General features: G+C 36.6%; 3 protein-coding genes and 1 non-coding gene across 4 annotated transcripts in view; 3 read left to right on the top strand and 1 right to left on the bottom strand.

The window, feature by feature from the left end:
- The window catches only part of LOC111886348 (coatomer subunit alpha-1), a 6,114-nt gene extending 2,493 nt beyond the window's left edge, over positions 1-3,621 (top strand). The window contains exons 4-5 of the mRNA XM_023882580.3: positions 249-3,223; positions 3,359-3,621. Coding sequence (XP_023738348.1) covers positions 249-3,175 — 2,927 coding nt within the window. The 3' untranslated portion in view covers positions 3,176-3,223; positions 3,359-3,621. The remainder of the gene's footprint in view (positions 1-248; positions 3,224-3,358) is intronic.
- Positions 3,622-43,586: 39,965 nt separating this feature from the next.
- On the top strand, positions 43,587-74,677 carry LOC111886339 (cysteine-rich receptor-like protein kinase 44). Its single transcript, XM_023882572.2, has 7 exons — positions 43,587-44,525; positions 63,597-63,737; positions 63,956-64,080; positions 73,048-73,258; positions 73,548-73,785; positions 73,906-74,056; positions 74,214-74,677. The coding sequence occupies exons 1-7, from the start codon at positions 43,712-43,714 to the stop codon at positions 74,511-74,513; spliced, it is 1,980 nt and encodes a 659-aa protein (XP_023738340.1). The 5' UTR covers positions 43,587-43,711; the 3' UTR covers positions 74,514-74,677.
- Positions 74,678-102,531: 27,854 nt separating this feature from the next.
- LOC111886343 (cysteine-rich receptor-like protein kinase 44) lies at positions 102,532-110,630 on the top strand. The gene is made up of 7 exons (XM_023882576.3): positions 102,532-103,467; positions 108,642-108,779; positions 108,993-109,117; positions 109,209-109,419; positions 109,708-109,945; positions 110,028-110,178; positions 110,330-110,630. Exons 1-7 carry the CDS (start codon positions 102,669-102,671, stop codon positions 110,627-110,629), a joined length of 1,962 nt encoding a protein of 653 aa, XP_023738344.3. The 5' UTR covers positions 102,532-102,668; the 3' UTR covers position 110,630.
- A 24,872-nt stretch (positions 110,631-135,502) lies between these two features.
- Positions 135,503-135,596, bottom strand: LOC111886354 (small nucleolar RNA snoR117). Its single transcript, XR_002848397.1, has one exon. It is a non-coding gene; the product is annotated as a small nucleolar RNA snoR117 (small nucleolar RNA).
- Positions 135,597-144,179: the final 8,583 nt, after the last annotated feature.

Below are 144,179 nucleotides of genomic sequence, written 5' to 3'. Positions count from 1 at the left end.
AAGCTGCAAACAAAGCCTTAGTTTTCTCTCTAAAAGCACTGTTTAGTGTTGATAATAAGTGATGACTACTTTGTTCTCCTATAGGACTTGGGTGGTGTTGTTTTTATCATATACGAAATAACAATCATGTTTTTTCTTTGTTTGTGAACCTCAAAACCAACTTTCATCTACTCTTTCTTCTTACACAAAGATCTTCACAATACTATTATACAACAAGTAACAAGAAAACACACACCTTAACATTTCAGATTCAAAAGCATGGGAAGTAGACACACTAAGAGGCCACATGAACAACGTCTCATCCGTTCTTTTCCACTCAAAACAAGACATCATCGTATCAAACTCAGAAGACAAAAGCATACGCGTTTGGGACGCGACAAAAAGAACAGCCCTCCAAACATTCCGTCGCGAACACGACAGGTTCTGGATTCTCACCTGTCACCCCGAACTCAACCTTCTAGCAGCCGGACACGATAATGGCATGATAGTTTTCAAATTTGAAAGAGAACGCCCTCCTTTCTCTCTAAGTAATGATTCTCTTTACTACATCAAAGATCGTTTTCTACGGTTTTACGAATTCTCAACCCAAAAAGACACTCAAATTATCCCAATCCGAAGGCCCGGATCATCCGGATTAAACCAAGGGCCTAGATCTCTCTCCTATAGCCCTACAGAAAACGCTGTCTTAATATGTTCAGAAGTAGATGGAGGATCTTATGAACTTTATGTCATCCCTAAAGATAGTGTCACTAGAGGTGATGCAATTCAAGAAGCTAAAAGAGGGGTAGGGGGTTCAGCGGTTTTTGTTGCTAGAAATAGATTTGCAGTGCTTGAAAAAACCACAAATCAAGTTTTGGTCAAGAATTTGAAAAACGAAATAGTGAAGAAAAGTGTTCTTCCGGTTGTTACGGATGCGATATTTTATGCGGGTACGGGTAATTTGCTTTGTAGGGCGGAGGACAAAATGGTCATTTTTGACCTTCAACAGAGAATTGTTATGGGGGAGATTCAAACTTCTTGTGTAAGGTATGTTTTGTGGTCGAATGATATGGAAAGTGTTGCTTTACTTAGCAAACATTCGATAGTTATTGCTGATAAAAAGCTTTCACATCGATGCACACTTCATGAAACGATACGTGTGAAAAGTGGCTCGTGGGATGATAATGGTGTGTTTATATACACAACATTGACACATATCAAATATTGTTTACCTAATGGAGACTCTGGAATTGTAAAAACACTTGATGCTCCTGTTTACATTACAAAGATTTTCGGGAACACGATCTTTTGTTTGGATCGAGATGGGAAAAATCGGATGATTGTGATCGATGCAACTGAATATCTTTTTAAACTTTCTTTGTTGAGAAAGAGATTTGATCATGTTATGAGCATGATAAGAAACTCAGAGCTATGTGGACAAGCTATGATCGCGTATCTTCAACAAAAAGGTTTTCCAGAAGTTGCCCTTCATTTTGTGAAAGATGAAAGAACTCGGTTTAATTTAGCTTTAGAAAGTGGGAACATACAAATAGCTGTTGCTTCTGCTAAAGAGATAGATGAAAAAGATCATTGGTATAGATTGGGTGTTGAGGCTCTTCGCCAGGGTAATTCTGGAATTGTGGAATATGCGTATCAGAGAACAAAGAATTTTGAGAGGCTATCGTTTTTGTATTTAATTACGGGTAATTTAGATAAATTATCCAAAATGATGAAAATCGCTGAGGTCAAAAATGACATTATGGGTCAGTTTCATAATGCTTTGTATTTAGGTGATATCAAAGAACGAATCAAGATTTTGGAAAATTCGGGTCATTTAGCACTTGCGTTTGCTACTGCTAAAACCCATGGGTTGAATGATATTGTTGAGGAACTTTCCGTGAAGCTTAAAGATAATATTCCGATTTTGCCCTTGAGGTCAACTTCTCTTTTAATCCCTCCAACCCCTGTTATCTCTGGTGGTGATTGGCCTTTGCTAAGGGTCACAAAAGGTATCTTTGAAGGCAGTCTTGATAATACAGGACAAGAAGAGTATGAAGATGCTGCAGATGCTGATTGGGTTGAGGATTTGGACATTGCTGACGTGGACAATGGTGACATCAGCATCGTGGATGACGAAGATCCAAATGAAGATAACGAATCTGGAGGTTGGGACCATGAAGATCTTGAACTTCCACCTGATTTCGACACCCCGAAAGCCACCTCCACCGCCAGGTCAGCGGTTTTTGTCCCGCCTAATCTGGGTCCACCCGTGACCCAAATGTGGGCCCAGAAATCATCACTTGCTGCCGAACACGTGGCAGCTGGCAACTTCGACACCGCCATGCGTTTACTAAACCGCCAGCTGGCAATAAAAAATTTCACACCTTTGAAATCATTATTTCTTGATCTTCACATGGGTAGTCATAGTTTCCTCTATGCTTCCACGTCAGCCTCACTTATCTCATTTCCCATTGAGAGAAACTCGAGTGAATCCACCCCCACTCACACCCGGGCCCCACCTCAACTTATCTTTACTTTTTCCCAATTGGAAGACAAGTTAAAAGCTGGATACAAAGCTACAACTTCTGGAAAGTTCACCGAAGCTTTACGCCTTTTCATGAGTATTCTTTATACAATTCCTTTGATAGTAGTTGAGACACGAAGAGAAGTGGATGAAGTAAAGGAACTGGTTATAATTGTGAAAGAATATGTTTTGGGGTTACAAATGGAATTAAAAAGGAGGGAATTAAAAGACGACCCTGTTCGACAACAAGAGCTAGCAGCTTACTTTACTCATTGTAACCTTCAGATACCTCACTTGAGATTAGCTTTAATGAATGCGATGACTGTGTGTTTCAAGGGGGGGAATCTTGTTACAGCATCGAGTTTCGCAAGGCGGCTGTTGGAGAGTAATCCAACGGCTGAGAATCAATCTCAGAAAGCACGGGTGGTTATTCAGGCGGCTGAGAGGAACATGAGGGATTCTACGGAGTTGAATTATGACTTTAGGAATCCGTTTGTGACTTGTGGGGCGACTTATGTTCCGATTTATAGGGGACAGAAGGATGTGGTGTGTCCTTATTGTAGTTCGCATTTTGTTGTTTCTCAAGAAGGGGAGATTTGTGGTGTTTGTAATCTTTCGGTGGTGGGATCTGATGCTTCGGGCTTACTGTGTTCTCCTGCGCAGATAAGATGATTTAAAATTCTTTCTCGGGATGCTAGCCTCGCTTTTTTCTACTATCAGGTAATTCTCTCTCTTGGTTTTTAATTTTTTTTCCCCGACTCTTTTTTTCTTATTGATGTGTTATTTTTCTTGTAATTTGTAAACCTTATGCTTATTAATAGACAAAATAATGATGCCTTGTTCAAATTCTTGCAGTTCAAACAGAGGGAGCCTTCGGATTCTTGATATTTATAAAAAATACGAGTTTTGCGGGAGTTGTACTTTTATTGAAGTTTTGCATAGGCGTAAACATTAAGTATAGTGTGTTTATAGTAGTGAAGATAGTTAATTTCGTTTGGACAAGCCGGGTATAACTTTTATTACATAAGATATAGTTACCCTTATAGTTAACTAGTTATTGCATTTAAAGACATTTTAATGTGTTTTTCATATAATCAGGTTATTCTTGTTCAGGTTTAGGATCAGCTTTTATTTATTTCTTCTTGTTCTTATTGTTTTAATATCTTTTGATAACTTTGATGTTTGAACGACTATTTATAAGGAAAATGACTTGAGAGGGTAATTACCTTTTCGTCTTTTTCACGTTTAGGTAACTTCATTTTTTTTTTTGTAAATATTTGACCATTTAACGTGTTAAATGTGTTCACAACAATGTTATGATATTTTTAACAAGTTAACAAGTTAAATGGTCAAATGTATAAAAAAATAAAGTTCTCCAAATGTGAACATTTTTTTTTTATAAATTTCTTAAGAATATTTATAATTTCTTACAACAATGTTATGATATTTTTTTTTCTATAAGTTTTATCTAATACAATGTTTTAAACTTTGCTTATAATTTTTTTTAAAACTTTTTTTATACTTTCATATAATTTTAATACAAGTGCTTTGAAATCATTTTTTTTTGTAAATGTTTTAAAATTTTCTTACAAGTTCTTAACTAGTTTTATTTATTTATTTATTTTTTAAACATTTTCATACAACTTTTTTACAACTTTCATATATTTTTTTCTAAACTTTCTTTTACGACATTTTTAAAGTGTTTTTTAGGAGATGTTTGGATTAGCTTATTAGCTTATTGTTTATTAGTTTATTTGTGGTGGAAATAAACAATAAGTAATAAACAATGAGGGATATGCTTATTTAGCTTATTTCTAACACAATAAGCTGATTTTTAAGGATTTTATCAATACATTTAAACTTAGCTTATTATGGTGGGAATAAACAATAAGTAATAAACACCTTATTTTTTTCATATCCAAACACCCCCTTAGATTTTGTATGATAATTTAATATTTTTATAACATTTTAAATTACTTTTGTTAAATATTCGTTTAAAACATTGTATTAAAAAAATTAAAAGTTTATAAACTTCTAATTAGAAAGTTGGAATAATTTTAGAACACACACACACACACACATATATATATATATATATATATATATATATTGTTTAATATTTGCTAAGTAATATTTTCTATTTATTTTTTTAAAAGACCCTTCATACTTATTGTTACATATTTAATTTATTTAATTAGATACTATTCACTTTAAAAATATTGTAGATGCTTAAAAAAGAAAGTAAAAAATTATTAGAGGCTATATGAAAGATTTCACAAAACAAAAACATATTTATTAATTAACAAGTAAAATCTAAAATTGATCAATATTTAATTAATATTTAGGAAGTTATTGATATTTGAAAAATAACATTACAAAAAAATAATATAAACAAATATGAAAATAAAATTGCTATTAAAAGTGGGGAAAATGATTTATCAGAGTAATTAAAATTTCGTTTTGTTCATATCTAGATAATTTTTTTGTACACATTTAACAATTTAACTTGTTAATTTGTTCACATATTACCATTGCCACCTGCTATAGTCAGTGACAATGACATTATGTAAACACATATAACAAGTTAAATAGTCAAATGTATACAAAAATAAAGAAGTTACCTAGATGTGAACAAAACGACAAAGATGACTACCCTTATGAATCATTTCCCCCTATTTCTATGATGATTACATGTGGGAATCATAGGTCAGAAGTTAACCTTTCTCAGTTTATCAATTTAAAGGTAAATAGTTCTGTTTATATAGATATGTTTATATAGATAGGCAAAAGTGGTACCAATTTTAGAGGGGTTCAATATGTTTCTACTAAATATTCGTATTTATCTTTTATTTATTGGATCATATCTTAAGTGTCAAAATCGAGAAATGAGACAAAAACAAAAAGAAATGGTGCGTTATGTATTTCGATAATTAATACTTAAGAGGACGAAGTTGGAGGATAAGATAGAAGGAAGTTGGAGGATAAGATAGAAGGAAATTTCATTTTCCATATAGCATATAAAATACAAATTGATGATTAAGTATGATAATAATATTTTTAAATTTAAGGGATTTTGTTTGAAGCTAAGAGCATCTCTAATTCAACTCTAAACTTTATTTTTCCTTCATTTCTTCCATGTTTTCATTCAACAATATCTTCTTTCTATCTCTATTTTTTAGATATGAATAGGATTCTTCCAGATATGGACGGACATTATTCAATTCTCCAAAAATAGAGTTGAAGTTTTAGTTGTTGATTTTAGTCTTTCTTTTTTATTTATACATTTCTTATTTTTATATTCTAATTATAATTTAAATATAATATTTAATATTTGCAATATCCTGGTATATATTAAGTTATATTAATTAATTATTAATATAGAGTTTAGTATTTATTTATTGAATTCATATAAAAAATTAAATATATACTAAAGATTTAAAACACTGTAATATATTTTTATAAACGTTTATAACTGAAATATAACTTATAAACATGAAAACGTATTCTAATAAAATAAAAAACAATTAAATTTGTAAAAGAAATGTTATTGATAAAGGTCGAAATAATAATGGATGAAGATAATTAATTCTAACAATTTCTTGTTCGATATAATCATATTAAAAAAATAGAATATATATTTGGTATAAATACAATCTTATTTATTTAATAATTATTTAAAATCAATTAGAAATTATTTCCAATTTATTATATATAAACATTTTATTTACATATCATTTTATGATAATATAATTTACAATATTATTGTAATAAAAAAATATAGAATACAAGTTTGTTAAAATCTAATAAGTAGATGGATATGTTTAACAATATATATAAGTTAAAAAAATAGAATATACTAAGAATATATACTTTTTAGTATAAAATAGAAATCTTCAATAAAGTCCTAATATTTTGGAGAAATTTACAGTTTAGTACCAGATTAAATTTTGTTTACAAAAAGACATATTACCGGCTAAAGCTTCGAGATGACCATTCGTGGCCGGTTTCACAGATTTAGCCAGTATCTCGTCTTTTTTTTAATCGTTAATTGATAAAAAATTCAGGGCTTTTTCATTATTTTTGCTAATGACCAAAATATTTGGATTTTTTTAAGATTACCTTTAAACTAATGTATATTATATGATCTAAGTTAATATATACTATTCATCGTCTTCTTTCTTGCGCTCTTTCACCGTGTGTTTTCGTTGTTATCGTCGAACCCAACAACAAAAAGCTCACTCACAAGCATCGTTAACTCCATCGCAAGATCGCCGTGTATGTGAGTTGTCTTTTAGCCGAAGCGGGGTTCAGGAGGATTGATCGGTTCATTTGGGTGCTTGGTAAGTAGCAATGAGTGATTTTGAGGACGAAGTCCTATTTAAGTGGGGGAGAGTTGTAACATCTGGTTTCGAGAAGCTTCCAATTTTGGGAATTATGGGCATTAATGGATCAAGTGATGGTTCTGGATGCCAAAGGGTTTGGGCTTTAACCCCATTCAAAAGTGGATTACATATATATGTTATGCGAGCCAGTATTTCAGTTTGTACTTTGGAGCTTAAGGGTATAATGGTAAAGGTAATGTTGTAGGCCTTTTATCAAATTAAGGATTCTAGCTCAGAAGGTTTTGGGTCAAAGGAGACTTGATGAGATTGTAGGGCCTTTCATTACTTTTCCAAGCATATAAAGAATGTCGAAAATGGATTTGGGATATAGGATTTATAACTATTGGAAGTTAGGAAGGTTTTGGGTTTAGGCTAGTACACTGCGTAACCTAGGCATAGATGATCGCGAAGGTTCACCCTGGTATACTAGGTGTACCAAGAGTACGCAGGGCGTATGCGAAGCAGAAGCAACCCTAATATTTGAGTCTTAGGCCCTATTTAAAGACCTTAACTTATTTCAAACCCTTATTACCTTTAGCCTCCATCCTCTCTAACCATAAATTCAAAACCCTAGCCCCATTTGTGAGGTCCTTGATTTTTTGAGTGCTTTGGATTGTTATTGGTGCATCTTGGTGCATCATGGAGAAGAGGGAGCTCGTTGGAGAAGTGTTGGTTGCCTTGGAGCTTGTAGATCTAGACCTTGTTCACCTTGATCTTTCTTCTGGAGGTATAAAGCTTCAATCTTGATCGTTCTTTTATGTTGATCTATTTTGGGTTGTAATTTTCATATTTTGGTCCCATGGTTTTGGTTCTTGTGAATAAAAGCTACTCTATAGCTTAAGGGTGTCATTTCTTGTTAGATCAAAGGTTCATGTAGCATAAAAATCGGATCTTGATGAGTATAATTCTTCCATGCATGTGTTAGTGGCCTTTTGGTGAAGTTATGAATATAGGGCTTTGGTTTGGGCACCATTAAGACATGCAAAGCCATAAATTTAGGAACTTTATGACTAAAGACATCCTTTATAATTAGATCTGAAAGTTAGACATTTTGTCTTAAGGCATTAAGACCTTGGAATATGGTTTGGGCTTCAACTCCTAGTACATAGGGCGTACACACTAAGAAGTGGTCATAAGTCATTTGGGTTTTGTGCCATGGATTATTGGGTCAGATATGGGAAGGGTAAAATGGTCTTTTACCCTTAGCGTGATAGATTAAAGGTTTCATTTCTTGTTAGATCAAAGGTTCATGTAGCATAAAAATCGGATCTTGATGAGTATAATTCTTCCATGCATGTGTTAGTGGCCTCTTGGTGAAGTTATGAATATAGGGCTTTGGTTTGGGCACCATTAAGACATGCAAAGCCATAAATTTAGGAACTTTATGACTAAAGACATCCTTTATAATTAGATTTGAAAGTTAGACATTTTGTCTTAAGGCATTAAGACCTTGGAATATGGTTTGGGCTTCAACTCATAGTACATAGGGCGTACACACTAAGAAGTGGTCATAAGTCATTTGAGTTTTGTGCCATGGATTATTGGGTCAGATATGGGAAGGGTAAAATGGTCTTTTACCCTTAGCGTGATAGATTAAAGGTGTCATTTCTTGTTAGATCAAAGGTTCATGTAGCATAAAAATCGGATCTTGATGAGTATAATTCTTCCATGCATGTGTCAATGGCCTTTTGGTGAAGTTATGAATCTAGGGCTTTGGTTTGGGCACCATTAAGACATGCAAAGCCATAAATTTAGGAACTTTATGACTTAAGACATCCTTTATAATCAGATCTGAAAGTTAGACGTTTTGTCATAAGGCATTAAGACCTTAGAATATGGTTTGGGCTTCAACTCATAGTACATAGGGCGTACTGGGGCGGTACGTCGGGCGTACTCACTAAGAAGTGGTCATAAGTCATTTGGGTTTTGTGCCATGGATTTTTGGGTTAGATATGGGAAGGGTAAAATGGTCTTTTACCCTTAGCATGATAGCTTAAGAGTTGGACCTTGCTTTGGGTTATTAACCTAATTATTGATTAGGGATGATTTTGGATATACTCAGTGTGGAGAGCTCAATAGCAGTAGCGAGTATGCGTTTCAGTTATCTCGATTTGAGGCGAGTCTCCTTATTGTACCCGTGGGTCGAAGGCACCAACGCCAACCCACTAGGGTATGCTATGTAGGATGCTAGTTGTCTTTGTGACTCTTGCATTGTATGCTGGGATGGGCCCAAGTGCATGCATGTAGGGTTGGGTCCATTATATGTTGGGCTAGGCCTAATTGTATGTCGGGATGGGCCTATTGATTAGGAAGGGCTAGGCCCATTATTATGGGATGCTCCAAATGTGTAGGCTAGTCCCAATGATATGTATGGTATGTGGTATTTTGGGGATCTCACTAAGCTCTGTGCTTACGGTTTCATGTTTATGGTTTTAGGTGTTGGATTAAGTGCCTAAGCCCATAACTATAATTGGTATGTACTTGACCCGAGATTAGCATGGTCTATTTGGGTTGCATGGCACCGGAACAATCTGAATGATGGACTTTTGAGAAGAGGATATTTATGATTTATTCATATATTCTAAGTTCTAATATATTAATATGAAATCATATTATTTAATTAGTATTGATCAAGAATTAGTTTGGAATTAATTATGTGATCATAAGAGACTAATTAAAGATATGGGAATTGATTTGGTAAATCATTGATTCTTATAAAGTGGGCAATGATCCATAGTTCTTCAAGTTAGGCTAAACCAATGTCATAACTCATGGATGGTCCATGGAGGTTTAAACCCATGGATCATGAAGAATATGGAAGGTCATGCACATTAGGGCTTGCATAGTGTAACCCTAGTTGTGTCACACTATATAAGAAACCTCATGGCAACCAAAATCGACACTTAAGTGAGACACTAGAAGGCTAGCCAATTTTTGTGTGTGCAAGACAATCTTCTCTTAAGTCATCCATTGTTGGTGGTGTTGTGTGATTCCATTTAAGGTGCAACACTTGGGGCACTAAGTTCTTAAAGGCCAAACTCAAGAAGTTCTACAAGCTACAACAAAGAGGTAACTCTATAACCCATTTCGATGTTGTTTATATCAATTGTATGTTAGTTGTAGGCTTAAAGCTTTGGAAACAATATTGCATGTATAATTAGAGAAAACATAAATCCAAATCTTTTACAGTTGTATGTGCACCATAGGATGTTGTAGTATACCAAAACCCAACAGTGGTATCAGAGACATGAGTTGTTTTCTTTTATATTTGATGCAATGTGTTAATTTTCAAAGCTGGAAATTCTTGTCTGACTGCCCTACTTGACGAGTCCAAGCTTGAAATCGACGACTAGGATGAATTTAGGCATGAACTCGGCGAGTCCATAGATGGGCTCGACGAGTTGGCTGTCCAGATAGCAGATTTTCGAGTTTTTTTGGCCTGTTTTGGATTAGAATCATTACCAAAAAATGTTTTAGTTCATAACATTTGACTTTGTTGTTATGGTAATGATGATTCTCATCCAAATATAAGATAGTTGTCAAAGTTCACGATTTGTATTAGTTTATATGCTTAGATTAATTTCTTGAAATTTGTTTGATATGAATTATCTTAACTTATGAGTATAATTAGATCATACACAAATTGTTTGATTTTGTTAATTACAGTTTTGATCTAAATGTTTTTGATGAAATCTATAACTTGTCCTCAAGTTGACAAGTTATGGAAAATTAAAGGTCTCATTTTTAAATGTCATCATAAAATGGTTTTAAGTCTTCCATAACTTGTCCTCAAGTTATGGAACTTGAAAGGTCTTTCATAAATGTTTTTTATGAACTCCATAACTTGTCCTAAAGTTATGGAATTCAAGAGTCCTTTTCATAAAATCTTTATTAAACTAATAAGTTATGAAAAACCAAAAGTTTTTGAATAGTTCAAATGGCACCCTCAAGTTTTGGAATTTGTAAATGAAACTTTGAGACACTTAGTTCCAAACCCTAGAATTTTAAAAGTTTAAAATTCAACCCTTATACTATTATAATATATAGGTTTAATATTTATATATGTATAAGAGTAAAGTTACTCTCACCCACCGCTTCCTTGACTGGTGGAGGGTCGTTAGCCGAACGGGTTTGACAGGACATTTAAATTCTCATTAAAAGTATAATGAAATACTATGTAACTAAACACTTATAAATTCCCAATCTTAATTACTTAGGAAAAATGTGAATTTGGTGCTAACACATGAAATTACACTTTGCACCTAGTTAAGTCGTTAGTGAAGCGTGTGTGGTTAACCGAAACACTAATCTGGGACTAACAGTGCGTGGCAAAGGATAGCTTGATGTTAATCATAGATCAATGGAGTGTGTGTGGTTAATCGGCACCTTGATTAGGTGGTTGTAACATTGAGTATACCAAGCTAATTTGCATGGTTATTCACACCTTGTTTGTGATCCTCAGCATCCCAATCACAAACTTGAAGGGCACAATTAAGATTTAAACATGCCATTGAAAAGTTCATTGAATCTCAAAGGATCTAGGAGTTTCAATCCATTTAAAACCTAATGATCATTTTCGTTTTTCATTGTGGAAATTGGTAGATCGTCATTTACCTACCTTCAAATATTTTTCAATAGGTTTACGGCATCCCTCTTCCGAATTGTAAAATATTATCTTGGGTTCTAGCCTTAATATTTCATGTGGGTGTTATATTAAGGACTTAAATCAATTAACTTGAATTTCTCCCATTACAGATTTATAGTTCAGACAACTATGGTCTTCCTAATTTTTTTGGAACAAACTTTCTTCTTGAAGATGATATCCTACCTGGCGATCAAGGTAAAAGATTAATCCCTTTGTTGTGCATTAGTGGAAATGGAAATCATACTTCACTTTCTCCACCTCCTCCAATAATTCTCCATAACCCACAAGTTCAAAGACTTGAAAAGTTCAAGATCACTCAAGCCTTATTGGATAGCAAACACAAGGATGGAAATTATATGTGTGCACATGTCTTGGATATGAAGTCACACATTGACAGGCTGAGAATGTTGGGTGTCGTGCTCCCAAGGAAGTTGGATATTGATTGGGTTCTTCAGTTAATTCCCGAGTCATATAGTGAGTTTGTTAAAGACTACTATGTGACAGATCACGACATGACCCTAATAGATCTTACCTATTTTCTAATTGTTGTTGAATCAGCAATGATTTGACGCAATGGTCAAGCAAATTTGGTTGGAAGATCTGCATCTCAAGCTGAAATGGACATCCCAGAAATGGTTCCTTCTCCTAAAGGAAAGGAATCGGCCATGGTCAAAAGTTTTGATCATAAGAGAATGGCCAATTCTAAGATTGTTCCAAGTGCCATACCAAATGAGCCTGTGTGTTTCTATTGCCAAAGAAAGGGACATTGGAAGCGAAGCTGCCGTGACTACCTGAGAACTTTAGTTAGATTGTATGGTTCTGCTTCGGGTAAGTCCACTATCTAACTCTATTAAGTTCCTAATTGTTGATTCTAAATACAATATGCGATAAGGTTGCATTTTGATGTTTTGAAAGATCATGCAAAGGGAAGGAAGCTTAAAGGAAGAGTATGTTGAATCTGATTGCGAAGATGGATTTCAATCTCATGGTTCGTTGATCGAAATTTTGAGCTACTGCTTAAGAGTTATGATAGATTGCTTAGAAATTTGCAGTAACATAATTTTCATTGTAATTGCATTGTAAGGAAAAAAAATTTCCGCATTTTATAAATAAATAAAATTTTGTTTTTATTTTATTATATCTCCTTGCAATGACACTTATGAAAATTGATGTTTATATGTTTCTATGTTAGCAATATGAATTTGATTCTTTCATTTGTGGTAGTGTTAAAATTTACCAAGTAAGGAAAGATTCTCATCACCCAAGTTTCAATTGGATAGAAACTCAGAATCATGCAACTTGTAGTGTGTGATGAATGAGAACCTTTGTCTTTGGAAAATTAAGAGTAATTCCTTATTCACATGAATATATGAGTCAAGTGAAGGACTAGGAGTCGGGTACACTTGGTTGTGCGCTGGTCAGGTCCACCACAAAGATCGATAAGACTATTCTTTGTGATTTACTAAAGCTTAGTAAATATGGTTATGCTTACAAGTTTAAGTGTAATTCTGAAACATTGGAAAAGTTTCAATGTGTAGCAGAACGAATAAGAAGAATCAAATTGGGCAGAAAGATAAAAGTTTCTCAAATCTGAAAAGATGGGAAACCATATCACAATTGATCCTCTAAGGATATCTTAGTGCATTTGTATGGATAAGAAGAGGAATCGTGAATTATTGGAACATCTAATCAAAAAGGTGAATCATACTTCTTTCCAAATCGAGTCTTAGAGTCATACTCCAAGATTGTGCCTTGAGTGACATAATCTTAAGGAAGGTTTAAAACACTCATCAAATGTAGAGTAAAATGTTTCTTAATCTTGTACATTTGAAATTGGTAAGTTGTGATGTTTTGGATAAAACAAAGACCAATTAAGACTAACTGTATGAAGTGTTTATCTTGATAAGAAACCGCACTAACTCTTGAATATTTGTTTGTCTCTTGACAAAGAGAAACTTATATGTCAAGAGGTCAGTGGGAGTCATAAAGATCTTGACAACTTTCAAGAACTAATCAAGAATAAACCTATTGTTAATCACTAGCACACGACTTGAGGTTGTAACCTATCGTAATGACATATTCTTATTTATGTGCCCATTCCAGTTAAGTTGACTTTGCATATGAGTTCTCAATTTTTTGCATAAGGAAAAGCACCTGGATCAATGAAAGTCTCATTGATCAGTGAGGGTGAGCTGCTTAACAACTTGGAAGACATGGTAGGCCCTTATGCTACCAAGTGGCAAGAAATTAAGATTGAACAACTTCAGTCCATATAAGTTTGAATTTGTCACTGACCTTGTCTTATGATTATGGTTTGACAAATTAACATGGATAGGAGCACATACACCATAAAATCTAAGTGTCATAAGGTTTCTCTTCGATTCATGAAAATGATGGTGAGGAAACGCTTTCACTAAGTTGATTTAAGGAGATAGCAATTGTGATATTTGCATTTCTCATATTCGATTATGATTATGACATCCCTCTTCATAGTTCGAATTGTGAGAAATGGCAAAGGGTCTAAACATTTGAGACTTATTGTTGTAAGTTCTAAAATTGTTAAGACACACATGTGAGCTATCTAAGAAAAGGTGTATGATTTTAAGAAGCCTGGATAAAGTCTTATCGAAGCATCTCGTATAAAAAATCTGAACTTTGGTAATAAAAGTCAATAAGCATTGATTTCTAGAAGTCTAGCTGATTTTTGAGTACATGTCAAAGCTAGGGGGAACATGCTAGGGGGAACATAAGATAATAATTATTATGCTAGTGGGATCATAATCAATTATGGTGAATGTTGAAAGTTAGTAATGTTAATTATAGAAAACAAAAGTTTCAATTCGCAAGTTGCAGATTGTGAAAAGTTGTTTTGCTATAATTAAGGGAGAGGAATTCATATTTCATTTCAAATCTAAAAAGCTTAGATTGAGATTTTAATCAAATTTAGTTATACTTCAAGATTGTGTTAATTGTGTTTTCAAAATACAATTATGATTACGACATCCATTTTCATAATTTGAATTATGAGAACATGGCAAATAGAAATATTATAGAAAACGATTGATCAAGTATCGTGTCTTTATGTTAGACATTATGAATCGCATCCCATATGCTTCGGGTATAGGATCGATTGCATATGCTATAATATTCTCGTGTTCTAAATTTTCCAAATGCCTAGGATATTAAGAGGGAAAAAGGACTAGAATCGGATATGACTAAAGTGGTTAATAACTGTTAACGACAATCTAAGGTTCGCCAAAGATTGGTCTCTTAAGGACAGTTGGAAGTATAATAATGGATGGTCCATATTGGGATTATTATGAATAGACAGGAGTTTATTAATAATGGATTGTTGTATGGCAAGATATGGAATGTTTCCATATTGGGAGTTGGAGATTAAGAATACATGCAAGAAGAATGTTCAAAGGAATGTACTTTGAATTTGAGACTTTGCCTCTTTGGAATTGTTTTGTTATCAATTTCCATTGGAAAGTTTTTTGTAATATCGTTGGTCAAGTCTCTGTGACTTTTGGTACCATGACATTACAAAGGTTGTATTGCATGATAGTTTAGCAGTGACAAGAATTTGGGATTCTTACACCTGCAATAAAGAGTTGGAATTGTGAAATGAGTGTCATTGAAATGCTTTCGATTGATCTATTTCACAAAGTAAAGACCATAGACAAACATAGTGTGCATGCTTGGAGCATGGGACAACTATTGTTTTGATTCAAGTATTAAGTTGATAAATTGAAACATTATACAATGATTAATGAGTAATCAGTATGGGACTCAAAAGTTGGGGCCATATAGGATTAGTATTATTCTTGTGTTTCACTTTGCATTTTTTGACTTCCTGAATAACTAGGTTATTCAAACCATCCACATTCGATCATACTTTGGAAGTAGGTAATGAGGCAAGACTGTCATGAATGGATCTGTAGAGGTGTTTTAGTCATAGCACAAGTTGGCTACAGTGTTCATGAGTACTCCAGGAATAAGATTCGAGTATTGGAATCAACCCACGCTCCTCTGAATCCTTTCATGGATTTTATCACGAGTGATTGTGAGATGCTAATATCTTATATTCTTTAAACGGAGACATGTGAGTTGTAGTTGCAAGTCGGTTGCACATTGACATATGTAAACGCACCAGTACCTTGGTGTTATAAAACATATCGTTCTGTGTGATTTGATGAGTAAGTACAAGTGAGCATTTGGATCGAAGTTTATCTATTCCTTTTACCCCATATGGGTAAAAGTGATATCTGTGGGCCCCTCGGTGATTTAGTGATGACACCCCTAAGTGCTTGGCCAAGCCTGGACTGATTTGATTTGTTTAAATAGTCGGTCATCATAAATCGGAAATTGGGAAACAATATATGGACAAAGAGAATGATTATAATCCATGTCTCTGTCCATATGATATCTAGAATGGAGGAATATATGATCCCTTATCTAATGGACGCGTCAATGACTAGGTCAAAGTTCTACATCGGCTTTTAAAAGCTATGATTGCTAGTCGGGTTGTGGAGTCGTACTTGGAATAATAGCTATTAGACTTATCCAAGTGGGAGACTGTTGGATTAAGTGTCTAAGCCCATAACTATAATTGGTATGTACTTGACCCGAGAGTAGCATGGTCCATTTGGATTGCATGGCGCCGGAACAATCTGAAGGATGGACTTTTTAGAAGAGGATATTTATGATTTATTCATATATTATAAGTTCTAATATATTAATATGAAATCATATTATTTAATTGTTGTGTTTTGAGCAATCTAACACTTCCTAAGTGTGCATGCAACCCTAATAAACCTTGGATCTATGTTTGTCTAAATACATGCAAAATAATAATTTTCCAAGGTTCATAACCTATCTAACATGGCATGGGGAACATTTAAACATAAAAGAGTTAGATGAGATTACATACCTTTTGATGAGATTGATTCTTTGGAGTTTGAGAGCCAAGCACCAATAGTGTGAATGCCTCAAATGGAATCACAAATCACCACAAACACTTGGAAAACTTTAAGAGAGTGTACACACACTTATATTTTCGGCCACACACACACAACCACACTAGTGACACTAGTGGCTATTTCATGCAACATAAGCATGCTTATATAGTGTACATGATTAGGGTGAAACCCTAATAACCCATGACCTTTCCTTTCCCAAGGATCCATGGGTTAAAAGCTCCATGGATCATCCATGGACTTCCATATAAGCCTAGCCCATTAACAAACGAGTGTTAGCCCACACTATATAAAACCAATAGCCCACAATCTAATTAGTCTTCCTTTTAATCTCTAAATTAATTCATAATTAATTTAAGACTAAGACTAATTAAATAACATGACTTCATATTAATATATTATAACTTATAATATATTAATAAACATATGTATATAACTCTCATAAAATTATCCATAAATAGTTTGGGTGAAGTGCAACCCAAATGGACCATGCCGGGTCGGGTCAAGTATGTACCAAATAAGTTATGGACTTAGACACCTTATCCAACAGACTCCCACTTGGATAAGTCTAATAACTATATTTGCGTATGTTACTTCAGGAACCAACCAGCAATCGTAGCTCTCGAAAACTCTGTTGAACTATGAAGCGCCATTTTAGATAAGTGATCATATAATCCTCTGTTCTCATGATATCAGCCGGACAAATACATGGAACAACATCGTACTTATTGTCCAACAGTTTGTTTCCCGATTTTTCGATTTGTTTGACAAAGAACTTAATCGAACACATCAATTTAGTTCTGACCGGCGGGTACATAGGTCACAACAAAATCATCGAGGGGCCCAAATATCGCTTCTATTTCTAGAAGGAACAGATAAACTTCGACTCATATGCTTGTTCTACTACTTGTTGAATTGTACACAAAGGCACGTTTTATAACATCAAGTTACTGATGCGTTTACGTGCAATCAATGCACAACCAACTCATAGGTAACAACTCATATCTCTAGGTTTGAAGATTTATATGATATTACCGTCTCACGATCACTCGAGATAAATTCCATGAAGTGATACTAGTGAGCGTGGGTTTATTCCAATACTCATAACTTATGAGCACTCATGAATGTTGTAGCAACCATTGCTATGACTAAACCCATTTAGCCATCTACAAACTCGATTCATGACAGTCTTGATTCATACCTACTTCCAACATATGAACGACTGTGGAGTGTTTAAATAACTTAGTCATTCAGAAAGAATAACCTAGCTATTTTGGAAGTCAAAACATGCAAAGTGAAACACAATAATAATCGAATCCAATATGGTCTCAGAACCCTTTTGAATATAAATAGAACCACCTTTTATTTATCACCATATTGATTACACATTATTCATTGTATAATGTGTCAAACAATCAACTTAAGACTTGAATAAAAACAACAGTCGTCCCATGCTCCTAGCATGTATACTTTGTTTTTCTAAACAATAGTTATGCCATACTCCAAGTATGCACGCTATGTTTGTCTATGATCCTTACATTGTGATGTAGATCAATTGAACATGATTCCAATGATACTCATTTCACAATCCCAAATCCTTATTGTAAATGTGAGAATCCCCGATTCCTATCATTTACAAAAAAATCTGTTAGATTTTAAACTTTTATGCAATGTTCCTCTTGTAATGATTATGCACAAAGTCACTAAAACCTTGTCACTAGTCATTACAGAGTATTCCAAAGAAGGTCAACTTCTATGGAACGGAAGTCTCATATTCAAAGTACATTGCTTTGAACATCCTTCTTGCATTAAGGTTTTCTAATCTTACATAGATTGAATAACTTCCACCTATGGAGACATTTCCATAGTCCCATTTTGACTATCACTTCCGAAAAAGAGTTACTTCTTTTCAGAATATGTCAATATGGTCCTTTCCGACAACTTACATCATACTTTCAACTGTCCCTGAGCAACCAATCTTTGGCGAACCTCAGATTGTCCTCGACAATTGCTTAATCACTTTAGTCATATCCAGTTCTAGACTTTTCCCTTCTAAATGCCCTGAGCATTTGGAAAATTTAGAAAGGATGAATATTATAGCACATGCAATCGATCCTATATCCGAAGCATATGGGACACGATTCATGATGTTTGACATAAAGACATGATACTAGACCAGTCTTTTGCTACAATATATAGAATTTCCTTAAGTCGAACCATTCAGACACAAAATTCATATATATATATATATATATATATATATATATATATATATATATATATATATATCCTTGACTAAAGATGATTAAAATCTCAATCTAAGCTTTTGGAATTGAAATGAAGTATAATTTCCTCTCCCTTAATTATAGCAAAACAACTTTTCAACCCCTGCAACTTCATGAATTGAAACTTTGTTTTCTATAATTAACATTGCTAACTTGCAACACTAAACGTAATAATCATGCTCCCACTAACATGATGATTATCAGCATAACACTTATGCTCCCACTAGCTCTGACATATTTCCAGAAATCTGCTGGACTTCTGAAATTTAGATTCATACACCCTTTCTTAGATAGCTCATATGTGTGTCTAAGCAATTTCAAGAACTATGAAAAGGGATGCCGTAATCATAGTCTCAATTTCTTAGACCTTTGCCATTTCTCACAAGTCCATGTTAGTGTTCTGGTTAACCACACACGCTCCACTAACGACTTTTGAAAATGCAAATAACACAATTGATATCTACGTAAAATCTACTTAATGAAAGCGTTTCCTCACCATCATTTTCATGAATCGGAGAGAAACCTTATGACACTTAGATTTTATAGTGTATGAGTTCCTATCCATGTGAATTTGTCAAAACCATAATCACAAGATAAGGTTAGTGACAAATTCAGCCTTACATGGATTAAACTTGTTCAATCTTAGTTTCTTGTCACCTTGGTAGCACAAGGCCCACCAATGCTTCCAAGTTGAACTCTGATATCTCACATGCAAATTCAACTTATTTGAAGTAGGTACAGAAACAAGAATTATGTCAACACGATAGGTTGCAAACCTTAAGTTGTGTGCTAGTGATAAATTACAGGTTTTACTCTTGATTAAATCTTGAAACTCTTTCAGGATCTTTAAGGCTCCCACTGTCCCCTTGACATATAAGTTTCCCCAGTCAAGAACCATTCCTTGACAAAAAAAAATATTCAAGGGATAGTGCGGATTCTTAACAAGACTAACACTTCACACAATTGGTCTTAGTTGGTCTTTGTCTCATCCAAGACATCACAACTTACCAATCTCAAATGTACAAGGGTAAAAACATTTTTCACTACATTTGATAAGTGTTTTAAACCTTACTTTATGTCACTCAATGTTACAATCTTGGAGTATGACTCTAAGAATTGTTTTGGAACGAAGTATGACTCATCTTCTCGATCTTAACCAATCCAACAATTCATGACCTCTCTTCTTAGCCATAACAATGCACTAAGACGTCCTTAGAGTCTGAATTTGTGATATGGTTTCATAATCATTAAGATGATCATGAAATACGATACTAAAGTACTCTCCCATCCTTTCAGATTTGAGAAACTTTTATCTTTCTGCCTAATTTGATTCTTCTCATTTGTTCTGTCATACATTGTAATCTTTCCAATGTTACAGAATTATACTTAAACTCATAAGTATAATCATATTTACTAATCTTTAGTAAATCATGACAACTCAATCTTTGTGGTGGACCTTGACCAGCGCACACCCAGTGTACCTAATTCCTTAGTCCTTCAATTGACTCACATATACATGTGATCAAAGAATTAGTCTTAATTTTCAAAGATGAAAATTCTCATTCATCATACAATACAACTTGTATGATTCCAAGTTTCTGTCCAATTGAAACTTGAGTGATGAAAAACTTTCTTCATTTGGTAAATTCAGACACTACCACAAATGAAAGAATCAAATCCACTTTCCAATATTGCTATTACTGGAAACATATAAGCAACAATTTTCCACAGATGCCATTGTAAGGATATTTTAAAATAAATAAAATTAAAACCCTTTTTTTCTTTTATTTTAAAACTTTGCGGAAAAACTTATCCTTACAATTCACATGAAAACCTTGTTGTTATCTATTCATAAGCAATATATTATAACTCTTAAGCAACAGCTCAAAATTCTGATTGCCGAACCATGCGATCGAAACCCACCTTTGCAATCAGAATCAACATATACTTACTTTAAGCTTCCTATCTTTTCTTTGATTCTTAAAACATCAGCATGTGACCCATTCACATTATGTAATAAGAATCTCCAAATAGGAACTTAATAGAGTTAGACAGTGGACTTTACCCGAAGTAGATTCAAACCTCTTGACTTGATCAACCTTATGACCTTTCAGGTGAATAGGGCAGCTTCACAACCAATGCCCCTTCCTTTGGCAACAAAACACATGGACCCTTTGGTAATGGCACATGAGACTATCTCAGAATTTGCCTTTCTCTTTACTATTTGGTCAACCGAGTTGACTATAGCCAATCCCTTTCCATTGGGAAGAGAAATCATTTTCTAGATATCCAATGCTACCATTGTCAATGTCCATGTAGACTTGGGAAGTTGTTCTTTTAATCAAATTTGCTTTACTGGTGTTCCAAATCATTGCTGATTCCACAACACCAAGCAAATAGATAACATCATTAAGGGTCATGTCATAGTCCGTCTCATAGTAGTCCCAAAGAGACTCACTACGTTACTAAGAAAGTGATTGAACATCCAACTTTCACGGGACTTTGACACCCAACTCTCCCGGCTTATCAATATGTGACTTTATCTCCAAGATGTGAGCACACATAGACTATGCTTGCCAATAGGGATTGAGTGACTTTAAACTTTTCAAGAACTTGTGGGTGAGGGAGAATAATTGGAGGAGGTGGAGGAAGTGAAGCATGATGTTGAGAGACACCATCTTCAAGAGATTTGGGAAGATCATAGTTGTCTGAACCAGACATCTATGATGGGAGAAAATCAAGTTAGTTGATTCAAAGTCCTTAATATAACACCCAATATGAAATATTGAGGCTAGGACCCAACACAATATTTTATAATTTGGAAGAGGGATGCCGTGATCCAAGCTATAAAATATTTGAAGGTAGGCGAATGACGATTCACCAATTTCCACCATGAAAAACGAAATAATTTATTAGGTTTTAATTGGATTTGAAATTCCTAGATCTTTTGAGATTCACTGAACTTTTCAATGGCATGTTTCAATCTCGAGTGTGCGCTCTCAAATTTTGTGACTGGGATGCCGAGGATCACAAAACAAGGTGTGAATAACCATACCAATTCACTTGGTACCCTTAATATTATCACCCAATCAATGTGCCGGTTAACCACACACGCTCCATTGATCTATGACAAACATTAAGTCACCCTTCGTGATCCTTACTAGTCCAAGTTAGTGTGCCGGTTAACCACACACGCTCCACCAACGACTTGGTAAGGTACAAAGTGTGAATTCCATGGGCTAGCACCAAATTCACATTTTTCCTAAAGTAACTAAGATTGGGAATTAAATAAAACATTTAGTTACTTTATAATAATCATTATACTTTTAATGAGAATTTAAAGTCATTGTCCTACCCGTTCGGCTAACGACCCTCCACCAGTCAAGCAAGCGGTGGGTGAGAGTGGACACCCATTAAGTTGCCATTTTATAGGCAACAACCTTATACCCACCTTATAGACCAGCTTCGTGAATGAGACCTACTAACGGTAAAACGACTTGTTCTTATACATATATATAATAATTAACCATTAATCTTATAATAGTATAAGGGTAGAATTTTAACTTTTAAAACTTCTAGGGTATGGAATTAAAGTTTGTGTGAGACTTTACAAATTCCAAAACTTGAGGGCAAGTTTTGAATAATTCATAAACTTTTGGATATTCATAACTTATGAGTTTTAATTAAGTGTTTTAAAGCTTTTAATGAAGAGTCTCTTGGAAATCCATAACTTGAGGACAAGTTATGGAGTCCATAAAACATTTATGAAAAAAACTCTTCAAGAAAATGTAACCTACAACTTCTTAAAAAACATTTAAAAGAAAAACTCTTGGAATTCCATAACTTGAGGACAAATTAAGAATTCCATTAAAACACATAAAGATTAAGAATTAACTAACAAACAATTTGCAAATAATTCCTATGATCTAACAAAACTCATATGAACATAAACATCCACATCAACAATTTCAAGAATCATATGAACATATATAAACTTGAAATTTTGATTATAACTTTGAAATTGGTCCACCATCATCATTACCACATCAAAAACAGGTTTTATGAGTCCAAAACAGTTTAAGGTAATGATTCTAGACCAATTCCAGCACCAAAACTCGAAGATATGCTGTCTGGGGGTCCAACTCGTCGACTGCATGAACCAACTCGCCGAGTTGGATGAGTTTTGCCTTGGACTCGTCGAGTCCCTTTATGGACTCGGCGATTCAGCTGTGCAGACAGCATAAAATCTTCGATTTTCAGCAATTTGCATCAAGTATTCAAGAAAACAAGCAAGCCTAGGCTCTGATACCACTGTTGGGTTTTGAGTAATCTAACACTTCCTAAGTATGCATGCAACCCTAATAAACCTTGGATCTATGTTTGTCTAAATACATGCAAAATAATAATTTTCCAAGGTTCATAACCTATCTAACATGGCATGGGGAACATTTAAACATAAAAGAGTTAGATGAGATTACATACCTTTTGATGAGATTGATTCTTTGGAGTTTGAGAGCCAAGCACCAATAGTGTGAATGCCTCAAATGGAATCACAAATCACCACAAACACTTGGAAAACTTTAAGAGAGTGTACACACACTTATATTTTCGGCCACACACACAAAACCACACTAGTGACACTAGTGGCTATTTCATGCAACATAAGCATGCTTATATAGTGTACATGATTAGGGTGAAACCCTAATAACCCATGACCTTTCCTTTCCCAAGGATCCATGGGTTAAAAGCTCCATGGATCATCCATGGACTTCCATATAAGCCTAGCCTATTAACAAATGAGTGTTAGCCCACACTATATAAAACCAATAGCCCACAATCTAATTAGTCTTCCTTTTAATCTCTAAATTAATTCATAATTAATTTAAGACTAAGACTAATTAAATATTGTAGGGTTTCAAAGCACTTCATGGATGATGGCAATGGGCCCCTTTGATGATTTCTAGGTTAAAAGCCCAAGACTTGTCTTTTTCCCTATAAATAGTCATGTATTATTCACAATTAGGGTTAAAAGAGTGAGGCAAAATGTAGCCGCCACGTGAGGTTTCTTATGTAGTGTTAGATTCTTTAGTCTATGATGAAAGTGTAATTTATTCCTCATATTGAATAAATCGAGTGATCATTCGACATAATCTTCATTATTTGTGTTTGTTCTTATTTTCCGCATGTTGTTCATCAAATCACAATTAGGGTTTTAATCCCAACAAGTGGTATCAGAGCGGGTCTTTGAAAATCTATTGATTTTTAAAGTATCGGTTCTTGATTTGATGATTATCTGCACAAGATTTTGAAGATTTTTGATGTTTTGGCGACTTGGAATCAAGCTTTCTGTTCAAGCAACTGTTCATGAAAAATTATGTGTTCTGTTACTGTTCATCTGGTATTTTCCTTGATCCAATCTGTGTTTCTGTTCGTATTCATGAATGGATACGTTTCTTAATTCCGTGTAAAATCAACAATTGCTATATTGTTTTAGTCTGGCCCAAATAATTGATCCCATACTATTCATATTGTTCTGGAGCCCAACATGTTTCGTTCACTGTTCACTCTTGAACCCACAAATATCGTTCATTGTTCCTTTATTGCCGATTGAAATCTCAAAATCTCACAGATCAAAAGTTTTTTTTTTTTGGGTTTAATTTTATGGCAATTGAATACTCTTTAGTTCTGCTGTTCTCGATTTCTATTTGCGTTTTGGTCTTCAAATCGATTCTGTTTGTCTTAATCGACTTTGCTCTCGAGTTTTGTTTTGGTCTTCAAATCAATTAGATAAAATGTTCTTGGAATCATCTGTTGGTTTTTGTATGATCGATTGTGACACTAGGTCTAGATTTGCCATTCGATGTTGATTAGGGATTATTATTTTGAGACCTAATGATGAACAACTGAAGACAAATCGATAAGTGGATGTTTTGGAACAATGGGGTAATGAACAATTTGGTAGTCAAAATGATGTCACTCGACTGGAACTTAAATCTAAACTGAAATCGCAAAATCAATCTAAATCGTGTTGCTCAGAATGAAAGAATCGGGGTGTTCGGGAATAGAAGCGATTGGAAGAAGATGTTTTTGGTGGTCAATGATAAAAGTCAAAATTGGAACAAATGGTCTCACCTGCAAATACAATCGGATACGAAGGCTGTATGGGAATGACTGTGAAGTTCGGAACAGAAACCTTATTCGCATTTGATGATTGATTTTGGGAATTGAAGTGCAGGTCTCGGAATCGGAATTGGTAGTGTGATGTTGGATCGATTGATTCGGATTTGGAATTGTGACTTGGCATGTATTCGTCACTCACATCTACATCAGAAACGAACCTGTGTTCGGGACCTAGTGTTCGCTGTTGGGTTGTTCGGAGTTTGGAATTGATTCGGAGCGAACGCATGAAATCGGGATGATATGAACAAATGTTCCTATGAGTCAAACTAAAAAGACAAAACTGATGCACTGTGAACACCTAACCAGCGAACGATCAAAGATTGTTTGTTCCGGTCTCATAATTTTGTTTCCACGAAAGCTCAAAGTCTTGGGTTCGTTTGTTAACACTTGGAATGAAAGAATGGAGATTTTCCTTAGGGTAATGATGATGAATTAGGACCGAACCTGGAACAACGAACATGGGTTCTCTTGTTAATGGTTGGAGCGAACGGAGGATGAACCGAAAGCGAACCTGTGCTCCGACTGAACATGGTTTCGGTTCAATGAACCTGGACCGAACCTAGGTTCGGTGGCTTGTGCTTGAAACAAAAGTCACTCAGATTCGCATCTTTATGCTTGGAAATGATGGAATTGAATGGAAGCATATTTGTGGTTTCGCTTGAAATCATGTTCCAGTCGCTGTGTTCATTCATTTAAATATAAATGGGGAAGATGACTTAATGTTTCATACTTGGTCCCTGCCACTTCAAGAATTTGACGATCTGGTCCCTATACTTTTCGTGCCTTGGCAGTTTTGGACCATTTCCAGATTTTGTTACATATATAAAGGGGTATGTTGATGTTGAATTACCATTCCAACCCCTATCTTTTAGCAAGTGACAATTTCGACCCAATATTCAGAAAAGTTTATAACTTTGTAAGCCGGTGAACAGTTTTGAATTCTTTAATGCATATATTTTTTTGTGAACAGAAAATTATGGATTCCATCAAGTCTTGGCGGTTCGGAAAGTCGTTTTTCGTGATAACGACAAATTTTCACGACTTTTTCGGATTTTATAATTCATTGTATATATCATTTTGTCGCGGGGGAGCACAATAATTTTTATCCATTCAAGATCATTCTCATGACCATTTGAAAGCTTTATAATCATGTTTTTGATTATAAACCGGGGGAGAATTTGGTATGGTCATTCGAAATTGGATTTGTAACTTTTCAAATTTGAAGATTTTTTATAAAGCTTGTGGTAGAATTATGAAGGTAGCTTTTATAGCGGAAGTTCTTCATCGAGCTCTGCTAAAGCTTTTACAGAGAAGTATTCTTTACAGCGGAAGTTCTTTATCGAGATCTGCTAAGGACTTGTTATATCTCTGACTTCTTGTATTTTCTCGAACAAGTGGCGTTACGAATCTTAAAGTTTGGGTTGTTACATGATATTTTTTGATGGCTTATATCATTAGCTTATTTGAAGATCATTGTGACTTGGAGGGGGAGCTCTTCAAAGACAAGAAGTGATTCAGTTTCTTTGTTTTGAAATGAGTTTTTATGGCGGGTTTGGTTTTCATGAAGATTCTTTGGGATTACATTCGAAAATGAAGTTTAAAGACATTACTTCAGTGCTTGATTTAGATATCCTAGAGCCCATGTTTGAAGACTATTGAAGAATCAAGATTCGTGGATTGCTTCATATATTCCTCGTTGCAGATCTTTTTATTTGCTAGATGCTTATTTTGGAAGTTAAAACATTGTCATCCATTCCATACTTTGAGGGGGAGATTGTAGGGTTTCAAAGCACTCCATGGATGATGGCAATAGGCCCCTTTGATGATTTCTAGGTTAAAAGCCCAAGACTTGTCTTTTCCTTATAAATAGTCATGTATTATTCACAATTAGGGTTAAAAGAGTGAGGCAAAATGTAGCCGCCACGTGAGGTTTCTTATGTAGTGTTAGATTCTTTAGTCTATGCTGAAAGTGTAATTTATTCCTCATATTGAATAAATCGAGTGATCATTCGACATAATCTTCATTATTTGTGTTTGTTCTTATTTTCCGCATGTTGTTCATCAAATCACAATTAGGGTTTTAATCCCAACAAATAACATGACTTCATATTAATATATTATAACTTATAATATATTAATAAACATATGTGTATAACTCTCATAAAATTATCCATAAATAGTTTGGGTGAAGTGCAACCCAAATGGACCATGCTGGGTCGGGTCAAGTATGTACCAAATAAGTTATGGACTTAGACACCTTATCCAACAGTAATTAGTATTGATCAAGAATTATTTTGGAATTAATTATGTGATCATAAGAGACTAATTAAATATATGGGGATTGATTTAGTAAATCATTGATTCTTATAAAGGGGGTCAATGATCCATAGTTCTGCAAGTTGGGCTAAACCAATGTTATAACCCATGGATAATGTAACCCTAGTTGTGTCACACTATATAAGAAACCTCATGGAAACCAAAATCAGCACTTAAGTGAGACCCTAAAAGGCTAGTCGATTTTTGGGTGTGCAAGACAATCTTCTCTCAAGTCCTCCATTATTGGTGGTGTTGTGTGATTCCATTTAAGGTTCAACACTAAAAGGCTAGTCGATTCTATGTTGTTTATATCAATTGTATGTTAGTTGTAGGCTTAAAGTTTTGGAAACAATATTGAATGTATAATTAGAGAAAACATAGATCCAAAGCTTTTAGGGTTGTATGTGCACCATAGGATGTTGTAGTATACCAAAGCCCAACATTAGGTACTTCCGGTTCGAAGGGGAAGGGCTCGACGTGATTCCCATCGAATAGAATGTTATATGAATTAATGTTTTAAAAATGAAAATTTTTCCATGGATTTTAGGATGTTACAAGTTGGTATTCGAGCCTTGGTTTGAGGAATTCAGACACATTCTCGGGTGTGACTGAATGCAAACTAAGGAATTTGTAATATTTTGAAAGAAAACAATTTCTAAAAAGATTTTTATAGAAAGAAAGGGGGTGTGATGAGTGCAATCAATCAAGCTTGAGCAAGTGATTCCAAGAATACGCATACATGTTGATATGTTATATGATATGAACGCTTGCATGCTAGGATAAGGCTAAGGATACTTTCATCAATTGCATGATAGATTTGTCTCATATGTGATGCCTCATAGCCTAGGAGGAATTGGATGCTATGCTAGATTTAGAATATGTATTGGTAGAAGTTATTGCTAAGTGTATGCTTTAAAAATTGTATACGCTTAGGATCATATAGCCCTAGAATGACTAACTTGGCCTTATTTCCTATTCCTCATCTGGTTATGGTCCTAGGTATAGTCTTTTATTCGATAGTCTATTTGACTTGTATTGTGTATAATTTGCATGTATAAGGCAACTGCGACAACCCAAAATTTCCATGTTCAATATATATCAATTCTATCAAAGTTAGACTCATTTTTCTATCTTGTAGCACTGTTTAGGGTCTATTAGAGTGTTCTAAACGTAATACAATCAAGGTAGGAGCTTAGAAATGGGTTAACTCGATACATATCAATCAAAACCGGGCCAAACACTCCAACATATGGAGTGTGCGGCCACACACCCAGTTCAGCCACACTCCTTCATATAAATAGAACACTTAGCCAATCTTTATCACTTTTCCACTCCTTCAAGACTAGAACTCGAGATTCTCTCAAGTACCATCCACATTTTCGTCTTAATCTTCATAAAAGTAAGTAATTCCTCCTTTTAATAGTTGATACTTGAAATTATCTAGCCTTATTCCCTTCTATGATCCATGAAAAACACATTTTTGGTGTTAGATCTTCAAGAACACCAAGAACACACACTAAGTTTTGTACCATAATCACCCCTTTCAGGCCTCTATAACGTGTACACACTTATCACAACTAGTTATATGCTAAGAACACTTGAATTTAGACGTGAAAAACATCATGTCGTATGATCTTCAAGTGTGTGTGGCCGCACACACCTCCATGGTGGCCGCACACACCCTTTTTAGGTCCCAAAATGGCAACAAACTTCATTTAAAGCTAAGGCATGAAGAATGAAACCTTCCTAGATGTCCCTTATAGATTAAAATCACGTTTGATACATTCCATAAGGAGTGTGCGGCCGCACACACCTCCTGGCTGCACACCCTGGCCGCACACACACATTTGTTGTGCATTTTGACCATACACTCCCTTGTATAGTCATACACCACTCATATACAATCTTATATGGTTGTAACACCTCATAATAAGTGTTTACTAGTCCCTAAGGTTGTCCCAATTCAATAATTAGTTGTTTCAAACACTAATTGTACACATATATATATGTCATTATATGGTTAATAGAATCTGTTTGTGCTCAAGTCTGCAATTGACACTCAACCTCCTAAACCAATCCTACTGTTGCATCACTCACTACAGGTGAGTTCATACCCCTTAATTAACCTTTGAAATGCTTTGAAATGTTTTTAAAAATGCTTTATGGGGGGATACAAGTTGAATCATGTTAGTTATTAGATCAATCACATGTGATTAATAACTAGCATACAAATGGAATTATCATACTTTAAACTGTTTTACCAAACAAATGACTTCAAACCGTTTATCAAACTATTTTACATGTCAAACTCTTTATCAAATTCACTTTTGTATACTGAACCTTTCTTTTACATTTTTCAAACTTATATATTGTTAAAACCATGTCTACTACATATATAGTTATATAAATAAGGTTTGAAGGACTTAGGAGAGATAACCCACTTTACTTCCTGTCCTTGTTTGGTTGTGCTCTTAAAGTATCCGGTTGTTTGTTCGAGTGTCATTGAATCCTTAGTTATATTTTATGTATATATGTATAGATATAAAGACTTTTATCTCAGTTCAGTACATTCAGTCATACAAACAAGTCTACTAATAAACTATAATAGGTATAGTTTAGGGTTATACTACTTACTACTTCTAGTCCAATGAAGCATATAAGAATTAGTTCATTCATGAGTCATTACTTATTACTATGAGAACATATACAACTATACTCTGATGAGAACATATACAATGATACTAATGAGAACATATACAACGATACTAATGAGAACATATACAACGATACTATGATGAGAAACGATACATTACATATATAAGTATACTTTAACATAAATGTGATCCACTGTATCGGAGCATGCCTTCATTGTCATGGCCTGAGTTGTAACCAGAATCTCCTGGAGGGAGAGCGTGAGTTTGCGTATAGATCTATACTGGATTGACTATCCTACACCTTGCTGCTAGCTATAGCGGGACCTGCAGGTCTTCGGGTGCCAAATGTCATACCTTTTGACGACTTACATTGTCATGTTTTCCTGTCGATAGTATGGTACAATTAATCACATAATACCTTGATATAAATCCGGTTTAAGGTAGTTAGTACAACAGTAGTTCGTATAATACAACACTACAGTACTACATTAATTTACCCTTTACATTTATTTGGTAATCATTTCACTTAAACATTAATGTACAAACTATATTTTGATAATGATAGTTACACTTGGTAAAATTACACACTTTTACAAGAAACAAACATACAAAACAGTTATGCCTTGGTAGAAGGCTACTTTTAGTAGAAAATATAGGATTTTCGAGGAGTTACAAACTTTTACAAATACTTACAAACATTCACATACTATTACTACAAACATTTACAAACTCGTACTTCAAACACTGTTTCAAACATTTTGATACAAACATAGACACTAAATACTTATGAACTCACCAAATTTAATGCTGATAAACTCTTTCAAAATAACTTGTATTCTCAGGTCATCATTAGACAGGTACCGATGCCAACTTTTGAGAAGATGGAGCGCATACAAGACTCATCTTATATTTTGATTCATGTTTTGGTGTCTTATATACTATAGAACACACTTGTATTAAAATTATATATTTAATGCAATGGATGACGTTGTTTACTTGTTTACTATTATACTGTGTTGTGATACTTTACATGACATCCTCCGCCCCAGAACGTTTCCACCGTTCTCGGTTTTGGGGTGTAACAGATTGGTATCAGAGCATCGTTTATAGTGAATCTAGTATATCAACCCATAAAAGATTTACTAACTATAAACACAATGGGATTAAAATACTCTGACCAAGATTTTATACTTTTAAATAATAAAATATTTAACTGAGTATACATGTCTGCATTCATACTAAAATCAGTGTCACTAGGACAAAACAAAAGTGTTACGATCATTGAATAACACAATTAGGCTTAGAGACATATAGTCAAATCTGGGAGGATATAGCCTGATCAACTATATTTTTCCGAGGAGTGACTAGCATGTGCCTAAGAATGGTTGGGGTGTTGCAACAAGTCTAAAAACTTACCAACACTACTACAATGAAAGCACTAGAACAGAACATAATTCTAAATACTATAGGAGTATTTTATGTTACTATAATTACATATCTGAGAACTAAACAGGTCTCTATCAAGTAGGTCAATAGTCGTTGAGTGCATACACTAAGGTTATATGAAATTTAGGTGTTATAGACTCAGAATCTGTGATCTTTGCTTTACTTCCTATCCTTGTTTGGTTATGAATTTGGAGTTAGGACCACTTATTCGAATGTCTATCCTACTTCAATTTCATATACCTGGTATACACTACACAAGTATTGACATAACTAATAAAGATCATCTTATAATTATCTTAGGTAGTACGTCTATTTATATAAGATTCTTATACCCATTTTCTCGCGTAGATATCATGGCTGGATTCCATCATCATGGTGACCCGTACTTTCCACCCCACGACAATGCTGGATGGCTTGAAGCAGAGTCCGATGATGAGCATCAAATCCCGTTGGATGATCATCACGTAGAAGGCTTCTCGTATGGATCTGACTCTGAGCCAGAAGTCAACAACCTACCCCAAGTAGGTCAAGCCCCAATTAACAACCCCCGACCAACGTTTCAGGGTCCCACACCCTTGTAGGCAACAAACTGGAATCACTGGAGCGACGAGCAAGGTCAACCCTTACCCTATAACGGGGACAGAAGTTTCTAAAACATAAGCGAGGGTGGCTCGGCTGACCGAGTCCTACCCATCATGGTTTGTAGAATTGCTCGGAATGCGGAGCAAGGTTGAGCAGCCATTGGCCGAGTAGTGGAGATTGATGCCAACACTGGTGTCAACACGGTTAAATAATCTCAGAGTGATGGATTTGACTTTATTGCATAGTTCTCGTTTGAGTCTAACTGTTGTAGGGTTGAGTCTTTTACTCAAACGATCATCTAAGCTTTGTTGCTTGTGATTGTATTCATGAAGTAAGTAGCTAACATTAGTGGGAGTTCTTCAGTAGCTGATGGCAGGGTATTTGGAATATCAGTTCGGGAACCTAGGAGAGTCTAGGAAGTGTTGTAGTGGGCTTGAATGCGCTATTTAGCAGATATTTGGAATATCAGTTTGAGAAGGTGACTTAGAGGATTCGATATAACTCTTGAGGAAAGTATGGATAGGTGTGGAAGGTAGTATTAGGCCTATACTACTAAAAGCATAGGATCCATACTCGAATCAATGAGGGTCATGAAGATTCTAGGGAACCTATATGATAAGGGATTTCATGGGTATGATCTGATTTTTGTGTGGTTTCTTTTCAAAATGGTGATGAGCACTCAAGGAGGAGGATCTGGTTCAGGTTTAGGTGTTGGCACTGAGCCGATGGATGAGCGGATGCAAGAGTTGATTTCTTCAGAGATCACCCATTGTATTTTGGAGCAGATTCCTGTGATCTTTGGTACGATCAAGGAGAGGATCATGGAGATTATGGATGAGCATCAGGACGCGTACCGCTTTGGGATACCACTTGATCATATCAGAAAAGCATTTCTGATCCGCTACTGAATTTCCCTTGTACAATTCAAAATTCAGAGCTGTAGTGGAGTAATTATGCTTGTTTCGCAAGAAGAACATGTTTTCAAAACTTTGTCACCCTCCTTTCGTTGATATACCACACTCCAATGTTCCTTTCGGATTTTTCCCAGTTTGAGCTTGTGAAGGTCCTTCGGTTCTGGTTCAGGTTTCAGCATAGGCTTCTTCTTTAGACCGGCTGCAATTTCTACATCCATTTTGGCAACCTCATGAATGTAACAAATCAACATTCTCTTCAAGTGAGCAACGATGGGCTCATACATTTGATCATTTTTGAAACAATTAAGAACACTAAAATCTAGTCAAAAGGATTCATGCGTAGTAGATCGGTAACATCCCCCTCCGGCACGTATCACAATATTGTCCGCTTTGGGCCACTCGGCACGAGGACTTCCCAGGGGGTCACCCATCCGGTACTACTCCCGCCCGAGCACGCTTAACTGCAGAGTTCTTATCGGATCTGCTGCCCTCACGGCTTTAAAACGCGTTGTGATAGGGAAGGTATCCACAACCCTTATAAAGAATGCTTAGTTCTCCTTCCCAGCCGATGTGGGATCAGATCTAAAACTATGACATCCCCATTTTCACGGCCAGAAAAGACCGATTTTGTTTATGCTTTGTTTTATAAAATCAGAGTAATCTTTTAAAGATAATGGTTGCGGAATTTGTTCCCAAAACAAGACATGATAATAACTTATCAAAACATTTCTCAAAGGGAATGTATTTTTCATTTAATAATAAAACCTCGGGATGTCATGTTCCGATACAGACATATAAGCATAAACAGAACTTACATTTAATTACACAATTGATTTATATCTCCTTTAAATCTCTCTGTGAAATATGTCTTCGTATTAATACCTGTGATACAAAGAAAACTGAGTGGGTCAGGCTTGGGAGCCTGGTGAGCATATAGGGTTTTCATCCCACAATGTTATATCATATATTTATAAATATAGAACATTCAAACTTGCACAATTTCACCATATAAAGGCAACTCTTAACCCACCCCATCGATCCTCACAATAACACGATCTAAACTCTCGTATCTAAAATTTTCCTCTTTACCTGATCCCTACTCATGGATCTAAAACTATCCTCTTCACCGATCCATACTCACGGATCTAAAACTACTTGATCCATACTCACGGATCTAAAACTAACCTCCTGATCTGATCCATACTCCCGGATCAATAATTGTACCCAATCCATACTCCCGGAATAAGTACAATTAACTATATCCTAACCCTGATCTGATCCATACTCCCGGATCAATAACTGTGCCCAATCCATACTCCCGGACTAGGGACAATTAACTTAGTCTTAATCCATACTCCCGGACTAATAACAAGTTTTATCTCTTTACCTGATCCATACTCCCGGATCTAAAATTAACCTCTTGTTCTAATTCATACTCGCTGAATAACTAGATCAACAACAACAACATCGGGACCTCTCATCTGTTTCTCACACATCAACTATCTACCCATGTTCCACCCAACATATTAGTAGATAAAAATATATATTTTGATACATAGTTTAAAACCTGTATAACATTCTCATTCAATACCTATTCCACATAACAAATGAGGCACACTCACATAACACGTATTTCATAGAGAATAAATCAGATCTATGAGATAGAAGAAAGTGAATATACATTCACGCACATAACAACAAAAATTATACACAAAACACGTATTTCGTATAAAATACTTCATAATTATGCGTTAGAAGAAAGTAACCACACACTCACACATATAAAAAACAATATACTTAATACACTCGAACCATACTTGTATTATTATCGTGTTTATGAAAGGTAGTATACACTCACTTGATCAGAAGATGATCGGACAGCACTACGACTTGCAGAAGTAGTATTCTTCGGTAGATCTGGAAGATCTCCACAAAAATCGAACTTCTCGCGGGCAGAGCTTCGGCTCGGGAATTTCACTTCTCGGGATCTTCGGGGCCTCGGGACTTGCTTCGGGGCTCGGGAATGATACCGGGGCTTCGGGATAATTCTTGCACGAAAAACGATGCAAAAAACGCGAGAGAAAGAAGAGAAATGAGCAATTGAATGGGCTGCACTCGACTCCCTTTTATAGGGTCTGGATCTGCGATTTACGCGGGGCGTACTCTTAAGTTACGCGGGGCGTAACCTGGATAAGCCCGGTGACTCCCCCCTTGGATAATATCGAAAATTTATATTTAAATTTAATTTCGAAAATATTTAATAAACTTCAAAAATTCATATCTTCCTCATACTAACTCCGTTTTCGACGTTCTTTATATCCACGCGTAGGTGAGACTACGATCTACAACTTTCGTTTAGACTCCGTCGGCTAATTTTGAATTTATTTTTATTATTTATTTTTAGTAGGCCGGGACAGGAAAACTCTGTTATAAAATCATAACTTCTTCATCCGACGTCCGTTTTCGCCTATCTTTTTATCGTTTTACTAAAATTAATGAGATCTTCAATTCTCATTTAGATTGTTTTGGCTAAAAACCGCTCGGTCTCAAATCGAGTATTCGGGCTGCATACCGCTAAGTCGAAACTTCGAAAAATCATAACTTCCTCATACGAAGTCAGATTTGGGCGTTCTTTTTATGCACGCTCATGGTTTAACGTATTATACGACTTTCATTTAGATTGCTAAGGCTAAATATTGCTCTAACGTAAATTCACTTTTTACGTCGCGCTGTGTCGTGCCGGTTCTGTTGTAAAACTTCGACAGGTTATAACTTCTTCGTTATAACTCGGATTTCGGCGTTCTTTATATGCACGAAAACCTTGTAACATATACTATAACTTAGTTAAGATTATTCATTCTAAATAATCTTTCATCAAAAATTCATTTTTGACGCCTATCGTCTCTAAATTGAATAGCCCTGATCTACGGGCGTTACAATTATCTCCCCCTTAGGATGATTACGTCCCGGAATCATCAACGAAAATAGAACTTGTATAATGATTCCACACGTTATTTATTTATCCTAGGTAATAACCGTAACTTCTATGTTTCCTCGAAAGAGCATTTAACTCTATGGCTTTCTGGACCGCAGAAGATGCCAAATCTTGCATCTGCCTATCGTTCTATGTTGTACTTTCAATCGTAACCCTCGAGTTACCAAATAAGTCCTCATTGTGGACTCCTTCTTCTCAGGATAAATACTTTGCTTTATCTATTGTAACAAACCGATTGGTCGTGCTTTATCGACCTCTCATCGCATGATGCGACGCTTAGACTCGGTATTTAATAAAGTTAAATTCCAGAATGGAATATACCTTCCTTCATATTCTAATGTGATATAATCACATTTCAGCATGTAGCATTTCTACCTACAAACTTCTTTTAACAACGAGCATGACACTATCAATCGCATTAACTTCAACCTTCTGACTTAATTCAGATGTTACATCTAACTTGGTTCCATGAACCACATAACAAACTCCTCATAGTTGGACTTAATTTGGATATGACCACTAGGGTCGGAATAACAACCATCTTACTAGTCACTACCAAACAAGGGTAATGACACACTTGAACAAAACAGAATCAATTACTAGCTTTTTGGTAACCTTGTGACTTTCCCTGATCTAAGTGCGAGTCCTGTGCTTCCGGTAGTATATGCATCTACTACCTTTCACACCTACTCATACTCGTCCCAAGTATTGTCCCGCAGTCGACCAAGTCACCATACAAGAAAATCACATAATCATTCAACACATCAGATAGCAAAACTAGGGTTTATATTATTTCTTGAAACGATTACACAAAGGTTCAAGTTCACCCTATACTACGCCTCTAGTAGGCTACACCACATGTTACTTTTCATATCGTTACTTTATAACTTGATCTTTGGATATAAAATCCTCATTCCTGATTCCTTGCATTGCCATCTGCTTCATCAAGGATCATGTAGAATGCTTTTGGCTTTGGTGGTGCATTTGGCCTTATAGCCTCTTCTCTTCTTGGGCAGTTTTGCTTGAAGTGCCCTTCTTTGCCACACTTAAAGCAGACTTCTATTTTGGTTGGGCATTTGCTGGCGTAATGACCAGTCTTCCCGCATTTAAAGCAGGTCATTTATTTAGAGCACTCCCCAATGTGCTTCCTTTTGCACTTGTCACACCATTGTGCTCCTTCTTCGAGCTTCTTCGAATCAGACTTCGAAAATTTTCTCTTCTCATCGGATCTTGAAGATCCTTCCATCTTTCTTTTCTCGCCCACCTCGTTTCTCTCCAGACCCCTTTCCTTTAACTGGGTCTCCACATTTTTAGCTGCTCGAACTGCTGTCTTCAAAGTAGTTGCCATCTTGACCGTTGGGCCAAAGTCGGCAGGCAGTCCATTTGCGAACCTCTCAATTTTTGAGAGTTCAGATGGCACTAAGTATGGAAATAACTTCATATTTTCGGTAAATGTAGTAGCATAATCATCAATGCTCAATTTACCTTTCTTCATGTTCTGGAATTCATTGTTCAGATCAATCAGATCTATCTCTGAGCAGTACTGCATCTTTAATTGCTCCAGGAATGATTCCCAAGACATCTTCAGGGCTTCCCCTCGAGGCATCATATCTGCCAGTAACTTCCACCAGCTCAAGACTCCGGTCTTCAGTTGTCTAACTGCAAAGACAGTCTTCTATTTGTTGCTACATTCGCAACTCTCAAACACCATCTCCATTTTGGAGATCCAGTCCATAATCTCAACAGGCTTTGGGCTTCCATAAAGACTTGGCGGTTTGGCGCCCAAGAAATTTTTATACATACGCCCATCCCTGTTTCTTTCCCTCTCTGGGTCATTCCTTTCTACTACTGGGGGTTCTGCTCGTCCAACCGTCCCACTGTAGTTACCTCCCACTGAATGCCCTCCATTCACTTCAGGCTCTTCCACTTGAAGTGACACTTCCTCACGATTCTGTTGGAGTAATCGCCTTGTCTCCTCCATTTGGCGATCCAACATCATCTGTATCATCGCTTGCACCCCAGCCATTGTCATCGGCTCTGGTGCTGCTGCTACAACAGGTGCTTGCTCAACCACAGGTGGTTGATTCCTGTTTTCATCAGCATTTCCAACCCCACTTCTTGTTCTCACCATTTTTGATCTACACACCCAATAAGGTGAAATTAGATCCTTATTCACGATAGATATTCAAATCATCTTTGTCACTCCGAAACGTTTACATGCTAGTTCTAATATCGTAGACGTACGCTTAGAATCCTATACACATAAGGTTTCCAGATCCGGTCGGCAACAGACCATAGATCTGAACAAATAATAGCACCAATATAGCTATCACACAAAACATTTAGCACATAAAAGCATTTTAGGCATCATTCCTAAAATAAACTAGTGCTTGTGTCAATTTAGGTGTACTACCTAACATATTTTAGACACACTCCTCACAATCATTACTTAGCATTCTAATTTTAAGTCTAGAAATTTCGTACAAATTTCTAGTTCGCTTAAACTAATGCTCTGATACCAACTGTGACATCCCCATTTTCACGGCCAGAAAAGACCGATTTTGTTTATGCTTTGTTTTATAAAATCAGAGTAATCTTTTAAAGATAACGGTTGCGGAATTTGTTCCCAAAACAAGACATGATAATAACTTATCAAAACATTTCTCAAAGGGAATGTATTTTTCATTTAATAATAAAACCTCGGGATGTCATGTTCCGATACAGACATATAAGCATAAACAGAACTTACATTTAATTACACAATTGATTTATATCTCCTTTAAATCTCTCTGTGAAATATGTCTTCGTATTAATACCTGTGATACAAAGAAAACTGAGTGGGTCAGGCTTGGGAGCCTGGTGAGCATATAGGGTTTTCATCCCACAATGTTATATCATATATTTATAAATATAGAACATTCAAACTTGCACAATTTCACCATATAAAGGCAACTCTTAACCCACCCTATCGATCCTCACAATGACACGATCTAAACTCTCGTATCTAAAATTTTCCTCTTTACCTGATCCCTACTCATGGATCTAAAACTATCCTCTTCACCGATCCATACTCACGGATCTAAAACTACTTGATCCATACTCACGGATCTAAAACTAACCTCCTGATCTGATCCATACTCCCGGATCAATAATTGTACCCAATCCATACTCCCGGAATAAGTACAATTAACTATACCCTAACCCTGATCTGATCCATACTCCCGGATCAATAACTGTGCCCAATCCATACTCCCGGATTAGGGACAATTAACTTAGTCTTAATCCATACTCCCGGACTAATAACAAGTTTTATCTCTTTACCTGATCCATACTCCCGGATCTAAAATTAATCTCTTGTTCTAATTCATACTCGCTGAATAACTAGATCAACAACAACAACATCAGGGCCTCTCATCTGTTTCTCACACATCAACTATCTACCCATGTTCCACCCAACATATTAGTAGATAAAAATATATATTTTGATACATAGTTTAAAACCTGTATAACATTCTCATTCAATACCTATTCCACATAACAAATGAGGCACACTCACATAACACGTATTTCATAGAGAATAAATCAGATCTATGAGATAGAAGAAAGTGAATATACATTCACACACATAACAACAAAAATTATACACATAACACATATTTCGTATAAAATACTTCATAATTATGCGTTAGAAGAAAGTAACCACACACTCACACATATAAAAAACAATATACTTAATACACTCGAACCATACTTGTATTATTATCGTGTTTATGAAAGGTAGTATACACTCACTTGATCAGAAGATGATCGGACAGCACTACGACTTGCAGAAGTAGTATTCTTCGGTAGATCTGGAAGATCTCCACAAAAATCGAACTTCTCGCGGGCAGAGCTTCGGCTCGGGAATTTCACTTCTCGGGATCTTCGGGGCCTCGGGACTTGCTTCGGGGCTCGGGAATGATACTGGGGCTTCGGGATAATTCTTGCACGAAAAAGGATGCAAAAACGCGAGAGAAAGAAGAGAAATGAGCAATTGAATCGGCTGCACTCGACTCCCTTTTATAGGGTCTGGATCTACGATTTACGCGGGGCGTACTCTTAAGTTACGCGGGGCGTAACCTGAATAAGCCCGGTGACTCCCCCCTTGGATAATATCGAAAATTTATATTTAAATTTAATTTCGAAAATATTTAATAAACTTCAAAAATTCATATCTTCCTCATACGAACTCCGTTTTTGACGTTCTTTATATCCACGCGTAGGTGAGACTACGATCTACAACTTTCGTTTAGACTCCGTCGGCTAATTTTGAATTTATTTTTATTATTTATTTTTAGTAGGCCGGGACAGGAAAACTCCGTTATAAAATCATAACTTCTTCATCCGACGTCCGTTTTCGCCTATCTTTTTATCGTTTTACTAAAATTAATGAGATCTTCAATTCTCATTTAGATTGTTTTGGCTAAAAACCGTTCGGTCTCAAATCGAGTATTCGGGCTGCATACCGCTAAGTCGAAACTTCGAAAAATCATAACTTCGTCATACGAAGTCAGATTTGGGCGTTCTTTTTATGCACGCTCATGGTTTAACGTATTCTACGACTTTCATTTAGATTGCTAAGGCTAAATATCGCTCTAACGTAAATTCACTTTTTACGTCGCGCTGTGTCGTGCCGGTTCTGTCGCGAAACTTCGACAGGTCATAACTTCTTCGTTATAACTCGGATTTCGGCGTTCTTTATATGCACGAAAACCTTGTAACATATACTATAACTTAGTTAAGATTATTCATTCTAAATAATCTTTCATCAAAAATTCATTTTTGACACCTATCGTCTCTAAATTGACTAGCCCTGATCTACGGGCGTTACAATCAGCAAGAGTAAATTCACCTTCGATGCGATTCGCACCTCAGAATCCTTTAAACTTGATATTTATGAAGCTTTCAGTTTGAATAGGAGCATAATTGCATAAAACTTCAATGCAACGATATTCTTTAAACTCTAGATCTGAAATTGAGGTTTGCCATACTTAAGAGAGAAAGAGAAGAGCATATGATTGACTTCATAGTCTGAGAGTGGTACTTTCTCAATCTTCTCAAAACATCAAAACATAAAAGCCCTTGGAGTAATCGGAAAATCAAGCTGCGAATTAGCTGAATTATTCAGATCGAATGATAACGAAGGCTCCAACCAATGGATGCTCGGAACAGCGACAACCTCTCTCTAAATTCTATCCATAAACTATGGTGCAAAAAGAAACTTCTGAGTCTCAAGAGTGACTTTAGAAATTTTCGCTTCAGCCTCCTGAGCTTCTAATTCTTTTCGAAGATGCAGAAGATGATCAAGCTCTTTGTCATGTTTCTTCCTTATGAGCTTTTCGCCTTTAGTAAGCTCTTCTTCTTTTTCTTCTTCCTCTTCAAACACCATATTTTCATTAACTTCTGATGATGCAGAAGCTACATTATCCTTCTGATCATTTGGCTTTGGATTTTGCTCAGATTGCTTCGTTTCCTCAATTTTTGGCTTTAGTTGGGGTTCTTATGCTTTCTTACCTCCCTCTTGTTTCGGAAGAGCATCACTTTCCGAAACACCTTCTAATCTGGTAAGCATTGAGAAAACGGGTTGAAGTTTCTCTGAGAGGTGTTGACAAACAGAGATGGTAAGCAAGGAGTCACGAGTCTCCACAAGACGGTGCATGTACTTATTGATTTCTGAGACACAACTCTTAAGGATTGTTTTCTCAGACTCCAAGTCATCCACACGCTTGTTCCTATAATGGAGCTTCACGGAATTTTTTTTGGCCTTTTCAGTCTTCTCAACCAATTTATCCATTATTTTATTTTCTGCAACAAGATCTATCTGAAGCTTCTCAATCTTTGTAAGAATAGAAGTATTAAGCTCAGTATTGTCAACGCGAAGATCAGAATGCACACGAGAAAGTGCTTCCTTTTCGGCTTACAGAGTAGAGCCAATACCTGCAGTGACTTTGTTAACTGCTTAAATATTGGAAATTGGATGTAATTTACATACACGCTGAGGTAATCCTCCCTTTGAGTATATGACAACACCATAGACGATACCACCAACATTATCTCTAAAAACAATGCAACCCAAACTACCTGCAGCCGAGGGACCATATCTCCTACAGGAACAGTGTTAAATAGACGAACTGTGTGTGAATCCAAACTCATAGACTGGGTAATTTCTTTTGTGTTCCTAAAAGTACGCATGTATTCATTGTTTGCAGTTAACATGTCACTTAGGGGAGCAACAATATCCGCAAACTGCACCACTTTGTTGTCTTCACGAAAAGAACGAATCCGATTTACAACCTTATTCTCAATATCACACATATATAATTGTAAAAAACACGGGGGACCATCATCCTGAGGACAAAGAGATCTAATCCAATGGGAAATCTGACCAGATACCTTGAAGACATATGGAGCACAACAATATTAATTCCTTCATCTACCTTTGCACCAAAAGACATCATATAAAAACATGGAATCTATGCTCTGACATTGCGCATACAACTATCGTCTTCAACACATCGAGAAAACACATACGATAGAGTAATATGATACGAAAGAACATCACCCGATCGACAACAATAAGTATAGCATGGGTCTTGAAATCCTCCTTGAGCTACCTAATGTCGACACAACAGAGGTTCACTGTTTCTTAGAAGACATTAACGTAAAAGGCAACACTATGTACAAAAAGGGAAAGAACAAACGACGATAGAAAGAAAGAAACAAACTTAAGGAAATAACAACAAACAAAAGAATACAAAACACGCATAGCAGAATATAATCATAAACAAAAACAGGTAAACAACTGCCAAAAGGAAAAGGGTAAAAACATACCTAAGAAATCAGAAAGACAAAGAAGGAAAAAAAAGGAATCAGGCTGTGATAACCCCCAAATTGGAAGACCGAAGATAGTTGGACAAAAAATGGACATAGGTTGCAACCGTAGAAGAGCACTAAAGCTATTCAGCTTCAATGTACCAATAAACAACAAAAACGGAGCTGACAATTAGATACCAAAAACCACAAATGAAAAAAAAAAAAAAACAGGTTTTATAGCCACGACTTTATATATATATATATTAATGCACAACCTATAGGTGTAAAGGAGTTCTACTATGATAATGAAAGATTGTGATTCTAGAAAGATAGAAAAAAAATGAAAGGGATAACTTTGCAAAGTTCAAAGTCAAATTCATAATTTCATTATTTTAATGATGCAACCAAATTTGACAAACGTATATTTTAGCTTTTTCAACTTTTTGACATACAATATTAGTATAGTTCTATTATATTTATCTTGGTCATTGGGGTATACAAACAATATTTCAATCACAAAGGGATACACAAAGCAATTTCAAGATTGTATAGAATTCTTATACTATATCATGAAGATGTATCATGTCATAAAGAGTACAATCAATCGGTTAAGTGATCAAGATTCAAACAAATTAGAAAAATAATATCTTTGTTGAAAAAAAAAACAATGATAGAAATAACAAAAAATTAAAAAGATAACGATTTTTATGTAATTTACCATATTTCTTAAACTGGATTTTTGCAAACTTTTACCCAAACAAACATGCTTGTAGAAAAGAAACTCTTTAAGAAACCATGGTATATGGAAAATGAAAAATCTTCAAGTCCAACAGGAAACGAGTGGAAAAGAAATTTATCGCGTCTTTTACACCTTTAACAGTCAATACATACATTTCTCTAATAAATAGGCAAGTCAATACATACATTTCAATAAACTTCTCAAATTCCATATCGCCACTTTCTCCTCCCCAAGAATCCATGTTCATGCTCGCCCGAATACTCCTCTTATGGTTCTCAATTATCTTCATGTATTTAAACAATACCATCACCCTAGCGGAAGCTAAGTTCATTTCCAGTCAGTGTGAAAACGCAGCTAATGACACCAGAAACAGTACGTACCAAAGAAATGTCGAGAACACCCTCTCCGGCCTCCTCAACACCAACTCTGGATATGGTTTCTTCAACTTCTCCGTCGGCCAAGGAAACGACAGGGTCTACTCCATCGCCCTTTGCCGGGGGGACGTCGAGTCCGATTTGTGCCAGAGTTGTCTGAATGACTCTATTGTTCAGTTGCGAGAAAACTGCCGAGAGTATAGGTATAGCAAAGCTGCAGTGATATTCTACGATCTCTGTTTGTTGCAATACTCCAATGAGTATATTTTGGGAAACCCTCGAACAAATAAGAATCCATTATTTGAGTGGAACATACTAAATGCAACGGATCAGTCCCGGTTCAATGGGTCTCCGGGGCCATTGTTGAAACGGCTGACAGCTGAGGCGGCTGCCGGCGGTCCGTTACTGAAGTTTGCTGCTGGGAACATGAGTGGGCCAGATTTCTCAACGATTTATGGGCTTGTTCAGTGTACTCCATACTTATCAGAAGCGCAGTGTACTACGTGCTTGGATAATTCAATCAATACGTTTGCGAGGGAGTACTATACTGGGAGCAGTAGAGGAAGAGGTCTTCTACCTACGTGTAATTTTAGGTACGAGACATATAAGTTTTTTAACACGAGTACTCTGGTTATACCCTCACCATCACTGGGGTCTCCGTCGTTTCAACCACCACCAGGTAACATATGTATTCTTACCACCGTTAATGTCCAGATTTTTCTGATACTAACTACAATAATTAATTCAAGTCTTCTTCTAACGTATCTGTAAAAATATTTGACTTAAAACTTGCGATAGAACTGTAGGCTTAAGTCAGTAGTAGACTTTGACTAAAAGTGGAAGAACTAGTAAAAATACGTAGTTATGTCTTGTCCCCAGTAGGCTTAAGTCAGCAGTAGACTTTGACTAAAAGTGGAAGAACTAGTAAAAATACATAGTTATGTCTTGTCCCCAGTAGGCTTAAGTCAGCAGTAGACTTTGACTAAAAGTGGAAGAACTAGTAAAAATACGTAGTTATGTCTTGTCTCCAGTAGGCTTAAGTCAGCAGTAGACTTTGACTAAAAGTGGAAGAACTAGTAAAAATACGTAGTTATGTCTTGTCCCCAGTAGGCTTAAGTCAGCAGTAGACTTTGACTAAAAGTGGAAGAACTAGTAAAAATACGTAGTTATGTCTTGTGTAAACACATAGAATGGCCCTTTCCACAGCGAACGAGCAAAGAAGACGACTACCGTATCGGATTCGCTTTTTAATGGTCGTTAGTATATAAGTTAACAAAATAAATGAAAATGTAAATTACACTATTTGTGGTCATTTATGTTCGTAAATATCTTAAACAATTATAAATGAACCAACATAAACAATCTAGACAAAAGAATATAAATGAACATAGCATCCAAATTAATAATAATATATATATATATATATATATATATATATATATATATATATATATATATATATATATATATATATAAAAGCATGTGTCAGTTTGTGTTGGTTTTGGTTTAAGCCAAACAAAACCCTAAAAACTTGGTTTTTCGGTTTTAAAACTCATATGAACTCGGGTTTTTCGGTTTTAAAACTCATATGAACTCGGGTTTTCGGCTTTGGTTTGGGTTTATGGGATTTGGATTTGAAACCGTGGGGTTTGTGGGTTCCGGTTTTTTGGGTTTTTTCAGGTTCAAACTCACAAAAAGTACGTTGCTATAAATGGTATCACACCTAATTTAAATATACTAAGAAAACTATGCAAGGGTAAAAATGGTAAGAGCACCCAAATAACTTCAATTTTGTCTCGCAACATAAAATCAAACATAATAACATAGTTTTGTTTCTTAAACATAAAGTATATATAATTGTTGGGTCAATATTATGGTTTATACTTTGCTTTTCTAGGAAATTGTATTTTTATGTAATGTCTTATGTGTTTACGGTCAGGTTTATGGCCAAGGGAGTGTTTCCCATGTTTTCCGTGTGTATATATATAGGGGTGAGGGGCATGAGGAAATGAGTGATGAACACCAAGGAGCTTAAGTGTGTGCATTTGAAGGTGTTCTAGAGAGAGAGAGAGAAAAGAGAGTGTGTGTGAATTTCATGTAAATGATCATCATTCTATTCATCAATACATTGAGATTCATATTCTTCTTCTTCTCATTCTCTTCCATTTGATCTGATATCATCCGTTTGATTGGGATTCCACACCATCAAACGGATCTGATTGATACACAAGCATTTTTGGGGACTTACAATTGGTATCAGAGCTTGGGACACTTAATGATAAGATCTGCGATAATATTGTCCCTTTTACCTATAGGCATCTATAAAGGTTTCAAGTTTCCTCACGACATTTGATGTTGTTTTTCTCATTTTTCCAACCAATACAACCATTCAACCATCTTCATAACAACGATCAAAGCTAATAACACTCTTTTAGCTTTGGTGTTGCAACCCTTTTGGATCTTGACATCGAATCCGAAGTCGAGTTGCCTTTCGCACTCTTGCCTTATGGGTTGGTTCCCCCCCCCCCCCCCACTTAGGTTCGAACCCTCACTTTTTGCTATTTACAATCATTCAAAGATCATGATGGCTCTATCTCTATGATTGGTACTTCTCTTTCTTCTTATAAGAAATTTCCTATTATTTATATTAATGTCTTTATTCATCTCCAACATCATATTGTTGCATGTGCCCACAACGAGGGATCTTGTCGTATATCATAATCACGGTCTGATCAAGATTATGACAAGCAAAAAGTCATCTACCAAAATACATGCATAAAAAACAATATAAGAGGGTCTTACTAATGTAATACTAGCAATGATGGTTGTTGAACTCTATATTTTCTCGCCATATTTTCTGGAACGATCAACCTTGTCGTGCTCCACTTGATCATCATGACCACATTTAAAATATTTGAACACAGACGCATAAAAAACATCCTTATGCATCCTCTCATCCTTTATACCACAACTGCAACTCTTATGACTTGCTAAATGAGTGTCAAACTCTTGAACTTCTTAACTGATGGCGACGCTTGAACCTGCACCTACTCTTCATCCTCTGTTACACCTTCAGTCCTAACCTTCAAGTTAAAAACCCGATCTTCATCGGAGACTCCAGATCCTTCTTAATTTAGGCCACAGGCTGAACTTATGATAAAGTCTTTACTTTAGCTACAGTTACAGACTGAATGGTCACACTCTAATGACCATCTATTACACAGTGCAACGAACTAGACAATTGTCTTTATGAGTCAAACACTAACATACAAGAAAACTACCTTTGTGTTTTAATGTCGTATAATTAAATCATCATAGGTAGCATCTCTAGCTACTGGCTACTCAATCCTAACAACAATTGCAATTCTTCTATTGATCACCTCGATCGTCTTCTTCTCCAATCTCTTGACTAAAGTCGGTCACTACACCAAAGATGGTTCTATGAACCAATTAACTCACTCCCTAAATTTTTATTAATCATACTCGATCCTTCAAGACCACTAGGGTCCAAACAAAAATAATTTTCCTCATCGTCACCAAAATGCAGTTGGATGATGGAAGCAGACGAAACAAAATCAACTACTAGTGCCTTAGTAACCTTGTGACTCTTCCTGATCTAAGTATGTATCATGTGATTTCGGTAGTACATGGATATACTACCTTTCACACCTATGCATACCCAGTCCAAGAATTGCCATGCAGTCCCTAGTCACCATAGAAGAAAATTCACAACGCAAATTAGCAAATATCTATGTATCCAAATGAACACATGTAGCAAAGTACTCTAACTTACTAAACATGTAAGTTACTTAGCATTTCATCAACAAATGATTGATTTCACCATCCCAATCTTATACATTAAAGTCAACTTAACATATTAAGGAGTTTTTGTAAGGATGTGACAGAAGTCAATCGTTACTTAGTATCATTAAATACCAAGTCAGATCATCTTGTATAGGGTACAGATCAACTCTTAACACACTACTTGGACTGCATACTACTTCGTGTAAGTAGACAAAATCTCAACCTTATTGAGTCTAAAAACTCTGTTGGCCTTCTCATCGTATTTATCAAATTCCCCTTAATTCTGCACAATATCTTACATAACTTCAACTTCGATATTGTTGAAGTATTTATTACCTTCTTCTGTTCCTCTAAATTTGTAAGTGATCACTGCTTCAGTCTTGTCGGCGGCGGAATCGCCTGGGATGACTTCATGGATTACACCAAAGTTTTATCATCCCACCAAATGAAAATGCACTTCATATGTACAATGATCCTCTATACATACTATTATTTCACCAAACATAATCTAAGGGTACGATACCACTCTATAGGTATTATTTATGGTATCACTCGATAGGTATTATTTATGATGTTATCAATGTCAACTGTTGTAAGCTTTCTTATCTCCTCGAAAAGTTATATGTCAGTTCGAATACAATAAGTATATGTTTAGAATCTGTACACATAAAATTTCCTTTCTTCGACTCAAGGTCAGCAATAGACCTTAAAATCTCTTCAAATAATAGTTTTATAGGTAAGCAACCTAAGACATGCTATAATTTATATCACCAAGCACATATTATCGACATCTCTCCTAAAGTATGCTAGTGCATATCATAACACGTAAGATATTCTACCTAAAGCATTATATAAAATAAATATTATTAGCACATAATAGTAATGAAGGCCTATACCTTAAAGTATCCTAGTTCTTGTGTCTATTTAAGTATACAACCTAAAATATTCTAGATACACATCTCATCATCATCACTTATCATCTATGTTTAAGTCTAGAAATCCTTACAATTCGTAGTTCGCTTAAATTAATGATTTGATACCAACTATAATGTCCCCTGTTTTCTAGAACTGAAAAAAAAATCTTTACACTCTGAAATCAATATCATCTTTATTTGTGGAAAATCTCAGTATATTAAAACATTTTGAATACAAATGATTATTTCAAAATATCAAAATTATATGGATGTCATAATCGATACACAACATATATTACAGCATAAAGACCTAGCGGTCCTGAATTCTATTGCAGGTCTTCTCTTTGATCAATCAACATCCTACTCAAGTCTTCAGCAGTCTTAAAACTGCCACATGTGATGCACATAAATTAAGTGGGTTGGGTTGGGAAACCCAGTGAGTTACATAAAGTTTTTAATCCCACAATGTTATATACATCAATAACCTACAAAACCAATCGTCATCCAACAACAAATCATTAACATCTATAAGACATTTCCTAAACTACCCATCCCTTTGATCCTTATATAATGATCCTAATTCAATGATCTTATAATATCTATCCTGAAGGATCACTTTCAATATCTAGTTGACTATACTGCTTTGGGCGGTCCTAGGCAGCGGACATTAGTCAATAAAGGCAACGAGGATGGAAAATGGAGTACATCAAATGAAAAACAGTCCATTAATCATCTACTGGAATGATTACCCACCAATATTCCACAAGACTATATGTCATAGCGAGTGTACTTCGGCGGATGACTTGTCATCCAGGTGTCTATCATCTTCCTGATATAAACATACCATTTCTACTGTCTATAATAAAGGCGGAATACTAATATAGTATCCATCTACATAATACGCACCCCACCAAATCGCCAATGTCATCTAACAGAGTTCTACTCTTCGTTCCCATCTCACACACACCCTTGATAATATGTTACCCAATATCAAAACTTAATTGAACTAAGCATCCCTTTTAAGTCTTAGGGTATAACTAAATGAGATTTTATTACCCATAATCATCATAAAGTTTTGACTTATGTACTATCTTTACAATAAAAGCTATATCTAACATCCTTTCAACTTAACTTAAACTAAACATCCTTTATATGTCTCACTCCATCACTAGGCAAGACTATAATGCTTGTAGTCATCATCCAAACCAGTTTCTTGTTTATACCATGCTATAGTATACAATTGTATTGTTATCCAGCTTAATTGGATCTAACCATCCTTTATACGTCTCAGTTTCGAAACTAGACTACACTACAGTCTCTTTAATTGACATTTAATACCAACTTTGTTTAGACCGCACTATCCTAACTTAGTGTATATATTCATCACATAGTATTAGGTCTCTAACATACATTCATCCTTTCAGTAATAATACTTCTACTATTAGTATCATGTAATAATATCATGTATACATCTTAACAAATATAGAACCATATCTGGTTCGCACAACGCATGTCATCAAATATACATCTAATCACATATTCCAGACAATAAACATATAATTCACATATAAACTTTCGACATATATTACTTGGCCATTACTTTAGCTTATCCTTTTCGAACATCCTGGTGGTGGTGGAAGATCCTTGGGGAAGCTAGCTCATTGGTTATTATTTCAATTTATCCCTTTCTAACATCCTAAATACGAGTCTTACTATGTCCTAGTATTCTTTTGTATTTATATGAGTTTTATAACTACTTCTCAAATTCCTCAACAATCCCAATGAATACATCGAGACCTAGCTGATAAGGAATAACCATGTAATATCATATCGGAGGTAGGATTTTTTTCGTATACAAAGTATATAGTTTGGAAAATCCACTTTGAACACCTCACTAAATCTAGCCTAGACATCATTCTCATAAGTAGATCAATCAGTATTATAACTAGAATCACTGATAAATCTTATTTATAAATTCATAATAACAACTAGGAATATAAATATAAGTTACAGTTAAAACATAGTAAGTGCAGCTTAACTTACAAAAATTTCTAGCAAAAAGTCAAAAGGTCGCGGACAGAATCTCGACAAAAAACACTCCTTTTTTTCGGGCTCTCTGATGCTCCAGTGCTTCGCTACTAACACTTAAAAACTCCTAAAGTTGGACCTCGAGATTACGGGAAAGTTTGAAAAAAGATTCGAGAGGAAATGGTGTAAGACATGAGCAAATTTTGCCACTATATATAGGAGATCAGAGGAGACGCATCACATCTCTGTTACATAGCTCATCTCATATGGTGACACGTATAAGGTGCTTATTCTGTAACACCCAAGATTTTGAAAGCCAAGAAATTAAAGGAAAACCTAAATTTAAGAGGGACTCGGCGAGTCGGAGCGGGATCCGGGTCGATAAGAAAGTGACCAACTCGACGAGTCGGCTAAGTGGACTCGGCGAGTCTGGTCTGTGCGAGGAAAACCCTAAATCCGGGGCTTGGAGCCTATTTAAGCATCTTAATCTTCTTCCTAGGGCTCCTTTACAGCCTCTTGCACCTAGAACGCCGCACCTTAAGCCCCCATTGTGTTCATTCAAGCTTTTAGCCATTTTTGATTGGGTTTAAGGAAGAAGAAGGAGTGGGAATCTTTGAAGCATCAGGGAGTGGCTTTGGATCTGAAGTTTGGGAAGCATTTCAGAGCATTAGAAGGTATCAATTCGTTTCTCTCCTCCAGATTTTCCCTTGGTTATGAGTTTTGGGGCTTTTAAGCCATGTTTAAGACCAATCTTGAGCTTGAGGTCCAGATCTGAGGTTGCTACCTCAGATCCATGTTTATTTTGGTTTGTAATCCCAGAAAGTATCAGCCATTGGGTGGAAATTGGAGTCTCTTGGTCCTAAACCCTAGCTATGGGTGTATTTTGCTTAGATCTCACTCTCTACACGTAAAGTTTGCAACTTTACGTGGGAAGTAGGCTTGGGGAGGGTAGATCTATAGTTTGGAGCTCATGCATGACTCGGAAGTCCTCTGCATGTAAGTGGATCTTAGTGGACTCGACGAGTCCTTCGAGTGGACTCGGCGAGTAGCTTGAAGATGAGGAGGAACTCGACGAGTGGGATGAACAGCTCGTCGAGTCGGATGAAGATGGGCATGAACTCGGCGAGTTGGATGAACAACTCGTCGAGTTGGATGAAGTTTGTCGTGTGCTCGGCGAGTCTGTTCTTAGACTCGGCGAGTCAGGTCGAGTGGTCCCAAACCCTTCGAGTTAAGACTCGAGTCAGCGAGTCGAGCCAGGACTCAGTGAGTTGGTCAGGACAGGAATCGGGAATCAGTAGACTCGGCGAGTCAGGGGCTGACTCGGCGAGTAGAGTCGCGAGTGGAAGGACTCTGGAATTATGAACTCGGCGAGTCAGTAGGGTGACTCGACGAGTAGGGTTGACCTGGAAGGTTGACTTTGACCAGGACGATGACTTTGACCAGAGTTGACTTGGTTGACCTTTGAAGGTCAGTTAGACTAAGTGTTATGTTGATATTGGTAGCTCGGGGAGCTAGCGGAGCAGCAGTTCGGAGTCAGTGGTCAGGTAGCGGTCAAAGGGGTTAGCAGCAGCAGTTCAGCAACATCAGGTGAGTTTCCCTTTGTATGAATGGGTCTACGGCCACAATGCCGGCCCATGTAGTTGTGAGTAGAAGACCCGGGGGTTAGCCCTAGGCACAGTATGCTAGTATGATTTTTGGACGAGGTCCAATGACAGAGGGCGGTTGCCCAAGGAGCGGTTTATGTGATAGTCTATACTTGTTGTCTGTGTGATACTTGTATGTGCCTGGTAGGGAGGTGAGAGAGGGCGAGGTCCCGTGTCTCACCAATAGCGGAGTGTGGATGGTGTTCCACATCTCAGTAGCAGCAGAGCAGGGGCGAGGCCCAAGTTAGGAAAGGAGTGAGGATGGGCTGGGCCCGAACCTCACTATCAGCAGGAGTATGGACGAGGTTCCATGACTCAACAGTAGCAGAACTCGGGCGGGGCCCTGAGATAGGCGAGGCCTTAGAGCAAGAGTTGTTAGCATATGTTTAGTTTATGTAATGTTATGTGATGTGTTTATGTGCTATTATATGTTAGAGGGCGAGGCCCTGTGACAGGCGAGGCCTAAGTGAAACAGATCTGTATCCGAGCGAGGCTCGAAGCCAGGCGGGGCCTGGAGCGGCGAGGCCGTTGTATCGGGCGAGGCCCAAAGTAGAGGGCGAGGCCCAGGATAGCGGGCGTGGCCCAGTATGTGCAGTATGTGGTTTTGCATGGTATGTGGTAAGGTGGGGAACTCACTAAGCTTCGTGCTTACGGTTTTCAGTTTTGTTTTCAGGTACTTCCGGTAGCGGAGGGAGGAGCTCGGGGTGATCGCATGGCACACACCATAGACTAGTCAACCTGGGAATGTTTACTCTGATAATAAACATATGTTTTGAAAACCTATACTCAGATTATGTTTTGGAATGATGTCTTTGGTTAAAGTAATGTTTTATTAAAAAGAAATTTTTGGTCTTAAATTTTGGGATGTTACAAGTTGGTATCAGAGCCTTGGTTTGAGGGATTCGGGCATACTCTCGGGTGTGCCTGAACTCAAACTGAGGGGTCGGATGAAAAGTTTTCAAAATGTGAAAAGACAGTTTTGTAAAAAGAATTTTGAGAATGAAAAACAGTTTTAGAAAAGCAAAAAGAATCCAGAAAGAAAAGAACTTTGAAAAGAGAAAAGAGGTGTGGTGCATGCAATCAACCGAGCTCAAGTAAGTACCCCCAAAATACCCATACAAGTTTATGTTATGATTATCAGTTGATAGAACAGCATGCTAGAATAGGACTAAGGATCTAGGAATGATGCCTTATGTGCCTGTTATTTGTGCTTTTGAGTCGCATGATAGTGCTGAATAGACAGTAGTAGGATAGCCTGTTTAGGTTATGCCTGAGTTTATGAGTTTGTGTTGCATACTAGTTCAGATTCTTGCTATGTGGATATGATTGTTTGAGTATGTTGTGGTTAGATTTTCCCCTTGTCCGAATGCTGCTTGCTTTGTGCATTATGGGATTTTGAGTGGTGGGAGTTAGCCATTAGGTGGATACGTCACGTCACATGTGATCAGGGTTGAATAATCTCATAGTGCTGGATTTGGCCCTATTGCGCAGCTCTCGTTTGAGTCCAACCGTTGTAGGGACGAGTCCTTTACTTGAAGGATTATCTGAGCCTCGTCGCATGTGATGGTATCCAGGTGATGGCTAATTGGCAACACAATGAGACCTTCAGCAGCTGAGGACTGGTTTGAGTTGAGTCAGAGGTTTCCCTAGGGTAAGCCTAGGATAAGATAGAGTTGGGGGCAGTATTAGTGGATAAGGGACCTGGTGGAGTCAAAGCAACTCCTGAGGAAAGTACGGATAGATGTGGAAGGTAGTATGGGCCCGTACTACTGAAAGCAGAGGATCCGTACTCGATTCAGGAAGGGCAGAGACAAGACCGGGAACCTGGTAGGGCATGTTTGGTCTCGTATCAGTGATGAGTATTCTGATAGTGGTTGTGGTATATTTTCAGCATGGTGACATTGCGAGAGAGACCAGCGGGCGGATCAGGCGCCGGAGAGGGATCAGGCTCGGGTTCAGGGACCGAGCAGCTCGAGGAGCGGATGAGAGAGTTGATATCAACCGAGGTTACGCACAGTATTCTAGCTCAGACTCCTGTGATCTTTGGCACGGTCAAGGAGGGCATACTGGAGATCTTGGAGGAGAGGCTGGGAGCCTTCCGTACTGAGATGATGGCATTGATGGGGGCGCGTACCTTGACATTTCGAGAGTTCAGAGCCTGCGGGGCACCAGACTATCATGGGGCTAGGGACCCCATTGCTAGCAGCAGATGGTTGGCCGATGTTGCCAACGCTTTTCGTACAAGCAAGTGTCCCGAGGGGGACAAGGTTAGACTCGCCTCCTGTCTTCTGAAGGACAGAGCGAGGGATTGGTGGGAGGAGATTGGTCATGCGTTGGGGGATGATGCCGCGTTGGACGCGATGACTTGGAGCGATTTCTCGGCCAGGTTCAGGGCGGAGTTTTCGCCGATTATTGAGGTGCAGCAGCTGGCACGAGAGTTTCAGGATTTGACGCAGACTACTGAGACTGTGGCGGAGATCACCGCCAAGTTCAGGGAAAGGGCTCTTCTTGTACCTCAGTATGTGGCGGATGAGGAGATGAAGAAGGCTCGGTACCATGAGATGTTGAGGGACGACATCAGGGAGTTCGTGAGTAGGTCCAGCTGTAAGACGCTGGAAGATATGATTTCTCGGGCTAGGGAAAGGGAAATTGATTTGGAGCAGATCCGGAAGAGGAAGCCGGATGAGGTTCAGGTATCAGCGGGTTCGGGCAAAAGGCCCAAGGGATCGGATTCGAGATCGAGGGATCATCAGGACCGCAGTCGGTGCGGAAAGTGTGGCAGGGTGCACGGGGGCGTGTGCAGGAGTGGTAGCGGTGGTGATTCTGGCTGCTTCAAGTGCGGTCGGACTGGTCATTTTAGCAGGGATTGTACTGTTACCGCCGCGCAGGGATCAGACATGATATGTTTTCATTGCAACCAGCGGGGCCACAAGAAGGCCCAGTGCCCCAGTTTGTCTTCAGCAGGACGGGTGATGGCACCCGCCCCTGCAACCTTGAGGGTCGCAGATGGCCGTCAGGGCCGGGTAGAGGCACCTGCAGCAGGGAGCAGGGCTTTTCAGATGACGACCTTGGAGGCGCGAGCATCGCCGGACGTTGCAGGTATGCAATTTCCATTCTCAGTTCTCTTATTTTGTGCATGATTTCATTGTTATGGTTCTGCATCATTATCGGTATGAGTGTTTTATTTTGATTGGTTGATTGTGATCGAGTTATATGCCATTTGCATACCTTGGATATTTGTATGGGAGTTAGGGGGGAATGTGCTCTATTGAAGAAGGTTTCGAAGGATGCAGTAACTGTAGCATGCTTGGGAGGGATTTGGTTCGTTTCGTTAGTTCGGAGTGGTGCAGTGATTGTGATGGATTGGCTAAAGCCCTAGCTATGGCGGGCTTGGGTTCCTCAGTGGATGGGTTATGGAATGGTAGCAAGGATCGGGATTTCTTTGAGTGATGAGCAGCAAGGGATAAGCAGGATCGAAGTGGGGGAGAATCCTCCGGGTGTGCCCGGAGAAGAGCACGCAGACCCAGAACGAGTACGTGACCTCCGAGAGGGAAGAGAAGTAGTTCAACGTTTGATGGATTGAGGATTCCAGGGTTGGGAGTTTGAGAAACTCCATATCAGCTAGCGCGTGGGATGGTATGGTTGGTTATGATTGAGAATTCAGATTGTGGATCGCCTGAAGGACTCGCGGGAGTCGGAATAAGGATCTTGAGTAGTCGATGGCACGTGGGTGCCTTCGTTTTAGCAGTCAGTGGTAGGGATGTAAGACTACGGGTAAGCCGTAGCATTCCTTAGTAGTTTCGTTAGCAGGAGTCGGGGCGAGGCCCTTATCTCCTAGTGATTAGGTAGGGATCAGGAATGGGTAGTGGATGAGAGTAGTAGGGAGTTGCCTGTATAGCTCTAGAGAGGTGAGACCTTGGGAGAGGCCGCTCCAGTATATAGTTGGGTGAGACCCGTGGGCGAGGCCCGTATGAGATTAGCGGTGCAGGTGAGACCTGGGAGCAGGGTTGCTCAGTAGTATGGTTGGGTGAGACCCGAGGGCGAGGCCCGTGAGTTTAGCAGCGCAGGTGGGACCTGGTCGGGACCTTAGTGTCAAGTTAAGGGATCGGGGATCCCGAGTTTGTAGTGCCTGGATGGCAGGATTGTATGAACAGTTATAGGTGGTCGAGGTTCTTTGGGAGTCGCTGGGAGCGACCAGTGATGGTGTTGGGACTAGCTACCGGTGGGAGCCGGTAATCCAGTCATTGATAGGTTGGTGGGGACCAGGGCGGTCCCGGTTTATCAGGAAGTCAGTCGGGGAATAATTGAATTGCCAGTCGGTGGCAGTGTGAGTATGCAGCGTATGGTGGACTTCAGTTAGTTGAGTCGAGGGGTGCTCGACACCAAGTGTTGGCAGGAAGGAGTGTCAGTGAGTGCTGACGGTTGTGACCCGTTCTGGGAATAGCAGGGAGGTGATGGAGTTAGTGAAGGATAGGACCTTCACAGTGTCAAAGGAAAAGTCAGTTATGAGGCTTTGCCTTGGGAATGCAAGGGATTTGCGCAAGGAAAGAAGTGGAGAACCTCTGCGGGTTCATTGCAGTATTCGGTGGAAGACCAGCGCAGGTAGGCAGCTGGTGTTGGGTATTGGAGGCAGACCGTTGGCGGTGGGCCATAGTAAACTTCGAGGACGAAGTTCAGTTTAAGTGGGGGAGAGTTGTAACACCCAAGATTTTGAAAGCCAAGAAATTAAAGGAAAACCTAAATTTAAGAGGGACTCGACGAGTCAAAGGAAGGACTCGGCGAGTCGGAGCGGGATCCGGGTCGATAAGAAAGTGACCAACTCGACGAGTCGGCTAAGTGGACTCGGCGAGTCTGGTCTGTGCGAGGAAAACCCTAAATCCGGGGCTTGGAGCCTATTTAAGCATCTTAATCTTCTTCCTAGGACTCCTTTACAGCCTCTTGCACCTAGAACGCCGCACCTTAAGCCCCCATTGTGTTCATTCAAGCTTTTAGCCATTTTTGATTGGGTTTAAGGAAGAAGAAGGAGTGGGAATCTTTGAAGCATCAGGGAGTGGCTTTGGATCTGAAGTTTGGGAAGCATTTCAGAGCATTAGAAGGTATCAATTCGTTTCTCTCCTCCAGATTTTCCCTTGGTTATGAGTTTTGGGGCTTTTAAGCCATGTTTAAGACCAATCTTGAGCTTGAGGTCCAGATCTGAGGTTGCTACCTCAGATCCATGTTTATTTTGGTTTGTAATCCCAGAAAGTATCAGCCATTGGGTGGAAATTGGAGTCTCTTGGTCCTAAACCCTAGCTATGGGTGTATTTTGCTTAGATCTCACTCTCTACACGTAAAGTTTGCAACTTTACGTGGGAAGTAGGCTTGGGGAGGGTAGATCTATAGTTTGGAGCTCATGCATGACTCGGAAGTCCTCTGCATGTAAGTGGATCTTAGTGGACTCGACGAGTCCTTCGAGTGGACTCGGCGAGTAGCTTGAAGATGAGGAGGAACTCGACGAGTGGGATGAACAGCTCGTCGAGTCGGATGAAGATGGGCATGAACTCGGCGAGTTGGATGAACAACTCGTCGAGTTGGATGAAGTTTGTCGTGTGCTCGGCGAGTCTGTTCTTAGACTCGGCGAGTCAGGTCGAGTGGTCCCAAACCCTTCGAGTTAAGACTCGAGTCAGCGAGTCGAGCCAGGACTCAGTGAGTTGGTCAGGACAGGAATCGGGAATCAGTAGACTCGGCGAGTCAGGGGCTGACTCGGCGAGTAGAGTCGCGAGTGGAAGGACTCTGGAATTATGAACTCGGCGAGTCAGTAGGGTGACTCGACGAGTAGGGTTGACCTGGAAGGTTGACTTTGACCAGGACGATGACTTTGACCAGAGTTGACTTGGTTGACCTTTGAAGGTCAGTTAGACTAAGTGTTATGTTGATATTGGTAGCTCGGGGAGCTAGCGGAGCAGCAGTTCGGAGTCAGTGGTCAGGTAGCGGTCAAAGGGGTTAGCAGCAGCAGTTCAGCAACATCAGGTGAGTTTCCCTTTGTATGAATGGGTCTACGGCCACAATGCCGGCCCATGTAGTTGTGAGTAGAAGACCCGGGGGTTAGCCCTAGGCACAGTATGCTAGTATGATTTTTGGACGAGGTCCAATGACAGAGGGCGGTTGCCCAAGGAGCGGTTTATGTGATAGTCTATACTTGTTGTCTGTGTGATACTTGTATGTGCCTGGTAGGGAGGTGAGAGAGGGCGAGGTCCCGTGTCTCACCAATAGCGGAGTGTGGATGGTGTTCCACATCTTAGTAGCAGCAGAGCAGGGGCGAGGCCCAAGTTAGGAAAGGAGTGAGGATGGGCTGGGCCCGAACCTCACTATCAGCAGGAGTATGGACGAGGTTCCATGACTCAACAGTAGCAGAACTCGGGCGGGGCCCTGAGATAGGCGAGGCCTTAGAGCAAGAGTTGTTAGCATATGTTTAGTTTATGTAATGTTATGTGATGTGTTTATGTGCTATTATATGTTAGAGGGCGAGGCCCTGTGACAGGCGAGGCCTAAGTGAAACAGATCTGTATCCGAGCGAGGCTCGAAGCCAGGCGGGGCCTGGAGCGGCGAGGCCGTTGTATCGGGCGAGGCCCGAAGTAGAGGGCGAGGCCCAGGATAGCGGGCGTGGCCCAGTATGTGCAGTATGTGGTTTTGCATGGTATGTGGTAAGGTGGGGAACTCACTAAGCTTCGTGCTTACGGTTTTCAGTTTTGTTTTCAGGTACTTCCGGTAGCGGAGGGAGGAGCTCGGGGTGATCGCATGGCACACACCATAGACTAGTCAACCTGGGAATGTTTACTCTGATAATAAACATATGTTTTGAAAACCTATACTCAGATTATGTTTTGGAATGATGTCTTTGGTTAAAGTAATGTTTTATTAAAAAGAAATTTTTGGTCTTAAATTTTGGGATGTTACATATTCGGCCACGTCACGTTGTCGATGATGCCTTCGTCCTTGCCATGTGTCAGCTTTTGGTGGTGCCACGTCATTGTTTCGTTCGGGTGACTCGTTCTCCGCCTTTCCATGTGGTGCCCTCCGATGGTGCCACAACATCATTTTCTGAGTATTTTTTATAATCTTATAAAAATCATAACTATTGCATACAAGCTCCGTTTTCGACGTTCATTATATCCACGCATTTGTATCTACAAGTACTAAAAATTTCCTTTAGGTCTCAACAGCTAATTCTCACTTTATCTTAAATTCATATTTAGACTAGTTTAGACTATTAAAATTCTTACAAAATTAATAACTTCTTGATACGAACTTCATTCTTGACGTTCTCTGTATCAATGATTTTGTATTTATGAGATCTTCAGCTCTCGTTTACATTGTTTTGGCTAACAATCATTGATCTTAATTTCGAATTCTGTGTCATACACTGTTTTATTCGAAACTTCAAAAAATCGTAACTTTCTTATACGAAGTCAAATTTAGATGTTCATTATATGCACACTTTCGTAATTTTGATTACTACGACTTTCATTTAGATTACTTAGGCTAATAAGCAACCTATCTCTACTTCACTTTTTACTACACATATAGTTGTGTCGTGATGAAAGCAAAACTTACAAAAATCATAACTTCTTTATAGATTTAGGCATTCTTTATACTCACTAAATCGTCATCACTACTACAATAACTTTTATCAAGACTATTTATCCTAAATAAGTTTTCATCAAAAATGTATATTTTACGTAATTTGTTAAATTTTATGATACAGTTTTATACAAATATTATAAACCTAAAATATTTGCCCATGAAACATGTATGCAATATATAAATATTATCTAAATCTTCTAGCCCTAACTTATGGGCATTACACATTCACATATAACAATGATGTAATCGCTAATTACATTCATACATTCACATGTATACACATGTGCTTCATCACATAAACATACTTTAAAAGAGAACTATAAACTCACCTTGGGTTGAAGAATAGCAACTTACTTCCAACTCTTCTAAAGCTTCCGCTAAGAGACTTCAAATCCCTTCTTGTTACCACCTAGTCCATATATATACATTAAACCATGCACATGTGTCTTAATCCCTTAAGACATCACTTGTAGTTTCTAGCCAAAAACTCATACTTTGGACAAAACCCTGACTTCACGTGACCATTCTTTTCTCAAATGTTTGTTAAACCATACCAATCAAGCTCATAAACACTTATCTTAACTTGATTAAACTACACAATCATCATCTTCTTCATTCCCTTTCTAGGGTTTCAAAACCCTAGAATCAAATCATGATTTCAACCATTATAACTTCATACAAGTCGTGGATTAAGCTTCTAGACACTTAATCAAACATTAATTGTAGGATTACTTGGAAGAATCTAGCATAAAAACCTTAAAATAGGATTTCACCATTAACACCTTCAAAAGTTTAAATGGAGAAATGAACTACTACAAGGGTTTAAGGTGGTCTTACATTGCCTATAGCAAAGCTAAATCGCCACTTTATCCTTATTGAAGCTTGAAATCGTCGAACACTTTGCTCTCCAAGAAAAGGGTCAATTTGTAAATAAATGAACCCTAGGTCTCAAATTTAATTTGCTCGAAGCCACGCTGCATACAAGGCCTTACCACGCTACAGAAAGCTAAATGAAGTCATGCTTTCCTTATTTACCATGCTATGGCAACCAATCTTCATAGAAACATACTTTACTCTCGCATCATGACACCCATACCGCCGTGTCATGGACCAAAGTACATTGTCTATGATTTACGATGGAGAAATGAACAAAATCACCGCCTTGCATTCCGCGTCGCGGCTATTAGCTTACCACGTCGCGGTGGCACTAGAACTCTCAACTTCATTCTTTTTTCAATCTCATTCCATTCGATACTTGCACTTACCAATTTAATTCCATCTAAACCCATAATAATACATTATAATAGTTTCATAATGCAAAATAATGGCAGAAAACATAATCAAAACATTCCATAAGTTTTAAATATCATAAAAGGACCAAAATGACCTTAGTATCAAAATGACATTCAACTACACGTTTACTCTAAAAATGTTAGAATTTAGTAAATTCTTCATTGATTTTCTTAAGATGTGCAGAAGATTTAATTTTATTAATGGATTTGAAAGAGTTCTTAGATCTAGTTAGCTTTCTTTTTTTATACTATAATAAAATATATGATTTACCCTTTTAAAATCGTTTTTAAAGAAATTAATTTGTGATGCTCTAGATAAGTACAACTATCATAACTCTTGATTTTGAAAATTCAGTGGTCAAATGTCATTTATATATGAACGCATAAACACATTATATATATATATATATATATATATATATATATATATATATATATATATATATATATATATATATATATATATATAGAGAGAGAGAGAGAGAGAGAGGTTCCGTTGAAATTAAAAATAAACCAGAGATCTTGAAATTCAACCTCAACGATATCTTTCAAGTCTACCGCTCTAGCCCTCTGACGTACCAGCACGAAAGGCTTGTTATAATCATAAATGATTATATAGCATCACCCGTTCCTTTTCTCATCCGCCACCATCCTCACCACCACCACCTCCACCACTACCACCACCTCTGACACCAACAAACCCCAACATTGACACATTCGTTACTTATACCACCACCAACTCTGTCAACACCACTTTTTCTACCACCAACTGTCATAATCATATATGATTATTAAGTCTGTGAACAACTATATATGTTGATTATTTATGATTATGCGTACACTATTGTTGTTGGTACACCAAAGCGTTAGAGCGGTAAATGAAAAATGCATGACTCAAGTTGAATCTTAAGATTTGTACTTCTTTTTTAATCTCAAGTGAACCCTCCCTTAGGGTTAGGTTCATGTGAGACGGCCTAATTTTATGAGACCGTGAGACCACTTTTTCTAGTGAAATATTTTAATATTTTAGTGTTTATAAAAATTAAATATGTGTAATATTCTAATATTCTAAGCCAATAATTTTAACATATTTTACATTGAAATATTCTAAAACATATAATGTTTGAATATATTGTATATTTTATTTTTACGAACAATAAAATATTAGAATATTTGACTAAAAAGATTTGGTTTCACAATCTCACGAAATTATGTTCTTCTCAAATGAACTTATATATATATATATATATATATATATATATATATATATATATATATATATATATATATATATATATATATATATATATATATATAGGGTTAGGTTATTTTGTTTTCACTATCTATTGTGTGCATGTATGACTGATTCTGGACCAATCATTTTATTTATTTTAAGAAAGTAATTAATGTATATTACATGTTGAAGATATAATAGGTATTAATTACATCTTCAACATTTAATATGTATTAATTACTTTCTTAAAATAACTAAAATGATTGGTCCAGAATCAATCATACAGGCACACAATAGATAGTGAAAACATTTGAACCTAACTCTCTCTCTCTCTCTCTCTCTCTCTCTATATATATATATATATATATATATATATATATATATATATATATATATATATATATATATATTCTCAGTTTTGTAATTAGCTTCTAACAGATATGTATTGCATATTTTTTATTATGATAATTCATAAATTTTGTTATAAAAAGTTATAATTAAATAAATAATTCTTATATAGTTAATTCGAATTAATTATCACTTTATTAAAAAAATAATTTACAAATAAATAATACATTTATAGTATACTTTTCAATAAATATTACAAATGCAATAATAGTAATACGACACATAAATTGAAAATATATATTCATACGTCGAAGTTGATACATAAATATCATACTTTATTATATTGATATAAAAATATTTGTTGTTATATTTAAATTATAAGCATTCAACAAAAGCAGCATATCACAGATTCCATAACAAAATTAGCGACAAAAAAAACTTTGTATCTTTATAAAACAACGTAACAGTTGCACAAAAAAAAATGAGGAATGCGATCGATTTTACAATCAACCGATGGTTTCCAACCCCCGCAACACATTCACTTCAGATCTCCCAGATGTAGGACCAAAAAAAGTTCACAAATTCTAATCTCGTAAAGCAGGGTCACTCATCTAGTTGATATTAAAAATATTTGTTGTTATATTTAAATTATAACTATTATATTAAAATAAACTAGAATTCCATAGATTGAAAATTAGAGAAATTAAAATTGTGCAAAAAGGAAGTGGGTTTGAGGATGGTTTACAACATTTTGATGTAAAATATTGGATTTGAAGTCATATTAGAAATGCCCTTGGGTTATATCTATTTTTGTTTATATACAAAATATTAAATTCTAAAAGGAATTTTGTATTTTTTTTGCAGGTAAAAATACGAACAAAACACAAACTGTGAGAATAATAATCATTATTATTGTCCCAATCTGTGTGCTCATAGTAATTACTTCCAGTTATATCTTCATGAGGAAGAAGACACAACAAAAGCCTCCTACAGAAAATATAGAAAGTAAGCACGATGTTTGAAACTTAAAAGTCATATTTGGAACATGGACTTAAAGATCCATAGCTTATGTTATAAGCAACATATTACTATATATTATCTTGACCTTGTGCTTGAATTGTAGTAATGTAGTTATAGTATTAGCTAGCTAGGATAAAGCTAGTGATTGCAATACAACTTCATAGTTAAAACAACCTGTAACTCTCTCCCTCCTATTGTACTAGCTAAAACCATGGATATTGGCACTTCTGAATGTTTGCAATACAACTTTAGTACTCTGAAAGCAGCAACAAATGAGTTCTCAGAAGACAATAAACTTGGAAAAGGTGGATTTGGAGCGGTTTACAAGGTAATAACAAGTGATCTTGGTAGTGTGACATCCCCAAAATCTCGGCCAGAAAAGACCGATTTTCATTTATGATTTTAAATATTTTCAGAGTAAATCCTTTTTATTTGAAAGAGTTGCGGAATTTGTTCCCAAAACAAAACATGATAAAATAATATTTATCAAAGCATTTCATCAAGAGATGCATTTCATTATATAATCAAAACTCGGGATGTCATGTTCCGATACAGACCATAAAGCATAAACGATAAACATTACAAGTCATTCAACAAATATATACATATACAGACTTGTAAACAAAACAACAAGATGATCCATCCATCTTACGCCCTTGTGCCACTTTCTGTAATACAAATAAAACTGAGTGGGTCAGGCTTGGGAGCCTGGTGAGCATATAGGGTTTTCAACCCACAATAAATAAGTTATATTTAATTTCACCAACCAATCACTATCCCGATTACCCATTCCCGTTATCCTCACTTTACGTCCCTAAAACAACTATCTCAAGGGACCTAATCTAGGATTTTCATCGGGACGGACATCACTGCGAAGGGGTTTCCTCAACAATAGATATCCTAAAGGCAACCATGAGGGGGATAGAGTACACCGGTGAACACATCGTTCACAACACCTACAGGTTATGAACCTGCTAGTGTTCCACTGGACTGTCTAGAAAGAGTCCGTGGTCGTTATCCATACTCCGCTGAATAACTAGATCAACAACAACAACATCGAGGCCTCTCATCTGTTTATTACACACCAACTATCTACCCATGTTCTACCCAACATATTAGTAGATAAAAATATATATTTTCATACGTAGTTTAAAGAAAACCTGTATAGCATGCTTTAATCAACACATATGTCACATAACAGATGAGGCACACACACATAACACATATCTCATAAAGAAATAAGCAGATCTATAAGATAGAAGAGAGTGAATACTCATTCACACATAACACAACGATGCAAAAGACTAGAGAGAAGAGAAGAAAATGAACAAGAAATGAGGCTGTCTTCGGATCCTTTATATAGAGGCTGGAACCTCGGAGTACGCGGGGCGTACTGCCCAAAACGTCATTGCTTACGTATCCGAAGTGCTCGAGTGCGAGTGTCGACATCCCTCGGAGTACGCTGGGCGTACTCGAGTACGCGGGGCGTACCTCGGATCAGATCGGTGACTCCTTCGGATAATGCTTCCGAATTTCCAATTAAATTTAAATACAAAATATTAAATAAACTTCGGAAATTCATATCTTCTTCATACGAACTCCGTTTTCGACGTTCTTTATATCCACGCGAAGGTGAGACTACGATCTACAACTTTCGTTTAGACTCCGTCGGCTAATTTCGAATTTATTTTTATTAATTATTTTTAATAGGCCGCGACAGAAACTTTCGTTATAAATTCATAACTTCTTCGTTTGACGTCCGTTCTCGCCTAACTTTTTATCGCTTTGATACCAACAACGAGACCTTCGATCCTCGTTTAGATTGCTTCGGCTAAAAACCGCTCGATCTCAAATCGAGTATTTCGGGCTGCACACCGCTAAGCCGGAACTTCGATAAATCATAACTTCCTCATACGAAGTCAGATTTGGGCGTTCTATATATATTCGGAAACCTCGTTTCAACTACTACAACATAGATCAAAGATATTAAGTTTATTTTACACTTAAATTTTGACGCTTATTTTTTTTTTATTCTTAATTAATCAGACCACATAATTAAGCAATTAAGCACAAAATACATAATACTCAAATAATACATTCTTATTATTTCAAAACGGGTTACAAAGGTTAACCTAGACTATTATATTGCTAAGAACGGCAAGCCCGGAAACACAGGCGTTACAATTCTCTCCACCTTAGAATGATTCCGTCCCCGGAATCACACATCAACAAACAAATGCGGATAGCGACCCATCATGTCACTCTCCGTCTCCCAGGTGAGATTCGGCCCATTCGTGTGTTTCCATCGGACAAGCACTAACCCAACCATCTTGCGTCGCAATTTCTTAGTCTTTCGGTCAACAATTGCCTCTGGTTCTTCAATCAACCTTTTGTTCTCATCAATTCTCAATTCAGAAATTGGAATTATGTCGGGAACTTCTCCCGTGAACTTCCTCAAATAACACACATGAAAAGTGTTGTGAATTCCATTCAGTTCTTCGGGTAATTCGAGCTTGTAAGCTTGGTTCCCAATCCTCTGAAGAACTTTAAACGGTCCAATAAACCTTGGACTCAACTTTCCCCTTTTACCAAATCTTATAAGTCCCTTCCACGGCGAGACTTTAAGCAAAACCGAATCCCCAACCTCAAAAGTTATCGGTCTCCGCTTCTTGTCAGCATAACTCTTTTGACGATCCTGAGCTGCTAACATTCTTTCCCTAATTATTTTCAACTTTTCAGCAATTTGATGAACCAACTCCGGTCCCATAAACTGCTTTTCCCCAGCCTCAAGCCAACAAGACGGCGTACGACACTTCTGTCCATACAAAGCTTGGTAAGGTGCCATCTTAATGCTCGAGTGGAAACTATTATTATAGGAAAATTCTACCAACGGTAAATGTTCATCCCAATTACCTAGGAATTCCAGAGTACATGCTCTCAGCATATCTTCAAGTGTTTGTATCGTTCGTTCGCTCTGACCATCAGTCTGCGGATGGTAAGCTGTACTTAAACACAACTTGGTACCTAATTCCTCTTGTAGACTTTTCCAAAACCTCGATGTGAAACGGCTATCACGATCCGACACAATCGTTAACGGAACACCGTGAAGCCTCACAATTTCCTTCACGTAAGAATTCGCAAGCTTCTCCATAGACCATTTCTCCCTGGCCGCTATGAAATGCGCACTCTTAGTGAATCGATCAACGACCACCCAAATCATGTCGTGACCATTCTTTGTTCTGGGCAGTTTAGTGACAAAATCCATAGCAATGTCTTCCCAATTACCCATAGGCACAGGAAAAGGTTCTAAACTCCCGTACGGTTTTTGATGTTGTGTCTTGACTCTCGCACAAGTCACACACTCGGCCACATACTTTGCAACATCAAGCTTCATCGTCGGCCACCAGTAGTAGGGTTTCAGGTCCCTATACATTTTAGTGCTACCCGGATGAATCGAGTACATGGTCTTGTGAGCTTCTTCCATCAGAAGATCTCTGACTCCTCCTGTCTTAGGTATCCAAATCCGATCTTGGAACACCTTCAGTCCATGACTGTTTACACCGAACACCAACGTTTTGCCCAAACGTTCCTCCTTTCTGTCATTCTTCTCAGAAGCTTCGCTCTGAGCTTTCTTTATACTTTCCAAAATAGTTGAGACAACTTCAATTCTCAACGCTCTTGGCCTTTTCCTTTCGGGATTGACTTTCCGACTGAGAGCATCAGCAACAACATTAGCTTTACCGGGGTGGTAAAGTATCTCGCAGTCATAGTCTTTAAGTAATTCTAGCCAGCGTCGTTGCCTCATATTCAATTCTTTCTGATTAAAGAGGTATTGGAGACTCTTATGATCAGTGAAAAGTTTGCACTTCGTGCCATAGAGGTAATGCCTCCATATTTTCAGAGCGAAAACTACCGCTGCCAACTCCAAATCATGAGTCGGGTAGTTCTTTTCATGCTCTTTCAGCTGTCGAGACGCATATGCTATCACCTTTTCTCTTTGGGTCAAAACACAACCCAAACCAACACCAGACGCATCGCTATAGACAGCGAAGTCTTCAACTCCATCGGGTAGAGAAAGTATCGGTGCCTCGCATAGCTTCTTCTTTAGCTTCTCAAATGCTTCCTGATGCTTCTCACCCCAAGCATAAGTAGCTCCTTTGTGGGTCAAAGCTGACAATGGACTAGCGATCGAAGAAAAGCCTTGGATAAACCTTCGGTAATATCCGGCTAATCCTAAAAAGCTTCGAATCTCCGTGGGACTTTTCGGTTGTTCCCACTTCGTCACAGCTTCGATCTTCGCTGGATCAACCATTATCCCTTCTTGGTTGACCACGTGACCCAAGAATTGGACTTCACGAATCCAAAAATCACATTTGGAGAACTTAGCATACAGCTTCTCCTTCTTCAAGACTTCTAACACTTCTCGCAAGTGTCTGCCATGCTCCTCCTGGCTTTTCGGGTAAATCAGAATGTCGTCTATGAACACTATCACGGATTTATCAAGGAACGGGTTACAAACCCTATTCATCAAATCCATGAACGCTGCTGGAGCATTGGTTAGTCCAAACGACATAACCAAGAACTCGTAGTGTCCATATCTAGTTCTGAATGCAGTCTTCTCGATATCTTGCTCTCTTACTTTTAGCTGATGATATCCTGACCTAAGATCGATCTTCGAGAAATAGCTCGAACCTTGCAATTGATCAAACAGGTCATCAATCCTCGGCAACGGATATCTATTCTTTATTGTTGCCTTGTTCAGCTCTCTGTAATCGATGCACATTCTCATACTTCCATCTTTCTTCTTTACAAATAACACCGGAGCTCCCCAGGGCGATGAACTAGGTCTAATGAAACCGTTGTCCAATAACTCCTGAAGTTGCATCATTAGCTCCTTCATCTCCGTCGGTGCTAATCGATAAGGTGCTTTTGCAATTGGCGTCGTTCCTGGCAACAAGTCAATACGGAATTCCACTTGTCGATCGGGCGGTAATCCAGGAAGATCTTCGGGAAATACTTCCGGATAATCACACACCACTGGAATATTCTGCATCACCTTCTTTTCCTTCTTAGCATCAATCACGAATGCTAAAAACGATGTACACCCCTTGGTCAAACATTTTCTGGCTTTCATCAATGAAATGATTCCAGAATTCACTCTGCGTTTATCTCCATACACCATAAACGAATCTTTCCCAGGCGGGTTTACTTTGACTATTTTCTTCTTGCATAAAATTTCGGCGTCGTTGGCGCTAAGCCAATCCATTCCCAATACGATGTCGAAACCATTAAGTTCAATAGGCAATAATTCCTCGTGGAACTTATTCCCATTCAGATCAATTAAGATGTTTTTCATGCGATAGCTAACAGGTACAAACTTGCCACTAGCAACTTCGACTAATAAGGCATTATCTAGTCTATCAACAGGCAAAGCTAGCTTTCTACCAAATTCATGCGATATAAAGGAGTAGTTGGCTCCAGAATCAAATAAAATTTGGGCAGGCAATTCGTTAACGAGAAAGGTACCTGAAGCGACATCAGCTTCATCTTTAGCAGCTTCCAGTGTCATCTGGAATGCTCTTGCCTTTGGCTTTGGCGGAATGTTGGGTCTAGCTGCCTCCTTCTTCTTCGGGCAGTCCCTCGACATATGACCCTCCTCACCACAACCATAGCAAACTTTCTTTGTGAGGGTACACTCATTGGCATAGTGCCCTGGCTTTCCACACTTGTAGCATGTGTTTGCCACCTCACATTTTCCATGATGCTTCTTCTTACATTTGTCGCACCATTTCGCTTCACCTCCACCTCCCCTCGAACCAGACTTCGAGAACTTGTTTTTCTTGTTGGACCCTGAAGTTCCATCGAACTTCCTCTTTTTTCCAACATCTATTCTTTCCAGACCCTTTTCCTTCTGCTGGGCCTCCACATTCTTAGCTGCACGAACAACCGTTTTCAGAGTGGTTGCCATTTTGACTGTCGGACCAAAGTCAGCAGGCAGTCCGTTAGCAAACCTCTCTATCTTGGAGAGTTCCGTTGGCACTAGGTACGGAAACAACTTCATCTTCTCAGTAAATGCAGTAGCATAGTCATCTATGCTCATCTTCCCCTTCTTTAAGTTTTGAAACTCATTGTTCAGATCAATCAGATCTATCTCCGAACAATACTGCACCCTTAACTGTTCCAAGAACTCCTCCCATGACATTTTCAGGGCTTCTTCTCGTGGCATAGTATCTGCCAACAACTTCCACCAACTCAAGACTCCAGTCTTCAGTTGTCTAACCGCAAATACGGTCTTCTGTTTGTTGCTACAGTCGCAACTTTCAAATACCATCTCCATTTCAGAGATCCAATCCATTATCTCAACAGGCTTTGGGCTCCCAGAAAGACTTGGCGGTTTGGCGCCCAAGAAATTCTTGTACATACGCCCATCCTTGTTGTTTCTCCTTTCTGGATCGTTCCTTCGTTCCTCTTGAGTCCCAAATTGACTCACCATGCGACTATTGTTCCCTTCCTCCGATTGCTCGGGAATCAATTCCGGTTCCTCAATAGGTACGATAGGTTCATCCCTATTATTATGCAACATTTGTCGCATCTCCTCCCTTTGTTCGGCTAGCATAGCCCGAATCATGGCTTGCACCGCAGCCATTGTTATTGGTTCTGGTGCTGCTGCTACAACAGGTATTTGCTCAATCACTGGCGGTTGATTCCTGTTTTCATCTGCGTTTCCAACGCCACTCCTTGTTCTCACCATTTTTGATCTACACACCGAATAAGGTGAAATTAGATCCTCATTCACGATAGATATTCAAATCATCCTTATCACTCCGAAACGATTACATGCTAGTTCTAATATCGTATACATACGCTTAGAATCCTAAACACATAAACCTTCAGATCCGGTTGGCAACAAACCGTAGATCCGAACAAATAATATCATATATGGCAACATATAACTTTTAGCACATAAAAGCATTTTAGGCAACTTTCCTAAAATAAACTAGTGCTCGTGTCTAAAATCCAACAGACACACATCTCAAAATTCCACTTAGCATTCTAAGTTTAAGTCTAGAAATCCTACAAATTCCTAGTTCGCTTAAACTAATGCTCTGATACCAACTGTGACATCCCCAAAATCTCGGCCAGAAAAGACCGATTTTCATTTATGCTTTTAAATATTTTCAAAGTAAATCCTTTTTATTTGAAAGAGTTGCGGAATTTGTTCCCAAAACAAAACATGATAAAATAATATTTATCAAAGCATTTCATCAAGAGATGCATTTCATTATATAATCAAAACTCGGGATGTCATGTTCCGATACAGACCATAAAGCACAAACGATAAACATTACAAGTCATTCAACAAATATATACATATACAGACTTGTAAACAAAACAACAAGATGATCCATCCATCGTACGCCCTTGTGCCACTTCCTGTAATACAAATAAAACTGAGTGGGTCAGGCTTGGGAGCCTGGTGAGCATATAGGGTTTTCAACCCACAATAAATAAGTTATATTTAATTTCACCAACCAATCACTATCCCGATTACCCATTCCCGTTATCCTCACTTTACGTCCCTAAAACAACTATCTCAAGGGACCTAATCTAGGATTTTCATCGGGACGGACATCACTGCGAAGGGGTTTCCTCAACAATAGATATCCTAAAGGCAACCATGAGGGGGATAGAGTACACCGGTGAACACATCGTTCACAACACCTACAGGTTATGAACCTGCTAGCGTTCCACTGGACTGTCTAGAAAGAGTCCGTGGTCGTTATCCATACTCCGCTGAATAACTAGATCAACAACAACAACAACATCGAGGCCTCTCATCTGTTTATTACACACCAACTATCTACCCATGTTCTACCTAACATATTAGTAGATAAAAATATATATTTTCATACGTAGTTTAAAGAAAACCTGTATAGCATGCTTTAATCAACACATATGTCACATAACAGATGAGGCACACACACATAACACATATCTCATAAAGAAATAAGCAGATCTATAAGATAGAAGAGAGTGAATACTCATTCACACATAACACAACCAAATATATACACATAGCACGTATTTTTATATAAAATACTTCGTATTATTGTATTAGAAGAAATAACTACACACTCACTTGATCAGAAGATGATCCGACAGCACTACGACTTATAGAAGTAGTAATCCACAGCAGATCTGGAAGATCTCCTCGAAAATCGAACTTCTCGCGGGCAGAGCTTCGACTCGGGAACCGCACTTCTCGGGATCTTCGGGATCTCGGGACTAGAGTATGATACCGGGGCTTCGGGGTAGCTTCGGCACGAAAAACGATGCAAAAGACTAGAGAGAAGAGAAGAAAATGAACAAGAAATGAGGCTGTCTTCGGATCCTTTATATAGAGGCTGGAACCTCGGAGTACGCGGGGCGTACTGCCCAAAACGTCATTGCTTACGTATCCGAAGTGCTCGAGTGCGAGTGTCGACATCCCTCGGAGTACGCTGGGCGTACTCGAGTACGCGGGGCGTACCTCGGATCAGATCGGTGACTCCTTCGGATAATGCTTCCGAATTTCCAATTAAATTTAAATACAAAATATTAAATAAACTTCGGAAATTCATATCTTCTTCATACGAACTCCGTTTTCGACGTTCTTTATATCCACGCGAAGGTGAGACTACGATCTACAACTTTCGTTTAGACTCCGTCGGCTAATTTCGAATTTATTTTTATTAATTATTTTTAATAGGCCGCGACAGAAACTTTCGTTATAAATTCATAACTTCTTCGTTTGACGTCCGTTCTCGCCTAACTTTTTATCGCTTTGATACCAACAACGAGACCTTCGATCCTCGTTTAGATTGCTTCGGCTAAAAACCGCTCGATCTCAAATCGAGTATTTCGGGCTGCACACCGCTAAGCCGGAACTTCGATAAATCATAACTTCCTCATACGAAGTCAGATTTGGGCGTTCTATATATATTCGGAAACCTCGTTTCAACTACTACAACATAGATCAAAGATATTAAGTTTATTTTACACTTAAATTTTGACGCTTATTTTTTTTTTATTCTTAATTAATCAGACCACATAATTAAGCAATTAAGCACAAAATACATAATACTCAAATAATACATTCTTATTATTTCAAAACGGGTTACAAAGGTTAACCTAGACTATTATATTGCTAAGAACGGCAAGCCCGGAAACACAGGTGTTACAGGTAGTTAGGTGCCAAAAGTTAAGAATTTTGATATTTTTTTAATGTAGATATATACTATTATATGATATTTAGGGTAAACTTGGGGATGGACAAGAAATTGCAGTTAAGCGGCTAGCAAGGGATTCTGGGCAAGGTGACATAGAATTCAAGAATGAGGTTGTGCTTGTCGCGAAGCTTCAGCATCGTAATTTAGTTAGGCTGCTTGGTTTCAGCATAGAAGGAAGTGAGCGGCTTCTCATTTATGAGTTCTTACCGAATGCAAGTCTTGATCAATTTATATTTGGTAAGTTTTGAAGAGCGACCTCTTTCTCAACCCAACTTGTTACATCCCTCAAAAGGCTTAAAAACTAGATATTTCACAAATTACTCCTATGTTGTTAACAAAATACTTCTCATACGACTTGCCAATAATTAAATTCAGCAACAATTGTAACCAAAAAAGTTTATTTTTGTTTGTTGAAAGGAGTTAACGATGTTTACCAATTACCCACGGGGGGTAGCAAATGATGTTTTATTTTTGTAGTGAATATTGTTTTTGTGTAGACTTATATACTTCTTGTTGGTGTTTGTAGATCCAACTAAGCATACAATACTTGATTGGGAAAAGCGATACAAGATCATCAAAGGCATTGCCAAGGGACTTTTATACCTTCATGAAGACTCCCGTCTAAGGATTATTCATCGCGATTTGAAAACCAGTAATGTTTTGTTAGATGTTGAAATGAATCCTAAAATTGCAGATTTTGACATGGCCAGATTGTTTAACCCTGAGGAAACTCAAGGCGACACAAATCGAATAGTTGGAACCTAGTAAGTATACTTCCATTAGAAAACTCTTATGATGGAAAGATCATTAACTATACTTTTCTTATTAACATGTAATTTTAGTGTAACTATTGACCTTTTGTCACTGTATGTTCCATCAAATAGTGGTTACATGGCACCAGAATATGCCATGCACGGCCAATTCTCAGTAAAATCAGATGTATTTAGCTTCGGAGTTTTGGTGTTAGAAATGGTAACAGGTCAAAAGAACCAATACATTCGTAATGGAGAGAGCATGGAACACCTTCTTAGCTATGTAAGTACCCAATGATTCAATAAACTCTAAAAGAATACATATACATGCAGAAACAAAATCGTATTATGCGTATGCATGGAAAAATTCCCTAAAATTGAGCTTTCCAAATTTAGCTAGTGTGACTATGTTAAGAAAAAAAATTGTTAATCTCTTTTAGGCATGGAAAAGTTGGCAAAATGGGACTGTGTCAAATATTATAGATCTCACATTGACGACTGGATCCGGTTCATTGGGCGACATCACTAGAATTATCCATATTGCTTTATTATGTGTTCAAGAAAATTCTGGTGACAGGCCACCCATGGATGAGGTTGTTCATATGCTTAATAGCTTCTCTCTCACGCTTGTAATACCCTCAGAGCCTGCATTTTTCATACGTAATACCATTCATCCCCAAGTGCCACTCCTGATTTTTTCCGAAAATATTGTCTCTATATCTGAGATAGCTCCTAGATAGGTTTTGAATGTTTCATGTTTTAAAAGTGTTACGGATGCTATTTGACATGTTAGAGCTATAAACAAGTTGATGATAATTTGAAGCAATGTTTAGCTAGCCACGATATGTTTTATTGTCTTTTTTATCCGAAATTGTATTATAACTATGAAAATGCTAAAGGAACGAAGTGCAAATTTATTCAGACTAAGGGTCCACATTAATCCATCGTGTTTCAACTCATATAAAGCTATAGAACCTCGGATCAATTTTTATCGATAAAGCTGAAAGAGACTAAATGTTATCGACTACTTTAGGGACCCATTTAAGCCTTTTCTGAGCAACGGCATCTTGTTCCTAGTTGTTAACAAACAACATAGAAGTTTTGCACCTAAAAGCTTGGATTTCTTTTGGTCCAAAAGGGTTGAAGTCATGGACAAAAAATGTTGCAAATTAGATTGTAATTCTAGCTTCAAATTACACCATTCGACAACCCTTTCTCACGTCTTGTTGGCGAACGATTAATTGAGTATAAATCTATTATCAAACTAGTTTTATCATACAAATCAGAGACTTTAGTAAAGCGTATGTACAACTTGATAATGATCTAAGATCAAAAATAAACACAAAAGATTTATACAGCGTAAACCTATTAGATCCTCATACGATGATAAGCTCTCTGAATTATGTGTGTGTATGCTGTGAAGAACGAGACCACGGAATATGAGGATGATCACCCTCACTCTATGTTTTATACTTCATCCAACTTTTAGCCCACAAATTCCAGCGAGTTCAACTTTTAGTCATCTACTTTCAGCCTTATTCACGAATAGTCATTTATTATTTTGGAAGACTTTTTGTTTGTAGGAATTCAAGAATATATTTAAATGTTTTTTTCGCAAAAAAACTAAGAAAGTATGTTGCTATTTCCAGAATTTCTATAGAAGATACGTTACTATTTGCCTATTACCATGTTTAAACAAGACCTCACGTATTTAAATGCTAAAATTAAACATCATGCTATTTCCAAAATATTACAAAAATTAAGATGTTTCTAGAAAGTTTACGGAAACTACGTTGTAATTTCTGTGTCAAATGAGTAACATTCCTAGTTCCATTTATATGTTCATTATAGCAAAATGATTTTATTCTTTTCTACTAAAACATTGTATTTTCAAAAAGAATAATTAAACGAGAAACAAAGTATATATGCTACACATGTAGCAAAAATATAAATTATAAATTTGGATAATGATGTTGAGCATTTTGGGCAAAATTTGAGACATAATGTTATAGGAATATTGGAAAAGTTTTAGCGCAATATGTGCCTAGCCCAATGAGACTTCTGGTGTACATACGGAGTGCAAAATGGTAAAAGCAAGAAAGTCGCTAGGAAGTTTGTTAGAGAAGAGAGAACAAAGGAATAAAAGGGAATGGAGCTGTCGAAAAAGATTCCATAGATTAATTTGGCTCTTGCATTTTGTGCATAGAGAGAGAGAGAATTTTCACCAGTACAATATATGGTGCTAGGAATGGACTGGTCAAACACTTTGCTACCATTCCACTGTTCTATTAGTTTACATTGTTACTATGTTATTTAGTATGAGTGAAATTGGTACGGTACCAATTCATTTTTCTCTAAACCGTGTACCGTACAAATTATAATTGGTATAAAAAAATTGCTACTGGTACCGTACCAAGTATACTTGGTACCAATTTATTTGGCTACCAACAAGTTTGGTTGGTACAAATTGGTAATGGTATATACCAACTTCTTTTAATTTTCTATTATAAGATTCAAAAATAAGCAAAGACATTGAGATTTTGATATGTAGTATATAAATTAGTTATGTAGTTCTTTTAGTTTACAAAAGAATTCTACTGAAGTAACGCTAAAGTAACGTTTTAATATTGTGCTTTAACGTGGTAATAACTATTGAGTAATAAAATCAAATGACTAATATAATGTTATTAAAACTGTAAACACTAAATACAATTAATAGTTGAAATATATATATATATATATATATATATATCAAATGAATTAGTTGGTACGGTATTACCATTGTATTCTAATTTTTATATCATTACCGTACCGACATTGATCAATTGGTATGGTACTATCAACTAAACATGTTGGCTACCAAATATATTGGCTACCAAGTTTCTAGGTTCGGTTGGTAACATGTTGGTTGGTTTTCCATGGTACAATTTTGTCAGCCCTATTATTTAGTATCTATATCATAATAACCTCATAGTGTCACGAGTTGTATATTCAGTCCTTCGAGTTGTACCAAATTTTGAAACAGTAATGCATAATCCAAAGGTAAAAAATTATGAATCAAGTTCTTTACTTTCTATGTAAACATAATCTCCAATATATTTGAATTAAGAAACGTTGTCATGGTCTAGATGATTTCAACTTCTTACAAGCCTTGTTGCTTAATTGGGCGTATTATTTTTGAAAGATCCATCCAATTTCAACATTCTACCTTTATATTTTAAATACCAAAATTACCCTTATAAATTAAGGGTTCACAGTATATTCATTGAAACAACCAGTCAGAAAATAATAATAATAATCAATCATATGAATAGATTAATAGCAAGAACATTAATCAAAATGTTCACAATGTAATGAACAGCCTTTATAATCCAGTTCATTACCCAAAAAGATATAATAATTAACAGCTGAAAACAGTTCTAATTATTTGAAAGATTGTAAGGACATCAAAATGCATTGATAAAAACATTAGATCTTAGAATGCCAGAATATCAGTACCCTTTCATTTCGGCAACGTACAACACTCAATCCACTATCATCGAGTGAATGAGAGACTCTAAATTGTTGTCTGATCAGTATACAACAATACTATAAACAACTTAAATCCACTTTTCAAACAAAAAAACAATGAAAATCGAGATAAAGAGAGAAAAAGGCAATGGAAGAAAAAAAAATACTATAAACAAAAAAAAACAACTTAAATCACTTTTCAAACAAAAAAATAATGAAAATCGAGATAAAGAGAGACAAATGCAATCGAAGAAAAACAAAGATCCATCGGCTTCGGCTCTCTAGTGTTTGAAATATGAAAAGGGGATTTTGCACCTTTATAGAGAGGAATAAACTCTCTCGCTCTCTCTCTCTCTCTCTCTCTCTCTCTCTCTCTCTCTCTCTATCTCTCTCTCTCTCTCTCTATATATATATATATATATATATATATATATATATGGCGAATGTTCGCGCGTTGCGTAAAAACACCTATATAGCTGAAGTCATTATAAATATATGTTTTTTTTTAAATATAACATTAACGTTGTTGTTAAATTTGTATACTAAATTGATATGATATATATATTGATTATTTTGAATTATATGATAATATATACATCATTTATATATGTATAATCTCAATCGCTTGAATGACTTCTATCCGCGAGTTACACGTGAATAAAATTAAATATAATATATGGATTAATATTATTTATAGTTGTTGATATTGTTAATTAATTTTTTAAAATTTATTTTCTTATTGTTTTAATTTATATATTATAATTATTTAAAACATCAAACATTGTCTTTTAATTTTAAAGGTAAGAATATAATCATTTATATAGAATTATATTTAACTATTGTTATTGAAATTTATTTTAAACAAATTATTTGAAAACTTTTAACAATTATAAAAATATCTTTAGGAAATATTTTAGTTAACTTGATATTACAATTTAGTTTTTGCATTTATCACAACAATTTATCACTTTTAACTATTTACAAAATATTCTTTGGTTTTTTAAATGGAACTGCATCTATATTTAAATTAACAATTTAACTATTTTGTCCAAACTGTTCAAAAGTTATAGCTTTAAATTAATAATGGTTATATACAACAAGATATTAAATCTAATAAATTAAGTATAATATGTTAAAAGTTAAAGACATAACTTTATAAGTATAAGTAAATATATTATTTTAAAATTAAAATTTAGTATATTTATGATTACACTTTAGGTTTCATATTTATTTAACCTTATTAACCAACTTATAATCATTATTAGAAAGACACTACACTTAATCATTTTTAACTTTTTACAGAATATTCTTTAGATTATTTAAGTTAAACTCAAATTTATATTTAAGTTAACTCTATAATGTTATATTCAAATTAATAATTTAAATATTTTATACAAATTGTTCCAAAATTGTATCTTTAAAATGATAATGGTTTACATCTAACAATATCTTAAAACTAATAAATTAAGTATAATATGTTAAAAGTTAACAAAACATCTTTATAAGTAGAAGTAAAGATATTATTTTAATATTGAAATTTAGTTTATATATGATTACACTTTATGTTTGATATTTATTTAACCTTATTAACTAACTTATAATTATTATTATAAAGAAATTGAAAAGTCATAGGAGTTTCAAATGAATGTGGTGAAAGAAAAAATGTTTTCTTTATAATATAGTATGATATATATATATATATATATATATATATATATATATATATACATATACACACACACACACAAATTTTAAACAGTACTATTGGTCTTCTAATTTACCTTTCCACGCGTTTTTCTCTTCCTCCACCGACTTCCTGCTCTATCCTCCACCATTTCTATTCCCCAATAACATTACTCCACCACACCCCCCATACCATCGACGCCTCGATCAACTATGACCTTCTAGTTTCTTCCTTCCACCGCTCCTCATCCAACCCTTCTCCTCTCTTTCTTTTGTATGAAATCGACATAGAGGCCGTAAATCGAACCCATGGGGGTTTTCTATTCGATTATCTGTCACCACCTCTCCTACTTCAGTGTCGGCCATTCAGGTACTTGAACTTCTCCCCCGATTTCCTGTTTGCTTAACAATCGGTCACCATTACCTCCTTCTATTCTCTATGCTTCTATTTTCTTTCCACCCACGACCGCCGCACTTGAGCAAATCCCCGCCTCCGTCACATGTAAGCTTCTGACTCTCTTCCCTGAAATCTATTTATTTGGAAGCGTCTTCCTCCGCCTGCAGTGTCACAGGTAAGCTTCCATAATTATGATTGCTTGCTGAACTTTGATTATGAATTTCTTAAATCCATTGTTTGCTCTGAATTTTGGACAAACCTGCTTGTTAGAAAGAAATTAATTTGGGGCTTATTGTGACAACCCAAAAAAAAAAAAAATCCTTGCCTTCTAGCCTTGTTAAGGGTCATTCTATTGTGTTTTAAGCCTAGTACATTTAAGGAATGTGTGTTAGAATGTACCTGCTAGAGACACTATGCAACATTTAAAGCCTTAGGACCACCAAGAGGATGTTAACGGCAACAACACTTGAGTTTACAGCCGTAAACTCAAGGTTGGCTGTAAACTCCCCCTTAAAGCCTCATTCCTTTCATTTTCCTTTCATTCTTTCACTTTCACCTCAAGAAGACTTAACTTCTCTCTCAAGTATCATCAAGTTCTTCATTCAAATCCTCCAAAAATGTAAGTGATTCTTCCCTCTAGTTGTTTTTATCCTTCCTAATCATGCCTCGTTCTCATGATTCATCCATGGAAAACATCTTTTGGCTAGATCTTCAACTTTCACCAAGAACACCAAGAACACACACTTGTTCTTGGTGACCGAAAACTCATCAAAGGCCCTCAAAAGTGTGAGTATTCCATCTATCATCTAGTAGTACATGTTAAACACTAGATCATAGCCTTGAAACATCATCAAACTCAACATCAAAGAGAGTTTACGGCCAGGAGTATCTCCCTTGGCCGTAAACCCTTGTATTTGTCATGTTTTGAGCCTTAAACACTTCTAGACCCTTGCTCCTTGGAACACTTGAACCTTTGAAACTCCTTGCCTTTAAGACCCAAAATAAGACCATTTGGTGAGTTTACGGCCATACACTTTATGGTGTGGCTGTAAACACCTCAACACCTTCCATTAAGTTGGTTTTTCTCATCCTTATGTAGAGCAATAATCCCACAATATTCCCTAGCATTCAAACACCCTCTTATGCACCTTTTTCCATGAGTTTACGGCTGTAAACTCTCTGGCCGTAAACACCATAGGGTGGCCGTGAACACTCCTTGATCAATCACATGTGATTCTACACTCCATTCCAAGTGTCCCTTAGTGCCTTGGAGTGTTTCCTTGCAGGATAGTTGCTTATAAACATTATATTCATGCAAATACTTGCCATATATGTCATTTAGGACTCGTTTGTGTTTCGGGACTTCATTCGTGGAACTTGTCATCCTTACACGCATATTCGTTTAAATCACCCACATAAGGTGAGTTTATACCCCAATAATGAATCTTTTAACTGTTTCAAATGCTTTTAGGGGGGGGGGGGGGGGGGGAGGGGGAATACAAGTTGAACACAATGATCATTGTGTAAATGTTTGTTATAAACGTCTTTCAAAAGATTGCTTACGTCTTTTATAAATGATCAAATTATGTTACTTTATAGTTTAACAAAACTTCGTTTTTAAAGTATAAGCATATATAACTTAGTAGTAAAATGAGACTTTTCAATAACAGTTCAAGTAAAACACTAGTAAACTATAAGGGGTATAGTTTAGAGGTTCAGTTAATACTAGGTACTAGAGTATACTATAAACAGAAACAGGGAGGTAGATACAATACATCAAAGAGACATACTACACACTATACATGATAACAGAAAGAACATACTAATTAAGATACTATAACAAAAGGAACATGCTAAATGCTATAGCAAGAGAACACTATAAGATCTATCTATACCAATAATCACTAACTCATTGTTCTAAACAAAAGGTGATAGTAAATTTGGTATACATGATCATATCACTTTAATGTGAATTTACACGGTCTAGCAATTTGTTTGCGGAAGTCGCGTTAGGTCCCCCGAATCTCTTGCAGGGAGAGCGTATAGTATGGGTACTACTCATCACATTATGACCTTAATAAAACAAACTTGTTTAAAGGTAATCAGTACGTCAGGATGCCAATTCAAAAGACAATTGGGTACTTACATTTTTCCATTACTTTCATATTGTGACAGTTCCACTTGAAAGTTAATGCAAACTATTTTTGAGTTAAGATAGCTATAAACTAGGGAAAACTTACTTCTTTTCAAACGACAAACAGAACAGTTGATTCTAGTACATTCAGTAGAAAAGGACCTATAATGCTAACTTTATGATTCCTTAGTGCATACATCATGGATATATATTAATTGGGTCCAATAGACAGTAGAGTGCATGTTTTCAGCCCTTACTTCTTGTTCCTTGTTTGGTTGTGGGCTTAGGGCAGATGGACCTAGTCTACTATCTATTCGATCTTAGTTATATATATATATATATATATATATATATATATATATATATATATATATATATCATATACACTAAGTAATCATAAGGGGTACCAGGTATGGGTCAGGTCATAGGAAACTAATTCAATGCATATTTTTCTAGTACAAAACATACTTTTCAAATAGAACATTTGGTATACAAAACTAGAAACATACCAGTAAAGGGTTTAATCCATTTTATTAAACCAATATAAACTTAAAGGACCTTAGGTGGTTAATTCTATAATACCTTAGTTCACACATCAGGTTATATATAATTAATACCCGATAGGTAGTTAGATGTGTGTCTTCCACCTCATTCATGTTCCTTGTTTGGTTGTGGGCTTAGGGCAGATTCACACAATTAACTATCTATTCAATATTAGATTATATATAGCTAGTATAAACTAAGTGGTTATAGAAGGAACCACTGTGGTTACCATTTTTACTAAAAGAAATAAGGGTTTTCTTAAAGAATCTTTTCATCAAATATAAATGAACTATTACAGTTAACTCTGTGAGTACCAAGTGAATACGCTAGGGTTATATACAACGATGATCTAACAAACAATGGGAGGTGTGCTTTCCGCTTCATTTCCTGTTCCTTGTTTGGTTGTGGGCTTAGGGCAGATACACACAATCAATTGTTTGTTTACTCTGGGTTTTATATAACTTGTATCTACTTAGTACTCATAGAAAGGATTGTAGAGTCATTTTTACTTATCTTTCATCAAAGCAGGAAATATAGGATTTTCTGGAGGAACAGACGAACTTTTCTAAGCAGAACTTACAACTTGCTACAACTTTCTTACAACTTACTTACATCACTAAAATCTTAAGAACTCACCAGCTTAAATGTCGATCCTTTCTTTCAAAATAACTTGTATTCTCAGGAAACCAGTAAACAGGTCCTCGCACTGGGAATTCAGAAGATGGAGCATAATAGCTTCAAGTCTTGTTTTGTTATTTGATTATGTATTCTATGTTTTGTGAACACATGTTTTGTAAACACTTTCTTTCTAATGAAATGGTTGTTCATTACTTTGATTACTATGATGCATGTCTTGTTATACTAAACATGACGTCCTCCGCCCGAACGTTTCCACCGTTCCGGTTTTGGGGTGTGACACTTATTGTATTGTTTTTGTTGTTCAAATGCTTGATGAAATGCTTCAAAGAATATTAGTTCTTCAAACAATAACTTTTTAATTCTTTTGTCAGATTTAGCAACATATTTTGCTTCGTCTACCCAGTCTTGCGGTTTTCACCACCTATGCTCTGTTGATTTTGTTTTGGGCATGAATTTGTTGTCACGTTAAACTTCTATTTCTCTTTTTTTATCCTATGTATTTATTTATTATTATTCATTTTATAAAGGCAAACCCCTGTTCTTAGTAAATTTGTTGTTGTTGTTGCAGTTTCTTGCTTACCAATTGCAGCTTTGTAGTATTCTATTGATGGAAACATTAATGGCTAACTTATGTTGACCTTTTTTCATAGAGGATGGTTATGGAGACAGTGACAGTTATATTTAGTGGCGAGTTACATGTTGGTGTGATACTTAAAGGGAAGATAATTAGAGATGATGATAAAACTTTGTTACAAACGGGTATTTGCTATGGTAACAAGCTAGATGCTCTTGGTTTGACTTTAGAACCTAATAAATTATACAATAATAGTTGTGTAATCATTTCTTATTTGGTATTCTAATGAAGTAGTAATCTAACATGATGATGCACTCGTGACTAATTCTAAGAACATAATTGAAACAACCAACAGTGGTGGTGGAGGTGTCACAACGGAGGATTCGTAGGCCCTTTTTTTTTTTATCTGAAGTGGAATCTTTGATTAAATTGGTTGGGAAGCTTGGAATAGGAAGGTAAGTTTTATTAAATCTATTAAAATAGACTAACAGTTAAGAAAGTGGAGAAGCACACGAGATGTTTGATAAAATGTGGATTCCAATCCTGGGTATTTGAATTGTGATTTTGTTGGGTTTGAAAACATTTTTACACAAAAACCAAATTTATTATAATTATGATTGAATATTGATTTTATTTTCACAATTCAAATCTTTCAGGTGAGGTTTTTGTATGTTACAACTTTCATGCTTATATACTATGGGAATATAAATATGGTTTTTAAGTTTACATTAACATATTTTGCTTTATATAAAAAGCTTTAAGAAAGAAAAATAAACCATAAACATTCCAGTTTTACACAATAACTAAACAAACACCATACCCATTCACATCAAATTGGTTACTTATATGATGAAAATTGATTTTATTTTTCATACAAAGTAAACTTAAAGAGTTCAATATCCAAACACGGAAATACGGAATATAAGATTCTAGAACATAAAGAGAGTTCCTTATTCTTCTAGTTTTGACATTTCAATTTCTGGAATCCTCATTTATAGTTTTATTTACACAACTTTTAAATAAAAAATATAGTTCATATTTATAGATTTGAAATTTGATTGAATATATAATGTATATATAAATTGTGGGTTTATGATTATGTTATTAGTTATTGATTATTATTTTATACAAATAAATAGGAAATTTGTTGCGATATGTATTTTGGTGATATTTTATAGATAAATTATATATAACATTACGTTGAATTTGATGATTTATAAGAATTAAAACAATGTAATTACTCTTGAAATTGGACAAAAAATATAGTCTCACATTCGTTATGGAAAACAACACATACAACTATTATACATACAAAACTTTGATGCTTATTTTGTGTAGAACACAAAGTAGTTGCAATAGAAGAAAAATGTCCTTTTTTTATTTTCTTTATGTATTCATATAAAAAGTTGATTACTAGAGTTTTCATATATGTTTGTTTTTTTATTTTCAGAACATTTGCTTCAAAAACCTTCCAAGCATTTCGTTCAACAACTTAAATTGGTTTTATCATCTCCGTTTAGTGTTACTTGTAAGTTGTTGAAGGCATTGAATATGTTTTCTTAGTTATCATGTACTCAAAATGGGGAAAATAAGAGAAGAGAACATGGAATTGTTTATTCTTCATGGGAATCTTTGAGTAAATATTTTGTAGTCAAGTGAATGACTTTATGTCTTTATTAATGTTTTTGTTGATAGTTATAAAGAATTTTTTTCAAAACGCTTTTGTTAATGATTATGTTTCTATGAATACAAATTTTCTTAAATAGAAAAATATATTGAATTTTTGCTTTATAAATTTATGTTGTATAAGAGACAAAATGTGTTGTTTCTATTTCTCTCTTTATCTCCATGGCCTTTCCATAGGGTTATTTTGTGAAGAAACTGTCCACAAATTATGGACAATCTATTTTATTGTTTATCGGATTTCATAATTGTTTGGTTTTCTTTTTTTAGGTGACAAGTTCCTACTATATGGGCATTAATTGAAGGTATGGTTGATTCAATTTGTTTGATATTTGAAAGTATAGTAACATAACCATTCCTAATGACCTGTTCATCGTGTTTTGCATAACTTTGGTGTTGTTGGGCTTCAAAGACAAATCATCAGTGGCAAACATATTGTATTATGTTTTAATTTTTATTTACAACGCTTTTTAATTAATGTTTCTTAGTTCATTTATGAAAATAATGTTGATTTTGAAAGTCTTAGATGATTACTTACTTGTTTGAGGTTAGCCTAAAAATGATTAAATCCCTTTGAAAATACTCGATGACTTTCAACCCCGCATAGCGGAGAATCTTCACTAGTTATCACTATCCCACCAAAATTACCACACCACCACTTCACGTTTTTAGGATGTCGATTTTAAACCCTTTCAATTTTAGAATTTTCCAAGATGAAAATTACCAAAAAAAAAACACTATTTTTTTAAATGTTTGGTTCAACCATCACTTTTTAATAAGTTCTAAAAAACCACCACGTTTTGGTAAAAATTTCAATGCGACCATTGTTAGTTATAACGTGTTAGGTTGATTACGAAAAAACCATTATATATTTTTTCAAAAGTTTGTTTTGACCACCAATTTACAGGTGGTTTTTTAGCAAAAACAAAAATTGATGGATTTTAGCACAAATATCACGAATATAATTTTTATCTAAAAATGGATTGTTTTTTTCACAAATGAAAATTTGATGGTTAAACCAGAAAATTGAAAAAATATAATTCTTTTTTCATAATTATCCCTTTTACAAGTCATAACAAAATGATGTAACGGTGTAAGGCCGGTTCTAAACCATGTAGGGATAATTAAAAGACGATTTACCAAACAAATGTCTTTTGGAACTTATTAATAAAGAATAGTAACTATATAAATGTGTTTAAGAAATGTGAATCAGACATGCTTTTTATTGAACGATAGTTTCTTTGATGCGATAATAACATTTAACAACCTTTTGTCGGTCGATTCCAGTCTTGATGATCAAAATGGCGACTCCTGGTCTTTTGTCTCACGCTCTTTTGTATTTTCCAATTTTCCACGTCTCCTTTGTTGGGAGATACTAATTTGAATCTTTAAAACTTTCCAATACCACAACGATGCTTTCTAACCGGGGAGATCAACTCCCACTACAAGAAATGTTAGCAATAGCAGCGACACTTTTAGCGGCGACGCCAAGCAATAGCGGCGATATGTAATTGACATGTTACATGTCGCCGCTAAAGGTGTCACCGCTATTGCCGACTCAGTGGCGATCCGCGTGAAATGATCCATGTCCGTTCGATCATTATTCAATCCTATGGTTGTAAACTCCTAAAACACGCGTTTTCTTTTCCCTCCAGGGGTGTCGCCGCTATTACCCGTCGCCGCTATTGAGTTGCGTCAGATAACCCCCCCCCCCCCCCCCCCCCAAATCGACCCTTCTTTCCTTCTATCGATGTGTCTCTCAAAACTCCAAATACCTTCCCCATCTTCACCCCATTACGATTCCGACCACCGGGAGCCACTTTACTGGTGACCAGCCTTGTTTACCGGCGACCCACCCTCATTACCGGCGGCCATCAAGTTTATTGAGGGCAATTCCGACCACAGCAACATTTCAGTGAAATTGAGCAATCTAAGGTCAAATTTCTTTCCCTAATTTCTGTTCTTCTTGTGTTTTGATGTTAGTTTTATCATTCAAACCTGATTGTATCATTGATTTCTATGTTTTCTAAGATTTTTTTGGTTAGTGATTTTGAGTGTCGACCAAGCCTCTTGTTTTGCTGTAAATTGATTATTTTTGAGTGATCATGTATGTTTTATCATATTTTATGCAACCTATTGTATAATTGATTTGTGTTTATGCTCATTGTGGTGTATTGGCATGAAAATGGAATTACACATTGTTTGTGTGATTTTGTATTTAGGTGTCTATTTTTTTATGAAATTGGTATTGGATGTCTAAAATGGTAGGATTGTATGAAATTAGATGTATTGCTTGATTATTTGAAATTGGAATTTGAATTGGATGTATTGTATGAAATTGGATGTATTGTTTAATTGTATGAAATTGGAATATGAAAGTTGTATTGTATGTCTAAAATGAAATGAAAAAATAGAATTGAATCTATTGTATATATGTATGATTATGTGATATTTAGGTTTAATAGTTTGGTATATAGAAGATGAAGTGATAAAGTTTTTAATTGATAAGTTATAGTTTTTGTAGTAATTTTAATTTGTGCATGGAAATGTATTTAGATGAATTTGTATGATTTTGTATTTAGAAGTATATTTTGGTATTATGATCAATTTCTTACCATTTTTTTGAATTATTACACTTTTAAAGTTCTATAAATTATATTTTTTATACAGAAGTATACAGAATGTTTTACTCTTTGAGATCAGTCAACAAACTCAAGTTTCTTCTGAAGTCAGCGGTCTAACACCAAAGAATACACAAAATTGTATTGAAAAAATATTGGGTGTTCGACGTGGCCATATCAGAGGCATCGGGCGTAAACCTTCTACGGTTGTGTCGATGTACGATTAGGAACAACCACTGACACAGCCACCACCACAATCACAGGTGACAAGACTATTTAATTTTGGTAATTGTTTAAAATGTTGGTAATTGTTGGTTTAGTAATAATTTCAAAGTTTGGTGATTGTTAGTTTGATAATAGTTTATATATTGGTAATTGTTAGTTTGGCTATAGTTTGATATATTGGTATTTTATAGTTTGGTAATTGTTAGTTTATAAAAGTACAATGTTGTAATGGTATTTTGTAGGTTGGTAATTGTTAGTTATAGTACAATGCTATAATGTTTTATATGCAATATGCGGAATGTATATTTTGTATATAGAATGTTATAATGCTAGTTTAACTTATAAGACTATGTTGTTTTATTTGTAGTTGGAAATGCTTCAAACAATGTTCAAAGATCCGACATGTAGTGTTGCACTTGAAGATTGGTTTCGTTCGTTGCCACAACGAAATGAAACTGGAGGAAACGAGGAGACCGATGATGACGAGTAGATAGTTGTAGGATTTTTTTATGTTTTATTTGTGCAAGTATTTTAGACTAGTATTTTCGATATTTTGTTATATGTTAAATCGGACAATTATTTTAAACGGATATTGTATTAATATTTTTGAATGGAATGATGTAGGATTAGATTAATTAATATCATACCAGTTTTTTTTCAATTTTAATGTGATATATATATATATATATATATATATATATATATATATATATATATATATATATATATATATATATAACACCAATACCGGCGACGCCTAGGCGACAATAGGTTATTACCGGCGACTGGTCTTTAGTGGCGACATGTACTCTTTAACGACGACAAACAAACATTAGCGGCGACAATATGATTAATATTGACAAAACATCAGCATCGACGTTTTAGCGGCGACAAGCCCCACTTTTAGCGACGACGCCTGTCCCCGGTAATACTCTAATTTCTTGTAGTATCTGTCAATTTCATTTGGTATAGAAACTTCAAATCGTTACAAGAACTTGTTAAAATCTAATATGGAACCAACTGTCAGCTTTTGGTTGAAGACCACTAAGAAATATCAAATGATATCAACGAAGCCCGATTTCATCATTTTTTATTGGAAAGGCAGAAGATCGGTTTACCATTGCTCTACAACTCCAATGAAATTTAATGAATCTGCAGGAACAATTGAAGACCATTTTATTTATTGTCGCACGCGAGCTCATTAACTAAGATGGATATTGTTGGCGGTTAAGTGATACTCATAGTATCTTTTAAATAAATAATGGCCTTCCTTCCATGGATAATGATTATCTTTGCATTTGAAAACCAAACTAAAAAAGATGATTTATGACGAGGTCGTCACAATCCTTGCCATCGACGTCTCTTTTATCACTATCGTGTTTTTACACGTCTTTGTACCACCATTGGCGTGTCATGCAAATGCATCCTAACAACAATCTATAAACTTGTGAAGTACGTCCAACATGAAGGGTTAACAACAACTCAGTTGGTGTTGGAAGCTTAGGCATGTGTCCAACGGAGGACGAAAACTCATTTGAGGTGTAGAAGTATGTGTCCCTCGAGACTTTGCCCTTTTCACTAAATAGTTTTTAATACACCATTGTTTGGTAATTATTCTTTTTGGGAAAATGACTTGCTAGCCCATCGAAGTTTCCAAATCGTTCAAAAAACTTCAATCATGTTTTGTCTGTTCAAAAAAACTCAACAAACTTAATATTTTGTCTGAAAAGCCCAACTAAGTTATATTTTCCTGAAAGTCAAATAAGAGAAACAGATGACGTGACTTATTACCATATCGAAAAATGACTTGTTAGACCAACGAAGTTTTCAAAACGTTTAAAAACTCCAATCATGTTTTGACTGTTCAAAAAAAACCCAACGAACTTAAACAAAACAAAATTGGGATTTTTTGAACGGTTTTGAACTTTGTTGGACTTTTTAGACAAAATATTAAGTTGGTTTGGTTTTTTAAACAGACAAAACATGATTGGGGTTTTTTGAATGGTTTGAAAACTTCGTTGGGCCTTTAAGTTATTTTCCCTATTCTTTTCGGTTACTATAAATTGAGAAATAAAAAATTATACGGTGTACTTATCAAATAGTAGAGCTGATAAACTATAACAATGTACCTACAAAGTAGTTCTAACTTGTGGATGGCAAGATTAAAATTTAGGATGTTGATATTTTTTGGTTGCTTATAAGAATGTGGTGTTTAAAAACATATTGCATACATACTTAAATATCACAAGTAATTTTAACTTTTAAAACTATATTTAATTGTTAAAATAAATATCTTTCATATTTTAATTTGTTTCATAAAATAACTTATAAAATATCACAAGTAACTTCACATGCGGTTTATACGCCGGGTGTACTCATATGCATGCATGAGGGGGGGAAGTTCCCCTTGTACGTTAGGCGTACTCATGCGTACGCAGGGCGTATGCGAGTCAGGGGCATACACTTTAAATTAGGCCTCACGTCCAACTTTAGATCTAGCCATATGTATGCATGAGGCGGGAAGTCTCTCTTGTGTAATAGGCCTATAACTTGGTTATAGAAATCGCAAAGACACCCTGTCATCAAAAGACAACACTAACTGGTTATGTATCATTTATCTCACTAGTGCATACAAGAGATATGTGAGTGTTTTTCAAAAGAATTGCATAGATTTGAGGTTTGTAAAAAGAGTCTTTATATGCTTTATAATTCTAGTTTAAAAAACATATGATATCATGGTTATTGCATGTATATAATAAACCATTGTATCAATTTTTCAAAAGAAAAATCATTTTTAAATGTTCTATATAAAAAGCTAGTTTTTATATAATTTGACACAATTCAATTTTAATAACCGGTATTAATTTTGAGTGCATTTGAACCTTTTATATCTTTAATAAAACTTCATTTTATTATTTATATATTTTGAGTTTGTATAAGTTACAAAATCACCATTTTAAAGTTTATAATGGAGTATTTCAAAATCTGTCGTTATTAACGATTTTATAAAACCGGGTTTTTTTAATAATAACTTGTTACATCTTATGTTCAATTTTGAAAACTCAAACGTCATGTGATGTTTATTTTGTCCAAGATTATTTTAGCATGTGAAAAACTAGTTTATCAACCGTACATAATAATTGCATAAAATAAACAACACAAACATACATAAAAAGATATGTGCATAAACATAGCCAACTAATGGTATTTTTTGTGAGTCAACACAAAAGATGTCAAGTTCATTCCTAAAAGGACATTTAAGGGGACAAATAATATTCTTGTAATGTTATTGAAGAAGCTCCCACGTTGAGTAAACACCAACTGCTTGCAAATGATTGGAAAAACTTCTTGAAGACTAAAATTCAGCAATTGTCGCTAAAAGTCCAACATCCATTCGTAAACAACATTAGTGACACTTTTCATAAAATGTCACTGGAAATTCTGCAAACCTTTTAGACTCAAAAATTGTTCTTTTTTCTTCAAAAAATGGTTCCAACTTCATATCTTGTTACATTTTTCTAAAAACTAATCTATTAGTTAAAAAAATAAACCAAGAAAACTAATCTATTTTAATTTATTACATACCATATGAATAAATAAATTATTACAACCATTTTATAAAACAACCAACACAACAAACACAATGGTCATTGGGTAGTTTATGCAAATCATATACATCAACATACACAAAAAAAAAAAAAACAACCTTTGTTTTTCTAAGACAATTTTAAATGACAAAAGATGCATGAAACTTTTGTCACATAAAATAACAAATATAAAGTTATCATAGAAAATATGTATGAATTTATTTTTATACAAAAACAAGTTATCCATGTTATCCAAGAACTAAGATTTCCAAAAATCAAAATATCTAACCAAACTTGCAAGGTGGATCTAATACCAATTGTTGGAATTTAGTTCAAGATAGTTTCATAAACTAGAAAAATATGGCAAATAGAAGACTTTAAATTTAGAACATAACATAAACATTTTATATCCACCAAAGATCTTCTTGCAAGTTATAGAAAGATATAAACACCAACCAAGGAAATGATAAAGAAATAACAACCTTTGTAGTTCTTTGGGTCCTCTTAGGAGGCTTGAAAGTTGATGAAGAATGTGGAACCTTTGAGACACCAATAATGACTCAACTTGATGAAGATGCTAGTCCATAAACTCTTAAACACTTAAGCTTTAAGTTCATACCCAATATGAACTTAAAGAGGGCATGAAGATGCAAGTAATCTTGAAGAAAACATGAAGAAAATAGAGAGAGTAACCTCCTCTTAGGAGGTTACGGTTTTGCAAGGCCTCACTTAAGGCTTGAGAATGAAAGTCTCACTCTCATATATATATATATATATATATATATATATATATATATATATATATATATATATATATATATATATATAGCATGCACAATACTCATGCTTCTTATTTAAATAATAAAAAAGCTATAATCTTATTCAAATAATCAAAGAGTCATTCTCTTATTTAAATATTCAAAAAGTCATACTCTTATTTAAATAATCAAAAAACCATACTCTTCCTTTTTTTACTCTTATTTTATAAAATAATAAAAGGAATAAAGCAAAATTTTATATTTTATAAACCAAGTTTATAAAATATAAACTTTAACTTTTTGGTAAAAGACAAAAGAATTTGTCTAGTCCAAAATGTTGTGCATGACTTATAATTCATACCATTTGAATTATATAATGTTACTTGCTAATGAAAATTATTATTTCCTAGAAATAAATAATTTCAAAATTAGTTATAAGAGTTTACTGAATATTTATTAAAACCAATTTCTAATAAATAATCAATTGTATCAAGTTGTTGTTAGTGTGACCCATTAGTATCATATGTTTATTAGTAATATCACTTTAATATGATTCTTGAGCATACTAGATCTTTCAGCATCCGAGTATGTCGGACGTACTGAGGGTACACGTAGCATACTCACCTAAGGGAGTGGTGGTTGTCGAGGCCAAAAAAATTAATAACCCTAAATATTACACATTAAAATAGTGTATAGTGGTAAAGGGATTGAATCCACGGAGATTGGTTCAATATTATAACTCTATGAAAAATCTCTTTGTAAAAATACTTGTAAAATGACAATAAATTAAAAACGGGGGGTTTGGTCTTTTGAAATACTTAAAATAAAATAGAATCAAACTAAGATTTAAATAAACAATTTCAATAAAAATAAGAGTTTAATGTAAAATCAATAAGAGAATGATGGTTGACTTAAGGTTTCCTCACTTTGACTTTTGATGAACATATCATTAGAATCCAATGGTGAAATACTTGATTTAAATCCTTAATTTGACTATAGTAATCCAAGAAGCTTGAGATTACCTAGACTTTTCTTAGTTGTTAAAATGGTTAGAGAAGCTCATAACAATTTCCTTAGTCAAAATCACAATTTCCATTAAGCATCACTACTAGAAAACAGCCCTTTAATGACGCGCAAACAATGACACGCGGTGATTTACGATACGCAAAAGCGTGTGCCCTAAAAATAATGTTATCTCTTCTAAAATTTGAAGGATAATGGACACACTTTTATGCGTGCCCTAAAATTAATGTCGAACAAAAAAAAAACACGGAGGGCACTTATTTAAAAATGGGTGTCGTCTAGAAATGTCGCTTTATATTTTTTTAATGAAAGGCACGTTCTCTTCTTTTGCAGCTGGGGGGAAATGAAAATCCCAAAAGTTTGAAAGGCCGCCATTGTTACCCTCTGCCTTATTTCCATCGTTCTTCTCTCTCTCTCTCTCTCTCTCTCTCTCTCTCTCTCTCTTTCTCTTTCTCTCTCTCAATCTCTCTCACTCTAATACCCAAAAAAACCCTAATAACATCACCAATCCTCTTTTTTCCCACAACAGAATCGCAATATGATCCTGTCTTTTGAACAGATCAAACCCACAGGGGTTCTCGACGGAAGAGATACCGCTTCATACGAGCCCTAATTTCTCATCTGAATTCATTAACTTCTTCAAATGGTTCTCAGACTTTTTCTCTCTCTACATTTTCATCTCCTTCATTTCTCGATCCCCAGAAGGTCAGGAGAACACTGCGTCTGCAATCGGATTGCTAGGTCGTAATCCTGAGAGCGTTGAATGCCGGTGTATGCTCGGTGTTTGTTAAAGTTCTCAAAGAAGGTCCCATGAAAGAGTAAGCAGTTGTCGCCTAGACTGTATCGTTCGATTAACACAATAATTCATCAAACCCTAGAATCGTAAAGGAAACCTAGCCCCCATAGCTTTCTTCACACTTCACCTCCTCAAATCTCACCTCACAAAATCTCACCTCACGCTCTTATAGTTCTCTGTTTTTTGTGACTCGTTTCAAGGAGGTTCTTTTTCATTTCTCTTCAATGTTCGATATGTTTGATGCTACTTTAGATCATCAAGATGAGGACAAGTTGAACATCGAGAGGTAGTTTTATGGGCGTGAAGCTCTAAATGTTATTGCTTGTGAAGGAATGGAATTGAGCATTCCTCCCCCTGGGCTAATTCCCCTAGCCATGGCCTTCTTCACTCCAAACCAGGTATGAACATATATTTATGTGTGTATATGTAAGTTAATTCATCGATGGTTGACTAGGTGTGTTTATGTTTTCAGTTGATACATTAATGCTTATTTGATCAAGGAAGTGGCAGGAACTTACAAAATGGTTCCTGTGTTAACCATGTTTAGTCAAAAATTGAATTCTTTTACAGTTTCAGTCCTTGGAACCTTGAAATAAAGACTAAAATCAAAATGAAACCTTGAAATTAGGACCATAACTGAAAAATGCACCAACTTTGGACCAAACACAATAAACATCAGAAAGCACATAGACCATTTTTGTAATGTACTCTAATTTTAGGTTGCAAGGGCATTTCAGGCAGCGCCTAAACTTCTATGTTTGAAGATAAAGTTTCACTTCTACGTTATGCTTTGCAAAGGGCTTTTCAGGCAGTGCCTAACCGGCTTATGACTAACAATGCCTACCTGGCTTTATTGGGCGCTTCGGTATGACTTCATATTCAGTATTGTATATATGAATTTTTTACCCCTTTTAACAAACTAAAAAATAGTATCTTTTTGTACCAGTTAAATGCATCCACAACAGATGAGGGACTAAACTTCTATGACTCACAACATCGCTTTGAGCACTCACAACTTCTGTTGGTTCTTTTGAGTTCACTTCCACATGCGCCAAAGACTTTTCAGTGTCGCGTATTACAGGTACTGTTGTTTCCATTTCTACCCTTGTCCCTAGAAAATGTATTTTGTATATTTACTTCTCCATTTGATTTCAGGATCTTCTGATTTTGGTTTGCAATCATGCTGTTTCCATTTATACCCTTGTCCCTGGGGAGTATCCTTATATTCTTATACTCATTTCTCATCTTCTATATATATATATATATATATATATATATATATATATATATATATATATATATATATATATAATTTTATTAACTTTTCTATCTTTCTACAGTTATATTTAGTCGATTGGATCCAGGAGAAAAACTCGTTATAGGTTGTCGAAAAGCAACAATTTTTGCTGAAACACAGGTATAATTCTTTTAACACACACATACATACATACATTTATGCATGTATTATGTTAATGAGTGAATCTCTATGAAAAAAACAAGCAGAAAGGTGAAATGGAAGCTGTCAATGGTGTAATATCTTAAGGTGAGCTCTAATCTTATCAATACAACTCAACAAAGATCCGAATTCAAATAAAATAAAAATTAAAATTAAAATTGATTTTATAGGATGCAAAGTCGGATTGATTGAAGCAACTATTGAAAGAGACCGAGAAGTATCTCCAGAAGTTTGGATCAGCAGAGCCTTTGAAGCAGATAATGGTCTAAATGATAATAGTGAATTTACTATTGAGAATGAAGACGAAACAGATCAGGCCAAGGTATGTTCTATCTTTTGTTACTTTACACTCTTATAACCTTTGTTTGACTTTTAATATCTTATTAATAAATATTTTGGCTTCTACAGCATTACATGGAGAGCAATGAAAAGTACTATTTGATGTTTCATAGGTACTTCATTAACTTTTTTATTTCCTTGTATGTTATTGCTCTTGGCTTTAATCAGTTGTTTTATTTTTTCAAACTCATCATCGGTTTAATGTTGTAGTGTCAAAGAACTTCTAACAGATGAAATGTGCTTGGGGAAAACTGTTCAGGTAGTATGAGGTATAGGTGGGCAAAAGAATTAGTCCAAACTGATCCTAAAAATATGTATATGAACTAAATTGGTCCTGGACCAGTCCTGGACTGTTCAGTCCGGACAGAAGTCCTGCTCTGTCCTTCAAAATGTTACACATGGCAGTCCAAAACCGATCCTAAACTGGTCCAAAAACAAACCAATCTCTTTTAGATCGAATCCAAACCAGACGAGTCCATGTCTAAAATAAAAATAACTCGGTAGCCTCCAAGAATAGATTTGTTTTTCTGGTGCGCTTGTATCTTCACAAGCCTTCCTATTTTATAGTGCTTCCACCTTTCTTTTCCTTTCTTATTTGCCACCAGCGATGTGGGACAAATTGCTTTCCCTTTGCTTTAAGATTTGTTTTACTCTTCAAACTAACAGCGATGTGGGACAAATTGCTTTCCCTTCTACACTTCTTTGAACTTCTGAGAACTGGACTTTGTTGAAGACTATAAGTGTTACAGAGTATCTAAACTATGAAGGAGGTTTGTTCTATGCCTCTATTCAACCCCAAAATCTATTCTTTTCATGATAACTAAACCCCATTTCTTTTAAAGGTAAGTTTTCAAAGATCAAGGGTGTAGGAGTCTTTGGTAATGATGCACAGGATACAAATATTCCAGTAGAAGTGTAGAGATACTATTTGCTAACTAATAGACCAGAGGTGTAACTTTTATTCAGTATATAAATTAAAAATGTGATCTCTCACTTTTTTTTTCTTGTTTCCTTCTCTTTCATTGATTATTGGGTCTACTTGTGTAGGTATAAGACATATTATTCACATGGACAAATCTTCAACCAAAACTCAACACTGAGTTGCTGAATAATTTAGGCAATTTCATTAACCGTGTCTTGAGCTTTATTGCTAAAGATCCAGGTTAGTAATTGGCACCAGTTTAACCTAAATTAATGGGATTAAGATTTTAAGGGTGCAATTTATATTATTTTCTACTTTCATGCCCTAAACCCTAAACCCTAAATGCTAGGTTCTTTTCTTGCACTACTATCTTATCTTTTTTACTTGAAAGTGGTATGAAGTGAATATTTGGATATGATGTTGAAGATTGATTATTGGTGATTTTTTTATTGAATCTAAAAAGTTTTGTTTCTGTTGACAGATTCAAGAGGTGGTAGAGGTTCAGGATACAATTCCATCATTCTGGATGCTCCATCTGTTATCAAACACACTAGGAGATAAAATTGGTGCTTATGTGGAACAATATGTGGAGACACATCTATAGTAGGTCAAGTTGCTGCACTTGTAGATGTGTCTGGATGGCTTCATCAATACATAAGGGTAAAGAAGAAAGTGATGTGATGATTAACTGATTACTAAAACTTTTAACATTCTTTTAACAGAAGTGCTAATACATTTTGGGTGCTATTTGGTGAATCTTTGTTAGGCATGTGCTATATCAACTGATGAAAAATATGTTAATTTATATCTCCATCATTATACAGGTAAGATTGGTGAAAAATAGGGACAACAATGAAATCAAGGGTTTTGTATTAATTTGTAGCATTCAGGCATCCATGGAATCCATTCACGACTCTCTTGCTGAGGCGTTGGTTAATTTGACAGAGGAGGTAGAGTTTCCTTTCTTTTAATTATGTTATACATTTTGGATGATAAATGTCTATATTACCCTTTGATCTCATATGCTTTTTTTGGTGCAGTGTGAAAAATTATGGTCAAAAGTGTATGTTGTCTGGCCTAAAAGCAGAACTAGAAGCATTAAGACGAAGGCACTCTGATGTACTGTAGTTAATGGGTGAAAGAGATGAGGAGGTAAAATTACCTTTTCAATGTGAGTTGTTGCATCTTTAGCCTTACTTACAGTTCTGACTTCTGACTTCACTTATATACCTCTATGTGGTGTTTATAGAGAATTATCCATATGCTCACACAAATTTATGTAGCTGATTACACATTAATTTAATTATGCAGGTTTTGAAGTTTTTGATGGAAAAAAATAGTGTTAATGCTCTTCATAGAAAAGTATGATGGTACTTTAGGAAATTTGGCTAATAATTTAGTTAATTATATAAAAAATGTTGAAATGTTACATTTGTCTACTATTGGAATGATTATTTGTATTACATTAACTTTTTGTGTAATGTATTGTATTTTTTGTATATGATATTTTATTCTCTATTATGAGACATAAAATGCAAATTTAATTTGAAAATCAGTAAATCTATAAATAATTTTTTTTAAAAAAAATTAAAATTACGATACGCAAAAATGTGTGTCGTCTTCATTTATGACATGGCCTTTCTTGACAGGGGCTTCCTTGATACGCATTGTGTATCATAAACACACGCGTCGTAAGGTTACGACACGCAAATGCGTGTCGTCTTCCTTTATGACAGGGCCTTCCTTGATACGCATTGCGTGTCATAACCGCACGTCGTAAATGCACGTCGTAAATGCGCGTCGTAAATGCGCGTCATAAATGCGCGTCGTCTCTCTTATGACAGGGCCTTCCTTGACGCGCATTTGCGCGTCGTCTGAGCGTTTTACGACGCGCAATGAGCGTCATAAAAGGTTGTTTTTCTAGTAGTGCATGTAATTAATGAAAGTCAACTAGCATTAAGAACCAAAAAGTCACCAAATCCAAGAGGAGTCAAATGCTTTCACTACCATATTGGAGGAAATGTTTTTATGATTGTGTGAAGCAAAAACAACACAAAAATCATTTGTTGCTTGCTAATTTGAGGATCCTTTACTTAATCAAGAAATTAGTCAACTAATCACCACAAACACATTTAAACTCATGAATAAAAACATACAAGTAGTGATAATATGTTAAAACACAAAACATTTCCCTAAAGATTTAAGAGCAAGTTCATGGATTCTTCAACATTTAACAAAAGTTCAAAGGATTTAACGAAAGTCAACCAAGATTTGTTTAGCCAATCATGGCTAAACTCAAGAAAACAAAGTTAGCGAAGATTGTACCAAACATTTAACAAGAATCAAGAGGTAAAAAGATGATGTTCTTGAGGTGTTCTTGGCCTTCAAAAGTCTTCAAAACTCCAGAGAGAATGTTCAAAAATCGGATTTCCAAGAGTCTCCAAAAGATGGGCGCCAACCTTCCTCAAATAGCCTTCCAAATGGATTTCCGATATTACCCATGCAGGGCCTTGGGCGACCCGCATGCTGTTGCGCGGGTAAGGCGGGTCGCGCGAGTGGTGTCAGATTGTGGGAACTTTGAGGCTTGGGCCTCCATATCTTAGTCCACTTGTCCCAATTCGAGTCCAATCAGCTCCTAGCCCATTTTTCTTCAATATTTCTTCAATTTGAGCCCAATTAGCCTCTCCAAATCACTCATAGCTTCCGCAAACTCCCGATCATCGATCTTCGCACACTCAAAAATTCTCTTGTGCCTTGCTAATTTTAAGTTTAAATCTTCCAAGCCTTTAAGCAATTGACAAGCCCACTCCATGAATCATCTCCATAACCATCAAGCTCGAAATCCACATTGCCCTTCAAGTCCAATCGGTACCTAAAAATCCCGCTCCGTTAGTCTCCAAAAAAATCTGCAATAATGCTCAGGAAACTAGAAAGTACCCAAAATGGTCATAAAATAACAAAAAGGAAAATATGCATGAAAATTAACTAAAATGCGAATGAAATGTGCTAAAATAAACTATAAAAAGAAGTAAATAAAATGAAGCTATTAGGGAGTTTTGGGCTTTTAGTTTCGGGTCATCTTAGGATTTAGGATTTCGGGCCCTTGTTGGACCACAAGTTATTTTGAGCTGGGCCTTTATGGATTTGGGTCCATATTGTACTTGGAATGCCTTTTTTGGACTTTTGGGCTAGTTTGGATTTGGGCCTTGGTATGTTAGGCCCAATAAGGGGAAGGAAAAGCAATCTTTTTTACCTTAAAGTCAGGATTTAGGTTTTGGACTCTCGGGTTGGGTTATTGACCTAATTTCTAGTTAGGGTTTTATTACTTGTGATTTAGTGAGAGGATTTCATGAGTCAGCAACTCAAGTGTGATTTGATACCTGTAGTCTAAGATTAGTTTTTTTTCACTATACTCATGGGTCAAAGACACCAATGTCGGTCAACCAAATTATGTTTAGAGGTTGATAGTTATCTTTATGACAATTTTCACGTTATGATTGTATGTGCTTGTTGTCTCTGTGACTCCAGTTGTTATGATTATATGCTAGCTGTAGGGGTTAAATAGACCCGATACCGGTTGAACGATACCTAAGGGGGTGAAATAGACCTAGTACTAGTTGAAATATACCAAAAGGGGGTGAAATAGACCCAGTACCGGTTGAAAGATACCTAAAGCTAAAGGGGTGGAATAGACCCAGTACCGGTTGAAAGATACCGAAGGGGGTGAAATAGACCCAATATATTTTTGACTGTTATGTATGGTCTGGGGTATTTTGGGGGAGCTCACTAAGCTTTATGCTTACTGTTTTCAGTGTGTGTTTTAGGTACTTTCAGCTCAAAGGGGAAGGGTCCGGCTTGATCGCACTGCATCTGCCTATGTTTTATGCATTTACTTGATTTTGGGATTTGTACTATGATATTATTTCCATTATGATACTCTTTTGGTTGTTTTGTCATGACTATTAGATGTTTGAAATAAAAAAATTTATCTGGAAATTTTGAGATGTTACACGTTCTCCATATGCACACTCTCGGTTTAATGACTAATATGAATTTCGTTTAGGTTACTTAGGCTGAAAAACAATTTATCGAAAATTCACTTTTTACGATATACAAATTCATGTTGGTTTAACCGTGAAATTTCGAGGAAGCATAACTTCTTCATATGCAGTCGGATTCAAAGTTCTTTATATGTACGGAATCATTGTCATATACATTTTAACTTTGGTTAAGATTATTTATCCTAAATAATCTTCTATTAAAAAGCCATTTTTAACGATTAATATATCTTAATCGACTAACCCGAAATTATGGGAGTTACATCTGCTATGACATTAGCATCCATTTACTAAAAACAACATCAAATAATATAAACAAACCATCAGTTGGTATGATTTTCAGATAACATAAGCAAATTCTTTGTATTTTGAATAATGTTTGATATGACATTAGCATCCATCTACCAAAAACAATATCAAATAACATAAACAACCATCAAATAGTATAATTTTCAGATAAGGGACACAAATTATTTATATCTAAGAGGATCAAGAGTCGCAACTTGACTAATTCTTTGTATCTAGGAATCCATATTTCTAATTACTATCTAAACGCAAAACATAGTAAAAAAAAAGGTGAATAGGAGAAAGGAACTCATTTATGACTATGATATAACCGGCACCAGAAACAAACAGAAATCTAATCAAATTCAATGAAAATTTTAAACTCACACATGTAGACAAGAAAATTCAAAAATATGTATTCAATACACCTAAAAAGGCCTAAATCGAAGATGAAAGTGTAAAAATAGAAGCTTGGAAAGAATCAGCTTTTGGAGGAGTGTACAGAGGTTAAGTCGCTGACGTCTGGTATGGCCGGAGGTGGAGTCACCAGTTGGAGCTTTAAGCGGAGATATACAATTCAAGCCATCTTATGTGTATATACTCATAAAGTTGCAAAATTATTTTAAAGTGAAAGGAATTGTTTATGTGTGTGTATGTGTATGTGTATATTACATTGGTTGCAATGAGCCATGGCTAATGGAGAAGCCCATTATTGGATATCGCGGTATAGCCTTGCGAATTGGCGATTGGTATTTCACCCCAATTGATAAACAAACATAAATAGAACCATAAGCATTCAATTGAAACATATTATAAGGAAAAATGATGCACATAAAATTCTATTTCAGTTGAAGCAATCATGAAATTAGACATGTCATCGACGTTTTGGTTAAAGAATCAAACAACTAACCACTTCTGATAAAATACAGGTCGACATGGTTCAAAAACTTTCAATTGTCGTATCAATTGATCAGTAATAAAATGGAGGTGGACGTTAAATCGTATAAATACATAGATGGCCGTTAATTTTGGAAGCAATTACGTTGATTGTATCCTTCGATCTTGCTAATCAACCCAAAAATCCCGATTATAATGTCTAAACTGTGTTCCCTATAAAGAGGTGAATCGTGTTCCCTATGAAGAGGATCAAGATTTACATCATGTTACTGTGTTCAACTTAACAATGGAAGGGAAGTGAAATGAATGAAATTGAAAAGAAATGAAAAGAATTATTGTTCCTAGTTTTTTAATGAAAAGAATTTGAATATAGCCTTATAACTTGTTAAGGAAAAGAGCGGGAAAATATAGCACCATGACCATGTGTCCCAAAATTTACTCTTGTAGTATTATAATAGAGATATGTAATATTTATTGTTTTAAAATAATTTTATTTTTCTTCAAATTTTTACCCAAACAAACCGTTGACAAACCATGGTACTATACAGAAATTGAGAAGTCTTCAAGTCTAACAGGAAACGTGTATGATTTGGAAGACAGATTGTCTTTTACTCGTTCACAGTCAATACACACATTTCTCTGTGACTAAATCAGCAGGCAAGTTAGAATGGATAATTTTATAGAAGATGGGTTTTTCCTATATACGATACGATCATTTCGATAAACTGTTCTAATTCCATATCGCCACCTCCCCCACAAGAATCCATGATCATCCTCACCCAAACACTCCTCTTATGGCTCTCAATCATCTTCATGTATTTAATCAATACTATCACCCTAGCTCAACATTCGCGCATTTATCATTACTGTGAAAACGCAACTAATGATACCAGAAACAGTACGTACCAAAGAAATCTCGACAACACCCTCTCCGGCCTCCCCAACACCAACTCTGGATTTGGTTTCTACAACTTCTCCACCGGCGAAGGAAACGACAGAGTCTACTCCATCGCCCTTTGCCGGGGGGACGTCCATTTCGATTTGTGCCAGAGTTGTCTGAATGTCTCTATTGTTAGTTTGCGAAAAAACTGCCCTAACCAACGTGGAGCGATGATATTCTACGAGTACTGTTTGTTGCAATACTCCGACGAGACTATTTTGGGAAACCCTCGAACAAATATGACTAGATTTATGTGGAATCCTGGAAATGAAACGGATCAGTCTCGGTTCAGTGGGTCTCCGGGGCCATTGTTGAAACGGCTGACAGCGGATGCGGCTGCTGGTGGTTCGTTACAAAAGCTTGCCGCCGGAAACACGACTATACCTCCTTTCTCAACGATTTATGGGCTTGTTCAGTGTACTCCAGACTTATCAGAAGCGCAGTGCAGTAGTTGCTTGGATAAGTCAATCAATACGTTTGCTAGTGAGGTCTATACTGGGAGCAGTGGAGGGAGAAGTCTTCTACCTGCGTGTAATTTTAGGTACGAGACATATAAGTTTTTTAACATGAGTACTATGGTTATGCCCTCACCATCACCGCCAATCTGGCTTCAACCACCACCAGGTAACATATGTATTCTTATTATCGTAATGTCCAGAATTAGAGCAAATATATCAAGGAACTAAAAAAAAAAATCAACAAATTTTGTTTTTTTTTTTCTTTCTTTTTTTAGTTTAACCGAATAGAGGAAGAGAATTGTTTGTTTATGTTTGTTCATTATTAATTTGTGGTCGTTAGTTGGTATGTTAAAAGGACATAAATTAACATGTATCAATATAAACAAACATAAATGATAAAATGAATATATGTAGATAAATGAACTAAAAAACATCTTGAAGGGCGAACATATAAAAACTTGTTAAAAACAATTGTTTGAAAAATAAATTTAATTCGTAACAAAATTTAAACCTAAACCAAAAATATAAAATTACAAAGAAAAATAACTTGTTAATCCTCATGTAAATACACAAAAACATGAGTTAGATTAATTTTATTTTTTCCAAATTCAATGATATTTAAATATTGTAACAAGTTGTTTACTTATGTCCTTGTCTAACTTAGAGCATCATTAATAAAGATTATATTATATTTTATTAACCGATTATTGTCATTGGATTATATTTTGTATATATAATATGATTAAAATATTTTAATGGTATTGCATTTTACCCTTTTAAATATATTTTAAGTTTTAATATCTATTATTACTTACTAATTAATTATTTCTACTAAGCATGTAATCACATTTCAATTATGAATATAGAATTGTAACGATTATAATATAAAATTGTAACGATTATATATATAATTTTTTTAATCTTTTTTGAGACTATGACGTGATAATTATTTCGTATTAATTTTTCCAAACGATATGACATGTTGTATTATTTTTTTAAAAATATTTCTAATAAGTTAAAATACATATGTATTAAAAATTATAGAATATTTTAGATATATATTAATAAATTAATTATATTTTTATAAAAAAATTATTTGAAAAGATCAATTACTAGAAAGGTTATTTAATTAGAGATTAAATTTAATGGAAAAATTAGATAATAATAATTTTAGATTATAATAAAGATTTATCCTTAGATTAGGTAAAACTAAATATTCTTTTACCTTTTGTTCTATTTATCTTTATATTAATATAAAATCACGTCATTCGAAATATATTAACTATTTTTTTTTAGTTTTTTATTTTAATTTTGACAATTATCTTGAATAGAAAAATTAATACCAAAGAAATTTGATTTCTCTTATATTAGAGATGTTTTGATATGCTTCCAAAAAATTAAATAAAGAGTAAATTATACGAATGATCCCTATGGTTTGAGGTAATTTACGTGTTTGGTTCCTAACTTATTTTTTTAACTCGGAAGGTCCTGTTGTTTGTTTTTATTATACACTTGGTCCCTACTATTCGTTTTTGTTATGCATTTGGTCTCTGTCTTACTTAAAAATACTATTATTTAAATTGGGAAAATTGGTGGGGTGGGTAAGATAAGGTGAGGGGGTAGGGTTGGAGGTGTGTTTATTAAAATAAATTAAAAAATCAAGGTCAAAATTGTCTTTTTAAGTAAGACATAGACCAAACGTGTAACAAAAACAAACAGTAAGGACCTTCTGTGTTAAAAAAATAAGTTATGAACTAAACACGCAAATTACCCTAAACCATAAGGACCATTTGTGTAATTTTACTTTAAAAAAAAATAAAATTTGACACCCAAGTTATAGGACCTAACACGTTGAATATTTGAAGGTTTACTTTTTCATGATGCTATAATTTGCAAAGAAAACTTTATAAGTTAGGATAAAAAAATTATATTAAAATTGTTTATTGGTAGGTAGGGTGTCGATTGGTAGCATTGAAATTTGAATTTGTGTTTGTGTCAACTGTAAAAACACGACCTCGTCTCGTGTCGTGTTCATGTTTATGCTCAAAATTCGATGCGAAATTGACATAATTTGGCATTTGTTTGTTGTGTTTTTCGTATTTGTGGTGTTATATATGATTAAATATTAATTAAATAAAATAATTGTTATTTTATGTTATATTTATCGTGTCGTGTTGTGTTGTCTTTTTTTAAATTGATTCGTTTTCGTGTTAGTTAAAAAAAAACACGACATCATGTCATGTCATGTTCGTTCATGTTACATAAAACATTGTTGTATTGTGTTGTGTCAAGCAAAAACACGGCATGATTGTCCAATTTGCTACCCCTACTGACTGACTGGGTAGTAAATTTGAGGGATTATTATAAAAATGTCATATAATATATAAAATATATCTAATTTTCTGTAGTATTCAATGATTTGACTATATTTTTAAAATGTGGTATTACGAATGGAATCAATTTTGTTTTAGACTACTTTTATTTATGGCAAATTGCAAGAAAGTCGCTATATTACCATAAAATTTCGATTTAGACACCGGATTTTTTCTTCAGTTATGTTACTATATTTTAAATTGTGTTGTAATATCAACCAAATGACCGGTTCTCCTTGTTCTCTCAGTAACCACTTTTCCCGAATTCCAATAGTCACTAGGTTTACCAAAATTTCGATTTTGACACCGATTTGTTTTTCGAGTTTAATACCGATTTTTTTTCCTCAATTATGTCATTAAATTTACAATTTTGTTGCAATGTCAACCAATTGACCTATTCAGGAGATGTTATTGTAGTTTAGAATCTCGATTTGTACAACGAATAAATGAATGTAGGTCCATTTGTTCAAACTCACTTACAAGTCAGCGAAAAGGGCACAGTCACCCTTTCGGGAGATATTATTATGGTTTAGAAGTTCGATTTGTACAACAAATAAATGAAGACCCTTGCAAAGTCGATTTAGTGGTTCAAACTCACTAAGAATCTCCTCGATCTACCTTATAGGGGTCTTCATTTACTTGTTGCACAAACCGAGCTTCTAAACCACAATAGCATCTCCTTAAAGGGTGAGTACGCACTTTTCAAAACTGACTTTTAAGTGAGTTTGAACCACTAGATCAACTCAATAAGATATGTGAAATTGGACTCAATTCAAATCCTATATTTTAAACTGAATCCTACCACATAAGATCTTACATGGCTTCCACATCACTATATTGTCATGTCATTTATTTGGTAACCTGCTAGAATTATGGTAACAGATCAATTGGTTGACATTGCAATATTAACAACTTTGGTTGATGTTGCAACAATTTTGTTGATATTGCAACAAATTTTTTTAGATATTGCAATAATTTTGTTGATATTGCAACAATTTTATTGATATTACAATGTCAATCAATTGACCGGTTACCATCAATTTAGCAAGTTACCAAATAAATGACATGGCAATATTGTGATGTGGATGCTACATCAAATATTATGTGGTAGGATTGAGTATAAAATATAAGGTTTGAATCAAACCTAATTTCAAATATATTTTTAGCTTGAACCAGTGCTTCAAACTCACTTAAAAGTCAGCAAAAAGGGCGCACTCACCCTTTTAGATGACACTTTGGAATATAATGTTTAATACTTAATGTTTAATTGCCATCAAAGTATTTCTTCACAAGTGGCATCTGAACATCAATCTAGTGGTCAAACTCAGTTAAAAGTCAGTAAAAATGACATATTCACCCTTTCAGAAGATGTAATTATAGTTTAGAAGTCGATTTGTACAACAAGTAAATAAAAACCCCTAGAAGGTCGATCCAAGAGCTGTTTAGTAAGTTTGAACCACTAAAATGACCTTGTAAGGGTCTTCATTTATTTGTTGTACAAATCGAGCTTCTAAACCACAATAGCATCTCTTGAATCGGTTAATTGGTTGACATTGCAACAAAATTGAAAATGTATTGACATAATTAAAAAAAATAAAATCAAATAAATAAAATAAAAAACTTGGTGTTTAAATCGAAATTTGTGGTAATATAATGACTTTTTTGCAATTTGAAACTCTGTGACAAAATCAAAATTTTGGTAAACTTAGTGACTTTATTGCAATTCAGAAAAAATGGTTATTAGAAGAACCGATCATTTAGTTAATATTGCAACAAAATTGTAAATATCATTATTGAGAAAAAAAATGGATATCAAATAAAAAATTTGTGATAATATAGTGACTTTCTTGCAATTAATTATGGATTTTTAAAGCAATCCTCTCTAATAAATAAAAAACTTTTTGCCACATGTCTTCTTCTCCTTCATTTGGACACATGGCATTTTCTAGAATTTTTGAATTTTCTTTTTTCCACTTGTCATTTTATTGTATTTTTCATTTTATTAAATTAAAATTTCACATTTAATATGTAAGTTATTTATTAGAAAAGGGTTTATATATGTAATGTATTCAATACATTAAAGCCTCATTAATTTTAATAATTCAAAAAATTTTGTCATTTTTCTTATAAATTCAAACTTTTCAAATTGTTAAAATTTCATATTTAATTTTTTTAAATAAACTCATATAGTACATGAGTCTCACACATAATATTTATTAAATAAGAATTACTTTATAACATACTTTTAAAGAATAGATTTTCTAATATGTGCCCTAAGGGCACATATAATAAACATTAATTATGAAAAATTTTATCATAATTAAATATGAAATGCATTTATTATGGAAATTATTATTGAATCTCATATTTAATTATGGTAATAATCTTTATAATTAATGTATTTCATATTTAATTATGGTAATATTTGTTATAATTAATGTTTCTTATATATGCTTTAAGGAACATGTTAGAAAATCCCTTTAAAGAAATATTATATGTATTTTTAGAAATATTAAGAAGTAATACATATCCTTACGTTCGAAATAAATTATCCATAAATAAGCAACTAACATGTCACAAATGTTAATTATTACATTTAATACTAGCATTTAAATTACTGTATTTTATTTTTAAATTTTTTTTTTAATTTTTATATGAATTTGATACATAAAAATCTAATTTATTATTATGATTAAGTAATATCATTTATTTCTGGTGTTAAAAATATTAATTATTATAGTTAAATTATAACCATTATATTAAACTAAAGTAGAAATGTATATAACGAATAATCAAAAGTATTATGGATTAATGTTATTATTTACATCAAAATTGTGCAAGAACCTATAATGTTTGACGATGTGTTTACACCATTATGATATTTGGTTGAAAATACCCTTTAAGTTATATTTTATTTTCGTTTATCTACAAAATATGAATTTCTAAGGAGAATATTATTTTTTTGCAGGTAAAAATACAAGCAAAACACGAATTGTGATAATTATTATTATTATTATCACAGTGTGTGTCGTCATAGTAATTACATCTATTTATATCTTCATGAGGAAGAAGCAGCAGCAAAAGCCTCCAATAAAAAATCTAGAAAGTAAGCATGATATTCGAAACTTGAAAGTCATATTTGGAACATGCATGAACTAAAAGAGTCATGACTTATGTTATAATTAAGCAACACAATGTTATCGTCTCGACCTTGTGCTTGAACTGTAGCGGTGTAGTTGTTGTATTAGGGATAACACTAGTGATTATAGTATAACTTCATAGTTAACACAACTTCTAACTTTTCCTCATGTTGTACTAGACGAAACCATGGATATTAGCACTTCTGAATGTTTGCAATACAACTTTAGTACAATAAAAGCAGCAACATATGACTTCTCAGAAGATAATAGGCTCGGAAAAGGTGGATTTGGAGCTGTTTATAAGGTAATAACATGTGATTTGTAGTCATGTAACAAAAGTTAAGAAGTTTTTCATATTTCTCCAACGTTGATATATATTGGTATGTGATTTTTAGGGTAAACTTGGAGATGGACAAGAAATTGCAGTTAAGAGGCTAGCAAGGGATTCTGGGCAAGGGGACATAGAATTCAAGAATGAGGTTTTGCTTGTCGCCAAGCTTCAACATCGTAATTTGGTTAGGCTGCTTGGTTTCAGCATAGAAGGAAGTGAACGACTTCTCATTTATGAGTTACTGTCAAATGCAAGTCTTGATCAGTTTATATTTGGTAAGTTCTGAAGAGCGACCTCTTTCTCGACCCAACTTGTTGCATCCCTCAAAAGGCTTAAAAAACTAGATATTCCACAAATTACTGTTATGTTGTTAACAAAATACTTCTCATACAACCTGTCAAGAATTAAATTCAACAATACTTGTAACCAAAAAAAAAAATTTGTTTGTTGAAAAGGATTGAATCAACGATGTTTACCAATTACACATGTGGGATAGCAAATGATTTTTTTGTAGTGAATATTGTTAACAATTCGACTTATATACTTCTTGTTGGTGTTTGTAGATCCAACTAAGCATACAATACTTGACTGGGAAAAGCGATACAAGATTATTAAAGGCGTTGCCAAGGGACTTTTATACCTTCATGAAGACTCTCGTCTAATGATTATTCATCGTGATTTAAAAACCAGTAATATTTTGTTAGATATTGAAATGAATCCTAAAATTGCAGATTTTGGTATGGCCAGATTGTTTAACCCTGAGGAAACTCAAGGAGACACAAATCGAATAGTTGGAACCTAGTAAGTATACTTGAATTATTCTCATGTAATTAACTAAATTGTAACTACTGACCTTTTGTCGGTTCTTTATTGCATCAAATAGTGGTTATATGGCACCAGAATATGCCATGCATGGCCAATTTTCCGTAAAATCAGATGTATATAGCTTCGGAGTTTTGGTGTTGGAAATGGTAACAGGTCAAAAGAACCAATACATTCGTAATGGAGACAGCATGGAACACTTTCTTAGCTATGTAAGTACCCAACGATTCAATAAACTATAAAAGAAAACATATACACAAACAAAATTGGATTATGTGTACGAAAACCTTCCCTTAAAATTGAGTTTTTTAAATTTACCTAGTGTGATTGTTAATAAAAAAAAAATTTGTTAATCTTTGTTAGGCATGGAAAAGTTGGCAAGATGGGAATGTGTCAAGCATTATAGATCTCACATTGACAACGGGATCTGGTTCATTATGTGACATCACTAGAATTATCCATATTGCATTATTATGCATTCAAGAAAATTCTAGTGACAGGCCAACCATGGCTGAGGTTGTCCATATGCTTAATAGCTTCTCTCTCGTGCTTGCAATACCATCAGAGCCTGCATTTTTCATGCGTGGTACCATTCATCCCCAAGTACCACTCGTGAATTTTTCCGACAATGTTGTCTCTGTATCTGAGATAGCTCCTAGATAGATTTTGAGAATACAATCACTATGGTATTTGCTTATATATATATATATATATATATATATATATATATATATATATATATATATATATATAAACCCACCATTGAAGGTTTCATGTTTTCATAGTTTTACAGATGTTGTTTGACATGTTACAACTTTAAACAAGTTGATGAGAATTTGAAGCAGTGTGTAGCCATGAAATGTTTTAGTCTTTTTATCGAAAATTGTATTATAACTAGGAAATGCTAAAGGAACGAAGTATAGATTTATTCAGACTACATGTGGAGAAAACATCAGTCCATCGTATTTCAACCCAAATTTGTTAGAAATGGACTCTCAAAACTCACAGTAAAAGTGATCTTATAGGAGAAAATAAATGACTTTCTACTAAATCACCAAAAAGGTAATTCAAAGTTGCAGGAGAAAAAGACTTGATGCCATACTCTCTGTTGAAGCTAAAGTGAAAAGTGAAGAAGGCTTATATATATCTTTACTCACGTGGGAACATGCAAAAACAATAGAGTAATACTTATCTCACCTAAAAACTAGTTGATTTCTTCTACCCTTCGAAATACCTCCCTAAGACCCGGTAACAGCTTTTACCAAGCTTTTATTATTAAGAAAAATGTGAATAATGGACCTATCTAAACCCATGAACCAAAATGGACTTAACCCATCATCAAGATTATCCAACATTCACCCCCTAATCTTGATTATTTTGACATGTTTCTTCATCACAACAAAGTCGGTTCTTCCTCTTCTATCAAATTGGCTTCGTTCTCTTTGTCTTTCCATTTGGTACACTCATTTGCAAAGTGTCCAAATGCTTGACAATCATAGCATCTAAGCCCACTCTTATCACCTCAGCCCGAGCCTCTTCCACATCCTTTTTCACCTTTACCGAATCCTCTTCCTCGACCTCTTCCTTATCCTATTGTTTATCATCATGCTCACCATTAGTTAGTAAAAGTTGTTCTAGTTGTCCTTTCTCTTCATCTTTTTCATTATGGCTTTTGATTCTTTCTTCGTATGCTTTGATTCTTCCCACTCCTTCTTCAAAAGACATAGTTTCAATATCCGAGTATTGCTCGATGGAGGCAATGATTGGCAAATATTTCTTTGGAGCTTGTCAAACCCCGAAACCAAAATGGCGGAAACATTCCGGGGTGGAGGACGTCATGTCTAACATCACAACCAATGTATGATAACAATCATAGCAACACAACCAACACAATGGATACATATATGAAAAATGTTTACATCAGTTTGAAACGTGTTTATAATACATCGAAAGTATGTAAAATATAAACATAAGACTCTTATTGCTCCAGCTTCTCAAAATCCAGGAGGTACCTGTCTACTGATTTTCTGAGAATACAAGCAGTTTGAAAGAGTATCAGCATAAAGCTGGTGAGTTCATAAGCATTTAGTTTTGGTGAAAAATGTTTCTTTGATCCTTTTGAAAAGTGTTCCTCAAGAAAATCCTATATTTTCTTATGAAAAGTGTGTTTGAAAACCCATTCCTTCCATGACTTCCAGATTCATACAAGATATGTACAACCCAAGGTGTCGTGGAGTGAATGTGAATATTCATTAGTTACTTGTTAAACAATCCGTTTATGAAAGGCGGAGTTATCCCAGGAAAATCCAATATTTTCCCTAAAAATAGGTTGTTGGTTATCTGTTCTAAAATGAAGTGTACAAGTATCTACCATACTTATATCGTTAAACGTAGTTTCCTTGAGAAACCCTGGTTACTCCCAGTGAGGTATATTAGCCTTATTACATAAATAAAACTAATAACTACGTGGTGAACTAAATCATGAAGGTATTTTTAATACCCTTTAGTAATCAAATCGGTTATTACTTAGAGGTTAGTTCACGTGATTCATTATTACAAAAATAAATCTCTGCTATCTAGGTTGCGAGTTTTATAACCATAACTGACTACATATGCCTGCAACGGTCGGTATCCTTTATGACTTTGTCACTCGTAGACCTACCGGTCCGACTGTAGCTACCAGCCAGGTGCGGGATTGTCGGTCCCGTATAGATCTATACACAACAGTCATGCTCTCCCTACAAGAGATTCTGGTTATAAGTGCTAGTCCTACACCCTAATTTTGTGGGAGTGTTACCAAGGATGTGTCTCCAACTTAGACTAACAAATTTACAAGTAATAATATTGAAAATCATGTTTATGATTTGCATGAATCCTTACATGATTCACAAGTTCGTTACCCCAGTTTTGAAAGTTGTTTCTACGAGTTGATTTCTTAATCGTTTGGTAAGAACTGTTTTTCATGTTAAAAGCATTCTGAAAATATAATTATTTTAAACAAAATAATATACTTTGAGCACAAGTTTCCTTGTACTTTTTCTTGTATTCCCCCCCCCCTAAAAACATGAAAAACTCAGAAAAGCATAGGGGTATGAACTCACCTTGAGTGAGTGGTTTGATTGAAGGATCGATACGGAAAGTTGGATGTTCAAGTGAAGCCTTGAACACAATCTGATCCTAATTAACACGTAATGACACATAAATGAGTCAAATGAGGGTATTTCACTACTAGATGTGATGGAGAACCACTCTAGGGACTTGGAACTACTTGCACTAAGTGATAGTACCTTAAAGGTTTGCATGAGGCAGGTGTATGGCCACCTCAAAGGTGTGTGCGGCCATGGGTGTACGGCCCAAGGGGTGTGCGGCCGTACACTCATGATGAAAGGTGCCTTTGTGGTCTTCTCAAGGTCCATTCTTGCATCCATGAAGTGTTCTAGGTCTATACTCGTTTTTAGTGCAAGTTAAGGGTCCTAGAAGTGGGTTTATGGTCCTAAGGTGTATGTGTGTAACATCCCAAAAATACAGGTCAAAATTTTCATTTTTAAATAAGTTAATATAAAACCATATGTAATAAAATCGTCAATAATAATGTCTCGTATCGAAACCAAAGTGTCAATAATAAAACATAATATCATAAAACCATATCTAAGTGTAATCCCAAGGATCTCATGTGCGGAAATCATAGTGTGATGCGTTGCGATCAAGTCAGCTCCTTTCCTTTGAAAGCAAAACACCTGAAACCAAAACTGTAAACTGTAAGCACGAAGCTTAGTGAGTTCCCCATCATACCACATACCACATAATACCATCGGTATCTTTCAACCGGTAACTGCCATCGGTATCTTTCAACCGGTAACCGGGGACTATTCCACCCCTACCACTATCACAATATATATATATATATATATATATATATATATATATATATATATATATATTGAACATATTGATCACATACTAACATCATAAACATGTTGATTACATACTAACATATCATAAATAGACAGATAAGCATTGCATGGGTTCTGTATACCCCTTTGGTATCTTTCAACCGGTAACTGTCATCGGTATCTTTCAACCAGTAACCGTCATCGGTATTTTTCAACCGGTATCCACCATCGGTATCTTTCAACTGGTATCCGATATCGATATCTTTCAACCAATAACCAGGCACTATCTCACCCCTACCACTATCATACAACAACAGGATATAATCATACAGTTAGGCATATCTGGGGTACTGACCTACCCTTCGGTCCTAACGACCGAGTCAGGGAAAAACTATTCCCTGCTACTACCACTAACACACATAGCATATCAGATAAGCATATCACATAAGCATATCCCATAAGCATATCACATAAGCATATCTCATGAGCATATCACAAAACATACCAAGATAATTATCACAAAGACAATTATCTACCAACTACCCCTATTGGTGGGTCGGTATTTTGGCCTTAGACCCACCCCTACTAGAAGGTAACTCACCTCACACTGCTGAAATCCCGTAGACACAATCCCACACTACTGAAGTCCCGGACTCAACCCCATCTACTGGATGACAGATTCCCGAACTGTCAATACCAAAATAACACCCAATTAATAATTGGGTTCCACTACATAACCATGAGTACATACTTTGGATAATTACTGCATTACCCCAATCTTGGCTTTAAGCAAACCCAAGGCCCAATCCATAGACCCAAAGTCAACTAGGAAAAAAAGCCCAACATATGGCCCAATTTTTCAAAATTGGGCCCATACCCCCATATGGTCTTATTCTAAGGCCCAACCAAAAAGTCCAGTCCAATAGTCGGTATTCTAATGGCCCAATACCACATAATCATAGAGGCCCAAACTATGGCCTAATTTTCCCAATTGGGCGCAAATCCCTTACATGGGCCTCACCCTAGGCCCATTAAATTATTCTATTCCAATTGCTTGACTTTGGATGGCCCATTAATCACCCAATAGAGTGGCCCAACAATAAACCCAAGTGAAATTAAGGTTTCACATAAAATGATGATTAGGGTTAAGTTTCCTACTTAACCCATTAAGGACTTAATCCATTAAGTACAATATCGCTTAGATTAATCTTTGCCAATGATTATTATTTAATATTTCAAGTTATTAAATAATTCCCACATGTCTCGGTTAATTTCCCAAATTAGGGTTTTATTGGCATTAGGGTTTTCCAAACCAAATATTAGCCCATTTATCAATTTGTGGGGCTTTTAGGTCAATTAGTGCTTTATTGGGCCTATTAAGCCCACTAGAATATCATTAAGCCCATTAGGGATTTATTTGGGTCAATTAGGGTCCATTAGGGATTACAAGGCCCATTAGGGTTTCAAGCACCCTAAGCGAATCGAACTCAACGAGGCAAGCGCACCGCCACCCGACACGGCGACCAGTGGCGGCAGCCACCACCCTACGGTGGTGATTTTTGTTTTCTTTTCATTAATCCACTTTCTGATTACATTTTACAAGGCTTTAACCCGAAATTAAACACCTTAAACACAATAAACACACACATACGCAACTACCTAATGGTGACCGACGGTGGCACATGGCGGGAGCCACCACCTCACGGTGGTGGTGGTGGTTGTTCTCGTGGATTTCGGCCAAACCAACACCACCTACATGAAATAACAAATACCCATACGATTTATTTCTTGCAACGAGTCCAGCCACCCTCCTGGTGGTGGTCGGCGATGGCAGCACCATGGAGAGGTGGTAGCGGCGGTCTTGACGGTGGTAGGCAGCAGCATACAATGAAGGGTGGCCTTCAGGAGCTCGATTCCGGTGACAGCAAGCTAACAACCACACGAACTCACAACCATTACCCATGGTGGCTGATGGTGGCGAGATAAAGCAACGGCGGCAAGCAAAGTAAGAAGGAGACACGAAGGGACGACAACAACGATGGTCGTAGCACCGATGAAACAAAGAAGAAGATAGAAGAAGAAGGATACGGTGGTCCTTCCGGTAGCACACAATGTCACCGGAAAGGGAATAGCGCCATGGACATCGATGGTTGTTGGAGGGTCACGGTGGTTCACGGCAATTACCCTCCGACCGTCGTGCTCTTTTCCGATGTAGAAAGGATGGACTCTGGAGACTGGCCTCAGCGGTGACTAGGAGGCTGCGGCGGCAGGAAGAAAATGGGAGGCATAAGGGTGGTTGACGGCTGCATTCTTAGCTAGGGTTAGGGTTTAGTGGCAATCGGCACATGCTAAGGCTTTATACTCGTGCCCTTCAATTTTATTTCCATAATGTCAAGATCATTCCCTCTCCATAAACTTCTTTTCAACCATGATCCAAAATTTACCATTTGGACCCTATCTCCTAAATCCTTTACAAATGAAGTCCGAATTTTACCTTTTTAACCCCATCCAACCAAAAACCATTCAACTTAAGTCCTCATAATTACCATGCAGCCCCTCCTCTACAATCATTTTCAAATAAGGTCCATAATTAAATTTTTAGCCCTTGTTTTCATAAATCCTTTCATATTAGGTCTAATACTTACCAAACACCCCCCCCCCCTGTCTTCTAAAATCTTTACAAAATAATTCTCGAATTTATACTTAGACCCCAAATAATTCAACTTTTGGCATTTGGCTTCCCAAAGCCAACACCTTGCTATATAATTATAAATTTTAGGCTACAAGTCATTCATTAATTTACTTATCTATTTTATTAAATAAACAGGGTGATACAACTCTCCCCCTATTAAATTAGATTTCGTCCTCGAAATCATTCCATACCATCTCTTATGCGCCAAACCACTCAAGTAGCATGGTCACCATCCTGGGCACACCCTAGCCTTCCCAGGGTAGCCGTGCCCAATCTTCGCAAAGCCCTAAAATCCGCAGGTGAACGAATCCCTCGCAACAAGTTCTCATCTATCCCATCTGAAATCTGTTGTCTTGAGATGGTCTGATTCCCTGACAGACCACTCATACTGAATCATTATCGCAGAAACCAGTCTGTTATCCCTCAGCCGACTACTCAGCTTCTAATAGCTTGAGGTTTCCACTATAAAACAGGTTCACAGACCTAATTATCCCTGCAAATCACTTACACTTGGCCAAGGCTCGGCTAATCCCGCTGTGAGTGACTTGTCAGTCCCCAATAAACCAGCTATCCGTGTGTACTTGCAACCTAAAACACGAATACTAACACTGCCCAAACGCAGAAATTGTCTGAAGCACTGCACTGCCTGAAGCGGTATGTTGTTGCATATCTGCTTCCCAAAATTTATCGAGACCTTCTTGGTCTCAATTATACCATCAGTCATCTAAATTACTAGGTTCCTGCCCGGCTGCGGAGCCAATGGACTCCCACTAGTCGCCTTACACGACTTCTGAACGAAATCCTTCTCTGGAACTAGTTACCACTAGTTATCATGTCACCGTGGCTCTAACAACCTCTTGATCTAACCGATCAGGTCCATGCGTCGAATCCTGTCGTCATCCAATCCAAGACTAAAAGTGATTTCTACCTAACCAATGGTAGCCTTACATCACAAAAGACCTTAAGCAATCCATTGCTTCCCTGATCTCATAATTGTAGTGACGTCCCTACAGTCTCATTACTCACTTAACCAGATCCAATCCATCTGGGTAACACAGAAATCCAATCTGTGGATTTCCATATCCTCACTGTCGCACCCGAACTGGTGGGTACTACTGTTCCTTCCGCGTTCTAACAACACGCTCATGCCATCTACCAACCTAGTGAATGCTACGGCTACACCCACAGTCTCATGACACTCTATCACTATTTGACCGCTAGTGAATGCTACGGCTACCCCCGTAGTCTTATAACACTTCCCGTGCTAACTGACCACTCGTGAATGCTACGGCTACCCCCGCAGTCTTACAACATTTCCCATACTAACTGACCACTTGTGAATGCTACGGCTACCCCCACGGTCTTACAACACTTTCCATACTGCCTGATCGCTAGTGAATGCTATGGCTACCCCCGTAGTCTTACAACACTTTCCATACCGGTCAAACACGCACTCGACCTAACACACAACTGAATTCGAGTCTAACTGGAGCTCTAACTTGGTTCCCGAAACCTGCTGTCTAAGATTCTCGAAGGTTGTCTGCTGCTCAGGCCCCCAACAAAAGGCCACCGACTTCTTGGTCAGTCGAGTCAAAGGAACTGCAATCTCGGAGAAGTCATGTATAAGTCTCTGGTAATAAACCACTAGACCCAAGAAACCCCGAATCTCGGTTGGAGACCTTAGAATCTCCCACTGCCTCAAGGTCTCTATCTTAGCCGGATCGACCAGAATACCCTTCTGGTTGACAAGGTGCCCAAGAGATTGCACCTCGCGCAACCAGAACTCACAGTTGGAGAACTTTATAAAAAGTATCTCCCCCACTTAGATTCGACTAAGTATTCACAGTACATGAGAATGGAAGGATTCCCAATCCTTCTCGCCTTCTAATATCCCACTGATGACAACATGTGCCTGCCAATGCTAGCGTTTAATCACCGATTAAACCTTGAGTTCTCCCATCCTTGGAAATCTTGATGAGTACTCTTGAAATCTAATCCAGTCTGACACCTCAATCCATCTCACATGTTGTCAATTGAAGGCCTCAATCTTCACTCTGACTGATGAGTCCTCGTTCCCACTTCCAATCTCGCAGCACAACTGAACTAACCGAACACAGCCCATGCGAAAATACAATTCTCTTGAACATCTGATTACCAACCACTTATCCACCTAACACCCACAACTAACACCACCCTCTTCATGTTACTAGTCCTGTCCTAGCAACGGTAGTGCCTTGAACTCCAAATTTCATCCATAGACAATTGCCAACCATTCCTAACTGAAGAACCATCACTCTAACCCTGACCGAGTATCCTCTAAATAATACTCCCGCACAGATCCCGATAAAGATTCAGAATGATAACGGTACATGCGGAACCCACTCCACCAAATGCGTCCCTCTGTTGGTTCATTAAGGACCTTTCGGCATGCAGGATGGCATATATGATCCTTGATAACCCAAAAACTAGCAGAAAAACCAACCCGAGGTCAGACTTATCCAAACTCACTCACAATTCCAAAGCGATACGTATTCCAAACATCCACTTAATAACAATAGAAGATGACATACCCGCAACATCTGGAGGAATACTGATCCCCTTCTGCTGACATGACCAACCCCGCTACCCTATAGTAGCCTAAACCCTTGGAGCGACAGACTCCCTTGTGCACTGTCCTGTTCGTGCTGCACTGACTCAGGCCCTGTTGGCCTTTCACCTGAGGATCAGAAGTCATGGGTCTCTTCCCGAGACCCTCTACTATACACACCTAGCACGAACCTCTCTTCTCAAAGTGCTCCAAATTGATCTCGTATCTACAAACTCTTAGAAGTCATATCCTTTAGGGTCTAACACCCTGTCACGCTCACTAGCTCACTTGCCAATGGCTAAGCTGCAACAAATGGAATATCCTCTATCCCCAAACTGGGTTATAAACCTCTCCCCGAAGCTTCTTAGATTATCCAATACTCTCACCGATTCGAGTATGGATCCTATGCTTTCAGTAGTACAACCCCATTACTAACTTCCACACCTATCCATACTTTCCTCAGCAATCCTCTCGGATCCTCCAAGTCACTTCCTCAATTGGTACACCCAAGTCTCATTGAGCCTCACTACTAATCCACTGAGCCTCACTACTAATCCACTGAAACATATCGTAGGCTTTCCTAGGTTCCCGAACTCACCCAATCCCCACCTGCTGAAAGATTCCCAGTAATGTCAACTATCTACCTCATGAATATAGCTAGCTTACATTACTAAGAGTCCCACAAAGCACAAAGCAGGCAGCATTCAGACAATGGAGAATCTAACCATTCTAACCTCTACTCAGGGATCTGTACATGCAATTCAGAGGCTCATACAATCAGGCATAACCTAAACAAGCTATCCTATTACTGATTGATTAGTATTAGCATGTAAGTCTACAAGCACATACATTAGGCATATAAGGCATCCTCCTAGATCCTCAGCCCTAATCTAGCATGCAGTTCTCATAATCGTATCATAACATAACATATCATAACATGTATAGGTATCTTGGGGAAAACTTACTTGAGCTCGGCAGATTGCACGCATCACACACCTCGTTCTTTTCAAAGTTCTTTTATCTTTCCAAGTTCTTTTCAAACTTCTTTTATAGAATGATTTTACTTTTGAAAATTTTCATACCAAGTCCTTAGTTTGAGTTCAGACACACCCGGGAGTGTGCCCGAATCCCTCAAACCAAGGCTCCGATACCAACTTGTAACATCCCAAAAATACAGGTCGAAATTTTCATTTTTAAATAAGTTAATATAAAACCATATGTAATAAAACCGTCAATAATAATGTCTCATGTCAAAACCAAAGTGTCAATAATAAAACATAATATCATAAAACCATATCAGAGTGTAATCCCAATGATCTTATGTGCGGAAATCATAGTGTGATGCGCTGCGATCAAGTCGGCTCCTTTCCTTTGAAAACAAAGCACCTTAAACCAAAATTGTAAATCGTAAGCACAAAGCTTAGTGAGTTCCCCCATCATACCATATACCACATAATACCATCGGTATCTTTTAACCGGTAACCGGGGACTATTCCACCCCTACCACTGTCACATAATAATATATCATGAACATACCGATCACATACTAACATCATAAACATGTTGATTACATACTAACATATCATAAACAGACAGATAAGCATTGCATGGGTTCTGTATACCCCTTTGGTATCTTTCAACCGGTAACTGCCATCGGTATCTTTCAACCGGTATCCACCATCGGTATCTTTCAACCAGTATCCGCCATCGGTATCTTTTAACCGATAACCGGGGACTATCTCACCCCCTACCACTATCATACAACAAAAGGATATAATCATACAGTTAGGCATATCTAGGGTACTGACCTACCCTTCGGTCCTAACGACCGAGTCAGGGAAAAACTATTCCCTGCTACTACCACTAACACACATAGCATATTAGATAAGCATATCACATAAGCATATCCCATAAGCATATCTCATGAGCATATCACAAAACATACCAAGATAATTATCACAAAGACAATTATCTACCAACTACCCCTGTTGGTGGGCCGACATTGTGGCCTTAGACCCACCCCTATTGGAAGGTAACTCACCTCACACTGCTGAAATCCCATAAACACAATCCCACAGTGCTGAAGTCCCGCAGACTCAATCCCAGCTACTGGATGACAGATTCCCGAACTGTCAATACAAAAATAACACCCAATTAATAATTGGGTTCCACTACATAACCACGAGTACATACTTTGGATAATTACGACATTACCCCAAGCTTGGCTATAAGAAAACCCAAGGCCCAATCCATAGACCCAAAGTCAACTAGGAATCAAAGCCCAACATATAGCCCAATTTTTCCAAATTGGGCCCATACCCCCATATGGTCTTATTCTAAGGCCCAACCAAAAAGTTCGGTCCAACAGTTGGTATTCTAATGGCCCAATACCACATAATTATAAAGGCCCAAACTATGGCCCATTTATGGCCTAATTTTCCAAATTGGGCTCAAACCCCTTACATGGGCCTCACCCTAGGCCCATTAAATTATTCTAGTCCAATTTCTTGACTTTTGATGGCCCATTAATCACCCAATCATGAAGGCCCAATAGAGAGGCCCAACAATAAATCCAAGTGAAATTAGGGTTTCACATAAAATGATGATTAGGGTTAAGTTTCCTACTTAACTCATTAAGGACTTAATCCTCTAAGGACTTAATCCATTAAGTCCAATATCACTTAGATTAATCTTTGCCGATGATTATTATTTAATATTTCAAGTTATTAAATAATTCCTGCATGTCTTGGTTAATTTCCCAAATTAGGGTTTTATTGAGCCTATTAAGCCCACTAGAATATCATTAAACCCATTAGGGTTTTATTTGGGTCAATTAGGTTCCATTAGGGCTTACAAGGTCCATTAGGATTTCAAGAACCCTAAGCGAATCGAACTCAACGAGGCAAGCGCACCGCCACCCGACACAGCAAACAGTGGCGGCTGGAGGCGGCAGCCACCACCCTACAGTGGTGGTTTTTGTTTTCTTTTCATTAATCCACTTTATGATTACATTTTACAAGGATTTAACTCAAAATTAAACACCCTAGACACAATAAACACACACATATGCAGCTACCTAATGGTGGCCGACGGTGGCGCATGGTGGCAGCCACCACCTCACGGTGGTGGTGGTGGTTGTTCTCGTGGATTTCGGCCAAACCAACACCACCTACATGAAATAAAAAACACCCATACTATCTCTTTCTTGCAACGAGTCCAGCCACCCTCTTGATAGCGGTTGGCGACGGCAACACCATGGAGAGGTGGCAGCGGTGATATTGACGGCGGTAGCAGCAACATACAACGAAGGGTGGCCTTCAGGAGCTCAACTCCGGTGACAGCAAGCTAACAGCCACCACCCATGGTGGCTGATGGTGACGAAATAAAGCAGCGGCGGCAGGCAAAGTAAGAAGGAGACACGGAGGGACGACAGCAACGATGGCCGTAGCACCGATGAAACAAAGAAGAAGATAAAAGAAGAAGGATACGGTGGTCCTTGCGGTAGCACACAACATCATCGGCAAGGGAATAGTGCCATGGACATTGATGGTTGTTGGAGGGTCACGGTGGTTCACGATGGCAATTACCCTCCGACCGTCGTGCTCTTTTCCGACGTAGATGGGATGGACTCTGGAGACTAGCTTCAGCGGTGACTAGGAGGTTGTGGCGACGGGAAGAAAACGGGAGGCATAAGGGTGGGTGACGGCTGCATTCTTAGCTAGGGTTAGGATTTAGTGGCAACCAGCACATACTAAGGCTTTATACCTGTGCCCTTCAGTTTTATTGCCATAATGTCAGGATCAGTCCCTCTCCATAAACTTCTTTTCAACCATGATCCAAAATTTACCATTTGGACCCTATCTCCTGAATCCTTTACAAATGAAATCCGAATTTTACCTTTTTAACCCCAGCTAACCAAAAACCCTTCAACTTAAGTCCTCATAATTACCATGCAACCCCTCCTCTACAATCATTTTCAAATAAGGTCCATAATTAACTCTTTAGCCCTGTTTTCATAAATCCTTTCATATTAGGTCTAATACTTACCAAACACTCCCCCGCCCCCTGTCTTCTAAGATCTTTACAAAATAATTCTTGAATTTATACTTTGACCCCGAATAATTCAACTTTTGGCATTTGGCTTCCCAAAGCCAACACCTTGCTATATAATTATAAATTTTAGGCCACAAGTCATTCATTAATTTACTTATTTATTCTATTAAAAAAAGCAGGGTGTTACAGTGTGTGGTCGTACATGGGAGTGTTCTGCCACACAAGGGTATATTCAGCCATACACAAGTGTGTGCGGTCGTACACTCCACATGAAGATGTCCAAAATGTCAATTCCAAGGTGCAATAAGGTTGGAGTCACGTCTATCTCGAGTATGGAAGTCAAAATCTCCCTTTGGAGGGTGTTTTAAGAGTGTGCGGCCACCTAAAAGGGGGTGTGCGGCCGCACTCACTTCCAAACACGAAGAACGTGACGAATATTGCACACTTAAGGCTTAGATAGAGTGGTCTTTCGTGGATATCAAGTTAGAGGATGAATTACTCATGTTCTTGAAGTTTTGGAGGGTTTGTGGTTGAAGAAGCTTGAGAGAAATGGTGTTATATGCGGCCAAGGAGTGAAAGGAATGAAAGGAAAGGGGTCTACCCTTTATATAAGAGTGGGTGTGTGGCCATGAGGGGTGTGTACGACCGTACACCCATGTGTGCGGCCGCACACTCCTCCAAAAGGGGTGGATGGCCTGATTTTGACACTACACGACTTGTTGATTCATTCCTAACCTCGACCTTGGACATGCTCAAGCTTGGAAGACTTAAATTAACCTTTAAACAGTATAAGAAGTCAACAGAACAAGTTTAACATTGATTGACTTGGCTAAGAGTACAAGATAAGAGTTTCGGGTTGTCACAGAGCTAAATTGTGAAGCTATCTCACCACCACTTCTTCTTCAAAGCTTAAACCGAGACTTTTAAATTTCGCCATTATGCCACTAATCTTGCCCGAAAAATCATTAATAGTCTCGTTTTCCTTCATCTTTAGCATCTCCGGCTCACTCCTAAGAGTTTGTAAATGTGCCTTTTGGACTCGATCGGCTCCTAAGTATTGAATCTGAATTGCTTCCCAAACATCCTTTGCATCTTCATGTTTAAAGACTTGCAATGGAATATCTTCCAGTAAGGTTTAAAAGATAATGGCTTTGGAGGTGTGGTTCTTCTTTGCTTCCAAATTTCCCCCGCGATCCACTGATTCCCATAAACCGTATGCCCTTAGCACCATTTCAACCATAATCGACCACGAAGTGTAGTTCATTTTAGTTAGTTTAGGACATTGAAGTGGTACATGAACTTGCTCACGGATAGTTCATGTGTTGTTGGCATTTCTTGCTAAACTTTCGAGTTCCAAAATGGTTTTGATCTCGTTCTTGCTTCTTATCCTCTTGCTTCTTGCTTCTTGCTAACAGCTTTCTTTCCTTGCTACTGCTTTCTTTTCTTGTTTCTTCTTGGCACTTTCTTTTTTGCTTACTAATTCTTGCTGCTTGCGTTCAATTTCTTGCTTGCTAACATACAGAAAAAAAAATTGGCACTTGCTTTCTTGCTTACTAATTCTTGTTGCTTGCGTTTTGTTTCTTGCTTGCTAACATACAGAAAAAAAAAATTGTTGCTTCTTTCTTCTGATCACCAAACTTGATCAGCCTTGCTGCTTGCTATCATACTTTTGACCTGATTACATAAGGTTGCAATCAGTCATTTCTCTTTCTTGCTAAGAACCAGGTATGAGTTTGGTGCTCTGATACCAAATGTTGGAAATAGACTCTCAATACTCATAGTAAAAGTGACATTATAGGAGAAAATAAATGACTTTCTACTAAGTAACCAAAAAGGTAATTCAAAGTTGTAGGATAAAAAGACTTGATGTCATACTCTCTATGAAGCTAAAGTGAAAAGTGAAGAAGTATTATATATAGCCTTAGAGCATCCACAATGCAAGTAGTATAAGAGTTGAATAGGGTGATGATTTGTAACGCCCGCAGATCCGGGCTAGCCAATTTAGAGACAATGAGCGTCAAAAATGAGTTTTTAATGGAAGATTATTTAGAATGATTAATCTTAACCAAGTTATAGAATGTGTCTCAAGGGTTCCGTACATATAAAGAACGTCAAAATCCGAGTTATAACGAAGAAGTTATGGTCTGTCGAAGTTTTACGGCAAAATCGGCACGGCACCGGGAGACGTAAATAGTGAATTTTTGATAAATTACTTTTTAGCCTTAGTGATCTAAACAAAATTTTTAGTATACATTAAACCGAGAACATACAAAAAAAAAAAAAAAAAAAAAAAAAAAAGAACGCCCAAATCTGATTTCGTATGAGGAAGTTATTAATTTTCTAAGATTTGGCATAGCAGTGCACGCTTCGAAATTCGAATTTTAGATCGAGCGGTTTCTGGCCTACGCGACCTAAATGAGAATTGAATATCTCATTAATAGGAACTCAACGGTAAAAAGACAAACGAAAACGGAGTTCGTATGTAGAAGTTATGAATTTTACGCAGACATTTAACAATATAATCTCATCGTACTGTTAAATTTAAGATCGGTCGAGAATTAGCCAACTAAGTCAAAATGAAAGTTGTAGATCTTATATTTACCTACGCGTGGATATAAAGAACGTCGAAAACGAAGCTCGTATGTGAAAGTTACGAGGTTTAGAAGTCGGCAGGGTGCTGTTGCAAAATGGGTGACGTGTCACAATCTTGGCCATTGCTTTCTCTCCAAGGCTTGCCACTAGATGGTGACATGTGGCACCAATTTCAGCCGTATATCACCCTAAAAATAGAACCTCTCCCACCCTCATTTTCTTCACACCATTCCCATTCTTTCTTCTCTTTACTCTCTCTCTAGAACCTCTCTCTAGCCCCGAACCCCCCCCCCCCCCCCCGAAAAGCCTAGGGAACCTCCCTAGCACGAGGCGGAAGCCCCGGAGTGCACGACAGCTCCGAGGAGAAGAGCTTTTCAGCTCGGGAGCGCTGCTCCAAGCAAAGCCCGGTTTTCTATAAAACTCATTGTAAGTGAGCTACGCCTACGCTATTTTTAATATAGCTTTTATTTAAGTAACATGATTAGGAACTTATAATAAGTACTTGGGCTATTATTATGGGTTATATAAGTATTGTTTAACGCTTATATAATAGTAATAATAGCTAGACTATTAATTAGTCTCGACGAATAATAGACTAAACTCTGGTGGTAATAATACTAGGTTTCGTCGAAGGAAATTATTTTTAAGAAGTGAAGTGTTGTCTGAGTTCGGAATCACCACCTTTTCAAGTGAGTGTATGGTCCCTTTCATCTTACACATAGATATGAAGTATTTTATAGAAACTACGTGTTATGTGTGCATATTATATGTATACTTGTTATCTATGCTGGTTGAACGATTTTATACAAGTTTTAAATGATTTAAACTATATATGTATTTATATCTACGTAATATGTTGGGTAAAACATGGGTATATGAAATATGAGTTGGATTATGAGTTGAGAGGTATATAGACCATGAGGTAAGGGTGAGAGGTGGACGATGTAAGAAGTTTTGTTCCCAAATGCTGGCCCCGTCATCTAGCAGAGTATGGATGATAACTACGGACTATTCTAGACAGCTCGGTGGAACACTAGCAGGCTCGCAACCTGTAGGTGTTGTGAACGATGTGTTCACCGGTGTACTCTAAAAACCCATTGACATGTATTGCGAGTGGACTCTCGAAAACGATACTGTCAATAAACGAGATAACCCTAGCAATTGTGCTCGAAGGACAATATTGGCAGCTGCGCCTCACATAGAATGTCACAATTCTAGCAGTTGTGCCTAAGTGATAGAACTAGCAGCTGTACTTGACAGTTGTGTCATTGACAACGATGGACTTCGTACCTATTCTTTAGGATAATCCTTAGGAATGAATGAATGAGAAATAGTTGATTCTTAGGGTAGATCCTTAAGAGTAAAGAAGATAATGGGGATGGGTAATTGGGTTAACTGTTTGATGATTAAACATAATAATTATATTATTGTGGGTTGAAAACCCTATGTACTCATCAGGTTTCCCAACCTGACCCACTCAGTTTATTTATATCACAGGTGTTGATATGAAGTCACATTACACTGAGAGATTAAGGAGATATAAATCTGTTACGACCCAATTTTCACGTCCAAAAATTTCATTTTTGATTAAGTGATTTGCAAAACATTTGTAACAAAATATCATCCAATCATATCATTTAATAAAAACATGTCTTGTATCTGAAAACCGAATTGTAACATCCCAAAATTCAAGACCAAAAATTTCTTTTTAATAAAACATTACTTTAAGCAAAGACATTGTTCCAAAACATAATATGAGTACAAGTTTTCAAAACACATGTTTATTATCAGAGTAAACATTCCCAGGCTGACTAATCTATGGTGTGTGCCAGGCGATCACCCCGAGCTCCTCCCTCCACTACCGGAAGTACCTGAAAACAAAACTAAAAACCGTAAGCACGAAGCTTAGTGAGTTCCCCACCCTACCACATACCATGCGCATAACTGCGCACTGCACATACTGGGTCATGCCCTCTAACTAGCCGCAACTAACACATACTGCAATTACTGGGCCGCGCCCGCTATCTTGGGCCCGCCCTCTACCTCGGGCCTCGCCCGCTACAACGGCCCCGCCGCTCCAGGCCCCGCCTGGCTTCGAGCCCCGCTCGGATACAGATCTGTTTCACTTAGGCCTCGCCTGTCACAGGGCCTCGCCCACTAACATATAATAGCACATAAACATATCTCATAACATCACATAAGCTAAACATATACTAACAACTCTTGCTCTAAGGCCTCGCCTATCTCTGGGCCCCGCCCGAGTCCTGCTACTGATGAGTCATGGAACCTCGTCCATACTCCTGCTGATAGTGAGATACGGGCCCAGCCCACCCTCACTCATTTCCTGACTTGGGCCTCGCCCCTGCTCTGCTGCTACTGAGATGTGGAACACCATCTACACTCTGCTATTGGTGAGATACGGGACCCCGCCCACACTCACCTCCCTATCAGGCACATACAAGTATCACACAGACAACAAGTATAAACTATCACATAAACCGCTCCTTGGGTACCCGCCCTCTATCATTGGACCTCGTTCGAATATCATACTAGCATACTGTGCCTAGGGCTAACCCCCGGGTCTTCTACTCATGACTACCTGGGCTGACATTGTGGTCGTAGACCCATTCATACAAAGGGGAAACTCACCTGATACTGCTGAACTGTTGCTGCTAACCCCTTTGACCGCTACCTGACCACTAACTCCGAACTGCTGCTCCGCTAGCTCCCCGAGCTACCAATATCAACATAACACTTAGTCTAACTGACCTTCAAAGGTCAACCAATTCAACTCTGGTCAAAGTCAATGTCCTAGTCAAAGTCAACCTTCCAGGTCAACCCTACTCGTCGAGTCACCCTACTGACTCGCCGAGTTCATAAGTCCAGAGTCCTTCCACTCGCGACTCTACTCGCCGAGTCAGCCCCTGACTCGCCGAGTCTACTAATTCCCGATTCCTGTCCTGTCCAACTCACTGAGTCCTGGCTCGACTCGCTGACTCGAGACTTAACTCGAAGGGTTTGGGACCACGCGACCTGACTCGCCGAGTCTAAGAACAGACTCGCCGAGCACACGGCAATCTTCATCCAACTCGTCGAGTTGTTCATCCAACTCGCCGAGTTCATGCCTATCTTCATCCGACTCGACGAGCTGTTCATCCCACTCGTCGAGTTCCTCCTCATCTTCAAGCTACTCGCCGAGTCCACTCGAAGGACTCGCCGAGTCCAATAAGATCCACTTACATGCAGAGGACTTCCGAGTCATGCATGAACTCCAAACTGTAGATCTACCCTTCCCAAGCCTATTCCCCACGTACAGTTGCAAACTTTACGTGTAGAGAGGGAGATCTAGGAAAAATGCATCAATAACTAGGGTTTAAGACCAAGAGGCTCCAAAATCCACCCAATGGCTGATACTTTACGGGATTCTAAACCAACACAAGCATGGATCTGAGGTAGCAACCTCAGATCTGGACCTCAAGCTTGAAACTGATCTTAGGCATGGCTTAAAAGACCCAAAACTCATAACCAAAGAAGATCTAAAGGAGGGAAACGAATTGATACCTTCAAATGCTCTGAAATGTTCCCCAAACTTCAGATCCAAAGCCACTCCTTGATGCTTCAAGGATTCCCACTTCTTCTTCTTCTTCTAAATCACTCAAAAATGGCCAAAAGCATGAATCATCACAATGGAGGCTTAGGGTGCGGCGTTCTGGGTGTGAGAGGCAGTAAAGGAGCCCTAAGAAGAAGATTGAGACGTTTAAATAGGCTCCAAGCCTCGGATTTAGGGTTTTCTTCGCACAGACCAGACTCGCCGAGTCCACTTGGCCGACTCGCCGAGTTGGTCACTTACTCCTCAACCCGAATCCCGCTCCGACTCGCCGAGTCCTTCTTTGGACTCGCCGAGTCCCTCCTAAATTTAGGGTTTCCTTTACTTTCTTGGCTTTCAAAATCTTGGGTGTTACACGAATCGTAAAAACATAATAATGTCAGAGTACAAATCCAAGAATAACTCATAGTGCGGAAAACAAAGAGTGTGTGTATGATGTGCTCTACCGCGCCAGCTCCTTCCCCTTCGCTGAAGAGGTGCCTGAAACCAAAACTGTAAATTGTAAGCACGAAGCTTAGTGAGTTCCCCCATCGTACCACATACCATACAATCACATAGCATACATACTGTCGGGCAATTCTAGGGTGTCCGACCTACCCGGTACGACCATTCTGGAGTGCCGACCTACCCATGTCAAGCCATTCTGGGGTGCTGACTTACCCATGTCGAGCCATTCTGGGGTGCTGACCTACCCGTCGGTCCTAACAACCGACCCTCGGGGACTAATCCACCCGTACTGCTGTTATCACATATATCATAACATAAACATACTATCAGACATATTTGGGGTGTCCAAACTACCTTTCGGTCCTAACAACCGAACTGGGGGACTATTCCCCTCCTACTACCACTATCACATATAACATATCATGCCAACATATAAACATATCATCACATACTGTCAGACATATCTGGGGTGTCTAACCTACCCTTCGGTCCTAACAACTGAACTCTACTATTATTACATATAACATATCATGCCAGCATATAACATATCAGGTAGTAGCAAACCTAGATGATATCACAAAGACAATCATCTAACATACAAATCCTACTGGTGGGTCGGCATTGTGGCCGTAGACCCACCGCTACTGCAAGGTAACTCACCTCGTAGTAGCTGCTGATCTGTACGGGAATCCTCTGACTGTTGTCGCTGCTGCTCCGGAAATCCTCCGGCTATAATTCCCACAAAACACTTAGTCATACACTGCTAACTGTTCTTAGGGTAAAATGACCATTTTACCCCTGACCAAATCAAAGTCAAAGTCAACTTCTAGTTGACCTGACTCGCCGAGTTGGCTCGCCAACTCACCGAGTCCCTATCCTTCCATCTGTCCTTATACCCGTCTCTACTCGTCGAGTTAGGCGATGACTCGACGAGTTTTCCTTCTTAATGAACATCGAGTGAATCTCATCCGACTCGCCGAGTTGTATGAACAACTCGTCGAGTTCATCTTCAACTGATACACAGGTCTTGTCCTTGACTCGTCGAGTTCATCTTCATCCTTAAGAAGACTGCCTTAGACTCGCCGAGTCTGCTCATGCACTCGCCGAGTCCCATGAACTTCCAGAACAATGGCTTAGTCCAGAACGTTGGGTCACTCCCCGGGACCCCCCCTAAAACCTTTCCACACTCAAATGCGTCCTTATGACTCTCAATTGATATGGGACAGAAACCTTGGACTCGCCAAGTCCAAGAGTGGACTCGTCGAGTCAGTCACATCCTCTCACTAAATCTTCGATTTCTGATGTACAACCCTTGATTAAAAGATAGATCTATGCTTCTACAATTGATCTAGCACGTAAAGTTACAACCTTTACGTGCTTGCATGGGACTTTGAGCTCAAAAGGTCCTAAAACAACCTCTTACAATGTATGGGGCCTTCTTTGAGTGCAAGAGCCACTCATATATGCCTTGTAACCCCTCTAAGGGCCTAGATCTGAAACATCAACCCCTAACCATGCTTGCAATCATGGTTAATTGGTGACCAAAATGGCTTAGAAAAGCCCTAAAACTCCAGAAAATGAGATCTATCAAAAGAACAAACAAGGTATAGACTTTATACCTTCTGTAGACTGCAAATGATGCTCAAAATCGGATCCTTCTAGCCTCCTTTTGATCCTTCAAGCTTTTCCTTCCTTCCTTGGGTCACAAAAGCACCAAAATCACTCCAAATTCCTTAGATTGCTTCAATAACGGCTAGGGTTTGTTATGGGGGTCTTCTGGGAGCAAATGGGACGAAGGAGGCCGAGTTAAGGTGTTTAAATAGTGTACAAACCCTCGGGTTAGGGTTTTTTGTCCAGACAGGGCCTACTCACCGAGTCCAGGACCCGACTCGTCGAGTCCACTGCTTAAACCCCGTGTCTCATCCCGCTTCTACTCGGCGAGTTGGTCCTTCAACTCGCCGAGTCCAAGGCCAAAATGCAAAACATTTTAAAGAATTAATAAAAGAATACGTACCAAGAACCAGGTGCTACAAAATCACTAGTGATAATGAATGTAAGTTCTGTTTATGCTTATGTTTCTATATTGACGATGACATCCCAAATTTTTAAAATGAATAAAAATAATTTTATTTCAGAAATGCCCTGATAACGTATTTATCATGTTTCACTGGGAACAAATTCCGCACAAAATTTTTATTAAAAAGAGGTACTCTGATTTTTATAAAGCATAAACAAAATCGGTTTTTTCTGGCCGTGAAAATGGGGATGTCACATGATTAGTATTAAATAAGAGTTGAATGGAGTGTGGGTGATGACATGGAGTATAGTTGAATGGAGGAGTTGAATGATCATTGAATGGTTCAATAGAAAGAATAAAGTGGTCATTAGGATTGAATAGGTGTTTAATGGGTTGTGGGTAATATTGTATGGATATTTAATGGATGATATGACAATCTATTAAACTTTATAGAGTTCAATTGATTGTGGATGCCCTTACTCACCTGGGAACATGAAAAAACAATAGAATAATATTTACTCACCTAAAAACTAGTTGATTTCTTCTACCCTTCAAACTACCTCCCTAAGACTCGGTAACAACTTTTACCAAGCTTTTATTATTAAGAAAAACGTGGATAATGGATCTATCTAAACCGATAAACTGAAATGGACTTAACCCATCATTAAGATTATCCAACATAATCAAACAGTACCTATAAAGCTAAGGAACCTTGGATCAATTTTTTATCCTTAAAAAAGAAAGAGACTGAATGTTGTCGGCTACTTTAGGGACCCGGTTAAGCCTATTCTGATCAACTGCATCACGTTCCTAGTTATCAACAGATTGACATAGAAGTATTGCACCTAAAAGCTTGGATTTCTTTTAGTCTGAAAGGGTTGAAGTCAAGGACAAAAAATGTTGCAAATTAGATTGTAATTCTAGCTTCAAATTACACCATTCGACAACCCTTTTGTCGTGTCTTGGCGAACTAGCAATTGAGTAAATATCAATCTATTATCAAACTAGTTTTATCATACAAATCAGAGACTTTAGTAATGCTTATTTACAACTTAATGATCTAAAAAAAATCAACGCAAAAGATTTACACAGACAGCGTAAACCTATAGATCCTCATACAATGATAAACTCTCTCAGAATTGTTTGTGTGTATGTGATCAAGAACAACATCAGAATATGACAATGATCGCCTTCACTCTATGTTTTATACTTCATCCAACTTTTAGTCCACAGCTTCCAGTTAGTTCGACTTTTAGTCCTCTACTTTTGGCCTTATTCACGAATAGTAATTTATTATTTTGGAAGGCTTTTTGTTTGCAGGAATTTAAGAATATATTTAAATGTTTTTTCTGCAAAACCTAAAAAAATATGTTGCTATTTACAGAAATTCTATGGATGATATGTTGCTATTTCCATGCTTAAACAAGACCTCACGTGTTTAAAAAGCTAAAATTAGACATTATGCTACTTCCAGATTAATATATAAAATAAGATGTTTCCAGAATTTTACAAAACGACGTTTGTTATTTCCATGCCAAATGAGTAGAGGTGGCAATCGTTTCGTTTCGTGTCGAGTTCATGTTGTGTCGAAACACTAAACGGGTTGAAAGTGCTTGACCCTAACTCAACCCATTTAATTAACGTGTCGTGTCATGTCAACCCGTTTATTTTCGTGTCGAGTTCGTGTCGGGTTTCGGGTTAGGGTTATACCTTGAAATATGTCGTGTCATGTGAGGTTAAAATATTGAGTGTGTTGAAAGAGTTGGATTTGGGTAGGCGGAGAGGAAAAACTAATAGTTTGGAGAAAAAATAGATAAAGTCATATACCAAGTTCAAATGACAAAATTAAAATAGTGGGAGTTGGGGAGGCGGATGAAAAGGTCGCGAGGATGTAAGAGTGGTGAAAGAGACCAAGTAGTTTGGGAGATAATGGAAAAACTGAAATTAAGTCTTGATCTATATGCCTAAGTCATTTCAACATTACAAAACGATTCGATTCGAAGGCTTTCTTTTACTTATAATTTTGGTTTTGTATCTTTCTAGTTTATTTAAATAATTCAAAAAATTTGCATATAAATAAACGGGTTATATTCGAGTTGAAATTCTCAACCCTAACCTTACCCGTTTAATTTTCATGTCGTGTCAACCCGTTTATTTAAACGGGTTGAAATATCTTACCCAAACCCGTTTATTTCGTATCGGGTTCGTGTCAGGTTTCGTGTTTGCGTCAATTTTTGCCACCTCTACAAGTGAGTAACATTCATAGTTCCATTTATATCGTTCATTATAGCAAAAAACTTTTATTCTTTTCTACTAAAACATCGTATTTTCAAAAAGAAATACTAAACAAGAAACAAATTATATACATTCTACACAAGTAGCAAAAATATACATTATAAATTTGGATCATGATAATTTGGGACAAAAATTGAGACATAATGTGATCGTAATGAGAAGTTTTAGCCCAACATGTGACTAGCCCAAAGAGATGAGAAGTTTTAGCCCAACATGTGCTAGCCCAAAGAGTATTTTTGGAGGGCAAAATGGGAAAAGCAAGAAAGGAAATATAGGTAGTTTTGTTAGTGAAGAGCGAGCAAAGGAATAAAAAAAAATGGAGCTAACTAGTGACGTAAGATTCCATAGATTGTTTTGGCTCTAGCACTATCTTGGAGATTCCATAACAGAGTTCTTTCAGAAGGCGAGGTTCGTCTGATGAGACAAAATCACAAAACCATGAAGTTCGAAGGATCAATTTCAGACATCTCTGTGATTATCAAGGATTCAGTATTTAACAATTAAAATTGCGTTTCCATACGCGTTAAAGGTAGTATGAGTTCTTAGTTAAATTCTTTAGTATTTGAAATGGGTCAAAATGATATGGTGGTAAGAATGAACTGGTCAAAAACTATGCCGCAATTCCAGTGTTCTATTAGTTAAGATTGTTTCTATGTTATTTCGTATCTTTATCATAATAACCTCATAGTTTCACGAGTTGTCTATTCAGTCCTTGGAGTTCTAACATGTTCTGAAACATGTAATCAACAATCCTAGGGTAAAAAATCATGAATAAAGTTCTTTACTTTATATGTAAAGATAACAATATATTTGAAATAAGAAACGTTGTCATTGTGTAGATGATTTCAACTTCTCAGAAACCTTGTTACTTAATTAGGCATATTATTTTTGAAAAACCCATCCAAATTCAATGTTCTATCTTTATTTTTTAAATACCAAAAATACCCTTAAAAACTTAGGGTTCAAAGTATATTGAAAAAACCAATTAGAAAATAATAATAATAGTCGATCACACGAATAGATAAATAGCAAAAACATTAATCAAAACGTTGGCAATGTTCTAACCTTTAGAGTACAGTTCATTACCCCCAAAAGACAAAATAATTAACAGCTGAAACAGGTCTAATTCTTTGAAAGATTGTAGGGACATCAGAATGCATTGATAAGAACATTAGATCTTAGAATGCCAGAATATCAGTACCCTTTTCATTTCGGCAACGTACAGCACTCAATCCACTATCATCAAGCGAATGAGAGACTCTAAATTGTTGCCTGATCAGTATACAGCGATACTATAAACAACTTAAATCTACTTTTCAAACAAAAAACCAATGAAAAATTGAGAGAAAAAGAAAGCCTCAGAAAGTGGATGCGAGTACTAATCAAAGGAGGCTCTCAAAGAGAACCCTTTCAGATGGTACGGACAATACATCATACATCATCGGCAGTTTATCAGTGACTTTGATATTCACATACGAAATAAAGATGGAGAAAAAGGAAATAGAAAAAAAAGAAAGATCCATCGACGAGTGGTAGGTTGAAGGTCGGCGTCGGCTCTATGGCGTTTGAGATAAGAGAAGGGGATTTTGCACCTTTATAGAGAGAAAGAAACCCTAATTATCACTGTCCCACCGAAATTTCCACACCAGGGCTTCACGTTTTCAGGATGTGATTTTAAACCCTTTTAATTTTAGAATTGACAAAACTGCAAAAATAGTCCCTGTGGTTTGCATTTTTTCAGGAAACAAGTCCAAACAGTGACTTTTTTTGATTCGTGGTCCTTTTGGAGTGGTTTGTATGTGAAAATGGTCCCTTCGAAAATTAAAATGACTATAATACCCTTGGGGTATTTATTTTTCATTTTTCTTTCATTATTCTTAAAATTTAATATTTATTTATTTATTTTAACAATTAAAAAAATAAAAAAGGTCCCACCTCTCTCTCTCTCTCTCTCTCTCTCTCTCTCTCTCTCTCTCCGGTGATCTAGAGCCAGCCACCACACCCCGTCGGCCTCTCTCTCTCTCTCTCTCTCTCTCTCTCTCTCTCTCTCTCTCTCTCTCTCTCTCTCTCTCTCTCTCTCTCCGGTGATCTAGAGCCAGCCACCACACCCCGTCGGCCACTAAAATGCCACCGTAAATCCCACACACTACACCACCCCTGCTGCCACCACCTTCTCTCCACTGGAAACAACCATCCCAACCTCACTCGACTGCTGGAGCAACCTCCGACCACCAAACCACCTCCTTTCCCTCCCCCCTCTCTTTCATGTTCGTTACCAGCATAATAGAAACAGGGCAGCAAGGTCGCCTCCTGATTGCTATAGGAAATAACCATCCTAACCCCACTCGAGTGTCGGAGCAACCTCCGCCTACAATCTCGATGCAATCTAAATGAAAGTAATTAAATACCATCTAATACCCAAACTATACCAACCTAAATTAAGGGGCGTCAACCTTCATAATCCGAAATTAAGCCACCAAACTGAGAAAAAGGTTGTTGATTGGAATACGTAGAACAAACATCAACCAAATATGGTCCCTGTGGTATCGCTGCTGATAGGAAGTCGGAAATTGCAGAGGGAAACATGGGTTCATTGCTTCCCGTGGTTTAAAGAACCCCAACTCCAGTATACCCTAAAACAATCACACAACAATAAACTCAAAATTTCGATCCAACACAAAATCTGATCATCGGGGATAAAATAAAATGTTACCTGAAGCCGATTAAGAACGCAAGTGTATTTCCCCCAAAGCTCCAGCCGACGGGATTCGACAGATCGGGAAGAAAGGAACGAAGGCAGCTAACGGGAAGCTCCGATGATGGCTGAGAAATCACGAGGAAAGGATGGGCAGTCGATCTATTGTGAGCCCTCCATGGTTCATTTGCTTCCCAGTAGCAACACACGACAACACACGAAGGGGAGGAGGAACAAAGCAGTCGCCAATCAAGGTGGTGTTTTTGGATCTTTTGGAGAGAATGACGATCTTTAGGGGTGTTTGGGTGGCGTTGCTCGGCCGGAAGAGGAAGGAAAAGGCAGCTCCGGTGGCCGACAACCTTCCTTGGTCGGTGGTGAAGAAAAATGGGAAGGAATGAAGGAATGTCTTCTACCTGATGAATGAAGGAATAAGAGAGAGAGAGAGAGAGAGAGAGGTGGGCCCTTTTTATTTTTTTAATTGCTAAAATAAATAAATAAATATTAAATTTTAAGAATAATGAAAGAAAAATGAAAAATAAATACCCCAAGGGTATTATAGTCATTTCAATTTTCGGAGGGACCATTTTCACATACAAACCACTCCAAAAGGACCACGAATCAAAAAAAGTCACTGTTTGGACTTGTTTCCTGAAAAAATGCAAACCACAGGGACTATTTTTGCAGTTTTGTCTTTAGAATTTTAAATGTTGGGTTTAACTATCAATTTTTAATAAATTTTTAAAAACCACCAAGTTTCCGTAAAAAGTTTGAATGCAACCATTGTTACTTATAACGTGTTGGGTTAATTATGAAAAAACAAATATATATTTACCAATATTGTAAAAAACGCTCGACGTTAGCTAGTCGGTGGATTGGGGTCAAGGGATTAATTGGCTAGGCGGAGATTTATCGGGGGATTAATCGGGGACCATTAATTGCTAATTTGTTGAATTTAAAAAAAATTAAATATGACTAATATTATATCAAAGTTCGTAAATACCACTAATATGATAACAAAATAGGTTAATATGATTAATACATCACTAATCATGCGTCAAATAGTGTCCATTGAAATAAAATTTCTTCAAAATGTTAAAATTTCATTGTTTTATAATGTTTCACTCATTATGTATGTATGGATTAAACGCTAGGTGTCCTCTAATCGGTCGAGTAGCGCATAGGGATTAATCGGAGATTAATCGGGACCTAATCGGGATTTTTTAAACAGTAATTTTTACCAAACGTTTGTTTTTACCACCAATTTATCCTGGTGTTTTAGCAAAAACAAAATTTTGTGGGCTTTTAGTGCAACTACAAGTCAAAGTGGTCATGATAGTCTTTTATTTAAAAATGGATAGTTTTTTTAAACACAAATGAAAATATGATGATTAAACTAAAAAAAATTTAAAAAAATATAACGATTTTTTCTAGTCAGCCCTTTTACAAGTCATTACATAAAGATGTAAGAGTGTAGAGTTCTAAACCATGTAGGGATAATTAAAAAAAAAGATGGTTAAATTACATGAATGGTATCTATAGTTTGGGGTAATATCCGTGTCTAGTCCTTAATCTTTTTATTTAACTCGGACGGTCTTTAAGATGTATATTTGTTACGCGTTTGGTCTCTGTCAGACCTAAAAATGACTATATTGCCCTTCTTAATTCTTTTTAATTTAATAATTAGTTATTTCTTATTTATTTATGAAAAATGTATTTAATAAAAAACGTGGGACAACATACACCCTCTTCCCCCATTCGTCTTCCTCGACCAGATCATTTCACTCCCTCCGCCTCCTCCTTCTTAGGGAGCATTTTCATACAAGATCAATAACCAGGAACCCTAACATCGACGATAGTACTCTTATTAGCGACGAAGATGGAAGAGGAGGATGTCAGGGAGCTCGATAAGCTTCAACACCGACATCGTATATGAGACTTATGTCTAATCGATCAGATTCCAAAGCCCTCCTTGTCTTCAGTTGTTGTCGATGACCCCCTTCCTTCTTCGCTCACCGTACTGTCGACCTTCACTAATTTCTTCATTCCAAAAACGCCACATACAAGCCTACTTTCATCCATCGCTAAACCTACAAAACCCATCGATGGATCCTCTACTTTACCCGGTCGTCGGAAGTAGCTGCGGCAATCGGTAATGGTGATTGACAAATATCGATTTGAAATTCTCAATAACCCTAAGTTCGATTTCCAAATCTTTTTAACACCCAAAAATTAAACCTGATGAAAATAAAATCAGAAACCGACGAGAACGAAAGAAGTTAGACGATTACCATTTCGATTTCATTGGTCTTCTTCTCGGATGGGTTTCATCACATGTTTTTTTTTTCACATAGAACAAAAATCGATTGGATTCATCATCGATCTTCTTCATTTATGTAATGTATAAAAAATCACAACAAATTTAAACTTTTCAAAACAACTCATTTACTAAAAGAAGTGTTTACATAACCATTGTTTTCAAAACATTATTCAAAAGCATAGCCTCCCAAGATCAACAACATAAAAATCAGGATATGTACGGTCACGCCTTTGCATTGCCACGATCCTCTGAAGTACCTGAAACAAAACTAAAATTGTAAACCAACACTTAGTGAGTTTCCTCCACAGTACCACCACATAAACATAACAAACAAGCATGCAAACACGAGCAGTCAGTCTGACTGGACCGCCTCGCAGGGCCTACAGCCTATTTGGACCGCTTCACGAGCAGTCGGCCTGACCAAATCGCCTTGCATGGCCTACAGCCTATCCGAACCGTTTTGCAGGTCGTCGGCTTGTGGGCACCGCCTCGTATGGCCTACAACATATTTGGTCGTCCTCGGGTGTCTTGGCCTACAGCACAAAGCAGGATCGCCTCAACCCAAACCAACATGTTGACATATGCAACAAACAAATATCAACACAAACCGGCAAATACATATAATCATACTGATCTAACGGATCGTAACAACATAACTGTAACACCCAGTTTTGAATCGTTTCATTATTCGGGGTCATGACCCGAAGATCAGTTATCATAAGTTTTCGGGTCTTGAGGAAAGAGAGAATTAGACCCTTTTTGGATGTGGGTATTATAGATTAGGTGATCCGGAAGTTCGGTTTGTGTTTTATAGCCCAAGGGTATATTGGTAATATGTCAGTTCGGGGCTTTATGGATTTTGTATTGTAATTCAAAATGTTGTAAGGCAAAGGTGAGTTGATATAAGTGTAGAGCTTCTTATTACCTTTCCGTAGATATAAAAAAACGTCGAAATCGGACGTAGAATGAAGATGTTATGGCCTCCGGAAGTTTGGTGGTTTCAGAGCTAAGCTTAGTACGGTAGGCGTACAAGGAAGTACGTTGGACGAACTAGGCAAAAGAGTCGCAGGCAACTTATGGAGTACACTAGGCGTACCGAGAGCATGCGGGGCGTAATCTAGCCAGATGAAAATCCTGATTTTTAGGGTCTTTTCCCTATTTAAACAACTTATATCACTTTGGGTCATCTTATTGATCAACCTCCACCATCATAAACCCTAATCTCGACCCTTAGTCGCCTCCTTAGTGTTCTTGAGCTATTGTGAAGGATCTTAGTGTCTTTTTGTGCCGTTTGAAGAGATATAAGGTTATTGAAGATTCATCTATTGGAGTGAAGCTTAAGAGATCTAGATTCATCATCATCTTTGCAAGCCATTTGAGGTATAAAGTTCTCTACTTTATGGTTTATTATGCTATATCTAGTTTTAGGATCTTGTTTGTTCATTTTTGGGTCTTTTGAGCTAAATTTGAGCTTTTGATCTACTCCGTAATACATGGATGTTAGATCTTAGCTCCATGGGGGTCCCTTGTTCATAAAAATGCAAGCTTTATGAAAGATATTGGTCCATGCATATGTTAAGAGCCTTATTAAGCTTCTTTTTTAGTGTTGGGTCCCATTAAGTCATGCATGGGTGTAAAGTTGTCAACTTTACGTATTAAGTCTCCCTTTAGAAGTAGATTTTGGAGTTTGGCTTAAGGTCGTTAACCGAATAAGTGCTTAATGGAGTAGTTTGGTAATCTGGGGAGTACGATGGGTGCGTACTAGCCTCGGAAGGAGTACGCTAAAAGCACAAGCTGAGTATGCAGGTGGGCTTTTGGGCTTGGCGTTCATGGATTTGGGCCATGCTTTGGACTTTTAGGTTTTGGGCCATTAGACTTCTGACTTTGGCATTTTCCACTATATTGTGCTTTCTTGGAATAGGCCTATGATGGGTTTTGGGCCCAATTTGGAAATTGGGCCATATCGGGCTTTTTGTTGCTATTGGTTTGGGCTTCGGAATTTGGGCCAAATGGGGAAAGGATAAAATGGACTTTTACCATGTGTATTGGACAATCATACTAGGTTTTTAGCTATGGGTTGTGGACCAGTTATTTATTTGGTTATATTTGATGTTGTTAGCGTGGGAATTTTCTGGAGCAGCGGTCCGAGCTTTTATCTAAGATATTCAGAAGCATGAGGTGAGTCTTCTCACTATATCCTTGACCCAAAGGCACCAATGTTGGCCCATTACTTGGTATGTGGAATGGTAGTTGTCTTTGTGATGCTTGCATGAAATACCAGGATTTGGCCCTGACAGTTGTATGAAAGACCAGGATTTAGCCATTGGTAGTTGTATGAAAGACCAGGATCTAGCCCTTGGCACTTGTATGTAAAATCGGGATTTAGCCCTCGGCACCGCAAGGAAAGACCATGGGGTAGCCCTTGACACTTTTATGTATGGTATGTGGTATTTTGGGGAAACTCACTAAGCTTTGTACTTATGATTTATTGTTTATGGTTTCAGGTACTTCCGGTACGAAAGGGAAGGGCCCGACGAATCTGTACTGCATCCACCCATGTTTCCGCAATGTGATGATTTTCTGATGACTATTTTAATATAAACTACTTTTGAATGTTGAATAAAAGATAATTGGTGTTTTGGTAATTAAAAATGAAATTTTTACTTCATAATGTTTGGGTCGTTACAATAACATCATATGGTACCAAGATATCAATCCAATGGACCGACCTTGGTGCCTTCGACCCATAAGTACAGCGAGGAAAACTCACCTCACAATCTGCCGAAAAGTTGAACGATAAACTGCTCCAAATACTGGCTGTTGGGCTGAAGATTGTTTTGATGTTGCGTCTTTTGGGCTCGTTAGTTTAGTCATGTACACTCCGGTTTGGGCCTGTCCAACCGAGAGCCTTTTATGTATTGTATATAAGTTATTGCTTGCATGCATATTAGGTTAAGGTTTTAGGTTAACGTTTTAGAGAATATCGATAGAGAGCTTAAAGATAGTAATTTCAAGGTTTCTTTAATCGTTCTTGTAACCTACCAATCCTCTACAGTTGATGTTCTTAATCGAGCTCTTCTGAGGATTTTGTTTTAATCATTCGACTCGTTTGATTCAATCTTGTTTTGTTCTTTTTATTGCGTTCTTACTGTTTTTATATTCATATACTTGTTCAAGATCTAATCGATCTTCATAGATTAAAGGTTATTTTAATCCCATCAATTGGTATCAGAGCAGGAGGCTGTGTAATTGATACACATCTTTTCTATGAAAAAGATTTCCATTAGGGTTTTCCGCAATCATCGATATTTATTGAGCCGTCATCTTAATTGACGTATCTTAATATTTATTGTTTTGCCCTAATCTGCTTTATTACAAGTCTGATCTTTGAACAGGTTTTATGATCATAATGGACGCGACGCAATCAAACCCTATTAATATTTCCAACAGCATCGGTTCGACGACAAAGATTCCAATCTTATACACCCATGACTATGAAGTATGGGCGCATCACTTTGAAGACTACGTGATTGGATCGGAGGATAATGGGTATCTCATATGGGAAGCTATCATCAATGGACCGTTTTCTCATTCAGCAACGTCCAGAATCATTAAGACGCAAAAGGAGTACAACGATTTGCTGAAGGATGTGAAGGATATTGCACAAGATGAAAAGGACAAATTCCAGTGCAATATTAAGGCGTTAAGGTTGATCAGATTCGCCCTTCAGTCCGACACATTCAGATTGGCTAGCTCATGTACGACGGCAAAGGAAGTATGGGATAGACTTCGTGAACTGTATTCTACAGACGAGGATCTTGAACATTCTATCCAAACCTTGCTCTTATCTGAGTTTGGTGAATTCAGGCAAGGAGCCGATGAAACTGTGACCCAGACGTTCGATCGCTTCAATCATCTTCTCAGCAAGATGATCAAACACGACATTGAAAGGAAGCTTATCGAACAGAAGGTTACTTTCTTGAACGGACTGAGGTCTGAGTGGAGAGCAGTGGTTTCCACAGTCAAAGCCCATGAGCAGTTTAAATCATACTCTTTGGCGAAACTGGTGGGTATTCTAAAGTCCCAAGAGAAGATTGTGGTACAAGAGAAGAACGTTGTTTCTAGTCTTGGTTCGTTGGCCCTCCTATCTAAAAGTAAAGCTGTGATGGAGGATGAAGAGCTCAACTTGGAGGAATATGACCTCACGTCTGAGGATTATGCCATGATGGTGTCCAATCCTAAGAGGTTCATAAAGAAGAGATTCCCCAGCAACAAAAACCGAAACTGGCAGGGGAGTTACAGCTCTGAAAAGGTGAACAATGAACCGAAGGCTGAGGAGACCAAGAAGGAACCGAAGGCAGATGGCGATTCCGGAGTAAGCTGTTTCTACTGTGGTGTCAAGAACCACTATGCTAAGGACTGTGTTCTTAAGAAGATGGCTGAAAAGGACGATGGAAATGATGAGGAAGCCGTGCTGCAGAAGAGACTGGATGAGTTGAGAAAGAAGAAGTCTACCGCTAACCCTTCTATTAATGCTCTTATTGTGCAGGGTTCGGTTAATGACGATGAGTTCGGTAGCACATAAGTTTGGTCTACCGACTCAGAAGACGAAGAAGTGAGGAAGCCTACCCATGGAAAGGCGTATGTGGCTAAGGAGGAAAGCAGTGGAGGAAGATGCTTCATGGTGACTGACGTATCTCAAATGAGGGGATACAACACCGATGGAGGAAGCGATGGACTGAAGGTACAGGAGGATATGTGCTTTACGGCCAAACCATTCAGCCAGCAGTTCAACGAGCTCGATGAACTGATAAAGAAGGTACAATATGTTTTTATTTCATCTAAAGTACCATCATCCTCATATGAGAAAGAACTAAAAAATGTTAATACAAAAATTTCTCATTTAGATAGTAGCTTAACTCACACTCGAGTCACCAATTCTAACCTGACTGATCAATTAAGCAGGGTGGCGTCGAAGAGTGAGGAGCGGCGAATGTGGATTGAGTTAAAAGAGTCGG

Source organism: Lactuca sativa, chromosome 4 (assembly GCF_002870075.4).
Source record: "Lactuca sativa cultivar Salinas chromosome 4, Lsat_Salinas_v11, whole genome shotgun sequence".
NCBI classification, from domain to species: Eukaryota; Viridiplantae; Streptophyta; class Magnoliopsida; order Asterales; family Asteraceae; genus Lactuca; species Lactuca sativa.
The sequence above is the reverse complement of the archived record's forward strand: the minus strand, read 5'-3'. Positions and strand labels throughout refer to the sequence as shown.

Bases quoted from the DNA above. Each gene is read 5' to 3' on its own strand.
- LOC111886339 (XM_023882572.2), top strand. From the start codon at position 43,712: ATGTTCATGCTCGCCCGAATACTCCTCTTATGGTTCTCAATTATCTTC. The intron at 64,081-73,047 runs GTAATAACAAGT...TATGATATTTAG, and splicing joins GATTTGGAGCGGTTTACAAG to GGTAAACTTGGGGATGGACA. The intron at 74,057-74,213 runs GTAAGTACCCAA...AATCTCTTTTAG, and splicing joins TGGAACACCTTCTTAGCTAT to GCATGGAAAAGTTGGCAAAA.
- LOC111886343 (XM_023882576.3), top strand. From the start codon at position 102,669: ATGATCATCCTCACCCAAACACTCCTCTTATGGCTCTCAATCATCTTC. The intron at 109,118-109,208 runs GTAATAACATGT...TGTGATTTTTAG, and splicing joins GATTTGGAGCTGTTTATAAG to GGTAAACTTGGAGATGGACA. The intron at 109,946-110,027 runs GTAAGTATACTT...TGCATCAAATAG, and splicing joins AATCGAATAGTTGGAACCTA to TGGTTATATGGCACCAGAAT.